Genomic DNA, 144,179 nt, shown 5'->3' with positions numbered 1-144,179 from the left:
CTCGTTACCTGTATTAATGGCACCTGTTTGAACTTGTTCAGTATATCAGTATAAAAGACACCTGTCCACAACCTCAAACAGTCACACTCCAAACTTCACTATGGCCAAGACCAAAGAGCTGTCAAAGGACACCAGAAACAAAATTGTAGACCTGCACCAGGCTGGGAAGACTGAATCTGCAATAGGTAAGCAGCTTGGTTTGAAGAAATCAAATGTGGGAGCAATTATTAGGAAATGGAAGACATACAAGACCACTGATAATCTCCCTCGATCTGGGGCTCCACGCAAGATCTCACCCCGTGGGGTCAAAATGATCACAAGAACGGTGAGCAAATATCCCAGAACCACACAGGGGGACCTAGTGAATGACCTGCAGAGAGCTGGGACCAAAGTAACAAAGCCTACCATCAGTAACACACTACGCCGCCAGGGACTCAAATCCTGCAGTGCCAGACGTGTCCCCCTGCTTAAGCCAGTACATGTCCAGGCCCGTCTGAAGTTTGCTAGAGTGCATTTAGATGATCCAGAAGAGGATTGGGAGAATATCATATGGTCAGATGAAACCAAAATAGAACTTTTTGGTAAAAACTCAACTCGTCGTGTTTGGAGGACAAAGAATGCTGAGTTGCATCCAAAGAACACCATACCTACTGTGAAGCATGGGCGTGGAAACATCATGCTTTGGGGCTGTTTTTCTGCAAAGGGACCAGGACGACTGATCCGTGTAAAGGAAAGAATGAATGGGGCCATGTATTGTGAGATTTTGAGTGAAAACCTCCTTCCATCAGCAAGGGCATTGAAGATGAAACGTGGCTGGGTCTTTCAGCATGACAATGATCCCAAACACACTGCCCGGGCAACGAAGGAGTGGCTTCGTAAGAAGCATTTCAAGGTCCTGGAGTGGCCTAGCCAGTCTCCAGATCTCAACCCCATAGAAAATCTTTGGAGGGAGTTGAAAGTCTGTGTTACCCAGCGACAGCCCCAAAACATCACTGCTCTAGAGGAGATCTGCATGGAGGAATGGGCCAAAATACCAGCAACAGTGTGTGAAAACCTTGTGAAGACTTACAGAAAACGTTTGACCTGTGTCATTGCCAACAAAGGGTATATAACAAAGTATTGAGAAACTTTTGTTATTGACCATATACTTATTTTCCACCATAATTTGCAAATAAATTCATAAAAAATCCTACAATGTGATTTTCTGGATTTTTTTCTTCTCATTTTGTCTGTCATAGTTGACGTGCACCTATGATGAAAATTACAGGCCTCTCTCATCTTTTTAAGTGGGAGAACTTGCACAATTGGTGGCTGACTTTTTTTCCCCACTGTATGTTTGTTCAGATTAGGGAAAATTGTTAGTTATTGTGGATGCTGAAGGGACTCAGCACTGCTGGAGGGAGGTGGTGTTGTAAGTGGAGATCCCGCCTACACAGATATTGTTTGAGTGATGGCTTACCAGCCAATTACGTGAGAGTTGTTCAGTCATATTTGTTGCGCGCTGGTTTAAGCTTCAGATTTTAACTGTACGTATTGCCCCAGCAAGGAACAAAGCTAGTTCTCGTGTTGGAGCTAGTTGGTCTAAGTGCATTGTATTATTTACAAGTTGGTAATAAAACACCCAAAGAGACAAGGTTGTTGTGGCCTTCTTTCCACGCCTCCAAGCAATGAGGAGTTGGAGTTGACAGGGGTCCAGGATCATTGATCTAACTACAGTACAGTAGCTAGCTACCATTAGCCAACAACTGTAGTAAAGCCAACAGAAGACGGCTGGTCAACTCCACAGGAGCACACACAACAATACAGTGTATTTGTCATTTTAGTGAACTATTACTTTAATAAATGTATGGTGAACATGAATTAATGTGTTTGATGACGTGGTTCGATGTTAGGAAGGATAATATATTTATTGAATAACTAAATGGCTTTACTTTTCTATTAAAATTAAACATTGAACCTTTTGACTTAACCCAGATTGACATCTGAGATTTACAAGGTTCTATCTGCAATTCCACCCCCCTAAAAAACACATTTACCAATGTCCCAGGATTTTAATACTCTGCACTTTAAGTACCTTTAAGGGTATGAAAGAAGAATTCCCTACAAAACAGTTGTCAGATCTGGCATGTGAAAACTTTGATGCTCAATACCTCACATCTAGACTTTATAACCTTATAATTCCAAGGTCAAGAAAAGTTAAGTTGCTGATATCAGTTTGTAGAGTAGACTGCAGAGCCTAGTCTTGACAGGCTGCTTTAAATAGGTTTTGAACAAGTTATTTGAGATGTAAAGGCTGGATGAAGAGTTTCGATTAATTTGCATCAAGTAAAGAATAGAAAGCTGAATTATATATTTGTAAATATATTTCACTTCCTTGGATGGGGATTCACATCATCCTGAGTTCACCATTGTTTACTTTATATCAATAACATTCGTTAGAACAGGGGTCTCCAACAGGTCGATCGTGAGCTACCAGAAGCTCGCAGCACACCTATGAGTAGCTAGCCAAACAATTCAGAAACTACATTACATTTTCAAGTGTTCCACCGCAAACTGTCATAAACAAATGTCACAATTATCAAACACCCCAAGCTCCCAACTAATATCTAATCAACCCAACTTTGGCATGATCCCACCCCTGGTTAGCCACTATTGGCTTATCAAGCCAAACCTAACACAATATCTGACAACTAATTTCAAGCAATATTGCCCCTGTCTGTCTGTGTAGTGCGCACGTTTGTTATCACTCCGTGTGTAACCTGTTGATGTGATGACAGAAATACTTTCCCCAAAACCTTCTCAATTAAATGTTAACTGCAAAGTAGGCTTACCTGGCAGAAGTATATCATAAGTAAGTATATCATTTGCAGGGACGGCCTGTTCAATAGGGCGATATGGGCGACGCACTGCCAAACGGGAAAAGGAAGGGATTTTTTTTCTAATCAATTATATCACGGCAACAGTAGTTATCAGTGTTCACGTCTGATCTGCCAGCCACTAAATGTCAAATCAGGCTAAAGTCGTGCTTCAAATGGCCCCGCCCGTTTTTGGGGCGATTTCAGTCAAGTTGAAAATCGCCCAGAAGTCTCTCATAGCCTGTCATGTAAAATCTATTTTTTTCAAATTTCAAAGCTTTCAATACATTCTCTATGGGTGTCTGTGGGCTTGCACTTACGCGCTTTCGTCATACGTGACGTAACCATGAACGTAACTAAGACAATAGCGGCTAGCAGCGTCTCTGTTGCGACCTGCAGTGTGGCGTTATTTTATGTTTTTAATTTGTAGACTTAGTTTACAAACATTCTGCCAACCATGGATTTCCAGTGGTTGGTTTTGGACTGATCTTGTTGATCGTGTACATACCCGCTACGAACGGACTAAATAATGAAAACGCTGCTGGCAGCGGAATCCCAATACAGCTGGGAGACTTGGCTGGATGACAGAGTCCCGGACAGAGAAGTGGAGCCGGCCGGCTTCACCCTGGTCAGAGCGGACCGCGATCCTGGTAAGAGAGCGACTCTGTACCCCGACATTGAACTGCTTTCTGTGTCATTGCGACCTTACTATCTGCCCCGTGAGTTCCCCCAATTGTTTGTTACCGTTGTGTACTGTTGATAATCACAAGTTTACTGGAGAACTGAGACCAAGTAGAGACTTTGGACAGGGTGGATATGGTATAATAAAGGCAGTTTATTCAGAGGTAAAGATATCTGGAATCGCGTGCACGGACTCGTTCGTCAAACTCTTAGGGAGAAGAGAGCCCCGAAAACATTGTGTGCAGACATTTTATACAATAAATGATGTAGGTTGAATCTAGTAGTTCTGATCTTCTGATTGGTCCTGATGAGTTGGGCGAGGTCCCCTCCACTGTTGCATTGGCTCTGAGTCGGGTTCTCTGTCTTCAAATGTTCAGCCTAAAGAGAGGGGATTTTTGTGTGTGTGTGTGTGTGTGTTTAACAGTGATGATGTGTGTGTGTGTGTGTGTTATCAGTGATGATGTGTGTGTGTGTGTGTGTGTGTGTGTGTGTGTGTGTGTGTGTGTGTGTGTCCTCAGAGCAAGAACTCGTGAGTTGGAAGAACTGAGAGACCTATGGCGTGGGTGTTGTCCTTGGCCACCTGCTGACAAGGCTGACAAGATAGGACTCTTTTGTCCATTGTTATAGGATAGGAACAGCATTGATTGAAAACAAACGCCCAACACAAAATGGGTCATGCACAAGATTTTAGTCAGACCAAGCTATAACATTATATATTTACTACGACAGTACATTCAACCAAAAGCTAATATAACAAAGGCATCAGAGATTATTTATAATCTGTCACAGAAACTGGAATCCATCTCCCCAGATCAGTCAATAAATGCTTCTGGTATTGACTTATATGCTGCCCCTGTCTTCATGTTGTTGCTGGACATATCTTTTTTAAAATGTGTGTAGGTCACCTAAATCATCAGAAAAATTGCCCCTCCTGAGAATTTTTTCAGGAGCCGCCACTGATCATTTGTATCTATTATTTACAGTGGCGATTTTAGCATGTAAATCTTGGTGGGGCAAACTCTCTTTTTTTTTGTTGGTGCATGCCAGCAAAGCCACTACACAACACAACACAACACTAAACAATACATTAATTGCACTATAACGGTGACAAACAGTGCCCACAAACTGTTAGGGCCTACATAAAGCTGTCCCAGCAGCAGAGCTTTCTTTTCAGCACCATGGAGTGAATCCTTACCACCACTACACCTGGCTATCAGAGGAGCCTTGTCTGGCATCGAAACAGTTCATTCAGCCTCATTTACTGCCTTTTTAAAAACATAGCTGATATGGCTGACTTGCTTAAACAAATGTGGTTTCTACTGACAATTGAGATGTACAAACTATGGCATAAGCGAAACGACGAGCGTATAAGAGGCAATCCGTAATTTCAATTAAGACATTAATGAGCGAGCTAGGACGGACATAGTCAATATAACTTTTTGTTCAGCACTTTTTAAATGTACAGCGACAGAATTCAGAACATGGGCCATTCTTACAGTATTCTCCCTCTACACCAAGTCAGAACCGTAGGATAAATAAAGGGGGCATATAAGCAGATAATGAAAGCTCTTACAATATTCAATGATTACATTTCTCTAAAACAGGCTATAGGCTACATGTGCATCACCAAGTCAGAACAGTAGGCTAAGTTATGAGAGGGAAAGGGACAACATTATTAGGGTGAGGCACATGGGCTACAGCTTACTACACAACATACACTTAGTATTACTTTCTTAGCTACAGTATACATATCTCCCTAGCATATTACATTGTTTATGCAGAAGCATGCAAGACATTTTTGGACTCACCTTGTCGTGCTCACTTGAACATGAAGGTGGCTCGGCGGTCCTTCTTGTGGGCAAATTTTGTCATCAAAGTCTGGCATCCTCTGGATTTATGGTGCTTTCAAGACAACTGGGAACTCTGAAAAAAACAAGGTCGAATCATGATGTCAGTGATCTTCAGGTCGGAGCTCTAGAAAGAGGCCTGAGTTCCCGACTTGGAATTCCAAGTTGGATGACTGTTCAAAATGTATTTTCCCAGTCGGAGCTCGTTTTTTTCAGAGTTCCCAGTTGTCTTGAACTCACTGAAGTCTGAGATTTCCCAGTTCCGAGTTTCCAGTTGTTTTGAACACAGCATAAATCATGCTGGATTGACAGCATGGCCAATGTATTCAACCTTTTTCTGGCCCATGGCATGTGAATGTTTATCTTTTTAAGCTTGGAAAAGAGACCTTTAAACCCAGACTTGGACCACACACCCAGTCCACTGAATAGCAGGCTAGTGATTGCTTTGCAATGCTTGCAGTTAGCCACTGATTGCTTCCAAACCACTCATTGTTGAATGAGCCTACCAGACAAGCTAAATGCCTTCTATGCTCGCTTCGCGGCAAGCAACACTGAACCATGCGTGAAAGCCCCAGCTGTTCCGGACGACTGTGTGATCATGCTCTTAGTAGCCGATGTGAGTAAGACCTTTAAACAGGTCGCAGGGCCAGACAGATTACCAGGACGTGTACTCAAAGCATGTGCTGACCAGCAGGCAACTGTCTTCACTGACATTTTCAGCCTCTCCCTGACCCAGTCTGTAATACCTACAGTGAGGGAAAAAAGTATTTGATCCACTGCTGATTTTGTACGTTTGCCCACTGACAAAGACATGATCAGTCTATAATTTTAATGGTAGGTTTATTTGAACAGTGAGAGACAGAAAAACAACAACAAAATCCAGAAAAACGCATGTAAAAAATGTTATAAATTGATTTGCATTTTAATGAGGGAAATAAGTATTTGACCCCTCTGCAAAACATGACTTAGTACTTGGTGGCAAAAGCCTTGTTGGCAATCACAGAGGTCAGACATTTCTTGTAGTTGGCCACCAGGTTTGCACACATCTCAGGAGGGATTTTGTCCCACTCCTCTTTGCAGATCTTCTCCAAGTCATTAAGGTTTCGAGCCTGACGTTTGGCAAGTCGAACCTTCAGCTCCCTCCACATATTTTCTATGGGATTAAGGTCTGGAGACTGGCTAGGCCACTCCAGGACATTAATGTGCTTCTTCTTGAGCCATTCCTTTGTTGCCTTGGCCATGTGTTTTGGGTCATTGTCATACTGGAATACCCATCCACGACCCATTTTAAATGCCCTGGCTGAGGGAAGGAGGTTCTCACACAAGATTTGACGGTACATGGCCCCATCCATCGTCCCTTTGATGCAGTGAAGTTGTCCTGTCCCCTTAGCAGAAAAACACCCCAAAGCATAATGTTTCCACCTCCATGTTTGACGGTGGGGATGTTGTTCTTGGGGTCATAGGCAGCATTCCTCCTCCTCCATACACAGCGAGTTGAGTTGACGCCAAAGAGCTCGATTTTGGTCTCATCTGACCACAACACTTTCACCCAGTTCTCCTCTGAATCATTCAGATGTTCATTGGCAAACTTCAGACGGGCATGTATATGTGCTTTCTTGAGCAGGGGAACTTTGCGGGTGCTGCAGGATTTCAGTCCTTCACGGCGTAGTGTGTTACCAATTGTTTTCTTGGTGACTATGGTCCCAGCTGCCTTGAGATCATTGACAAGATCCTCCCGTGTAGTTCTGGGCTGATTCCTCACTGTTCTTATGATCATTGCAACTCCACGAGGTGAGATCTTGCATGGAGCCCCAGGCCGAGGGAGATTGACAGTTCTTTTGTGTTTCTTCCATTAGCAAATATTCGCACCAACTGTTGTCACCTCCTCACCAAGCTGCTTGGCGATGGTCTTGTAGCCCATTCCAGCCTTGTGTAGGTCTACAATCTTGTCCCTGACATCATTGGAGAGCTCTTTGGTCTTGGCCATGGTGGAGAGTTTGAAATCTGATTGATTGATTGCTTCTGTGGACAGGTGTCTTTTATACAGGTAACAAGCGGAGATTAGGAGCACTCCCTTTAAGAGTGTGCTCCTAATCTCAGCTCGTTACCTGTCTAAAAGACACCTGGGAGCCAGAAAACTTTCTGATTGAGAGGGGGTCAAATACTTATTTCCCTCATTAAAATGCAAATCAATTTATAACATTTTTGACATGCGTTTTTCTGGATTTTTTTGTTGTTATTCTGTCTCTCACTGTTCAAATAAACCTACCATTAAAATTATAGACTAATTATTTCTTTGTCAGTGGGCAAACGTACAAAATCAGCAGGGGATCAAATACTTTTTTCCCTCACTGTACATGTTTCAAGCAGACCACCATAGTTAATGTGCCCAAGAACGCCAAGGTAACCTGTCTAAATGACTATCGCCCTGTAGCACTCACATCTGTAGCCATGAAATGCTTTGAAAGGTGGGGCATGATCCACATCAACACCATCATCCCCAACCTCGTCTCAGAGCATTTGGTATTATTCTGTTCGTAAATCTGAGACACTGCATTTAGTATGATATGTTACGTTCTGTATGGTATGTATTAATTTGTGGATGTCCATCACCTACTTCGTTTTATATGATAAGAATTACAATTCCTATTATATGTTACGAATTTGCAAAATGTACAATACGTTACGTATTTGCAAAATGTAAAACATGTTACGTATTTGCAAAACGTACTATATGTTACGAATTTGCTAACTGTATGATATATTACAAATTCTAGCTAGGTGGCTAGCTGGCTAATGTTAGCTAGGCTACGGGTTAGGGTTAGGGTTAGGGATTAGGGTTAAGGTTAGGGTTAAGTTTAGGAGTTAGGTTAAAGGGTTATGGTTAGGGGAAGGGGAAGGGTTAGCTAAAAGGATTAGTGTTAGGTGAAGGGTTAGCTAAAAGGGTTATGGTTAGGGGGAGTGCTAGCTAACATGCTAAGTAGTTGCAAAGTAGCTAAAAAGTAGTAAGTAGTAAAAGTTGTAAGTAGTAAAAGTTGCTAAAATGCTCAAATTGTCCGTGATGAGATTCAAACTCGCAACCTTTGCGTTGCTAGAAGTTTGCGTTATACGCTGACACATCCACCCCAACCAACTACCCTACTTTCGTTTTTTGCCTTAGGTAACCATCTGTCTTATGTAACCATACCAAGAGTAAGATATCATACTAATTTGAGTGTCCTGGATGTAAGTTTACTATGTTACGTGAAGTCTGTGAGACCAGGCTGTCATCCCAGACACCCTGGACCCACTCCAATTCCTACACCGCCCCAATAGAACCACAGATGATGCAATCTCTATTGCACTCCACACTGCCGTTTCCCACGTGAACACCAATGCTGTTCATTGACTACAGCTCAGCGTTCCATAACATAGTGCCCTCCATGCTCATAACTAAGCTAAGGACCCTGGGATTGAACACCTACCTCTGCAACTGCATCCTAGACTTTCTGACGGGACACCCCCAGGTGGTGAGGGTTGGCAACACATCCGCCACGCTGACCCTCAACACGGGGCCCCTCAGGGCTGCGTGCTTAGTCCCCTCCTGTACTCCCTGTTCACCAACGACTGCGTGGCTGCGCATGTCTCCAACTCCATCATTAAGTTTGCCGACGATGCGACGGTGGTAGGCCTGATCACCGACGACGATTAGACAGCCTGTAGGGAGGAGGTCAGAGACCTGGCAGTGTAGTGCCAGGACAACAACCTCTCCCTAAACATCAGCAATATAAAGGAGCTGATCGTGGACAACAGGAAACGGAGGGCCGAGCACGCCCCCATTCACATCGGCAGGGCTGTAGTTGAGCAGGTCGAGAGCTTGAAGTTCCTCGGTATCCACATCACTAAGGATCTATCATGGTCCAAACACACCAACACAGTCGTGAAGAGGTAACGACAACGCCTCTTCCCCCTCAAGAGGCTGAAAAGATTTGGCATGGGCCCTCAGATCCTCAAAAAGTTATACAGCTGCACCATTGAGAGCATCTTGACTGGCTGCATCACAGCTTGGTATGGCAACGGCTTGGTATCCGACCGCAAGGCGCTACAGAGGGTAGTGCGTACGGCCCAGTACATCACTGTGGCCGAGCTCCCTGCCATCCAGGACCTCTATACCGGACGGTGTCAGAGGAAGGCCCTAAAAATTGTCAAGGACTCTAGCCACCCAAGTCATAGACTGTTCTCTCTGCTACTGCACGGCAAGCGGTACGATGCACCAAGTCTGAAACCAACAGAACCCTGAACCCCCCCCCCCCATCCCTCCTTAGACGATCCCACAGGTGGAGAAGCCGGATGTGGGGGTCCTGGGCTGGCGTGGTTACATGTGGTCTGAGGTTGTGATGCCGGTTGGACTTACTGCCAAATTCTCTAAAACGACGTTGGAGGCAGCTTATTGTAGAGAAATGAACATTAAATTCTCTGGCAACAGCTCTGGTGGACATTCCTGCAGTCAGCATGCCAATTGCACACTTCCTCAGAACTTGAGACATCTGTGGCATAAACTGCACATTTTAAAGTGGCCTTTTATTGTTCCCAGCACAAGGTGCACCTGTGTAATGATCATGCTGTTTAATCAGCTTCTTGGCAAAGGAGAAATGCTCACTAACAGGGATGTAAACAAATGTGTGCATAACATTTGAGAGAAATAAACTTTTTGTGCATATGGAACATTTCTGGGATTTTTTCTTTCAGCTCATGAAACATGGGACCAACACTTTACATGTTGCGTTTATATTTTTTTTCAGTGTATTGACCCTTTATGCACTAACTTTTTTGACTCATCACATATGCTGCTGCTACTGTTTACTATCTGTCACTTTATTCCTAGTTATATGTACACTGTAACTCAGTAAAATCTTGGTGCATGTTGCGTTTATATTTTTGTTCAGTGTACATATCTACCTCAATTTCCTTGTACCCCTGCACATCGACTCGGTACTGGTACCCCTTGTATATAGCCAAGTTATCGTTAATCATTGTGTATCTATTATTACTTTTGTTATTATGTGTTTTACTTTTCTATTATTTCTGTATTTTCTTTCTCTCTACATTTTTGGGAAGGGCACATAAGTAAGCATTACACTGTTAGTCCACACCTGTTTATGAAGCATGTGACGAATAACATTTGATTTGATACTGTCTGTGTAGTGGATGTGAAACTCACCTGTAGCATGTTGGCTGGAGTACATCACTTGCATCACCCTGAGATCTAATGCTAACTGTTGATCAAGGAGTGACCGACTCATCTCTTGCTCTGTTACCTAAGGCAGTTGGATTTGAGTTACAAGTGTTGCTATATGGAATGTTCCTAGTTTGATCCAAGTTCAGGGCAGAACCAAATGCACTCTGTTACATCTGCACTGTTCAGTGCATGTAGTCCTTGCTATAACTATGCAGTCAGGATGTTCATAACTCTCGGTTCTTCACAGAGACTACAGTCAGAGTATCCTGACCACTTAGTGAAATCTGACATGAGATGGGTTGTCAATTTCCTGGGTCAAACCAACCATTTTTCCTGTACCTAAAATCTTAATTTAAAGCTCACTTGGGGGAGCAGCAAACAGTCAGCGGACATTAGCTTTTTCTACAGTAGCTATTTTTTGTCCACTTTTCTCGACATCCTTTCAATCCCCAAAATCACTTTCTCTCTCACCCGAGGATCACATGTTTCTTTGGTTGCCTTCCACTGAAATTCAGGAAAAACCTATAATTTTGGGAACTGAATAAAGTGACATCTATTGATAAGGGACAATGGGTCCATTTATTGCAATAGTTCAGGTTTAAGTCTTTGGACATGGAAAAAGGGGGACATTACATTTATTTTTATTTTGGGGGGTTCAAGTGGGGCTGAACAGACCTTTTGGATATAATTCAATAATTGTTGGGCAATATTAGTTATGTACACATAGCCTGTCCCTTATCAATCAAAACTCTCTCAATCTTTCTCCCTCCTCCCTCTCCCTGAGTGTGTTTGGAGAAGAGGATGGTAAAGGAATTGATGGAGTTAGGTCAAGATGCTCACTGAAGATCCCTTGTTTCCTGTCCTGGCCTAAAAGGCTGGGTTTATTTTTCCCAGAGTGGGATGGGACAACCCTCCTCCCCAATCTCACAAGCACCAGTGTGAGGCAATGCCCAGGAGGGAGAGAAAGAGAGAGGGAGAGGGCTTAGGCGCCATCCGTCCTTCCACCTCTCCCCCTCTCCTTGCTTCTCACTGGCACAGAGTCCACAGCAACACATGTCTCTGATCAAGTGCAGCCTGCGTCATCAGTTAGTAAACTCCAGACTCCAGGAAAACAGAGAGCACATTCATCCATGGCGACCCTGTGACTGAGTGTGTGATTCATTACTCTTTAATATGCACTCTACCCCCCCCCCACCCCAACCCCAACCACTCGACCACCTCTCCAATCCTGCCCTCAGGCAGACTCCAAACCCTGATGAAATCCATCATTAGGCATACTTGTGGCGTTACTGTTGTTGGGTTCTTTATTTACAAGATGCAGTGGTTGTCCGTGGCCTATTTGCAGACAGAGGAGAATTAACAGGCTAGATTTTCACATCTGGGTGAGTTTGTTGGTCTGAGCTCTCCACAGGTAACAGGCAGAGAGGAGACTATTATGAAGACTCTATATAGGATACGAGGGTATACATGGGATGAGAGGTGCTTAGAGAGCTACTCAGGAGGAGATTATAACTTTATTGCAAGTGAAACACCCCAGTTTATTTTTAAAACACGATCAACAGAAAATATTTTAATTACACTTTACATTTCTCCTGAGAACTTACTACTTTTAGTCCGTTCCCTCTGTTGTTGAGTTTATATTTCTCGGCACGGCACCACATTGAAAGAACAGCGTAACGGACCCCTGAAATCAGCGTACTTCACTGCTGTGTAGGAAAACATGCAGAGAAGAGAACCACAGACGGGGACCGGCGCCTGAAGGAAAGCGCCGTAGGAATCCACAAGTCTGGAACTAAGCAGCACACAGTGTAAAACTGCGGGTTGGCAGCGGGGTGGCCGGGGAGCACTACCCCCAGGCCCTCTGTGTCATCTGCGCAGGATGAGTCGTGTTTATGGGAGGCTGACAGCTCCTTCCTGTATCCCAGGCCCTGAGCCCGTTGTGAGCCCTGGCTGCTGCTGCACTGAAGGCCGCTCTCTCTCTCCCCCTGACTGGGACTGGGCCTGGGAGCGGGCGTGGGTGGGGCAGTGGGGGGATGGGATATGGTGCAGTGGCAGTAAGCAGTGAGGGTTAGCACTTGAGCTCCTCGGCTCCTAGCCTGTCTTTTTTGGGTGAAGTAGGCCAATGTAAACTCCCATTTCCTGCCGGCCTGTCTCTGAGGGGGAGAGATGATCCTCCTGTGAAGAGAGAGAGAGAGAACTGCTTCTCTGCAGGGACACTTCACACTCAACACAAATACGCACATAAATAGATATACAGCCAGAGGCAGGGAGAGAGAGAGGAACACACAAACCCTGTGGGGCTCTGGAATGTTAAACACTTAATGACATAAATAGCAGCCACCTTTGGTAAATTACAGTGAGTGTTCTGGCATTGGGAAGCGTGCAGCAGGAAAAAGTTCTCAAATTTCAGAACCAGACATTCTAATCTCCCAAAGGAGTGAGTGGGGGAGCATGTACTGTTTTAATTTCCACAAAAAAAAGAGAAATATATACAGTAACTTGGAGTGTGGTGAGTGTTATGATATTTTGGGGGTTCAACTGGTGGCTGGCTTTCAAAAAATGGTAGGCCTACTATATAAGCTTTGTGGCAAGGATGAAGTTAAACTACAGATACATTATTCATACGACAGAATGAGTGAGTCCAGAGATGAGTTAACTAGAGAACATAATCTGACTAAAACCGTTACTCACTTCAACTTGCCATGCTGTGTGATTTTATTAGCCGAGCCGACACCCTCGCCTGAGGACATGCTAACAATTTACATCATAAAAACACTGAATTAATTCCAAGCAGATGGAACTTAATAGGCCTGCTGAATAAGAACATCCAGGTCAAAGGTGCAATGGTAACAACCAAATGACTGAACTATTAATCCACCTCCCAGACCTCTCACTCCATATAGGACTCTGTTAGCTCACAGCAGTATGACCAAATGTCTAGAGCTCGCCCCAGAAGTCTTATCTCCTGCTCGGTGAATATTTCCCTGACTGCAAGGAACATTTGGAGTTTAAGAAGTGTGTGGCTAGAAGCGCCAGCAGACAGAGAGGCTGAGTGGAACAGCTTACCTCACCCTCGGCAACAGCCCACGCACCCTCGCTGCTCTGTGACCAGACCTGGGCTAGGTTTCCCAAAAGCATCATAGCACTAAGATCTTAATTCCTTTTAAACTAAATGGACGAAAAATGATCTTTGTGCTACGATGCTTTTGGGAAACCCAGCCCTGATCACTCAGAGAACCATGGGAATTTAGACTCTTCTGGCTACACAGACTCTGACTCACTGTCTGGGCTACATAGTAGGAGCTTCAACTCCCTCAACCAAGGAAATACAGACCTGGAACAAGTTTAAATAAGATGAATGTTGGCCAACAAATCTACTCTCTCTTCACACTTGCACACACACACTGTTTGCACAGTGGCTGCAGGTGGCAGGTGGAGAGATGGAGACATTGAGCCGGTACATGCAGTAGATGCAGTAGTCCTTGTCCATCACTCAGTGTGTTCACCTGCACACCTGCCTCCCACTAAACGTCACAATGGCCAATTCAAACTGCTCATTCACTCCCAACACACTAGATTTACAGTTGTTGAAAGAGAGCCCTATCCTAATTAACAGTCTCTAACCAAACATGCATCTATGGTTGTTGTATAAGCAGTGCTAGCCTCTCCTTCCACTCAGTAAAAGGTCAAACAATACTTTTTATAAACATAAATTATTTTATTGAATGCAAATCCATCGGCTATGAAATATTTGAAATAGAAGTGAAAGACACAAACACAATAAAAATAAGACTACATACAATCTGGACATTGCACTGTAAAACACCACCATAAAAGGTTTAGGAAATGTCAAATTCATTTCTGTACAGCCAGGGCTGTGAAACCGTGCCTCTATGATGTAAACATTTCAGACATGTTATTTGGTCCCCCTCCTTCCCCCCAGTTCTGACTGTCAAGATAAAAAATTTTTAAAAAACACAACAACTACCAGCTGAGGTAAGAAGGCACATCTTTGGTTTAAAAATAATACATTTCATAAAACGAGTTCTCTTTATCATTGTAGAGAACAATAGCAATAATTAACACTGTGGTAACCTGGAGTGCATGGCTTAGATTTTCATTCAGGAATTAAAACGACATTGAAAGCTGAGAGCTTTCATTAGGAATAAGGACATAAACAAATGGCTTTATCCTGTCTTTGAAACACATCAGATTACTTAGGGGCTTTGTGTGGTCAAAGTAAAGGCTTAAGACGCACCCACTGGAGACATGCATACAAAGGGACCAACGGACTCCATCCTCTTTGTGATGATGACATACTTCCTCTTTCTGGGGGAGGTGGAAGTCACCTGTTATCAGCCCAGTGAAGGTCAGGGCCAGAGCACCTGTTAGCACCTTGTCTATCTACACCACTCTACCAGGGACAGCTGTGTGTGTGTGCGTGTCCTGCTGAGAGATGTGTCCCACACACGCACCCCTACCTCTCTTAGGCCACGATGATCCTGAGCTTGCCTGGCCGGCACAGAGGCTGGGATAGACAAAAACACTGGCACCACTAACCCCCATGAGTCCACTACTGTATATGAGGAAAAAACGAAGTTGGGACTGGGAGAATGGCAGGAGTAGAGTTGCTTACAGTCCAAAACATCTACCAGACTTGGCTTGCAATGGGAGGAGTTTGAAAAATGTGTTCCTCTTCTACTTTAAATGTGATTGAAACTGAGATGGTTTTGGAAGTTCCATCCAAAGAGATACGAGTCAGGGTCAACTTACTACTAGTTAACGGTGAGTTCATGGTCTCTGTTGGCAGATTGGTTCAGGCTCCTCTGGTCTTGCTGGTGATATGAGTCTGTAGACTCCCCCACCGCCCTGAGGTCTCTGTGGGGATAACTCCATGGCCCATTCCTGCTCACGCTGTGGATGAGGTGGAGCAGCTGACTGCGCTGTGTTTCTGGAGGAGGGACATGCGGCTGAAGGTACGGGAACACACGCCACACTGGTACTTCTTCACCTCAGCGTGGGTCTGCAGGTGCGCACGCAGGTTGGAGCGGTCGGCGAAGGCACGGTTACAGTGTTGGCAGGAGAAAGGCCGCTCACCTGAGAAGGCGGGGAGGAAAAAGAGCATGGTTAGAGATGCATGACACTAACTGTGTGATGTTAAGCCTGTGTCTGTGTATGAGACGGGGTCTGTGAACCTTGGCTTTGATTAGCAATACACACAATTATATCAATTTGGCTGTCTCTGAGCTCACCAGAGGGGTTAATTAACACCTCAGTGAATCACCCTCACAGCTCATTTAAAGGGTAATTATGAATCTGGTGTCAGGCTGAGTGGATCAGGACCACACTTGAATTAACATGATTAAATCAGTGCCAAATTAGTTTACTACTTTCAAGTTGTTGCTCGTAGCAAGTGGGCAGTTTGATAGCTGAGAGATTTCTTATGTTCTTTGTCCCCTTCATCACAATGTTATCCTGCATTCTGTTGTCTCACATTGGAGCCAATGATAAGATCATTCTCAGGGAGTCATTGTTACAGTGAGGTAGAACACAATGAGTGATCAATGACCAACAAGCCCACAGGGCTTTGTAAACTGCAAGTGTTGATCCAATCAACTGAATAATTGCCCCTGCCTTCTACCAAAGTAATACCCAATGTAAAGTGTGGGAGTTCTTACCTGTGTGTGTGCGAATGTGGCCGCGCAGTAGCCAGGGCCTGGAAAAGGCTTTCCCGCAGGTGGGGCAGACACAGGGTAGTGTGTGTGAGCGGATGTGCATCTTCAGAGCCCCCAGGCTGGTGTACTCTTTAGGGCAGTGCTTGCAGAAGAAGGCTGGCCTTGCTGCAGTGACTGGGGCCACTCTCTCATCCTCAGTCAGGGCCCCATGGCTCTTGATGCCGGTGCGTTTGGGGCGCTGAGGGGGGTGGTAGGTGTCTGTGGGCTCGGGGCTGGGTGGGTCAGAGGTGCGCCCCTCGTCCTCCTCCCCACTGCTATAGGTACTGCTGCTGAGGCTGGATGGGGAGCTGAGGTCCAGGGGACCGGGGGTGGGAGAGGCATCAATGGGGGATGTGGGGACGTAGAGGGCTGGAAGGAAGCTCACGTCCCATACAAGTCCCGTTGTGTTACAAGTGGCAGCTGAGTTATTGTCCCCTGCTGGAAGCTCAGCTAGTGGGTACCTCTCCAGTGAGGTGGCTGAGGGATGAGGAAGAGGGTTAGGTTACAGAGGTACATTTACAGCACAGCTGACAGATACTGAGACGTTTTCATCATGGACATATGATTAATGTAACTGGAACACAACACAATGAATAGATACATGAAGTTTGGATAGGCCATATATTTTCAACTTGTAAAGCAACAACTGCCCGTCAGGTTTCTCTGTGACATCTTTGTAAAATTCCAGAGCATTTTACACCAAAAACATCCGAGATTCAGCCAAGCAGAGATTTCATGGGCCATTTCCTCCCACGTATTCAAATGGCGTAGAAAAAAATAAATCGTAGCTCTGTGCAGTTTAGGGGTAACTACCTCTCTTTTATAATGAGCCTAAGCCTACTTGAAAACATAAAATATGATTTGTAAAGGTTGCCAACGTGGAGACAGTTTATGTTTGGGCAACACAACTAAAAGTGGATCAAATAGGCTTCTTGTAAGGAACAATAATAGAGAAAACCGGTGGCTACCTATTCTGTAATATTTTACGTATTTATGTAATGCATTCTACTTCATACAATGAATAATTCACGTAAAGTTACTCACCATTTTGACACTCCAGTTCACTATAGTTGGGTTTTTTATTGGCGAAATACTTTTTGACCAAGAAAGACCGAGGCATTTTTCCACCCTGCGAAAAATGTCCGTAAAATATCCACCGGTCACAGGTTAAATCTTTGGAAATAGACAGAAGTCTAAGACTTAGATCCACATGAGAATAGCGGTATATAAAGAATAATATATCGTTGAAACTTAGTCCACCCGTTTGTCTCAACCTGCTCCACCGTGTGACTGTCTCAATAACGGACTGTCTCCAAAATGCTGCTCTCTCCTCTGCTGAAATACTCTGACGCCCTGAGGGAACACCCCACCTCCGCATGAGCGCAGGAAGAGACCACTCGCTAACCCATTCCTAAACAAAAACATGTCCCCCAAAGCGTTAACATTGACCATATCGCATTAACCTGCAGATAACACACATCAATGCATTAGTATTGGCCATTACAATTATGCAAATTAAACACTTCAGGGCAATGGCACGCTTCCAAAACTCCTGCATAAAAACATTGCCCCATTTGGAACTTGTATGGAGACTATTGCGCAACCGTGTCAGATCACTATACAGACAAGCATTATTGTCTTATTCGACTTAAAGATAATAATGCTTGTTCTTTAAGACGCCAGTATGTCTAAAACAAGAGAATTATGGTTTGGTTTATGCCAATTCTATCAATGCTAGCCTACATAGGCGCTATACGTCAGGCCACATAGCTCGACTGGCCTTTCTAATGGTTTTGTTCAGCAGGTTTCATGCAACATTTGGATAACAGACCTCTTATTCAGATACGAAAATTGTTTTAGTATTGTGTGAATACTAACACTTCCCAAGCACGCATTATGTCAAGAAAATACACCTGATTTACCGGTGCCAGTGCCTCATTTGCTGCTGGTAGTGTCATGACGCCACCTTTTGGGCGGAAATGGTATCTGAATCAATTTCAATATCAGCAGGTTTCAGTTCGACAAGTTCGCACAAGATGTCCTGCATCTTTATTGAGCATGCAGGTGTTTCAAAATGCAGGTGTTTCAGCCTAGCTCAGTGCTGTCTGTGGTGGTGGGGCAGCCAGCAGATAATACGGAGCATAGGGGTTGGTAATGTTCTCTAGTTGCGCTGTGATTGGCTCATTGTTCTGTCACTCATGGGGACACTGCATCACCGCAAAATCTATGGGGAGAGCTCGAAAATTCAAGCCCCTTGGGTGCTGCCATTGATTTACATTAGAAGTGCCCATCCAAGAAGGCTCAAGGTCATTCGCCACAGATAAAATGATGTCAAATCACGTTATATCTACCATAGCTTTGATTGGACTGATCATGTCAACATCATACTTTCAAAATCTTAGCTAGCAAGCTAGAAAGCAGTCATCATCATGAATCAAGTCGACAATCTACTGGCAAATCCTTTTCAATCCTTGTCAAATGAAAATAAACGATAGATAAAACGTATCGGTGCTCATCGGCAATTGGACATAAACATTACACAACAAGTTGGAAATCGCAAATTCAAAAATGAGTGGTTTGGAAGGAATTAGTGGCTAACTGCAACCTTTGCAAAGAAATCACTAGCCTGCTATTCAGTGGAGAGGGTGTGTGGTCCAAGTCTGGGTTTAAGGGTCTCCTTTTCAAGCTTAAAAGGATTAATATTAACTCGCAACACACCATGGGCCAGAAAAGGTTGAATAAATTGGCCATGCTGTCAATGCAGCATGACTTCTGCCGCGTTCAAAACAATTGGAAATTCGGAACTGGGAAATCTCAGACTTCAGTGAGTTCCAAACAACTGGGAACTCCGAAAAAAAAGAGCTCAGACTGGGAAAATACGTTTTGAACAGCCATCCAACTCGGAATTCCAAGTCGGGAACTCGGGCCGCTTTCTAGAGCTCCGACCTGAAGATCACCGACGTCATGTTTGGAGAATAAATTGGATGACCTAAGATTACGGTTATCCTACCAACAGGACATTAAAAACGGTAATATCTTATGTTTCACCGAGTCGTGGCTGAATGACGACATGGACAACATACAGCTAGCGGACTATACGCTACATCGGCAGGATAGAACGGCTGACTCCGGTAAGACAAGGGGTGGCGGTCTGTGTATATTTGTAAACAACAGCTGGTGCACAAAATCAAATACTAAGGACGTCTCGGGTTTGTCTCCCAAGTGGCGCAGTGGTCTAAGGCACTGCATCGCAGTGCTAGCTGTGCCACTAGAGATCCTGGTTCGAATCCAGGCTCTGTCGTAGCCGGCCGTGACCGGGAGACCCATGGGGCGGTGCACAATTGGCCCAGCATCGTCCAGGGTAGGGGAGGGAATGGCCGGCAGGGATGTTGGTAGAGCATGGTGTTTGCAACGCCAGGGTTGTGGGTTCGATTCCCGCGGGGGGCCAGTATGAAAAATAAATACAAATATGTATGTACTCACTAACGGTAAGTCGCTCTGGATAAGAGTGTCTGCTAAATGACGTAAAATGTAAAAAATAAATAAATGTAAAAATGTTTTGCTCGCCTGAGGTAGAGTATCTTATGATAAGCTGTAGACCACACTATTTACCAAGAGAGTTTTCATCTATATTTTTCATAGCCGTCTATTTACCACCACAAACCAATGCTGGCATTAAGATTGCACTGAATGAGCTGTATGAGGCCATTTGTCAACAGGAAAACGCTCATCCAGAGGCAGCGCTCCTAGTGGCCGGGGACTTTAATGCAGGGAAACTTAAATCCGTTCTACCTAATTTCTACCAGCATGTTAAATGTGCAACCAGAGGAAAAAAAACTCTAGACCACCTTTACTCCACACACAGAGACGCATACAAAGCTCTCCCTCGCCCTCCATTTGGCAAATCTGACCATAACTCTATCCTCCTGATTCCTGCTTATAAGCAAAAACTAAAGCAGGAAGCACCAGTGACTCGGTTAATAAAAAAGTGGTCAGATGACGCAGATGCTAAGCTACAGGACTGTTTTGCTAGCACAGACTGGTACATGTTCCGGGATTCTTCAGATAGCATTGAGGAGTACACCACATCAGTCACTGGCTTCATCAATAAGTGCATCGATGATGTCGTCCCCACAGTGACCGTACGTACATACCCCAACCAGAAGCCATGGATTACAGGAAACATCCGCACTGAGCTAAAGGGTAGAGCTGCTGCTTTCAAGGAGCGGGACTCTAACCCGGACGCTTATAAGAAATCCAGCTATGCCCTCCGACGAACCATCAAACAGGCAAAGAGTCAATACAGGACTAAGATTGAATCGTACTACACCGGCTCTGACGCTCGTCGGATGTGGCAGGGCTTGAAAACTATTACAGACTAAAAAGGGAAGCACAGCCGCGAGCTGCCCAGTGACACAAGACTACCAGACGAGCTAAACCACTTCTATGCTCGCTTCGAGGCAAGCAACACTGAAGCATGCATGAGAGCACCAGCTGTTCCGGATGACTATATGATCACGCTCTCCGTAGCCGATGTGAGTAAGACTTTTAAGCAGGTCAACATTCACAAGGCCGCAGTGCCAGACGGATTACCAGGACGTGTACTCTGAGCATGAGCTGACCAACTGGCAAGTGTCTTCAATGACATTTTCAATATGTCCCTGACTGAGTCTGTAATACCAACATGTTTCAAGCAGACCACCATAGTCCCCGTGCCCAAGGACTCTAAGATAACCTGCCTAAATGACTACCGACCCGTAGCACTGATGTCTGTAGCCATGAAGTGCTTTGAAAGGCTGGGCATGGCTCACATCAACACCATTATCCCAGAAACCCTAGACCCACTCCAATTTGCATACCGCCCCAACAGATCCACAGATGATGCAATCTCTATTGCACTCCACACTGCCCTTTCCCACCTGGACAAGAGGAACACCTATGTGAGAATGCTATTCATTGACTACATCTCAGCATTCAACACCATAGTGCCCTCAAAGCTCATCACTAAGCTAAGGATCCTGGGACTAAACACCTCCCTCTGCAACTGGATCCTGGACTTCCTGACGGGCCGCCCCCCAGGTGGTAAGGGTAGGTAACAACACATCTGCCACACTGATCCTCAACACGGTGCGTGCTCAGTCCCCTCCTGTACTCCCTGTTCACCCATGACTGCATGGCCAGGCACGACTCCAACACCATCATTAAGTTTGCCGACGACACAACAGTGGTAGGCCTGATCACCGACAACAATGAGACAGCCTATAGGGAGGAGGTCAGAGACCTGGCCTTGTGGTGCCAGGATAACAACCTCTCCCTCAACGTGACCAAGACAAAGGAGATGATTGTGGACTACAGGAAAAAAAAAGAGGACTGAGCACGCCCCCATTCTCATCGACGGGGCTGTAGTGGAACAGGTTGAGAGCTTCAAGTTCCTTGGTGTCCACATCACCAACAAACTATCATGGTCCAAACACACCAACACAATCGTGAAGAGGGCACGACAAAGCCTATTCCCCCTCAGGAGACTGAAAAGATTTGGCATGGGTCCTCAGATCCTCAAAAAATTATACAGCTGCACCATCGAGAGCATCCTGACTGGTTGCATCACCGCCTGGTATGGCAACTGCTTGGCCTCCGACCGCAAGGCACTACAGAGGGTAGTGCGTACGGCCCAGTACATCACTGGGGCCAAGCTTCCTGCCATCCAGGACCTCTATACCAGGCGGTGTCAGAGGAAGGCCCTCAAAATTGTCAAAGACTCCATCCACCCTAGTCATAGACTGTTCTCTCTGCTACCGCACGGCAAGCGGTACCGGAGCGCCAAGTCTAGGTCCAAAAGGCTTCTCAACAGCTTCTACCCCCAAGCCATAAGACTCCTGAACAGCTAATCATGGCTACCCGGACTATTTGCACCCCCACCCCATCTTTTTACGCTGCTGCTACTCTGTTAACTATTTATGCATACACTTTAACTCAAAAAAATATACGTACTGTAGGCTAATAATAATTGTGCCCTGCCCTCCCATGCATTTCATATGCCCCCCTTAAGACTGAGGTCTGGCGACAGGTCTGGTCAGCCATATCAACTATGTTTTTAAAAAAGGCAGTAAATGAGGCTGAATGAACTGTTTCGCTGCCAGACAAGGCTCCGCTTATAGCCAGGTGTAGCAGTGGTAAGGATTCACTCCATGGTCCTGAAAAGAAAGCTCTGCTGTTGGGACAGCTTTATGTAGGCCCTAACAGTTTGTGGGCACCGTTTGTCACCGTTATAGCGCAAATAATGTATTGTTTGGTGTTGTGTTGTGCAGTGGCTTTGCTGGCATGCATCCAAAAATGTTATTTTTTTTTTGCCCCACCAAGATTTACATGCTAAAATCGTCGCTGGTTATTTGCTTTTGACGTAGCCTATTCTGTATGGAACCAATGGATGAGAGAGGGAGAATGACTCATAGGCCTATAGTAGGCCTATGCTATGTGTTTTATTACATACATGTTAAATAAACCAGGTCATGGATTGGGGGGAAGTAAAATGAAACAAAGCCAGAGTCCCATAGGGCCATTTCTTCTGGCTCAGATCAGAGACAAAATGTTGTGTTGTGTACAGGTGGCCTTAATTTAAGGTTAGGGTTAGGCATAAGGTTAGGGTTAAGTTTAAAATCATATTTTTAAAAGTGAAATTTTTTAAATAAGCTGGGTTTTGCCATAATTATGACTTTGTGGCTGTGGTAAGTAGTGACGACTCCGGCCGATTTCGGTGGATGCGGTGGATTTAGACGCAAAAAAAAGATAAAATATCTCTAACAGACGGATTTTGATGGGGATTCTATTATAATGTATTTATTATGCCTTAAACGGAGCTTGGGGGGGGGCTTAAGCAGATCATTTTATTTTAGTATGCCCAACTCACGAGGCCCATTGATGATTTGAGGCAATTGCCTCTTCTGCCGCCAGTGTGTTCGTGTGTGTGTAATGCTTACTTAAACATAAATGCGTGAGTTCGAACAGCATTAGTTGAGATGCTTGGGTTTTTCTTCACTGATTATTTGGACAGATCACAATTTCGCAGGTGTTAGCATCTTTCGAATTTCGGAAGGGAAGGGTAAAAAAGATATGTATGAAAATACTGTATTGTCGCCTTATATGAAAGATTTGATCTTAAATTCAAAATCCTGGAATATAGAGGCAAATGTACACATTTTAGCTTTACTTTTCCAAATAAATACGGAGGGGAGTGTATATACTATACAGTCATTGATATCCCCTTATCTAATGACATAGCACCCATCAAGACTTCTAGTTTTTCTCTCGATATCAAGGGTCGAGGGGCGAGAGTTTACTGGTTAGTAGTAGGAATTACACTTTCAAATTAGATGCCGCCCTACTCTGGAAAGCTACAGTAGGCTACCCTGTCGTCGTCGTATGGATCAATAGGGCTAATCTAGATGCAAAGGCCTAATAAAAAAGGTATTACAGTAGTGAGTGGACGACAGAGAGAGCCTTCAAAAGGTTGCCGCTAGTCCCTTTGCAGAGGTGTTGGTGTGAGTATTTTAAAAGTTAATTTAAGTAACTATTTGTATTTTTGAGGTAATTCCCCTCAGTCAAACCTAGACTATTTTAAAGCAATGGATTTAATCAGCACTGCTGCAAGTGCAAGTCTTCAACATAAAGGGCTAAGGGCATCGCATGTATGACTGCTCAAATTGAGGGGCTGAACCCGAGTCTTTTGTAATTGCGTGATTGGTGGATGTATGCCTCGGATGGGAGGAGGAAGAGGTGGTGCTACGGTTGCTGCGATATCACGTTCTATATCGTGGAGCTCCGCCCCATAGGGGAGCTCTGCTCCTAGTGGTTTACCCTCTGCCCTAAGGCAGCAACAGCCTGAAGCAAAATTATGCACACACCTGCAGCCAATGGGAGCACAGGTGTCCCTATAAGAGGGGACACTTCCCCTCAATCAGCCTCCCATTATCTTCAGCGACTGGACGACTAGACTGAAGAAGCCAAGAAGTAAGAAGACTCAGGAAGAAATCGCCGTCGATGAGCCAGCCATCGACGTCTTCTAAAACGAGCACGGCAGGAGAATTTCCACCCCCAAAAGCCCTTTTCAGGGCTCAGTGCCGATGCTCCTCCATGGCATCTGCGGACCCCCACGACCTTTGTTTCGTGTGTTTGGGGCCGCAGCATGCCAAGGAAGGGACCGGCAATCCCCCTAATTGCGCCTCCTGCGCCCTCCTTCCTATGAAGGAGAGGAAGCAGCGTTGGGCGTTTTTTAGGGAGGATATCCCCCTAGAGGATGTACTGTCTCTTCTCGCCTCTGCTTCAGAGGCGTCGTCGGACAGTGCTGGCTCAGGGGATGACAAGGAGAGAGACGCAGAGATGGATGTTCCAATGGAACAATCCGACCCTCTGGCGCCAACCTTCAAGACCCCCTTCCCTATGGGGAGTGTGAGATCTGAAGGCTCCTTGTGTGATGACGACACGGGCTCTGTTACGTCAGCAGCCCTGTCCTTCGCAGCGGCCTCTCTGCGTGCGGACTTTCCCGAACTCATTGAGAGAGCCGCCAACCGACTAGAGATAGCGCTGCCCCCTGCTCCCCCCCCCTGTGGAGGTCGACATGATGGAGGGCGGCCCCTACTCTAGACCGAGGAAGGCAGCTGAGCCGATGGCCCCTGCTATGCCTTCCCTCTGGAAATATGTCGAGGGCTCGTGGGATACACCCCTGGCGGCGCGTTCGCCGGCCAAGGTGTACACCCCATTCACGAGAGTGGCTGGACGTGAGTGGGCTGCTAAGGGAATCCCTAGGCTCTAGAGCGCCATGGCGGCGTATCTAGTGCCGGGTTCGAGTCCCTGGGCGGCCTCCAAGAAAGCCACCTTGCCAGCACAAAAAGACAGACTCACAGCACAGCTGGCTGAGAAGTCTTTTACGCTGGGAGCCCAGGCTGTGTCAGCGGCTAACAACATTGCCCTCCTCGCGGCCTCCCTATCCCGTCTAACAACGGGTAGGTCTGAGTTGACCAACGAGGAGATTGAAGAGGCGTCCAGGATTTCTGGCGCTATTCTTCATTTGACACAGGCGTCAGCGATATGCGCAGGCCGGTCCATGGCCACCTCGGTGGTCATGGAACGTCACCTCTGGCTGTCAATGACAGCCATGAAGGAGACGGACAGAGCCTCGCTACTAAACGCTCCTGTCTCTAGCGAGGGCCTCTTTGGGGTCGCCGTTAAGGAGGCGACGGAACGCTTTGGTAAGCTGGACGAAGAGAGAAAGCACCTGGCTAAACACCTGCCATTGGCAGGCAAGTTTAGCAGGGCCTCAACTAACCCGTCAACCTCCAACGCCCCCAGTAGAACTACAGGGAGGCGACGGGCCAGGCGACAGGCGCCTACCACCGACAGCAGGCGAGCGGGCTCGGCCCCTCCAGCGACGACGGTGGTGGCGACGATTCCGCCGGCGAGAGAGGTCGTCACAAAACCGTCCTGGCAACACCAGAAGGTCAGCCAGAAACGACGGCGTCAATGACGGGACGAGGGGGAGAGGACGGATGACGGCTCGGCGCAAGACGCGACAGAGCCCACTGTTCCCCCCCACCCTACTGTTCAGGGCATGGAGGGAAATGTTTATTGTTGTTATGTGAATAAAGAGCTGGCTCTCACTGACATTGTCACAAAAGGGCCTGTCTTCCATGACACATTGCAGAGTACTTCTCGTCCTATGAATTTCTCTCACCATCCTGAGTGTAGCTCAACCCACCAAGGGTGCGTAGTTGAATACACTCAGGAGAGGAAGGAGAAAAAGGTAGCAAGGCGTAGCCTTAGCTCACCTAATAAAGATATTTTACTACAGACTCCTAGGAGCTCTGTAGTAAAGGTCTCACATAGCAGGCAGCTGTCTCAGTCTGAATATGACATGAAGACGCAGCCGCTAACTGGGACACGCCGGACAAAGTGGCCGCTCTGATGTCAGAGATTACGGAACTTTTGGCGAAGGAGGCGGTCACAGTAGTTCCCCGGGAGCAAAGGAACAAAGGGCTATATTCGCCTTATTTCCTAGTGCCCAAAAAGACGGGGGGAGTGAGGCCGATTTTGGATTTACGCACTCTCAACGAGAGCATAACCAAACGACCCTTCCGAATGCTGACGACAAAACGTCTACTGGAATGTGTCCAGAAAGGAGACTTTTGTACAAGCATAGACCTAAAGGACGCGTACTTCCATGTGCCGATACAATCGCGTCACAGGAAGTTTCTGCGGTTCGCCTTTCAAGGGGTGGCGTACGAGTTCACGAGGATGCCATTCGGGTACGCCCTGGCACCTCAAACGTTTTCCAAATGTGTGGAGGCGGCATTGGAGCCGCTGCGTCGTCAAGGGATAAGGCTATTAGCCTACCTAGACGACCTGCTGGTTCTCGCCCCGTCAGCAGAGCTGGCGTTCACTCACACAGCACAGACAGTGATTCATCTCACGCGTCTGGGGTTCGCTGTGAATTGGAAAAAGAGCGCACCCTGGCCCAGTCATCAGATTGTCTACCTGGGGCTACAGCTAGACACTGTAATGATGAGGGCTCGAATTTCGGACCCTCGAAGGGTAGCATTGTTGCTAGCCCTGAGGAAGTGTCGTCCGAATCACACAGTGACGGCGCTGTCGATCATGTCACTTTTGGGTCTCATGTCGTCAGCCCACTCAGTGGTCCCGCTGGGACTTCTGCACATGCGCAGAATACAGCGATGGTTCGCCCAACTAAGACTAGACCCAGTGCGTCAACGTCATCGGTTGGTGGTGGTTCCTCTCTCGCTAAGAGCAGACCTGGACTATTGGAGGAATCCGAGCGTTCTCACGCACGGAGTCCCGATGGGCAAGGTGTCATCCTACATTCCAGTATTTACAGATGCTTCTCTGACTGGATGGGGAGGGACATGTCAGACTCAAGCGATAGGAGGTGTATGGCCTCAATCAGGTCGTCACATAAACCTCTTGGAGTTGGAAACGGTTCGACTGGTTCTGACCCACTTCGCGCCTACCCTTCGGGGTCGCGATGTGCTGGTCTGGTCAGACAACCGGACCACAGTAGCTCACATAAATCGCCAGGGAGGGGTCAGGTCACCTGCCCTCCACCGGGCGGCAGAGGAATTGTGGCTGTGGGCTCACAAGCACCTTCGCTCGTTGAGAGCAGCACACATTCCGGGCTACTTGAACGTAGGAGCAGACCTCATGTCAAGAGGGGGTCCTCGAGACGACGAGTGGTGTCTGCATCCGGACATTGTTCTCCGAATTTGGGAACAGTTCGGGAGAGCCGAGGTGGATCTGTTCGCGTCACGCGTGAACGTGCAATGTCCCCTATGGTTCTCTCTGAGGGAACAGGACGAGCCACCACTGGGAAGAGACGCATTCGCGCACTACCCGTGGCCGAAAGTTCTCCTGTATGCATTCCCTCCGCTGTCTTGCATTCTCCCACTGCTAGCCAGGGTGAGGTCAGAGGGGCTGTCAGTGATACTGATAGCGCCCGATTGCCCGGGGGCTCCGTGGTTTGCGGAGATGAGTCAGATGTTGATTGCGCCACCTTGGCCAATTCCACATCAACGGGACGCGTTGACCCAAGCGGGAGGCTCGATAGGGCAGTGGCCCATAATCGGCCAACCACTGAAGGCTTGGTTCCTGAATGGGACAGGTTGAGGCGCCGTGGGTTATCTGATGCAGTGTTCAGAACCATACAAGGTGCACGAGCCGGTTCCACTTCTAGGATGTATACCAGCAGATGGAACGTTTTTTCACGATGGTGTGACACACAAGGTGTGGACCCCATGAACTGTCAGGTTGAGAGTGTGCTCTCTTTTCTGCAGTTTATGTTTGATAAGCAGAAATCGCCCTCCACCATTAGAGTGTTTGCAGCGGCAATTTCAGCTGGTCATGAGGGGTTTGGCGGAACGAACGTGTTCAGCCACCCTTTAGTGAAACGTTTCTTATTGGGAACGCGGCGGCATAGGCCAATGCCTAGAGCCACGCTGCCCCAGTGGGATTTGGCCTTGGTACTCGAAGCGCTATGTAAGTCGCCGTTCGAGCCATTGAATCAAATACCCCTCAAGATGCTGTCTATCAAGACGGCACTGTTGCTCGCCTTGACTACCGCTAAGCGTGTCAGTGATTTGTGTGCCCTGTCGACGAGACCCGACTGCCTTGCCATTAATGGCGATCTGAGCAGAGCGGTGTTACGTCCTAACCCGGCGTTTGTGCCGAAGGTTATTAGCAGTGCATATAGATCACAGACCGTGGAGTTGTGGGCTTTTTCTCCCCCTCCTCATGGGGAGAGGAGTGAGGAAAAGCTTCATTGTCTGTGCCCAGTGCGCGCTTTGGCGTGTTACGTTGAGCGCACAGCAGCGATTAGGTCATCGCCTCAGCTGTTTGTGTGTCACGGTGCGGCTGCATTAGGTAGACCACTTTCAAAACAGCGATTGTCTCATTGGCTTTGTGAAGGTATTGAGACAGCTTACGAGGCAGCGGGGCGACAACTGCCTCAGGGTATCAGAGCTCACTCCACTCGTGGAGTAGCAGCTTCTACTGCCCTCTTCAGAGGAACAGGGGTAGAGGATATTTGTAGAGCAGCGTCATGGTCGACACCGTCTCCATTTATCCGTTTCTATCTATTAGATATGTCTTCTAACTCTTTGGCTCGATCTGTACTCAGCGTGGCTGAAGGGAGAACTTGAGCAAGAAAGAGAGGAAAAAAGCAGGACTGTGGACAGGGGTGTTCATCAGGTCCGCTTTGGTTAGGAAGACATATTCTGGACAGATATGTTTTCTAACTCTTTGGCTCGGTCTGTACTCAGCAAAGCTGAAAGGAGATTTTGAGCCAGGAAGAGAGGATAAAGCAGGACTATGGGCAAGTTCCCATCAGGTCCGCTTTGGTTAGGAAAACATGTTTTTTGATAGATAGGCTTTCTATCTCTCTGGCTCGATTGTACTCAGCATAGCTGAAGGGGAATCTTGAGCTAGAAGAGAGAAAAGCAGGACGATGGACACAGGTTTCTATCAGGTCCGCTTTGGATGGAAAGCATATCTTGTGGCATGTCTCTTGACTGACAGGGTCAGTATAGTAGAGACATGTATTGAATTGACAGAATGTGAGGTCATCTATCTGATTGTTCAGTTTAGTATGACTTATATTTTGTTCCTGCCTACTAATCTCTGGGATTCCATTGAGTGAGTGAGGTGGTCTACTGTGCACATAATGTAGAGTGACACTTGGTGTCATTCCATTAGTGGTCGGTAGTGTTTTCACAGGATATTGAGGCACATCTATCTGCTAGTACAGATTAGTGTAGCTTATATTCTGGTGATCTGCCCACTAGTCATTGGCATTGCCATTGAACTAGGTGGGGCGGGTCTTTAACCGATGACGCGGTATATTGTGACGCCCGGAGGGGTTTTTAGTTGCAGTACTGCGGGAATTGGTTGCGGCCATTGCTAGGCTTGACCTTTTCATTTTTTAATGGGAAGTGTTAGGCTCGGCAGGGAGTACATTTTGGAGCGCTACGCTCAGCCTTAAACCACTAGGAGCAGAGCTCCCCTATGGGGTGGAGCTCCACGATATAGAACGATTAGTTACCGGAGTGTAACTCCAGTTCTATGAGTGGAGCGGAGCCCCATAGGACTTAAGGCCCTGCCGACCCTCTCTAGTCTCGCTGAAGATAATATCTCGGGAGGCTGATTGAGGGGAAGCGTCCCCTCTTATAGGGACACCTGTGCTCCCATTGGCTGCAGGTGTGTGCATAAATTTGCTTCAGGCTGTTGCTGCCTTAGGGCAGAAGGTAAACCACTAGGAGCAGAGCTCCCCTATGGGGCTCCGCTCCACTCATAGAACTGGAGTTACACTCTGGTAACTAATCGTTTTACTACTGTTTAAGAGCAGTTGGAGGCTACTGAAGGAGTGTTGTATGGCATTGAAGCTCGTTTGGAGGTTTGTTAACACAGTGTCCAATGAAGGGCCAGATGTATACAAAAAGTGGGGATCGGTGTGCTCTGCTGGACAAAATATGGGTAACCCTGGCTCTCTTGTTCCACTGCAGAAGCTGTCAATGAAGTGTGCCCAGTGGAGGAGCAGGTGGTGGAGTGTGCCAACACGTCTATCTACAGATGTCCCTCCAACCTAACTGTCACTGAAGAGAGTGAACCCATCTCAGAAACTGACATCAGGTGAGAGAAACAGACTGTTGTGTGTTTGACACAGGAAGTTGTCAAAAGCATTTTACAATATCAATGTTCTGCCACTGATTCCACATTTTGATTGTCTGCTTGTGTTTGTGAACAACTGTGGGTGTGCATTTGTGGGCTTACAATTGTGTGTTTCTCTGCAGGATGTCAGAACCAGAGCTCCCAGTCCAAAGAAGCGCCACCAGCCCCAGCCGGATCATTTGTGGATCAGTGTCCATGGCTGGACAGCTGGCTAAGGTCATGCAGGTTGCTGGTGTCCAGAGGGCTCAGACCCGGGTGGACCGCCGCCACCTCACACGGAGCTGCATCCAGCGGCAGAACAGTGTCCGCCTGAGAGCTCAGCGTCACTCCTCCCGCACACGCACAACCTACCTCCAACAGCCAGGCCACCGCAACTTCAGCCACTGAACACCCAGCAGCAGGGAGCAGTTTTAACACAAGAACAACAGGAACCTTCAATCTGCTCACACCACACACACAAATGTTTAGACACACTCACAAATGCAACATAAATTGATTGGCAGCATGCTTCAGCATAGTGAAATAAAGTCATAACTCAAACAAATTTTGCATAGTTCACTCGTATAGATTAAGCTATTCCCGAAATTAATCCTATCTACCCCATTTGATTCAAAACACTAAACTTGGTACTCAGAATTGTAACCTGTTCACTGGCAGCTAAAATTACTTTTGAACCTGCACTATATATGACGAGAGATGGTAAACCCCATATCAAATGAGATATGCTTGTAGGCTTGATAGTGTATGGCCAGAGAAAAACACTGTCAGTAGCTAGGTTTCCATCCAATTGGCGACAGATGTTCATGCGAATATTCTAAAATCCACATAAAAACAATATGCGCATTTTCTCACCAGAGATGTTTCCATCAAATTGACTTGTTGCAGATAAGTCTGTGCGTGATGACGTAGTGCACATAAAAATACCTTTTGTAGTTCAATTTCCATGTACCGAATAAAAAATACAAGTTAAATGGGTTTCCATCGCATTTTCAACTCTACTGATGGTTTCATCACCAAAAATATTGCGATATATCCACAGGGCGCAGATTGCGGGCTGTTGGCTAGAGCGCATGTATAGTTTACATGAGTTTATTATGATCGAGATTGTTTTTATTTTTCAAACGGCAGACAAGCATTGATCATTAGGTCACCAGAATAAAACCCTCGATATTTATTGGAAAGGAGCATCAAGCTCATCACCTTGCACTTTCACCACCCTGTGAAGTTCATCATAATTTATCTGTAGATTAATAACTGCAAACTTTCCCGACGAGTCGTAGTGGGTGGACCACACAACATATGACTCACGTGATATTATGGTTAGGCTATTATATCAATATTTAAGCATAAAAGTGTTTCCACCAACATTTCTTGCATACTTAATTTTACCGACACAAAAAGATCCCATCTTGTCTAGCGTATTTGGTTAAGTCAACATTTGGAAAGTTTACCTAAAAATGTTCTGTTTACGTCATGACATTTTTTATCCGTCAAACATACTCACATGAAAAGGTTGGATGGAAACCTGGTTAGTGGCATGCACGTTTCTGTGCGAAGCCTATGCAAAGAAATATCAAAAACATATGTTGAGGGAAATGAAAATATATTGTATCATTACATGTACAGTATGTACTATGTATTTTGTCAGATTGTCATGTGTGGGTTAAAAACATTTCATATAGCAATATAAAAGGGATGACCTACCTACATGATTGCACCATTGTTCCTTTTTTCGATTATAGTGCCAAAGCTGAGTTAGAAATGCATGATAAGGGATATTTGGTGACCAAAGGACATTACTAATGTTATCCGAAACAGTGTGAAAGAAGGTTATAAAAAGTAACAATGACTAAAGTCCAGAGCTTGGTTGTATCGTGCTGAATGATCAGGGCTCCAGTTTGGATTCTGCCATTGTTGCTGCCCTGTGCCTGGGCATAGTCCATCCACACGCCTCAGGTATTGGCGGTTAAGTGTCTATTGCATTTGAGAAAGGACTTAACAATGACAACAATAGCAAGTGAACTATCTATGTAGACAGTGTCCTTTGCCCCTGCCTGCCTGCTTTCCCGAGGTTCTGTTAACATTACGGCGAGGGCAGGTGCTCGACAGGTGGGGGCGAAGGACACTGTGTACTAGCCTCCGGTAACGTTACACATGAGGGAGGCAGGGGCGATACCGGCAGCTAGCTAGCTATGACAACAGTAGACAGTATCCTTCGCCCCCGCCTGCCGACCACTGCTTTCCCGCAGTTCTGTTAACGTTACGGCGAGGGTGTTAACGTAACGTTCTGGATAAGAGCGTCTGCTAAATATGTAACATTTAAAATTTAAACTAACTATCTACTAACCCTAACCTTTATCCTAGCCCTAACCTTAACCCTATCCCTTATTCTAACCCTAACCGTAACAAGCAGTTGCTTATCAACAGATACTTTGTTGATAGTATGACCATCTGTAGAGCATCTACAGATGGACTGTCCGGACTATCCAAATTCATTTTAAAGTCACTGAAAGCAGCCCTAAGTATGGCCAGTCTCTGAGCTCATCTCCAAGATGCTAAGGTAAACTTTAACAAGCGTGCATTCACTTCCTCACTATGTTCTAAGTAGATTAGCCATGCAATTGAAGTCCTTGTGAAATGCAATGTCATGAATATCTGTGAACAATTGATGTGTATGTTTTGTATCTGTGTTTCTGTTAAAACAAGCCACAGGCTGCAGTTCTCCTTCAGTTCATCAGTGACTCGCAGGTTTCTCCTCCCAGACACTACTCTACTGTCTATCCCTGCAGAGTGGAGCTGTGGCAGCCAGGTGGTGGTCATGGGTCCCGATGACCTCTTCGTGTCTGTCACCAGTTGCTGTGATAAGAGCCTACCTGAAGGAGATAACAGTCACTGTCTGCACGTGTACATTAGCATGATACATATGGAGTGGGAATAGCTTAAGACAAGTCTTACACTTGTTCTTTTCTGATGTTTCAGCTCACTGAACAGGCCCTTTGGAAGTAGAATTTTAACCCCTTCAGGCATTCGTATGAACTGCCAGATCCTGGACTTCTCCTGGCCAAATAAAACCCAGGGACTGCTAAGAGCCAACCTGGTAACAACATACCACAGTACATCCCAAACATTTTACCTTTAGGCTGTATAATGTATTAACATAACATTATACTCTTTCAATCTGAGCCCCAGCTAGAGAACAGGCCCTTTCGTAGCCGGCCGCGACCGGGAGACCCATGGGGCAGCGCACAATTGGCCCAGCGTCGTCCAGGGTAGGGAGGGAATGGCCGGCAGGGATGTAGCTCAATTGGCAGAGCATGGCGTTTGCAACGCCAGGGTTGTGGGTTTGATTCCCACGGGGGGCCAGTATGAAAAAAAAATAAAAAATGTATGCACTCACTAACTGTAAGTCGCTCTGGATAAGAGCGTCTGCTAAATTACACAAATGTAAATGTAGAGAAACAACCATTTTGTAGAAATATCCTATATCAACATTTTTGTTTGCTTGGCAGAGGAACAAGGTCCAGCCAGGCAAGCGGCCTCTATCATGTATTATGCCCACAATTGTGATACCGTCTCTAGGTAAATGTGGCTCCTATGTGGCCCTGGGATCTTCTAATGGAGAGCACAGCCTCAGTGGTATCACACAGGTCTGACAAACGTTTTTTAAAACCCATACAATCTTTACATTTTCATGCCTGTTGTTGTCTAGAAGCTAATTTCCTTGTAATTTCATTACCTTTCATTATGTGCTTTTTGTGTCATGTATTGATTAATGTTTTATCATTCCACAAAAAACTGAATGATAGCATATCCATAGGACGACTCCATCCCCAGCATCAGCCGAGCAGCCTCCTGGTGGACTGTGAGCATTTCTGATGTTTTTCTTTATCTGCACCTCATTGTGGGTGGGAAATCAGCTTTGAAATGGTTTGAAACCTCAACTCACTTTTTCTTATTCCCATCTTCCCAACTGTCTCCCCTCAGCTGAGTTCCTGGAGGAGGATGTGAAGGTGTTGAAAGGACACCCTGTCCACAGGATGGGGCTGCTGTCCCTGGTGCAGGATGCGCAGAGGACCAACGACATCATTAGGGGCATTGTTGACCCTCGTGCTGTGGATGGCTCTGCCTAGAGTTCTGAAAATATGGCTTTATTTCAATGTGAACATAAGAAGATTAAGTCATATCTGAGTTGTATGTATATTAAATAATTAATGTATTAAAATTGTAGATTTTCCTAGTGTGATGATAGTGTACACCAAACATTAAAGCAGATCTAATGGAAAGGTGGTAGACATGAATGTCATCTCAGATCATGTGTATGAAGATGTGAGTAGCCTATACACATTAGTCTAGGTCACAATAGTATTGGTTGTCCAATAGGGGACACTACTCGCTTTTGCAGAACTAGATAGTTTGGCCTAATGTTCGGTACAGGTTGGAGGCAAATACATTATCTCTCAATCTCTGTACAAATCTGACATTTGTTGTCATTGCTGTTTAGTCTGGGTAAAGATAAGACATATAGCCACCAGCTATATATCCAGGAATGCACTGCACTTCGCATGTTTCAATGTTGAATATCAGAGACTCACAAATAAGTCACTCAAACCTGCTCCTATTGATGAAGAATGCAGCATGGGATGGTTTGAAATGGCAAATATCCAGATAATAAATGAAAAATGTAACTTGATCTTATTCAAGGTGTCAGTTTCAACCCTTATTTTAGAGTCATCTGTCTCTGTTTTCATTGCTACTTTCAGCTCTTTAGCTTGTTCATCAGCAGCCCCTACTCACAACTTCCTACAACACATACTCTCCTCGAGTAGAGAATGTGCCAAAGGGCTGAAGCCAAACTGGCATAGGAAAGTTGACAAGTCACTATACACCGCCAGTGCCAAAGACAAAACCGTATCAGAAAGGTTTGAGAACAGAATTTTATGCCACTTTTTGTTATTATTGAGAACCATATAAACATTTAAAACCATAATGATGACAGATGACTACCACAGATGGCTAAGCACATTACTAACCACAGATGACTAAGAACAGGGCCCATATCCACAAAGCGTCTCAGAGTAGGAGTGCTGACCTAGGATCTGTCCATACAAGCTTATTCATTATGACCTAAACATTTAAAAACTGATGCTAGATCAGCACTCCTACTCTGAGACGCTTTGTGGATACTTCACGTGAGAAATTATAGTGTACATATTCCTGGGTAATGGACAATGTCACTGCTCAAGCCCCTGGCCAGGTTATGACCAGGTTATGTGTTTTTGTTTTTAACAATAGGCCTAGAGCCTACTTTTTTATATATATTTTTTAAAGACATGCATAGCTGATATTCCCTCTTTCATGGGGAGGGGAATATTATTGTATCCTATATCATAAGAGTGATACCCCAGATTAAAGTTGAAATACACCTCAGATAAGAGGCAGCAGCCAAGGCTACTCTGTTTTGATAAATGATTTGCGACACCGTGACAACATGCAATTTGTTTTGACTGCTACAATAAATACTTGCGTAGTAACCACTATTATGTAGCTATACCCTAATCATAATTGTCCCCCACGATGAAATCGGGGAGGGGACTGTGGATCGGTCTCCGTCCGTACGTTCGTCACACGCGATATCTCGAGACAGCACTAGCCGGATGTTGGCCAAATTTGGGTGAGTAGGCAGGTTTCCATTGTGTCATTGTCCCAGGTTTATTCTGCAAAAGCAATGTCGCAACATGTTACAGCCTTATTCTAAAATGGATTAAAAATAATAATAATCTCATCAATCTACACACAATACCCCATAATGACAAAGCAAAAACAGGTTTTTCGAAATTTCTGCACATGTATTAAAAATAGAAACGGAAATATTACATTTACATAAGCATTCTGACCATTTACTCAGTACTTTGTTGAAGCACCTTTGGCAGTGAATAAAGCCTCAAGTCTTCTTGGGTATGACGCTACAAGCTTGGCACACCTGGATTTGGGGAGTTTCTCCCATTCTTCTCTGCAGATCCTCTCAAGCTCTGTCAGGTTGGATGGGGAGTGTCGCTGCACAGCTATTTTCAGGTCTCTCCAGAGATGTTCGATGAGGTTCAAGTCCGGGCTCTGGCTGGGCCACTCAAGGACATTGTCTTGGCTGTGTGCTTAGGGTCGTTTTCCTGTTGGAAGTTGAACATTCGCCCCAATCTGAGGTCCTGAGCAATTTGGAGCAGGTTTTCATCAAGGATATCTCTGTCCTTTGCTCCGTTCATCTTTCCCTCAATCCTGACTAGTCTCCCAGTCCCTGCCGCTGAACATCTCCACAGCATGATGCTGCCACCACCATGCTTCACCGTAGGGATGGTGCCAAATTTCCTCCAGACGTGACGCTTGGCATTCAGGCCAAAGAGTTCAATCTTGGTTTCATCAGACCAGAGAATTTTGTTTCTCATGGTCTGAGAGTCCTTTAGCTGCCTTTTGGCAAACTCCAAGCATGTGCCTTTTACTGAGGAGTGGCTTCCGTCTGGCCACTACCATAAAGGCTTGATTGGTGGGGTGCTGCAGAGATGGTTGCCCTTCTGGAAGGTTCTCCCATCTCCACAGAGGGACTCTGGAGCTCTGTCAGAGAGACCATCAGGTTCTTGGTCACCTCCCTGACCAAGGCCCTTCTCCCCCGATTGCTCAGTTTGGCCGGGCGGTCAGGTCTAGGAAGAGTCTTGGTGGTTCCAAACTTCTTCCATTTAAGAATGATGGAGGCTACTGTGTTCTTGGGGACCTTCAAAGCTGCAGAAATTATTTGGTACCCTTCCCCAGATCTGTGCCTCGACACAATCCTGTCTTGTCATTATGGGGTATTGTGTATAGATTGATTAGGAAAAAATGTAATTTAATCCATTTTAGAATAAGGCTGTAACGTAACAAAATGTGGAAAAAGTCAAGTATAATTTCCGAATGCACTGTATAGTGTGGTTAGACTGTGCGGGTGGGCTAGTCTACATGGTGAGATTATTATAGATAATTTGTATTTGTCAAACGGCAGTCAAGCGTCAATCATCATGTCACCAGAATAAGACCCTAGATATTTATTGGAAAAGAGCATCAAGATCACAGTGCACTTTCACCACAACTTATTTCATCGGTAGCCTAATAAACTGCATGGTTTCCCGAGTCGTAGTGGGAGGACCACACACCATATCATCGCGTGACTCCAAGTTTAGTTCGATATGATGGCTAATGTATCATTATTTACGCATAAAGGCGTTTCCACCGCCATTTCTCGCATAATTAATTTTTCAGGATCCCACCATGTCGAACAAACACATTATCTGTCGGCATTTATAAAATTGTAGCGAAACTTCCTGTTTCTATCACAGCTGTCATGATTTTTTTGATATGGTATGACTTTACTAGCATAAAAACTGTGGATGGATATGTGGTTACTCAACAACAACAAAAATCACTGGACAAGAACATGAAAACATAGCTAATGATGCGTCTTGCCATAGAGATCCGGCATTTACAAAATTATACTGATTGGCCCAAGGGGGAGCTATAGTAATTAACAAGCCACCAGGGGTCTGACAAACTGGATGAAAAATTACTGAGGATAATAGCGGAAGATATTGCCACTCCTATTTGCCATCTTTTCAATTTAAGCCTACTAGGAAGTGTGTGCCCTCAGGCCTGGAGGGAAGCAAAAGTCATTCCGTTACCCAAGAATAGTAAAGCCACCTTTACTGGCTCAAATAGCCGACCAATCAGCCTGTTACCAACCCTTAGTAAAATTTAGGAAAAAATTGTGTTTGACCAGATACGATACTATTTTACTGTAAACAAACTGACAACAGACTTTCAGCACGCTTAAAGGGAAGGACATTCACAAGCACAGCACTTACACAAATGACTGATGATTGGCTGAGAGAAATTGACGATAAAAATATTGTGGGGGCTGTTTTGTTCGACTTCAGTGCTGCTTTTGACATTATCGATCATAGTCTGCTGCTGAAAAAACGTATCTTATGGCTTTACACCCCCTGCTATATTGTGGATAAAGAGTTACCTGTCTAACAGAACAGAGGGTGTTCTTTAATGGAAGCTTTTCTAACATAATCCAGATAGAATCAGGAATTCCCTAGGGCAGCTGTTCAGGCCCCTTACTTTTTTCAATCTTTACTAATGACTTGAATAAAGCCAGTGTGTCTATGTACAGTATGTGGATGACTCAACACTATACACGTCAGCTACTACAGCGACTGAAATGACTGCAACACGTAACAAAGAGCTGCAGTTAGTTTCAGAATGGGTGGCAAGGACTAAATTAGTCCTAAATATTAAAAAAATGAAAAGCATTGTATTTGGGACAAATCATTCACTAAACCCTAAACCTCAGCTAAATCTTGTAATGAATAATGTGGAAATTGAGCAAGTTGAGGTGACTAAACTGCTTGGAGTAAGCCTGGATTGTAAACTGTCACGGTCAAAACATATTGATACAACAGGAGCTAAGATGGGGAGAAGTCTGTCCATAATAAATTGCTGCTCTGCCTTCTTAACAACACTATCAACAAGGCAGGTCCTACAGGCCCTAGTTTTGTCTCACCTGGACTACTGTTCAGTAGTGTGGTCAGGTGCCACAAAAGATGGACTTAGGAAAATTACAATTGGCTTAGAACAAAAAGTACACGGGGAGCTAACATTAATGAGCATTAACATTAATAATATGCATGTCAATCTCTCATGGCTCAAAGTGGAAGAGAGATTGACTTCATCACTACTTGTTTTTGTAAGAAGTATTGACAAGCTGAATGTACCAAGCTGTCTGTTTAAACTACTAGCACACAGCTGGGACCCTCATGCAAACCCCACAAGACATGCCATCAGAGGTCTCTTCACAATCCCCAAGTCCAGAACAGACTATGGGAGGCGCACAGTACTACATAGAGCCATGTCTACAGGTAACTGATGCAAGCAGTAGAATCAGATTTTTTTTAAAAACAGGTAAAAATACACCTTATGGAACAGCGGGGACTGTGAAGAGACACACACAAAAGGTACAGACACACGCATATGCACACAAGCCCTAGCACACGCACTCTACACACGTACATTGTAATATTGTTGTATGGTGGTATTATACATTTTGTATTGTAGATATGTAGTGGTGTAATAATGTTATATGATGTACTGTTTTATATTTTGTTTTATATGTAATGTAAGTGCCTTAATGTGTTTGGACCCAAGGAAGAAGGCAGCAGCCTAATGGGGATCCCTAATAAATACAAATACAAACTAAAATGTGTTAGTCACATGCGATATCTCAATTGGGCAGAGGGGGGGCGCTGCATCATTCATGGTGGACGACATGTTTACTGTTGACTTTCTCTAAAACAATTCTCTTCAAAAACAATCACAATCTTCATTCTCACGTGTCACTGTCAGAGAGGAGAGGACAGTTTAAATGGGCGTATTCGGTCACAGAACTAGTCAGTTAGGCTATCTACGCTGGAATACTTCCTTATTCCGAGCTACAGTCGCCGATGATTAAGTTTTACCTTACAGTCATCTGAAGAATGTATAATCCTTTGGAATAACTGCTCTTCAGATACTTGGATAAACGGTCAGTAAGATTGACTCAATTTAAATGGAGTAATTTCGTATGCAACTAACGTTACTGTAGGCTACTCGATATTGGTTTACACTAGACTGTCGTCTGTGGACAGTGTAATAAAATACAATTGTTAGAGACATTGTTGCCAGTTGCTGTGTGATTTTGGTTCCAGACAGATCAAAATCAAATCAAATAAAATGTTTTTGTCACAAGCGCGGAATACAACGGGTGTAGACTTTACCGTGAAATTCTTGCTTACGAGCCCTTCCAAACGATGCAGAGTTAAAAGATAATAATACAAAATTAAATAGTAACACGAGGAATAAAGCTATATACAGGGAGGACCAGTACCAGATCAATGTGCAGGGGTACGAGGTATTTTAGGTAGATATGTACATAAATGCAGGGTAAAGTGACCAGGCATCAGGATATATAACAATACGAATAAAGAACAGAGTAGCAGCAGCAGCCTATGAGTGTGAAAGTGTGTGTATGTGAATGTGTGAGAGTGTCAGTGTAGTCTGTATATTGTGTGTATATCTAGTCCTGTGAGTGTACATAGAGTCAGTGCAAGATAGGGTCAATGCAGATAGTCGGGGTAAACATTGAATGAACTATTTAGCAGTCTTATGGCTTGGGGGTAGAAGCTGTCTCGGAGCTTGCCTATACATCAGACGCTTACCATGGCTACTCCGTGGATTTTCAGTCTGACCGAAGTCGCCCTAAAAAAAATACTTACTTTACTGGTTATACATGCCGTTGGTCCTTTTGGCGGTAAGAGGTGGAGATAGGTTATCCACAGGAAAGTGTTGTTTACTTGACTTTTTGCGGCGCCAGTAGGTTCTGTCGCTTGTATTTTAAATCTCTTGACTCATTGCACGATATGTAAACAGTAACCCAACGTAGTCCACCGAAGCACGTTTCCTCGCAATCAGCTGGAAGTGTTTGCGGTTCAGTCGGTGGTTCGGTTAGGCTCAGCCATATTGTGGAAGTGTTTGTCACGTGCGAATTGCATCTGTATTGAAAATAAAAACCGTAAATACAAACCAGTGTACTGAAGGTCGGGTTGATAACACTTCCCTATGGATATTTTCTATCAGATTACCTCTGACATAGGGACAAAATCAGAGGACAACAGGTAAAGTAAATTGAAATGAAGTTTGTTCAACATTCTGACTTGTAATGTATACGAAATGTATACGAAATGTATACGAAATGCTTCAGTCTGGTTTTAGACCCCATCATAGCACTGAGACTGCACTTGTGAAGGTGGTAAATGACCTTTTAATGGCGTCAGACCGAGGCTCTGCATCTGTCCTCGTGCTACTAGACCTTAGTGCTGCCTTTGACACCATCGATCACCACATTCTTTTGGAGAGACTGGAAACCCAAATTGGTCTACACGGACAAGTTCTGGCCTGGTTTAGATCCTACCTGTCGGAAAGATATCAGTTTGTCTCTGTGAATGGTCTGTCCTCCGACAAATCAACTGTACATTTCGGTGTTCCTCAAGGTTCCGTTTTAGGACCACTATTGTTTTCACTATATATTTTACCTCTTGGGGATGTTATTCGAAAACATAATGTTAACTTTCACTGCTATGCGGATGACACACAGCTGTACATTTCAATGAAGCATGGTGAAGCCCCAAAATTGCCCTCGCTAGAAGCCTGTGTTTCAGACATAAGGAAGTGGATGGCTGAAAACTTTTTACTTTTAAACTCGGACAAAACAGAGATGCTTGTTCTAGGTCCCAAGAAACAAAGAGATCTTCTGTTAAATCTGGCAATTAATCTTGATGGTTGTAAAGTCGTCTCAAATAAAACTGTGAAGGACCTAGGCGTTACTCTTGACCCTGATCTCTCTTTTGACGAACATATCAAGACTGTTTCAAGGACAGCTTTTTTCCATCTACGTAACATTGCAAAAATCAGAAATTTTCTGTCCAAAAATGATGCAGAAAAATTAATCCATGCATTTGTTACTTCTAGGTTAGACTACTGCAATGCTCTATTTTCCGGCTACCCGGATAAAGCACTAAATAAACTTCAGTTAGTGCTAAATACGGCTGCTAGAATCCTGACTAGAACCAAGAAATTTGATCATATTACTCCAGTGCTAGCTTCCCTACACTGGCTTCCTGTTAAGGCAAGGGCTGATTTCAAGGTTTTACTGTTAACCTATAAAGCGTTACATGGGCTTGCTCCTACCTATCTTTCCGAGTTGGTCCTGCCGTACATACCAATACGTACGCTACGGTCACAAGACGCAGGCCTCCTAATTGTCCCTAGAATTTCTAAGCAAACAGCGGGAGGCAGGGCTTTCTCCTATAGATCTCCATTTTTATGGAACAGTCTGCCTACCCATGTGAGAGACGCAGACTCGGTCTCAACCTTTAAGTCTTTACTGAAGACTTATCTCTTCAGTAGGTCATATGATTGAGTGTAGTCTGGCCCAGGAGTGTGAAGGTGAACGGAAAGGCTGGAGCAACAAACAGCCCTTGCTGTCTCTGCCAGGCCGGTTCCCCTCTCCACTGGGGTTCTCTGCCTCTAACCCTGTTGCAGGGGCTGAGTCACTGGCTTGCTGGTGCTCTTTCATGCCGTCCCTGGGAGGGGTGCGTCACTTGAGTGGGTTGAGTTACTGACGTGATCTTCCTGTCTGGGTTGGCGCCCCCCCCCCTGGTTTGTGCTGTGGTGGAGACCTCTGTGGGCTATACTCGGCCTTGTCTCAGGATTGTAAGTTGGTGGTTGGGGATATCCCTCTAGTGGTGCGGGGGCTGTGCTTTGGCGGAGTGGGTGGGGTTATATCCTTCCTGTTTGGCCCTGTCCGGGGGTTTCTTCGGATGGGGCCACAGTGTCTCCGGACCGCTCCTGTCTCAGCCTCCAGTATTTATGCTGCAGTAGTTTATGTGTCGGGGGGCTGGGGTTAGTTGGTTATACCTGGAGTACTTCTCCTGTCTTATCCAGTGTCCTGTGTGAATTTAAGTATGCTCTCTCTAATTCTCTCGTTCTCTCTTTCTCTCTGAGAACCTGAGCCCTAGGACCATACGTCAGGACTACCGGGCATGATGACACCTTGCTGTCCCCAGTCCGCCTGGCCTTGCTGCTATTCCAGTTTCAACTGTTCTGCCTGCGGCTACGAAACCCCTACCTGTCCCAGACCTGCTGTTTTCAACTCTTAATGATCGGCTATGAAAAGCCAACTGAGAGACCTGAGCCCTAGGACCATACGTCGGGACTACCGGCCGTGGTGACTCCTTGCTGTCCCCAGTCCGCCTGGCCTTGCTGCTATTCCAGTTTCAACTGTTCTGCCTGCGGTTATGGAACCCCTACCTGTCCCAGACCTGCTGTTTTCAACTCTTAATGATCGGCTATGAAAAGCCAACTGAGATTTATTCCTGATTATTATTTGACCATGCTTGTCACTTATGAACATTTTTGAACATCTTGGCATGGTTCTGTTATAATCTCCACCCGGCACAGCCAGAAGAGGACTGGCCACCCCTCATAGCCTGGTTCCTCTCTAGGTTTCTTCCTAGGTTTTGCCTTTCTAGGGAGTTTTTCCTAGCCACCGTGCTTCTACACCTGCATTACTAGCTGTTTGGGGTTTTAGGCTGGGTTTCTGTACAGCACTTCGAGATATTAGCTGATGTAAGAAGGGCTATATAAAATAAAATTGATTGATTGATTGACTGTTCAGGAATGCTGAGCCTACATTTTAGAGACAAGTGTGTAAGTATTTCACTCTCGGATTCTAAAAGAGGCTATCTCGGAGCCTGTTGGTCTGGTACCGTTTGCCACACGGTAGCAGAGTGAACAGTCTATGGCTACGGTAGCAGAGTGAACAGTCTATGGCTTGGGTTGCTGAAGTCTTTGGTAATTTCTCTGGCCTTCCTCTGACACCACCTGATATAGAGGTCCTGGATGGCAGGGAGCTCGGCCCAGTGATGTACTGGGCTGTCCGCACCACCCTCTGTAGCGCTTTGCTGTCGATGGCGGTGCATTTGCCATACCAAGCTATGATGCAGCCAGTCAAGATGTTTTTGATGGATCAGAGGGCCCATGCCAAATCTTTTTAGCCTCCTGAAGTGGAAGAAGCGCTGTCGTGCCCTCTTCACGACTGTTCGGTTGTGTGTGGACCATGCTAAGTCCTTAGTGATATGGACGCCAAGGAACTTGAAGCTCTCAACTCGCTCCACTACAGCCCCATGGATGTGGATGGGGCGTGCTCTCCCCCCTTTCTCCTGCAGTCCACGATCAGCTCCTTTGTCTAACTGGCTTTGAGAGGTTGTTGTCCTGGCACCATACTGCCAAGTCTCTGACATCCTCCCTGTAGGCTGTCTCTTCGCCGTCGGTGGTCAGGCCTACCACCGTCGTGTCGTCAGCAAAATTATTCAAATTCATTGTTTTACACTATCTAATCCAGGGGTGTCAAACTCATTTTAGCTCAGGGGCCACATGGAGGAAAATCTATTCCCAAGTGGGCCGGACCGGAAAAATCATGGTGTATATATATAACTTAAAAACAACAACTTCAGATTGTTTTCTTTGTTTTAATACGATCAACATACAACATAAAGCTGGAGCCTGAGGACAGTGTGTCCAAAATAGTACAAGCACAACATCACTATTAATCATAAAACACGTCAAGTTTATTTGAAAATTCTAAAGAAAAATAACACACAAACACACAATGCCTCAGTGATTAACAGAACTGTTTCACAGATCACAGAACTATATCAGGGTGTCATTTCTCAGGCAGAAATGTAGATAAAAATAATGAAGTCCTGTTCCCCAAACAAGTGCAAGAACCACAGAGTCAAGAATAGGTTAAATATACAAATAAAATAAAATCAATTAAAAACAATAGCACATCAACATATAAACATAAAGCTGGAGCCTGAGGACAGTGTCCAAAAGCACAACATCACTATTAATCATAAAACACCTCAAGTTATTTGAAAGTTCTGAGGACAAAGAACACACAAACACACAATGCCTCAGTGATTCACAGAAGTATATCACAGATCACAGAACTATATCAGGGTGTCATTTCTCAGGCAGAAATGTAGATAAAAATAATGAAATCCTGTTCCCCAAACAAGTGCAAGAACCACAGAGTCAAGAATAGGTTAAATATACAAATAAAATAAAATCTATTAAAAACAATAGCACATCAACATAAAAACATATAAACATAAATCTGAAAGCGTTGCTCAAACTCCCGTAACAGTCCCGTTATTTTATCTTTGAACCGCTTCATGTCTGCCACATGTTGGGTCGCGCACACATTTTTCAGACAGGGGAAGTGAGCTGCATCACCACGGGCAAGTTGCGTCTCCCACAATGACAGCTTCAACTTGAAAGAACGTATGCTGTCATAATACTGCGTGACAACTTTGTTGCGCCCTTGCAGCTGTTTGTTCAAGTTATTCAGGTGCTCTGCACCATCTGTAGCCTGGCTGACAGCGCGGGACCAGTCCACTCCGACCCTGTCCAGCGCGCCGACGAGTGCGGTAAAAATATCAGCTGCTGTCGTTGTATCTGTCATCGGCACCAACTCCACGAACTCCTCGGTGACGGTCAATGTGTCATCAACTCCGCGGATGAAAATGGCCAGTTGTGCAACATCTGTAATGTCCGTGCTTTCATCAATTGCAACCGAAAACGCAATAAATGACTTTACTTTTTGCTTCAACTGGCTGTCCAAATCCACTGAAAGATCGGAAATCCTGTCTGCAACTGTGTTTCTTGTCAGGCTGATATTTGCAAAAGCTTTTCAGGGCACACAATCTCCGCTGCCTTCATCATGCATGTTTTTACAAATTCACCCTCACTAAATGGTTTTGAAGCCACTGCGATTTCATTAGCAATGAGGTGGTCCTCTGTAGCTCAGCTGGTAGAGCACGGCGCTTGTAACGCCAAGGTAGTGGGTTCGATCCCCGGGACCACCCATACACAAAAATGTATGCACGCATGACTGTAAGTCGCTTTGGATAAAAGCGTCTGCTAAATGGCATATTATTATTATTATTATTATTATTATTAGGTAGCTAGCTTTCACTGCAGCGTCACTGATGTCTCGGCTGTGAGTAAACACAGACTGCTGTTTCTTCAGACCTGCCAACAGTTCATTCACCTTCTCTCATCTCCGCTGTCCTTGAAAGTTGTCATATTTGTCGGCATGAAGACTCACATAGTGGCGACGAAGGTTATATTCTTTCAGCACTGCAACATGCTCTGAACACACCAAACATACAGCTTTCCCATTCAATTCCATGAATAAATAGGATGACCATTTTTCTTGGAACACTCTGCACTCTGCGTCCACTTTTCTCTTTTTTGACAGAGACATATTGGGGCAATGAGGGTGCCAAAGCACATAATGTTAAAAGTAGAAGCCGTAATAAATATCTCGGGCAAAACAAAGTAGCTCATTGGCTGCACGTGCTTGACCTACTTGCTCTGCCCCGGTATAAACAGTTTGCTTGCTTAACACAATTGCTATTGCGCCATCCAGTGGACGCAATTGGAACAGCAGTTTATTTTATTGAAAAATTGCAGCGCATTTTTATACTTTACAATATATATATATATATATTTTTTTTTTTTTATCATCTCGCGGGCCGTATTAAACCCGTTTGCGGGCCTGATCCGGCCCGCGGGCCGGACGTTTGACACCCCTGATCTAATCACAGCACTGGCAGACTATGGTTGACCAACTCCCTGACCAAAATGGCTGACCTTTTATCCCATCATAAGAAAGTCCATTCTAGTATTCTAATTCCCAATACTATTGTGATATCACTGAGCTGGATGTTGAATTATTGTTAAAAATGGCATAAACAAATATCGCAACGTAAAAAAATAAAATAGATTAATTGTTTTGGGGAGGTTTCCCAAGACAACAAAAACATCCTAAACTGAATTGATTTCAAAAGCTGTGTATACCTCTACCCAGAGACCTGTCTCTGCCTCTACCTATCTGTCACTTATTTATAAATTAGAACCTTTAAAAGTCATGCTTTGAGTGTGACAGCACAATGTGACCCCCCTTTCTCATAATACAAGTGAATGATCAGAAGGATAGAATAATACTTTCTTTACTTCTTCCCCTGACAGGGTGCTTGCTAGTCACACAACTTCTGCATTGCTTGTTAGCAGGACCATTGTGCACTTTAGAAGAGGAATGGAATCAAAAGGAGAAGGGAAGGACAAGTTCTTTATAGTGACACAGGGGAAGGCGAGAAAAGGCTTCTCCAGAGGATGTATCGGCCGTGTGGAGGCAGTGATGCATAATGGAGAGCTGATGGGACTGTTGTACGGAGGTGGCAGCAGTGGGAACCCTAAGAGCGGGGACATGGTGAAGAGGGAGGACACGTACCCCCTCACCCGCCACCAGGCCCAGCTGCTGCTCTTCGTGTCTCCCTCCAGCAAACGCCTGGAGCTCCTGTGTAACCCTCAGCTCTTTTCGGCCATCTGTGTGCTGTCTCAGGATGACCTGGTGGTGGTTAAGCACAAGAAAGGTCACCAGCCAGGCCTGGTTCGGAACCTGATGCTGATCGGTAAGAAGGAGAACCAAGGGGACCTGCTGATGCTGGGCTTTGAGGTTGAGTTTGTGGTGAGTATGCAACTTCTACAAGTCTGGTATGCAAGCCCATATCAGCATAGGGAATGGCTTCCAGTATTTTGTCCAATGTATAAGCACATAATCAGGAATTTCTGTCTGTTTGAATGTCTGTTTGATCCTCTCATCGATAAGAGAAACATTTTAGCCTATTGATGCCACAGTATGGCAGACACTGTGAACTGTACCTGTCAAGTCACTTGAACCTCTCATTGATTTACATGAGTGACAGCAGGAGACAAGAATGTTCCTCTCAGGGGAAGATCCAAAATGTTATCTGATTAGTTACAGCACCTAACTTTTACATAACATCTGAAACTTGATAACATTGTCTGAGCAATTGGCAGTTGCTCGAAAGCAGTTTGTTGTATTTCCGGCTCGCCAGTAAAAATTCTCAGCACAGCTACTGTATGGGATTGAGTGTACTTGATTTACTGTAATTGTCCTGTTTCCTTTCCATTTCAGCAGGACTCTGATCAAACAGTGTCCTCTAAGAAGCCAGCCCCTCTCCCCCTGTTCAGTGCAGCAGACATTGTCCAGGTTGTCCCAGCATACTCTGTAGGCATTGGCCCTCGCTGGAAAGACAGTCATTCAGAGGGTCAGTACTGTATGTTTACTTGCTAGTGATCAATGCCCATGCATTCTCATGGGATTAGGATGCAAGCACATAGACCTACATGTATTTGTTTACCAAATATGACACATTTACCTGGCTTTTCTAGTTTTCTAACCCATTAGCCTACATCAGGGATGGGCAACTGGCGGCCCCCCTTCTGTAGGCCCGTGGACCAGTATATAGCAAAATGTGTAGACTTGCAGGAAATTAGCTGTAAAACTGCACATTTTTCTCTCCGCCCCATGGCAAAATGAGTAGAATCGCATGAAATGAGTTAGAAAATTGCCGAATCTTCTCTCTGTACCATGGCAAATTGTGTAGAATTGCAGGAAATTAACTTTAAATCTTAAAATGTTTCCCTTTGCTGTCACGAGGGGAGCCGCTTATCAGTTAGAAATGGTAAATGTTATTGAATGGCAATGAGCTGCACCTGTGGCTAGACAGTGCGGTGTACAGAACTGGTCAAACTGGTCGAGGTGCTCTGGAATGTAGCAGCAGAGATCCATCACATGCTCTGGAATTTGTGTATATTTGTGGAGATGGACATGACATGGGATTTGTGACAAGGAGAGAAACCATGTGATGTGTGATTTTTTTACCCCACCTCTTCAACTTCTTCTCCCCCAGATCTAAACAGAAAGGTGGTGTCACGTATCAACTCCATGCCTAATATGGGATCTCGTGGACGACAAGTGAGAGATATAAACCATTTAGACCAGAGTGTCACCCAAACATCAACCCAAAGCCCGTCACACCCCCCTTTTGAGGTGGGATCCATGGTGCAGGTAACATCCAACACTGGGATCACTGTATATGGGGTGATCCGTTGGATGGGCGTCCTTTCAGAAAATAAAAACGACTGGGCCGGAATTGAGCTGGTGAGTGTAAGATGTGAACTGTGTAAGCAATGTTATTGAGCTTGCCTATTCTTCTCCTCAGATTAGATTCCTCAGCAACTCCTTTATGCTTTTGCCATCAGGATTACGAGGTGAATAATTGCTCAGACGGGATGTATGGAGGTCAGCGGTATTTCACTTGTAAAGTGGGCAGGGCCTTGTTTGTGCCCCTCACAAAGTGCAGTCCAGATGGAAGGTTCCTATGTCCCCCCTCTGAAAAGGAGACCCTCAAAGCCACAGATATCCCCCCAGGTTAGACACCACTTACATAGGTCCTACTCCTACCTAACGCTGACACACACATAAACAGTGTAGATAATCTCAGGTTATGGCATTGTAATAATAGCCTTGTATGCATTAGTTTGCAGCCCACACCTCAAACCAAACACACAATGAATCAAACACCAACCAACAGCAGATATAAAACATTTACCAGTTGTATTTCTATTATCTAAGTGGTACATAATAATGTTTTTGTATGGTTTGTATCAGTCATTCCATTGGAGGAAACAGACGAGAACGTCCCTCCTATACCTGAGTCGGAAGCCCTGTTTTTGCTCGTGGGCAAGATGAAGGGGATCCAGGGGCACTATAACTCCTGCTACCTCGACGCCACTCTCTTCAGGTAAACTTAACTCAATCCCCTCTGGTCAAATGGTTTTCCTGTAGGTCACTGTTCCTAACTCTCATAATTGTATTACAATTTAACACTATTTATTGGGCATCCTTTTCATTGAGCCCAGTTTATTGTAGTAAAGAAGGACTTAATGTTGCACCATGACCACTGTTAAGTTAATAAAGCTACTACTTCTCTCCACAGTCTGTTCAGCACATCTATGACCCTGGACAGTGTTTGCCACAAACCAGCTGACACAGAAAGTAGCATATCTCGCTCTCTGAAGAAAGACATTGTCAACCGTTTGCGCAGGTAGAAACATTGTCTGTACTTGCAGTTTTCTAGATCCTCTTGACCCTCAGGCAGGCCTGTATTATCAGCTGGTCTTCAAAATAAGGGCGTTATGACATTGTAATTCAACCTAGACTGAAAAACAAAGCATTCATCTGGTTGTAACGCATGTCTGATATTACTCTGGCGGATTGGTAGTGTATGTTCAGGTATATGCACTTCATATGAATGTGCATCTCTGTGTGTTTGTATAATGTGAAAGTGTGTTGTGTGTATCTTTGTGTGTGGCCACCAAGAGTGACACCAGTGTGTGTGTTATCCACAGACAAGGTTTTGTGCCTGCTGAGAGCGTAATGAACTTCCGCAAGCAGCTCGGCTGTGACACCTTTGTAACAGAAGAGAAAGGTACGCTCACACATTTCTCATAGTGCTGTTTCTATGGGTCTCTTTACTGTCATGTTTAAACAGAAATGTAATACCAGCCCAGGGAAATGATGTCTAAATGGTGTTATCCTGCCTCCCTGTAGACCCTGAAGAGTTCATCACAATCCTTTTACAGCAGGTGCTTTGCATGAAGTCATTGATTAAACTCAGGTTTGAACCAGTTCACCTTTCACCTTTCTCTGCTGCTCTAGTTGACCTCCTGACCCATATCTTTTCTCTTTCTAGCATGTTATTCTGTAGGCTACTTATTGCTCGTTGCTTCTCCTCCTCACACTTCTTATCTCCATTCTCATTGTCTGGGCTTCTGAGTTTCTGTTAGATCTTATTTGACACTCTGCCATGACTGAGTTGCTTAACTTGATTGTTCTCTGGGCCTCAGGTCGAATAACAACACATCTCAGGAGGCCTACACATTCCAGATTATTCTGGATAAGGAGCAGGTGACACAGACTCCCACTGTTCAGCAGCTACTGGATATCTCCTTGCTGTCTTGTGGCCTCAAGTTTGAGGAGGTGGGTGATACTGTGCAAGGTTATCTAAGGAGCAATGTTTACAAGGCCTTGTAGGCAGCACAAGTTTTGTTTAGAAGGCGATCACTTTGCTTTAATATTTAGGCCCTGTGCAGTCAAAAACGAGATGTTCCTGTGTTTTATACATAATTCCACACTGAGGTTGGAATAATACTGTAGAATTGTAAAAATGATGATAATGCCCTTTTAGTGTAAGAGCTGTTTGAAAAGACTGCCTGTTATTACCGCCTGTTTTGATGGGATGGAGTTTTGGCTTGCCTGGTGTCATCACCAGGCGGTAAATTGATTAATAGACCAATAAGAAATAGAGTTCCAAACCTCTCTGCCAATAACAGCTAGTTTTCAGTTTTACCCTCCCCACTCAAACCACTCACAGATAGTCCTAGCAGAATTCTTGCTTGAGAAATTGCTCTTTGCTAAGAAGCTATTTTTGTTTCTTTTTTTACAATTTTAATTGAAAACAATCACAGTAACGTACAGTACTTAATTATTAACCAGAAATGATTTGATATTCAGATAAAAACGGCTCCATATGTCCCTCAGATCCCATCCTGCCTCATGGTCCACATGCCAAGGTTTGGGAAGAAGTACAAGATGTTCCCCCACATCATCCCCTCAACAGAATTTGACATCACAGATCTTCTATACAACTGTGAGTTACAGCATCAGTCAATGTTTATAAAGACTCACAGGGGTTTTTGCAAAACGCTTAATCACACATCTGCCACGTATACCTATGAATAAAAGTAAGGCCATGCAGTAACTCCCTGCGCATAGCTTACCATTGTAAACTGTCTTCAGGTTGAGTGACACCTTCCCACTTTCTTCTCCCATCAGCCCCCCGAGAATGCTTCCTCTGTGGGCGTTTGGCAGAGTATGAGTGCCCCCAGTGCCTACAGGACCGTAAGCTCCAGCCAGGAAGAATCAAACAGTACTGCACTACCTGCAAGACACAGGTATACAGTGGGGTCAGAAAGTCCTGACACCCTTGATATAGATGAGCAAAAATGACTGTATAAAATAAATAAATACTGAGCTATATTGTCTTCTTTTTTTTTAAAGGGGAAATTATATTATTTTATACTAATACAATTGCTCAGAGAAATGTTGTTAAAAATTATTGACACCCCTGTTTTCAATACCTTGAGAGGATAATGGCACTGAGCCTTTTTCTAAAAGGTTTTATGAGTTGGAGAACACATTGGGAGGGATTTTAGACCATTCCTCCATACAGAATCCTTCCAGATCCTTGATATCCTTCATCTGCGCTTACTGACTGCCCTTAACAAGGGCCCCAGGACCAGTGGAAGCAAAATAGCCCCATAACATCAACGATCCACCACCATATTTTACAGTAGGTATGCGGTTCTTTTCTGCTCATGCATTCTCATTTCAATGCCGAACCCACCACTGGTGTGCGTGGCCAAAGAGCTCAATTTTCATGTCATCCAACAAATGAAATGCCAGGAGTTTCCTAAACCGCATTGGCACTTGGATTGGAACCGGTGCTTTGGTCAGATTACATGAAAATAGAGCTCTTTGGCCAGGCACGCCAGTGGTGGGTTTCGCATTGAAATGAGAATGCATAAGCAGAAAATAACCCCATACCTACTGTAAAATACGGTGGTGGATATTTGTTGTTATGGGGCTATTTGGCTTCCACTGGTCCTGGCCCACTGGGCACAGACGTCAATTCAACGTCTAGTCCACGTTGGTTCAATGTAATTTCATTTAAATGACATGGAAACAACTTTGATTCAACTAGTGTGTGCCAATTTTCTTTAGCATACAATATAGCTCAGTATTTGAATTATTTATTTTAAACAGTCATTTTTGCTCATCTTTATCAAGGGTGTCAATCATTTCAGACCCAACTCTATACAGTTAAGCAGCATGACTCTTTGAGCTACAGCTTTTCTACCTGCAAGTCTATTGATTTCGTCTCCTTTATCTAACTGAATCTCCCTATCTACTTTCCCTCTTTCCCATCCTCCCTTCCCTCTCTATCTCCACTTCTCCCTTTGTGACAGGTGCACACTCATCCCTCTCGGCACGGCCACTGCCCTAGAGCCCTGGCAGTGCCAGCGGAGGTGGCGGCAGATGCCCCTGTACCCAGGCACAAAATGCAGTTGTTCGCTGTGCTCTGCATCCACACTAGCCACTATGTGTCCTTTGTGAAGTATGGCCCTGGCCCTCGCTCATGGCTCTTCTTCGACAGCATGGCAGACAGATGTGGTGAGATTAACCTCAAAGAACAAAATTACAATACATTACCAAAAGTATGTGGACACCTGCTCGTCGAACATCTCATTCCAAAATCATTGGCATTAATATGGAGTTGGTCCCCCCCTTTGCTGCTATAACAGCCTCCACTCTTCTGAGAAGGCTTTCCACTAGTAACTTGTTGGAAAGGTGGCATCCTATGACGGTGCCACGTTGAAAGTCCCTGAGCTCTTCAGTACGGGCCATTCTACTGAAAATATTGATCTATGGAGATTGCATGGCTGTGCTCGATTTTATACACACAGGTGTTGCTGAAATAGTCGAATCCACTCATTTGAATGGGTGTCCATATACTTTTGGCCATGTAGTGTATATTTTTTGAAGAATCCTGTCAGTTGCCATCAAAAGTCTGTGAAGCACTGTATATTTCAAAACCTATTGATTGGATGTCGCGTTGGTAAAACATTATTCTAAAAGGAAGAACAGACCGCTTAATCCATTTGTTCTGAGGTGCTGAACAAATAATAATTTCCGTTGAATTGCAGACTGTTCCTTGCCTTGTAAAGTTATTTATTTGTATTTCTTGTTCACTAGATACCCAATTACTTACTTTGTCTTTGAACCTGATGTAGAGAACACTGCAACCTGACGTAAATGTCTAGTCTTATCAGTCTTTCACTTGTCAGATCTCTAATCTTCAGTCCCCTCAGGTGATGACCAGAGTGGCTACAACATTCCAGAGATCAGAGCTTGTCCAGAGGTGGGTGACTTCCTGTCTCAGTCAGAGGAGGAGCTAGCATGGGCTGACCCCTCCCAGGCTGGAGAGCTTGTCCGCAGGCTGCTGAGTGACTCCTACATGTGTTTATATCAGAGTGCCTCCATGGCACTCTACAGATAAAGACAGCACAAGGCTGAAGTGTACTGGGGAGAACACAGCGTTCTCACAACAATGCTACAATAACCTTGGTTTCAGCGTCGCCATGGCGTCAATTCATTTTCACAGAAATAAAACTGATGATTAGCTGAAGAACCTAAACTTGAAAGGTATGCTTTTATGATGACAAGTTCTTCTCAAATGTTTTCCTTTGCCAATGTAGACCTACTTGACCTTTGTTTCAATAAAGATTGATTGATGAGGTTGTGGTTAGGAAGGGCAATTGAACTATATGTATTTTTTCCCTCAATGCCTACACCAACCATTTTCCACTCACTGCTTGTCTTTTGGCAATGTTTTATTGTTGCACATTTGTATGTAAACGTACAGTATCATATACTCTAGATTTATGGAATTGAAGTGGATTGATGATTATGACTTCTTGTGGAATTCTATTGAATGTCAGTGTTTTTCTGCTTTTTTATATTGAAGGAATTAAAGAATGAATGATATACTATGGTACCTTTTTATGTTCTATTGACTGAACATGTTGAAATGACAAGGGTGAGTTATCCATGCCTAGTTAAAATTGTTGTAACAGTCTGCTCAAAATGATCCGAATGTGCATTTAAACTATTACATTTTTTAATGGGATAATTAATTCTGTGTTTTCTGATTTCTTCCCAATTTTGCTTCAGTTCAGATTTAATTATGCACAGGTATACACCCCAGTTCTTAAATAACTGATGATAAATGTGTTTCGGGTATGGAAAGGAGATGGAGAGATGCATGCTGTAGGGGTCTCCAACAGGTCGATCGCGAGCTCGCAGCCCACCTATGAGTAGTAGGCGTGTGTGGGTAAAATCACTGGGGAAGTCAAGCCAGGAAAAAAAGCAATATTACAGCATGTGTTGTGATAATTGCGTTGTTTGCTCTATAACCTGTTAGATCATATGCCTCGACACCGTGATATATAGGCCTAAGGCCGAGACAATAAGAAGACATAGTGGCAGAATAAATTCAACCACACCTTTGTTTCATCACAAAACCGGAGAGCAACATCTATTTTATGGAGTCCACAAAGCATTTTGCATGTAACAAACAGTTACCTACAGCATGGTCAATCAAGTTAATGTTTCCAACATTTTCGGACTACTAAACAACTATTGATTTAGAACACCAGAGAGTTACTGCAAATCGAAAAGAAAACAGGAGCTGGCTCCACTATTCCAGAACCATTTCAACATCATCAAATCACCTATTCTTAGTCTAATACAGAGACAAAGATTCCAAAAACGATTTAGTCCAATCAATGTAAGCTACATATCATGTGGTTGTCCATGGTACTGATTTCTGTGTGTTTGTGTTTGTGTGTGCGCGTAAGTAGAAAAAACATGTTGACACCCTAATTGCAGAGAAACGCCAATGCCATCCTCCTCTCTTTCATGTTGCCGGAACAGTCTATGACTCTGTCATACAGCACATGCTTTTGGTTTTTGTTGTCTTAGGCTACCTGGCTAAAATGCTTGCTCGCTAGCCAAACTTCCTTTCATGGACAACGATTTTGTTTTATTTTTAATTGTTACATTTTTAATCTTCAAGATAGAAATGCTACCAAAAAGAATTTACTGAAACTTGTTACAGATGACGGAGTCACCCATGATTCACCAAACGATATTTTGAAAGAGGAAGCAAAGTACTTCAAGCATATGTTTTCGTTTCAGTCTCCTCCATCTCCACTAACCGAAGATAATTGTAAGGATTTTTTTCCTATTAATAATGTAAAATTAACAGCTGTACAGAAAGACTCACGTGAAGGAGAAATTACAGAGGAGGAACTTCTTGATGCAATTAAAGCCTTTAAGTCTGGGAAAACTCCAGGGCCTGGATGGCATACCAGTTTAGGTTTACCAAACCTTTTTTGGTGTACTCAGAGGACCTTTATTAGCATGTTTTAACCACTCCTATAAAAATGGTAGATACTCAACAAGAAGGTCTGATTTCATTATTACGGAAACAGGACCCAAGTGGTAAATATAAAAATCCAGTCCATTAAAAAAATTGGAGGCCCCTTACACTTCAGTGTTGTGATGCAAAAATTATAGAAAAGTGTATAGCATATAGAATTAAAAAGGTATTGTCGGATATTATTCATCCTAATCAGACAGGTACTGGAAACAATAGAACACTACAGTGGGGAGAACAAGTATTTGATACACTGCCGATTTTGCAGGTTTTCCTACTTACAAAGCATGTAGAGGTCTGTAATTTTTATCATAGGTACACTTCAACTGTGAGAGACGGAATCTAAAACAAAAATCCAGAAAATCACATTGTATGATTTTTAAGCAATACATTTGCATTTTATTGCATGACATAAGTATTTGATACATCAGAAAAGCACAACTTAATATTTGGTACAGAAACCTTTGTTTGCAATTACAGAGATCATACGTTTCCTGTAGGTCTTGACCAGGTTTGCACACACTGCAGCAGGGATTTTGGCCCACTCCTCCATACAGACCTTCTCCAGATCCTTCAGGTTTTGGGGCTGTCGCTGGGCAATACGGACTTTCAGCTCCCTCCAAAGATTTTCTATTGGGTTCAGGTCTGGAGACTGGCTAGGCCACTCCAGGACCTTGAGATGCTTCTTACGGAGCCACTCCTTAGTTGCCCTGGCTGTGTGTTTCGGGTCGTTGTCATGCTGGAAGACCCAGCCAAGTTATCCCTGATGTCCTTACACAGCTCTCTGGTCTTGGCCATTGTGGAGAGGTTGGAGTCTGTTTGATTGAGTGTGTGGACAGGTGTCTTTTATACAGGTAACGAGTTCAAACAGGTGCAGTTAATACAGGTAATGAGTGGAGAACAGGAGGGCTTCTTAAAGAAAAACTAACAGGTCTGTGAGAGCCGGAATTCTTACTGGTTGGTAGGTGATCAAATACTTATGTCATGCAATAAAATGCAAATTAATTACTTAAAAATCATGTGTGATTTTCAAAATGTGATTTTCTAGATTTTTGTTTTAGATTCCGTCTCTCACAGTTGAAGTGTACCTATGATAAAAAATTACAGACCTCTACATGCTTTGTAAGTAGGAAAACCTGCAAAATCGGCAGTGTATCAAATACTTGTTCTCCCCACTGTATGAACAATCTGGGAAACCAGGCCTGGTTTTCATAGCTGAATTTGAAAAGGCTTTTAATAAAGTACGACTGGAATTTATATATAAATGCCTGGAATATTACAATTTTGGAGAATCTCTTATACAATGGGTTAAAGTTATGTATAGTTACCCTACGTGTAAAATAGTAAATAATGGCTACTTCTCAGAAAGTATTAAACTGTCAAGAGGAGTGAAACAAGGTTGTCCGCTATCGGCATATCTATTTATTATGGCCATCGAAATGTTAGCTATTAGAATCAGATCCAACAATAATATCAAGGGCCTAGAAATCCAGGGCTTAAAAACAAAGGTGTTATTGTACACTGATGATTCATGTTTTCTTTTAATCCACAATTTGGATCCCTCCACAGCCTCATAGATGATCTAGATACTTTTCCTAACCTCTCTGGACTATAACCAAATTATGATAAGTGTACTATATTATGTATTGGCTCACTAAAAAATATAACCTTTATATTACCGTGTAGTTTCTCAATAAAATGGTCTGACGGTGAAGTGGACATACTCTGTATTCATATCCCAAAATAAATAAATGTTCTCACTACAATACATTTTAATAGAAAGTTGGCAAAAATAGATAAGATCTTGCTACCGTGGAAAGGAAAATACCTGTCTATTTGTGGAAAAATCACCCTGATTAACTCTTTAGTCATATCACAGTTGACCGATTTGCTTATGGCCTAGCCTACACCTAGCGACTTGTTTTTTAAATTATATGAGCAAAAAATATTCTATTTTATTTGGAATGGCAAGCCAGATCAAATTAAACTGGCCTATTTATAATGAATATGAAATTATTAAATATTAAAGCATTAGACCTCTCACTAAAGGCTTCAGTTATACAAAAGTTATACTTAAATCCGAACTGGTTCTCTAGCAGATTAGTAAGAATGTCTTACCCCATGTTAAAGAATGGCATTTTTCCCTTTATTCAGATTACAACCTCTCACTTTCGGTTATTTGAAAATGAAATAATCTCCAAAATATTGCTATTTAAAAACAAAAAGCCATAGAAAGTTGGTTGCAATTTCAGTTTAATCCACCAGAAACGACAGAACAAATATTACAACAAATATTATGGTTAAACTAAAATATACTAATTGATAAAAAAAAAAAAAAAAATTGGGGAGATTTTATTTTTTTAAAGGTATCATCTTTGTAAATTAAATCATAAATAGGACTGGTGGAGTTATGCCACATATGCAGCTAACAAAAATATATGGAAATGTCTGCTGTACTCAAAATTACAACCAACTAATTGCAGCATTACCGCAAAAATGGAAGTGGCAAGTGGAAGGGGGAGAAAGTTAGGAACTTGTCTGTTGGCCCTGCATTAAAGACCAAAATTGGCTAAAGGCAATTGTGATAAATAAAAAACGATTCCATTTTCATTTAAGGACCAAAAAATAGACAGCTGTGCCATATAGATTGCAAAATAGTTGGGAAGAGGTTTTCGATGTACCGATTCCATGGCACATGGTTTATGAACTGATACACAAAACAACGCTGGATTCAAAACTTTGAGTTTTTCAATTCAAATTATTATACAAAATTCATACAACCAATATAATGTTATATATATGGGGGTACAACCATCCCAGCTTTGCAGAGTTTGCTGCGACGAGAAAGAATCATTAGATCATTTGTTTTGTTTATGGTCACAGGTTCAGGAATGGCTGAATAATTGCAACATTTACCTGGAGCTAACTCTGCAAATAGCACTGCTGGGTGATTTAAAAAGTAATGGTCAATCGATCAATAATATAATAATATTCAATATGGAGAATCTATGAGAATAGAAAGGTTCAGAACTTTTGTGAAACATCACAGCACAGTTGAAAAATATATGGCAAATAGAAATCAAAACTGGATGGTGTTCAGAGATCGATGGGAGGGGTTGAGTGGCACTGAAGGATGGGACTAAAAACAAACAAAAGAGAACTATTGCAAAATATATTGTGTCCGTAAAAATTATATAGTATGTGTAATGACGCTCCAGGAGAGTGAGGATCCATTTGCAGTTTTATTACAATCTTGGTCGTACAAACAGGGTCAATCGCCAGCAGACACAACAGTAGGGATAAGGCAAATCGTAATCCAGGTACAGGCATAAGGTCAGGACAGGCAGCAAGCTTACAAAAATCAGTCCAGTAAAGAATATAGTCCAGGACAGGCAGCAAAGAATCAAGGAGGGAAAACAGTCCAGAGTAAATCCACGGGCAGACAGACACAGGCGAAAACGCTCAGAAATGATCACCAGGGTTAACAAGACTTCGCAAAGAGAGAGAGTTTGAGAGCACCTAAATAGTCTACTGATGGGAGTCAGGTGCAACGGTAATCAGAGCCAGGTATGTGGGAAATGTAGTTCAGGGGTTTAATACTCAGGAGAGGGTTCCCTCTGGTGGTGAGCAGGAGGAACAGCGGGAGTCTCGTTTGTGACAGAGCCCCCCCCCCTGCGAGCGGCTCCTGACGCGAAGAGGCGAATGACGCCGGGGTCTTCCTCGAGGTCGGGGGGCCGGTTTCTCCGGGTGCGTCCTATGGAACTCAGTCATGAGTGCGGGGTCGAGTATGTCCTCTGTATTAACCCAGGATCGCTCTTCCGGTCCGTACCCCTCCCAATCCACCAGATATTGGAGGAGCCTGCCCCGGCGTCTGGAATCGAGTAGATCTCGAACCTGATATGCCTCCTCGCCGTCCACCAAGATGGGTGGGGGGCCCTGATCACTGGTCTGCTCCTCCTCCTCCGCTCTCGGACCACCAGCGGGTTTGAGAAGTGATACATGAAAAGTGGGAGAGATACGATAATTAGAGGGTAATGCCAAACGGAAGGAAACTGGTGTAATCTGTTTAACAATTTGGAAGGGACCTACATACCTGGGACTGAGTTTCTTGCAAGGAAGTCTGAGGCGTAGGTCTCGAGTGGATAGCCAGACCCATTGACCTGGAGTATATTCGGGATTGGGGCGACGGTGACGATTGGCCTGCAACTTCTGTCTCCTGACAGCACGTAGCAAGTGGGTGTGAGCCTGACTCCAGATGTCCTCGCTTCTCTGGAGCCAGTCGTTGACAGAGGGTACCTCGGTGGGTTCCCCTGACCATGGAAATAGGGGAGGTTGGAAGCCCATTACACATTGGAATGGAGTTAGACCGGTGGAGGGTTTCTGGAGTGAGTTCTGTGCATACTCCGCCCACATGAGGAATCGACTCCAGTCTGCTTGGTTCTGATGACAGTAGGCTCTGAGAAACCGGGTGATCTCCTGATTGAGGCGTTCTGTCTGACCATTAGATTGTGGGTGATATCCTGAAGTGAGGCTAATGTTGATGTTGAGTTGTTGGAAGAATGCTGACCATACTCTGGATGTGAATTGGGGCCCCCGGTCCGACACGATGTCCTCAGGCAGGCCATAGAAGCGAAACACAAGGTTGCACATGAGTTCGGCTGTTTCCAATGCTGTGGGCAGTTTGGGAAGTGGAATCAACCGGCAGGCCTTGGAGAAGCGATCTATGACAGTGAGTATTGTGGTGTTCCCATTGGACTTGGGAAGATCGGTAATAAAGTCTATGGCAAGATGGGACCATGGTCGGTGGGGAACTGGCAGTGGTTGCAGTAGGCCCGATGGTAGTTGTCTGAGATGTTTGCTTGTGTTACAGGTGGTGCATTCGTTAATGAATTTTATTGTGTCTGCCCGCAAGGTTGGCCACCAAAAGCTGTTCTGAAGCAGGTGAACAGTGGCAGCGATTCCAGGATGACCGGAGCTGAGTACGGAGTGAACTTGCTGTAGCACTTTCTGACAGAGATCCTGAGGTACAAAAGTTTTGTTAGGGGGGCATTCGGGAGGAGGGGTCTTTTGTGAATTGGCCTGGGTGAGCTCTGTCATGATGTCCCACTGAATAGGGGCCACGATTAATGACTCAGGAAGCAGGGTTTCCTTGGATTCAGTGGGAACTACACCGTCGTGTTGGCGTGATAATGCGTCTGCTTTGGTGTTCTTTGAACCGGGACGATAGGTAACGGTGAAGTCAAATCGTGTAAAGAAGAGAGCCCACCTCGCTTGTCTGGGATTCAGTCTCTTGGCAGATCGCAAGTATTCCAGATTCTTGTGGTCAGTTAGAATCACAAACGGGTGTTTAGCTCCCTCCAGCCAATGACGCCACTCCTCCATAGCTGCTTTCATGGCCAACAGTTCTCGGTTTCCGACATCGTAGTTCTGTTCGGCTGGACTAAGTTTGCGGGAGTAATAGGCGCACGGATAGAGCTTGAGTGGGGATCCGTGCCGCTGTGAGAGGATGGCTCCAATGCCCGTATTAGAAGCGTCCACCTCAACTGTAAACGGGATTTCAGGATTAGGGTGGTGGAGGATGGGGGCAGATGTGAAACGTGACTTGAGTTCTGCGAAAGCCTCCTGTGCTGTAGTTGACCAGGTGAGGTGTGGTGCATTTCTCTTAGTCATAGAGGTTAAGGGAGAGGCTACCGAGCTGAAATTCCTGATGAAGCGTCGGTAGAAGTTAGCAAATCCCAAGAAGCGCTGTAACTCCTTTAAGGTTACTGGCAGTGGCCAGTCTAGAACGGCCTTGACCTTCTTCTCGTCCATGGCGACTCCCTCCTGGTTGATGATGTAGCCCAAGAAAGACGTGGAAGTCTGGTGAAATTCGCACTTCTCTGCTTTGGCGTATAATTGGTGATCAATGAGTCGTTGTAATACTGTTCTCACGTGTTGCACGTGTTCCTCATAGGTGTTGGAATAGACGAGAATGTCATCGATGTAAACAATTACCCAACGATTAAGCATGTCCCGAAAGACGTCATTGATAAACGACTGAAATACGGACGGACTATTGGACAGCCCGAAAGGCATCACCAAATACTCATAGTGCCCAGTGCTGGTAGAGAAGGCTGTCTTCCATTCATCACCGTCCCGGATGCGAATGAGATTGTAGGCGCTGCGGAGGTCCAGTTTGGAGAAGTACTTGGCTTTGCGGAGTTGTTCTAGGGCAGCTGGTACCAGCGGTAAAGGATATCGAAACTTGACGGTGATGTCGTTGAGACCCCGGTAGTCGATACAAGGGCGTAGGCCACCGTCTTTTTTTTTAACAAAGAAGAAGCCAGAGGCTGCAGGTGATGTCGACGTTCTAATGAACCCCTTCGAAAGTTCCTCCTCGATGTAGTTGTTCATGGCTTCTGATTCGGGTTGTGATAGGGGGAAGATTCGGCCCTTAGGTGGTGTTGTGCCTGGTAATAGTTCGATGGAACAGTCGCTTGATCGGTGGGGGGGGAGTTCCATCGCCTTGGTCTTGCTAAAAGCTTCGATGAGGTCAGAGTATTCAATGGGAAGAGTGGGGAAAAGGGCCGGCTCGTCCTTTAGCGTGACGGTCTGAATGGAGAGTGAAGGGCTGCCAGTTAAGCAGTTGGAGTGACATGACGGGTCCCATTTGATGATACGACCCTCCCTCCATGAGATGAGGGGATTATGTTGACGTAGCCAGGGGAGTCCAAGAATAACCGGGTTATGAGGTGATGAGATGATGTAGAAACGAATTACCTCAGTGTGAAGGGTACCGGTCTGTAGTTGAAGGTGCACGGTGGTGTGCAGGACCCTCCCATCGCCGAGAGGCCGTCCATCTAGCGCCTCCACTGCCAATTGAGAGTTACAGGAGATTAATGGGAGTTGTTGTTGTTGGGCAAACTCGTGAGACATAAAGTTCCCGGCTGCTCCTGAGTCTAATAGAGCTGATGTGGATATATGATTGCCCTCTAGAGATAATACTATAGGTACTTTGATGCAAGAACTGGAATGATGTGCTTGAACACAAGGACTCACCGAAGAGGGATTACGAGGAGGTGGTCTTGTGGGGCAAAACGCCCTCAGATGGCCCGGTTGACCACAATAGAGGCAGAGATGTTGACGTATGCGGCGTTCTCGTTCTTCCGGAGTCAGGTGAGTATATCCGAGCTGCATGGGTTCAGTTTGAGACAGAGTGACCGGGTATTGTGTGCTGGTGGGTACCGTTCTGAGTGGACGACGTGAACGAATCAGATTGTCAATCTGAATGGTTAGTTCGATGAATTGATTCAGCGATCTCCCTTCATCTCGGCAGGCCAGTTCGGATTGCAACTCCAAGCTGAGTCCCTTGCGAAAGAGCAGTTTAAGTGTGCTCTCCACCCAGTCGGTTTGAGCTGCTAGAGTGCGAAATGTCAAAGCATATTCTGCTGCGGTATTCCTGCCCTGGCTCAACGCAAGTAGTCGGTCATCAGCTCTCATACCTCCCTCCGGGTGTTCAAATATTTCCCGGAAGCGTTGAAGAAAGGTACCAAACGATGGAAAAGCAGTGCCATCCTCTCTCCAAACCGCCGTCACCCACTCTAACGCCTTGTCAGCGAGGAGTGAGCATACCAAGGAAATCTTGCTGGCATCGGTGACATACATAGCTGGTTGTTGATCAATGAATAATGAACATTGCAGTAGAAATCCCTTACTTTTAGTTGGGTTGCCGTCGAACTTATCAGGGAGAGCCAGACGTGGGTTAACTGTGAGTGACGGTGGTGGAGAAGCGCCCACACTCGCGTTCGGTGGAGGAGGGGCTGGGTTCGTTAGCGACACCTGCAACCTCTGTAGCGTCCTGACGAGTTCCTCTGTTACTGTAGTTAAATGGGTTAGCTGCTGTTGATGAATGGCGAGTTGGTGAGCTTGAGTGGAGATCTCCGTGGACATCTGAACCAGAGCTGCTGGATCGTGTGTTGGCGAAGTCTTCTGTAATGACGCTCCAGGAGAGTGAGGATCCATTTGCAGTTTTATTACAATCTTGGTCGTACAAACAGGGTCAATCGCCAGCAGACACAACAGTAGGGATAAGGCAAATCGTAATCCAGGTACAGGCATAAGGTCAGGACAGGCAGCAAGCTTACAAAAATCAGTCCAGTAAAGAATATAGTCCAGGACAGGCAGCAAAGAATCAAGGAGGGAAAACAGTCCAGAGTAAATCCACGGGCAGACAGAATCAGGCGAAAACGCTCAGAAATGATCACCAGGGTTAACAAGACTTCGCAAAGAGAGAGAGTTTGAGAGCACCTAAATAGTCTACTGATGGGAGTCAGGTGCAACGGTAATCAGAGCCAGGTATGTGGGAAATGTAGTTCAGGGGTTTAATACTCAGGAGAGGGTTCCCTCTGGTGGTGAGCAGGAGGAACAGCGGGAGTCTCGTTTGTGACAGTATGTATAAGCTGGAAGTAGAAGCCTAAGTGTTGTTGTCCATTAGTTTACTCCAATTAGGGGAGGTGTGATGGACATTTTAATGTTGGTGCTTTTCTATTCTATATATTTCTATGTTCTATTCGTGTGCTGTTCTATAAACCAATTTCTGTGTTCATGCAAGTGACTGATCGGACGAATCCTCACTTATCATTATCTGCAATTTGGCAGGACACCCAGACCTTGTTTTGAGAACGAAAGATATCTCAGTTTCAAGGTCTCAGCTTAGAGAGAAGAACCCTCGTGAGGTATTGGTCTGTCTCATGTTATGAACCAGTATTGGTCGGTCACATGAATAGAACAAAACGGTAATGATGAATTAATTATGCTAAATCATGCAAATATAACTTGTCTGTGTATAGCCGTATATAAGAAAACTGCTGGGTATGCCCCAGCAGAGCTTCTGACAGACATGTGTACTATGATGCATTGGGTTGGTTGGAACCTCTCCAGCGTGCTGACAAATAAACTATGATTAATTTAAGATTGACTTCGAGTGTCCCTGTGTAAAATAATTTCCACAACATTTGGCGTCACAAATTTGATTATTGGTTCTGCCTGCGGAGCTTTCCAGTGGGGGTCTGCAAGGAAAACCCGTGGCGCATTTAATGAAGTGTGAGGGAAATTCCCGTCTGACCAAAAGAGGACGAGGACCTGCCCAGACCAGACCCTTACTGTGAGCTGCCCAGGAGGAGACACATCATCCGCGAACAATTGAGGGACAGCAACTGATTTCAGTAAGTCAATATAAATAAATAAATATTATAAAACCAATAAAACTAAACATAAATATGTAGAAGAGGTACCACAAGCCTTAAGTAATAGCACGAGGTGCTATTCTATATGTATGGGAAGCGGCAAGACTATAGAGCCTATAGAGACCATAGCATTTATGATTATATAAACTACTGAGACTATAGACACTGAGATACTATAGATACGTGAGATGATATATACTATAGAGAGTATAGATACTGTAGAGACTATGGCGACTGTAGAGACTATAGACGAACCGTAGACGATACATATGACGTGGAAGAAGGCTAGCTAGTCTTAGAGAGAAGACTAGAGCGAGGGGAAGTAACGGTACCATGCCCCGCTGACAGCTGTCTGTAGGCATTTATAAGATAAATGTATGTGGTCTGCAGCCACTACAAAATAACACAAGGTATTTTTGAATACGGGGTGTTATTTATATGTATAGGCCCCTGTGGGCCTCCTGTAGCTCAGTTGGTAGAGCATGGCGCTTGCAACGGCAGGGTTGTGGGTTCGATTCCCACGGGGGGCAAGTATGAAAGATGTATGCACTCACTAACTGTAAGTCGCTCTGGATAAGAGCATCTGCTAAATGACTAAAATGTAAATGAAGATCCATATGGTGCATAGCAAGTAACAACAAGAGAATCGTTGACGATGCACATGGGGTAATGAGGGAGATTACCGAGTGTGTTGGGAATAGTACTATGTGGATGTGAAAGTTGTGTGATTGTGAGATATGACATATTAAGCTGATTGAAATTTGGATAACAAGAGCTGATTGATTGACATTTGGATATTAAGCTGATTGGATAATAAGACTGATTGAAATTATTACTATTAAGATTTAAATTTGGCTGATTGAAATTTGGTAATAAATGGATGGAAATTATTACTATTAAGATTGGATAATAAGATTGATTGAGACATTTAGCTATAAATTACTGAGTGAATGTGAGCTGTCAGGGGACTAGCTCAGGTGTAAAAGAGGACTACTGAGTGCGTAAAAGAATGGATACCCCAGCCAGTTCTGTGAGCTGAGTTTCTAGATCTATAACGTTATCTAGGGGTTCTGTCCACCACCGCCCATCGATCTACAGGTAGTGAGCACTGACAGGAGAAGCCATTGAAACGTTTGAGAGGGTAACAGCTGAGATGGGTAAGGGCTGAACAATGAAGTGCATTGATGACGCTGGACACTGAGATTTCCTTGAGAACATGATATGTGTACCTCTCCGGCTGCTGCGCTGTGGTCGTTGCGATGTGGACATGAATAACTAAAGATGTATAACTTTATATAGAGATTCTGTATGGAGATATGAAAGAAGAGAGTATTATTCCCGAATATGCTGTTAAATAGAACAACTAGTGTAAATATCTAAACCCCTGTATGAATAGAACACTGGTCTAAAGGAGGAATTGGTGAAGAACAGTATACTGGGTTACTAGTGATGATAAAGTAACAATGGAGTAAAATAATAATAATAATAATAATAATAATAATAATAATAATAATATACAACATTCTGAGATATGTTCAGAGTGGTCCCTTTATGGCTCATTTGAGAAAAATAAGGTTAAAGCATTGTACAGGATTTGACTTACCCCTAATCAATAAAAACTATAAACACTTATGAGATTTCCTCCACCTTGGTAATACATTTTGAAATAAGTCCATACCTTGTTAAATAGAACCCAATGATTTTCTGTATTCACCTCCTCAACCATTTAACGTGCTAGGTAGAGATTTATTATGGACAGAGCATGCCATCTACTGGGGACTGATAGACAGTGCAACCCAGTTAATAGATATTGATCCCTCCAAAGCATTACATCTGAATCTTAAAATAATAGACGTTTAATAAATATTGAAGCAGGAAGTGAATATCAAACAGAGATTGGTAATAAAAATATAGAGTAACTTTTTGAAGGTATACTAAAATGAAAGCAATGCCTTTCAATATGGAGAAAGTTCTATTGTTTGTTTTGTTTTAAATCTTGAAATAGGGGGAAAAGCAGAATGTTGTTTGAGAGTGATCCATGTGTTTAAGTAGTAGTGATTGAGTTCTTCCTATATGGAAGGAAGTCCAAGTTGAGGGAAACATATGGAGACTAGTGAAAGTAACAAAGTGAATGGTAATTGGCTTTCAGATAGCAATCCAATAATGCAATATCTTAGTAATTTGAAGAAGTAAGAAAGAGGGATTGAGCATTGTGACTTAAATTAGAGGCCACTCACTCTTCAAAGTCTGGTCCACTGCTCTCGTCATTAAGCCATCTGGTGTTTGGGTTAAGAGATAAGCTTCCTGTGGAACAATAGATAGCCGCCAGTACACTCTGAACTCAAACAAGCTTGTAAGAGAGACAGTGGGAAATTTGTTTTGTTTTTTAACAATTTATTTCTCAAATCTATAGTTTGGGTAGCACCAGGGATTTAAGAGAGGCTCTGGGATTTTTTACTTTAGAAGGTGCCTAATTCAGTTTTAAGGGACACCGTTTCATCTGATGTTTCTGAAGTATAAGTGTGTGTGAAGTATAATTCTGTATACGAATGGGTTTATTAAGACTCCCTGCTCAAGATGCAGTAAACTCGATTATGTTTATTTTCTTTCTTCCAGGACTGATGGAATGTCTGCTACCAAGTTTTTAAAAAACATGTTTATCAATTATTCTGTATCTCTCCCTTTGAAAGGCTTCCTGAGGCAGGTGCCTTAGGAGAGCAGTTAAAAGTACCCGGATCCAACTGTTAAGGGACCTCCCAAATTAAGCAAGGCCTGGCCATTTTGTTTGTGTTTACCCTATGATTTTTGCCACACACACACCAGCACCCACACACAACCCACCTGTTAATGAATATTTGTTAGTGGTTAATACTCTGTTTGATTTAGAAGTGTGGGGTCTTTTTATTTTTTGGTTTTAGTGGGTTTTTCACAGGTTAGAAAGGATGCTGTACACAAATGACATTTTCTGAAGTTTCTATTGTCAAAGTGTTGGTTGCACACATGTACATTCTCTTGATTAGAAAAAATGTACTGAAAAACCCAATGTAAACCTGATGCACAAAATGTTTGAAATATCTTTAAGTAATGTCTGAGGTACAGGAAAACAAACACTCACTTAATAGGGCTGACTGACCTCTGACCGCTGTTCTGACTTCCTGGTGAGGCCTGATCACCCTCACTAGAAAGACAGGAGACATGTTTATTTTATGGGCTATGTAAACACTAAATAATTAGGAAGAAGTTTATAATTTATCAATAGTCCTATGTGTGATTCGGACCACGAGAAGGACAGAGAGAGGGCTGTCTCTAGTCTATTTTACCATTACCTTATGGGATACAATTATTTCCTTATTGAGTTATCAAGAGATAATTTGATTTGTTATTCTAATTTGTTTATTTTTGATTTAACAGGCAGTGTTGTTGTTGTTTTTTCGGACGCATGAATCACGATGAAAGTAATGTGTCCAACGGGGGAATTACCGGTCCCCTGGGGCCCTTTGGTAAATATGCAAATTGGTTTTATTTTTCTTAAATATGCAAATTGATGGTACAGTGAGGGAAAAAAGTATTTGATCCCCTGATGATTTTGTACGTTTGCCCACTGACAAAGACATGATCAGTCTATAATTTTAATGGTAGGTTTATTTGAACAGTGAGAGACAGAATAACAACAAAAAAATCCAGAAAAACGCATGTCAAAAATGTTATAAATTGATTTGCATTTTAATGAGGGAAATAAGTATTTGACCCCTCTGCAAAACATGACTTAGTACTTGGTGGCAAAACCCTTGTTGGCAATCACAGAGGTCAGATGTTTCTTGTAGTTGGCCACCAGGTTTGCACACATCTCAGGAGGGATTTTGTTCCACTCCTCTTTGCAGATCTTCTCCAAGTCATTAAGGTTTCGAGGCTGACGTTTGGCAACTCGAACCTTCAGCTCCCTCCACAGATTTTCTATGGGATTAAGGTCTGGAGACTGGCTAGGCCACTCCAGGACCTTAATGTGCTTCTTCTTGAGCCACTCCTTTGTTGCCTTGGCCATGTGTTTTGGGTCATTGTCATGCTGGAATACCCATCCACGACCCATTTTCAATGCCCTCGCTGAGGGAAGAAGGTTCTCACCCAAGATTTGACGGTACATGGCCCCGTCCATCGTCCCTATGATGTGGGGAAGTTGTCTTGTCCCCTTAGCAGAAAAACACCCCAAAGAATAATGTTTCCACCTCCATGTTTAATGGTGGGTATGGTGTTCTTGGGGTCATAGGCAGCATTCCTCCTCCTCCAAACACGGCGAGTTGAGTTGATGCCAAAGAGCTCGATTTTTGTCTCATCTGACCACAACACTTTCACCCAGTTCTCCTCTGAATCATTCAGATGTTCATTGGCAAACTTCAGACGGCCCTGTATATGTGCTTTCTTGAGCAGGGGGACCTTGCGGGCGCTGCAGGATTTCAGTCCTTCATGGCGTAGTGTGTTACCAATTGTTTTCTTGGTGACTATGGTCCCAGCTGCCTTGAAATCATTGACAAGATCCTCCCGTGTAGTTCTGGGCTGATTCCTCACCGTTCTCATGATCATTGCAACTCCACGAGGTGAGATCTTGCATGGAGCCCCAGGCCGAGGGAGATTGACAGTTATTTTGTGTTTCTTCCATTTGCAAATAATCACACCAACTGTTGTCACCTTCTCACCAAGCTGCTTGGCGATGGTCTTGTAGCCCATTCCAGCCTTGTGTAGGTCTACAATCTTATCCCTGACATCCTTGGAGAGCTCTTTGGTCTTGGCCATGGTGGAGAGTTTGGAATCTGATTGATTGATTGCTTCTGTGGACAGTTGTCTTTTATACAGGTAACAAGCTGAGATTAGGAGCACTCCCTTTAAGAGTGTGCTCCTAATCTCAGCTCGTTACCTGTATAAAAGACACCTGGGAGACAGAAATCTTTCTGATTGAGAGGGGGTCAAATACTTATTTCCCTAATTAAAATGCAAATCAATTTATAGCATTTTTGACATGCGTTTTTCTGGATTTCTTTGTTGTTATTCTGTCACTCACTGTTCAAATAAACCTACCATTAAAATTATAGACTGATCATTTCTTTGTCAGTGGGCAAACGTACAATATCAGCAGGGGATCAAATACTTTTTTCCCTCACTGTATTTTTCGTTCCTGCCTCTAAAAGGAAAAAAGATGCCCTTTGGTGAAAAAATATATGTTGGTAATGGTTGACATTTATTACAAATGGATTGAACTTTCCCCACCTCTAGTTTTATATGAATTAGTATTGTGTTGTTGTGTTGTTTGTTTTTGTTTTGCTTCAATAACAAATCTCACCAGATTGGGTCTGCTGGATGGTCAGGATTTCTCCCTAAGGATTAGCCCTCCAACTCCCTGTCCTGTAACTCTGCAGTGAGATCACCAAGATGATAGGGGACTATAAGCCAATTTGGAGAAAAAAAAATAGCTTCACATTTGTTTTAGGAATCTGGATTTCCTGAATCAGGTAGCAGTAATAATTTGTTATAGAGTAAATCATTTGTCAGGATTTCCTGAATCATAAATGCCCTAAACTATACTGTTGCTCTGATCTGTCCTCTCTCGAGGTTATGGCGAAGTGACCACAGATGGTATCTAGATGCATGGAAGGGACAATTTGACCAAGGAACAGTGTGGACCTCAAACCCTCTAACCGGCTGAAGTAATGGCGTTCACTATGGTCCTTCAACACCTGAAACCTGAGTCCGAGCCAGCAACCTGTACACAGCATCCAGTCGAAGCTATCAACTGCCTTTTCTCTCATGCTTTTTCTCTCAGGAGTGTGACATGAGTCCACGTGGAGTGAGCATGGAGAGAGATCCTGCCCAAAGTTGCTGGTGCACTGGTAGGAAAATGGACAAAGACATAATGGACTGGAAAGGACAGTAGCGGCTCAGGTGAGAGACATTATCAAGGGCCATCCACTTTGAACATGTGTCATTGAAAGGACGAACTGAAACACTATCTGAAGAAGAACATGAACAAATGCCAGATGGATGTGCCGGGACAGAGGGGGGTGGTCAACCGTGCCTGTAATTGATTTAGGCTTATCCAAAATTGTTTATTTGGGGAATTGGGTTGATTGTGGAGGTCTGCACACTGCAAAATGTATAGTAATTTAGACTAAGAATGCATTGAGATACCAATCTGTCATTACCACAAGTGATGAGAAAAGTGGATGCTAGAAATGATGAGATGAATATACTGTATGACAATGTAAATGTACATTCTGCAGTATCGGTGTGTGCTAAGTCGAGGGTCTTAACCTCTTAACCTCTACGGGATCGGTGTCCCGTATACGGGACGGTTGAGCTAACGTGCGGAATTTAGATTTTGGCAACTAGATGGCAGCAGTGTGTGTGCAAAGTTTCAGATTGATCCAGTGAAGCATTGCAATACTGGACTATTTTGTATCAAGTCTGCCCAAATGTGCTTAATTGGTCAATTGACACATTTTCAAGTAGAGAACATACAAAAATGATATGGTAATACAAAATGTAAGTTTACACACTCCCAGGAATGTCATACATGATAGATCATTAGCTTATACACAAACTTTCACACATCTAGATGGCCGGGCGGGGTGGGTGTGGAGCCAGAGACAGCAAGGGTTCAAACTGTAGAACCCAGTTCCTACATTTGAATATAAAAATGGATTTTATCAAACAAACTATGCTACATTTTATCTCTGGGACCCTCAGAATGACTAATCAGAGCAAGATTACTGAATGTAAGTACATTATTTACCTTCAGGGGTGAATGTATCAAACCAGTTGCTGTGATACGTTTTTTGTTGTTGTGCACTCTCCTCAAACAATAACATGGTATTTTTTCACTGTAATAGCTACTGTAAATTGGACAGTGCAGTTAGATTAACAAGAATTTAAGCTTTCTGCCCATATAAGACATGTCTATGTCCTGGAAAGTTTGCTGTTATTTACAAAAGTCATGCTAATCACATTAGCGCACGTTAGCTCAACCGTCCCGTATACGGGACACCGATCCCGTAGAGGTTAAATTAAAGTGATAGAACCAATGTGAAGCATCTGTCATTCTAAATTTGGGATGGATAATTTATCAATAGTTATAATTATGATTTGGAAAGGCGAGGCTTTTATGCCCCTAAAATGTGAGGAGAGCCACTAGATCGTAGCTTGGGCTAACCTTGCCCCAATCTCATTCTTATTAAGGTTGGTGTGAAACTGTTATAACATCTGTTCTCTCTCTCTCTCTTCCATGTGAAATGTTATTAACATGCTGTAAGGCGATCTGTGCCGCTCTGGCTGATAAGATTTCAGCAGCTATCATGTTTTCTGCTCCCACAGAGGATGGTGAAACTAATGAGCTGCGAACTCTGGATGAGCTACCATTTCCCCCTGTAGATACGGACAATGAGTAATGATTGACGGTTGTTTTTGTTTAACAAGTTGAGGGTAAGGTCATCTAAACCCTTAACCTGTTTACATTATGTGGGACACTGAGCTGATGAGCAAGCACCAACCTTTTGAAGGTCTTAGCAGAATTGTTAAACAACAGGGTTTTATATTTTGACTAAGTCCCAGGGACAGTTAGTGAAAAACATACACTACCAGTCAAAAGTATGAACACACCTACTCATTCAAGGGTTTTTCTTTATTTTTACTATTTTTTACATTGTAGAATAATAGTGAAGACCTCAAAACTATGAAATAACACATATGGAATCATGTAGTAACCTGTCACGCTCGTCGAACAGAGAGGACCAAGGCGCAGCGTTGCGGGTGAACATATTTATATTTATTGACTAGATCACACGATCAAAACAAAGAACGAAACGTGAAGTCCTTCGATACACAAACCGAAAGGAACAAGAAACCACAAAACACAAAGTGCAAGACAAGCAGTTAAATATGGCTCCCAATCAGAGACACCCAGCTGACACTCGTTGCCTCTGATTGGGAGTCACTCAGACCAACATAGAAAATTAAACATAGACTTACACACCCTGGCTCAACATAACATAGTCCCCAGAACCAGGGCGTGACAGTACCCCCCCCAAAGGCGCGGACTCCGGCCGCGCCAACCAACCACAACAGGGGAGGGACCGGGTGGGCACTCCGCCTCGGCGGCGGATCCGGCTCCGGACATGACCCAGGCACGGGTTGTGCTGGACTGACGACGCACACCCCTGGCTTGATGCGTGGAGGAGGAACGGGCCGGACCGGGCTGACGAAGCGCACCCCTGACTTGGTGCGGGGAGCAGGAATGAGCCGGACCGGGCTGACGACGCGCACCACTGACCCGGTGCGGGGAGCTTGGACGGGCCGGACCGGGCTGGCGACGCGCACCACAGACTTGGTGCGGAGAGCAGGAACGGGCCGGACAGGGCTGACGACGCACACCACTGGCTTGGTGCGGGAAGCTTGGATGGGCCGGACTGGGCTGGCGACGCGCACCACAGACTTGGTGCGGAGAGCAGGAACGGGCCGGGCTGGGCTGTCGACGCACACCGTAGGCTTTGTGCGTGGAGCAGGGACAGGCCGGGCTGGGCTGTCGACACGCACCACAGACTTGGTGCGGAGAGCAGGAACGGGCCGGGCTGGGCTGTCGACGCACACCGTAGGCTTTGTGCGTGGAGCAGGGACAGGCCGGGCTGGGCTGTCGACGCACACCACTGACTTGGTGGGAATGGCAGGAACAGGCCGGGCTGGGCTGACGACGCGCACCACTGACTTGGTGGGAATGGCAGGAACAGGCCGGGCCGGGCTGAGGACACACACCACTGGCCCCACGCAGGGATCAGGAACGGGCCGGACCGGACTGGTAACACACCCCAGTACCTCTCGCCGTGCCTCCACACTTTCCCTCTCCTCTGTGCCCAGTGGCCCCCCTAACCTGGCGGCCTTCTCTGCCAACGCTTTGCACCGCTCTAGCCCGTACACCTGCTGGCCCGACGTCGTGAGCCCCCCCCTAAAAATGTCCTGGGGTTCTCTCCTCCCTCTTGCCAGACTCGCAATCATCTCCTCCCACGTCCATCCTCTCTCCTCGTCCCGCTGCTTGATCCAGTCGAGGTTGCCACGGAGATCTGCCAGCGATGGCTCCTGAACACGCTGCTTGGTCTGGTTAAGGTGGTTTCTTGTGTCACGCTCGTCGAACAGAGAGGACCAAGGCGCAGCGTTGCGGGTGAACATATTTATATTTATTGACTAGATCACACGATCAAAACAAAGAACGAAACGTGAAGTCCTTCGATACACAAACCGAAAGGAACAAGAAACCACAAAACACAAAGTGCAAGACAAGCAGTTAAATATGGCTCCCAATCAGAGACACCCAGCTGACACTCGTTGCCTCTGATTGGGAGTCACTCAGACCAACATAGAAAATTAAACATAGACTTACACACCCTGGCTCAACATAACATAGTCCCCAGAACCAGGGCGTGACATAACCAAAAAAGTGTTAAACAAATCAAAGTATATTTTATATTTGAGAATCTTCAAATAGCCACCCTTTGCCTTAATGACAGCTTTGCACACACTTGGCATTCTCTCAACCAGCTTCACCTGGAATGCTTTTCCAACAGTCTTGAAGGAGTTCCCACATATGCTGAGCACTTGTTGGCTGCTTTTCCTTCACTCTGCGGTCCGACTCATCCCAAACCATCTCAATTGGGTTGAGGTCGGGGGATTGTGGCGGCCAGGTCATCTGATGCAGCACTCCATCACTCTACTTCTTGGTCAAATTGCCCTTACACAGCCTGGAGGTGTGGTGGGTCATTGTCCTGTTGAAAAACAAATTATAGTCCCACTAAGCCCAAACCAGATGGGATGGTGTATCGCTGCAGAATGCTGTGGTAGCCATGCTGGTTAAGTGTGCCTTGAATTCTAAATAAATCACAGACAGTGTCACAAGCAAAGCACCCCCACACCATAACACCTCCTCCTCCATGCTTTACGGTGGGAACTACACATGCGGAGATCATCCGTTCACCCACACCGCGTCTCACAAAGACACAGCCAAAAATCTCCAATTTGGACTCCAGACCAAAGGACACATTTCCACCGGTCTAATGTCCATTGCTCATGTTTCTTGGCCCAAGCAGGTCTCTTCTTATTATCAGTGTCCTTTAGTAATGGTTTCTTTGCAGCAATTCGACCATGAAGGCCTGATTCACACAGTCCCCGCTGAACAATTGATGTTGAGATGTGTCTGTTACTTGAACTCTGTGAAGCATTTATCTGGGCTGCAATTTCTGAGGCTGGTAACTCTAATGAACTTATCCTCTGCAGCAGAGGTAACTCTGGGTCTTCCATTCCTGTCGCGGTCCTCATGAGAGCCAGTTTCATCATAGCGCTTAGTTTTTGCGACTGCACTAGAAGAAACTTCCGAAGTTCTTGACATTTCCCGGATTGACTGACCTTCATGTCTTAAAGTAATGATGGACTGTCATTTCTCTTTGCTTATTTGAGCTGTTCTTGCCATAATATGGACTTGGTCTTTTACCAAATAGGGATATCTTCTGTATACCCCCCCTACCTTGTCACAACACAACTGATTGGCTCAAACGCATTAAGGAGGAAAGAAATTCCACAAATTAACTTTTAAGAAGGCACACCTGTTAATTGAAATGCATTCCAGGTGACTACCTCATGAAGCTGTTTTAGAGAATGCCAAGAGTGTGCAAAGCTGTCATCAAGGCAAAGGGTGGCTATTTTAAGAATCTCAAATATAAAATATATTTTGATTTGTTTAACACTTTTTTGTTTACTACATGATTCCATATGTGTTATTTCATAGTTTTGATGTCTTCACTATTATTCTAAAATAAAGAAAAACCCTTGAAACTTTTGACCGGTAGTGTATATATATTTGTTTACAAGCTAGCTTCATAATTTTGTCTGACATGCCAAAAATGCAGCCTTGTTGATTCAATTCGACACTTTGCGGCTACCGTGACTACAGTTTGCATTGAATTGTGGGTCATATCAACCCCACAAGTGATCATAGTTCTTCAATCGCTCCCTCAAGCTAAATCGAGGGCCGAGGGGGTAACGTTAGTGAATTGGACCTCCACTTAAGATGGCAATCAAACTGCATCCTTGGGATTCCCCCAAGGGAAAGTGGCTAGAGCGAGGGCTGAGGGAGTAAAAATAACGTTTTTGGACTGCAGCCAATGATAACTGTCTTCTGGGTAGACAGAAAGACTTTCCCCAAAACCTTCTCAATTAAATGTTAACTGCAAAGAAGGCTTACCTGGCAGAATTACAGTATATCATGATTATTTGCAGTGATGTAAAGTACTTGTACTCTTTACTCCCATACATTTTCCCTGACACCAAAAAGTATTCGTTATATTTCGAATGCTCAGGCAGGACAGAATTATGGTCCAATTCACGCACCTATCAATATAACACTGTCACGCCTTCTCCAGTTCCCTCTCTCCAGCGCTCGACGTCGCCTGTCTACTAACCACCGGTCCTGGCAACCCACATTACGCACACCTGGCAACCATCATAACGCACACCTGCTCCCCATCGTTATGCACACCTGGACTTCATCATTACCTTGATTACCTCCCATTTATTTAGCCCTCAGTAGCCTCAGTCTTCAGGCAGTATTGGTTTTGTTTACATTCAGTACGCTACTCCTGGTTTGGTTATCTTCATGTTTCTTATTAAACTCACCTTCTGCACCTGCTTCCTGACTCCCTGCATATACGTTACAGATGCGTTGCCATCCCTACTGCCTATGATCTGGTGGACTTACTAAACACAAATACTGTGTTTGTAAATTATGTCCTGGTGTTGGAGTGTGCTCCTGTCTGTCCATAAAAAAGGAAATTGTGCCGTCTGGTTTGCTTAATATAAGGAATTTGATGTATAGCATTTGAGATAAGATTAGATTTTTATATAGTCACATGCACAGGGTCGCAGGTGTCGTTGCGGTGTACAGTTAAATAGGTAAGTTCCGAGCTCCAACAGTGCATGTGTTTACTTTTTATTACAGTAGTGGAAAACGTACTCAATTGTCATACTTGAGTAAAAGTTAAGTACATTTAAAACCAGATACTTTTACTCAAATAGAATTTTACTGTGTGGCTTTTACTTGAGTCATTTTCTATTAAGGTATCTGTACTTTTGCTCAAGTATGACAATTGAGTACTTTTTCCACCACTGATTATTTCTATCAATCGGGTGGGCTTTTGTTTTGCAAACTCTGTCATGATATATGCAGCTGCAAAAACATTGCCAGACTAACACATTCCTCTCCCACAAAATGCCCTATTAAAGGGGTATTACACTCAAATCTAAATGTGTTATATTTTTTTGCCCTAACATTTTTTATTCTGGTGTGAGTTAGACATCGACATGTGCTCAGAACATCCAATTGAATTGTTTATCTATTAATAATTGTAATTTTGAGAGTGATTTTTTTTTTTTACTAAACAGAATTCGGGAAATACAAACAGTGCCTATTTGAAAACTAGGGGGAAATGTATGAGTAGCTCGCGGCATGTTTCATAATTTAAAAGTAGCTCTCATGCTAGAAAAGGTTGGAGACCCCAATACAGAGAACATGTTTGGGAGATTAAGGGCTCTATTCAAATCCATATAGTTTAAATTCAGCTTTACGGTCTGATTGAAATTTAAAGGCAATGTTCCCGTCAGCTCAATCGGAAATTACCTTTACATTTCTACCGCACTAGGTGTAACGCTTCAACTATACAGATTGAATAGAGCCCTGAATGGCTGAAGATTGACATAAGAGCTGACTCAATGACTAAATTGAATTTTGGTAATAAGTGAAAACAACTAACAGTCCATTTTCTAATTTTTACCATAGTTTTATGTCAATGTGACAGCATTTCACATCCTGTTCCTTTTTCCTTTTTATGTCATATAAAAGTTTTACTCTAATACAGTTAATTATTTAAAGTAGCCAGATTTCCTTCTCAGGTCAATTGAAAACCAAGTATCCTATTCAACACTTGATGAATTCAAAAATCTTGGGTTTGCCTAGAGGCAGGTAGAGGGGTGGCTGTTGATTAATAAAGCTGCTTACTGGTTATGCCCAGTGCTTGACTTGGACTGAAATAGGTTCCGGTACTCATTTTGGGTGCTGGTACTGTTTATACAGGTATACATATTCAGGTGCAGGAGCTCCACAACACTTTTAAGCTAATATTCTATAAGAGGAACAGGAGCTCAAGCAGTAGAAGATGTGAAGTGCCTGTACTCAGCTCAAGTGAGTGAGCTCCTGGCCAAGTCAAGCACTGGTTATGCCTGAATTCTGGCATGGGCATTACTTCTGATGAGGCCAGGGAAGTTGAGGTGCACTCTTGTGGAGAAAATGTATATCAAGAGGATTCAACTTCTCACACAGTGAAAAAAGTAGTTATGTTTGGAAGTGATTGTTCTTTCAAATGTACAATGACCTTTGGACAGGTAACTTCCAATGTTGATCTTAACGTTTGTGTGTCTTGATCTTGATGTTTGTGTGTGTGTTGCTTTTTAAATAATTCCATACTACTGAAACTGAATGAATAAAAACATGAGAGTAAGCCATTCAGCGTTTTAATTTTCACCCTGGTAAAGCATGTCTGAACATACTTTCTAAAAAATTAGAAGATTTGAACAAAATAATGTGCTCTCTATTGAGAGGAGGAGTTGCTGGTACCTCATGTTCCTCAATCAACCAATATAAGCATCCACCTAATTATAATTGTTGTTATTATTATTATTATCAACCTTGATAATCCTAATGACATTTAGCCGAACTGAGAGGGTAAAATTATCCACACACAGAGCAGAATGCTCTACTGGTCACTCTGAGAACTGAGGGGAAATATAGCAGAAACACCTATGTTTCCCCCAAGTATGAATGATCCGCTGACGACCTGTCTCCACAAAAGTGTGTATGATCCACATTATATGTACATGCACCACTAAAATGCCTCTTTTCACAACGTGCTCCAGTGCAGTATTACCTTGACCATAGTGCAAATACAGTAATACATTCCAATATCCCACATTCATTCAGCCTTATCTTACAAGACATCCTCAACTTTGCAAGCCAAAACTATGAGCCCTGGAAGAGGACTAAATGGGATGCAAGCAAGGGGCCTACTTCAATATTCCTGATGGACAATAGAGTGCAGTATATCAACACACTATGAAATGTTCAATCCAAAAAAATTGGCTTATATTATTGACATACTAACTCAGTGGTGCACTTTGGACATGTGTTTTAGATGCACTACAGTTCTCCAGCAGACCTACCAGTTTAATTATATTTGATTGCTCCTGGTAACTGCATGCTCCAGTTTAGTGCATGCAGTCATTACAGTTATATCCTATGGACATTTTCTCAGTGGTGGACTGCAGTATTTCCACTGGGGCCATTACATAGAGAATGATAGAGGCCTCTAGTGGCTAAAAGGCTGTTTGAGTGCTTCCACCATTTTAATATAGTCGACTGGGTGGGACTTCCAACTTCATTGGCTGATCCCTCCTGATGATTGGATTCATGTCCCACCGGGTCATCAGGAGGTATCAGCTAATCGCGAAGAAGAAAATTGACTACTTTAAAATAGAGATAGCCTCAATGGCGCTGCCCATGCTGTCACAGACGCTATAATGGCACAGATACAAAGATGAGTCCTCTATATATCTCTATGGGCCAGAAGCTCATCATGGAACAGCGTCAAATGATTAATCAAATCACTATCCCATCTCCTATGGGCTCCACATAGTTGCTCCTGCATCTCAAATTGGCACTCCTAAAGAAAAATATGTTACAGCTATTTTACATAAGTAATGAATTTACCTACCATAAAACTTCAATTAAGAGCGTCTGCTAAATGACTAAAATGTAAATGTAAATAGCCACCTGTCCCTTTTAATAGCCAGGCAACGGCACATATTTCAGCAAATAAACGCCTGTTTCAAATAAATGCGGGGTCTAAATGAATTGTTTACAAGGTTACCATGAACACAGCTCTGATATTCCCACAGTCATGTTCATGCAAAATATTTTTTTTTATTCTGTCAGTGTTGCTATCCATGGCAGCACAAAAAAAGAAAACATAACATCGCCAACCGGTACTGCTCTCCATGGTGCTGAAGCGCGAAATTGGGGGTATATGATTGACAGCCTATTCTTTGCAAGTCTGATCTGCGATGGATTTGTTATTTTAATGTTTATACTGGTCACAAACAGTGTGGTAGTCTTTTCAAATTTTTATTGAGAAAAAGCTGTGTGCATTAAGGCTCAAATAAGCTTGTCTCTAATAAGCGCTGGTTGTGTTCAGTGATTGAAGCAGTGGTGTAAAAGTACTCAATTGTCATACTTGAGTAAAAGTAAAGATACCTTAATAGAAAATGACTCAAGTAAAAGTAAAAGTCACCCAGTAAAATACTACTTAAGTAAAAGTATAAAAGTATCTGGTTTTAAATGTACTTAAGTACAGTGGTGGAAAAAGTACTCAATTGTAAAAAGTAAATGCTATACATCAAATTCCTTATATTAAGCAAACCAGACAGCAAGATGTTCGTCCTCTTTTTTTATTTACAGACAGACAGGGGCGCACTCAAATACTCAGACATCATTTACATATTTTATTGATATTTATTTATAGTTTTTATAGTTTTTAATTTCACTTTGTCCTGCATTGTTGGAGCTCGAACTTAAGATGTTCACTGTAGCCTACCCTGCAATTACATCTGCAACCCTGTACATATGACTATTAAACTTATAATCTAATCAAAAGCAGTATTTGTGTTTAGTGAGTCCACCAGATCAGAGGCAGTAGGGATCACAATGCATTGTATTGATAGGTGTGTGAATTGGTCTATTTTTCTGTCCAAATCAAATCAAATCAAATTGTATTTGTCACATGCGCCGAATAAAACAGGTGTAGACCTTACAGTGAAATGCTTACTAACGAGCCCTTAACCAACAATGCAGTTCAAGAAATAGAGTTAAGAAAATATTTACTAAATAAACGAAAGTAAAAAATGTAATACAAAGTAACACAATAAAATAACAATAACGAGGCTATATACAGGGGGTACCGGTACCGAGTCAATGTGTGGGGGTACAGGTTAGTCGAGGTAATTTGTACATGTAGGTAGGAGTAAAGTGACTATTCATAGATAATAAACAGCAAGTAGCAGCAGTGTAAAAACAAAGGGGGGGTATCAATGCAAATAGTCCGAGTGGCCATTTGATTAATTGTTCAGCAGTCTTATGGCTTGGGGGTAGAAGCTGTTAAGGAGTCTTTTGGACCTAGACTTGGCGCTCAGGTACTGCTTGCCGTGTGGTAGCAGAGAGAACAGCCTATGACTTGGGTGACTGGAGTCTTTGACCATTTTTTGGGCCTTCCTCTGACACTGCCTAGTATATAGGTCCTGGATGGCAGGAAGCTTGGCCCCAGTGATGTACTGGGCTGTACGCACTACCCTCTGTAGCACCTTAGGGTCGGATGCAGAGTAGTTGCCATACGAGGCGGTGATGTAACCGGTCAGGATGCTCTCAATGGTGCAGCTGTATAACTTTTTGAGGATCTGGGGACCCATGCCAAATCTTTTCATTCTTCTGAGGGGGAAAAGGTGTTGTCGTGCCCTTTTCACAACTGTCTTGGTGTGTTTGGACCATGATAGTTTGTTGGTGATGTGGACACCAAGGAACTTGAAACTCTCAACCTGCTCCACTACAGCCCCGTCGATGTGATAGGGGGTGTATTCGGCCCTCCTTTTCCTGTAGTCCATGATCAGTTCCTTTGTCTTGCTCACGTTGAGGGAGAGGTTGTTGTCCTGGCACCACACTGCCAGGTCTCTGACCTCCTCCCTATAGGCTGTCTCATTGTTGTCGGTGATCAGGCCTACCTCTGTTGTGTTGTCAGCAAACTTAATGATGGTGTTGGAGTCGTGCCTGGCCACGCAGTCGTGGGTGAACAGGGAGTACAGGAGGGGACTAAGCACACACCCCTGAGGGGCCCCCGTGTTGAGGATCAGCGTGGCAGATGTGTTGTTGCCTAACGTTACCACCTGGGGGCGGCCGTTCAGGAAGTCCAGGATCCAGTTGCAGAGGGAGGTGTTTAGTCCCAGGGTCCTTAGCTTAGTGATGAGCTTTGTGGGCACTATGCTGTTGAACGCTGCGCTGTAGTCAATGAACAGCATTCTCACATAGGTGTTCCTTTTGTCCAGGTGGGAAAGGGCAGTGTGGAGTGCGATTGAGATTGCGTCATCTGTGGATCTGTTGGGGCGGTATGCGATTTGGAGTGGGTCTAGGGTTTCCGTGATGATGGTGTTGATGTGAGCCATGACCAAATGATAGAGGCCTCTAGTGGCTAAAAGGCCAGAGCATTCAAAATGTAACAAGTACTTTTTGGTGTCAGGGAAAATGTATGGGAGTAAAGGTACATACTTTCTGTAGGATTGTAGTGGAGTAAAAGTAAAAGTTGTCAAAAATAGAAATAGTAAGTTAAAGTACAGATACCCCAAAAAACTACTTTAGTAGTTTACACCACTGGAATGAAGCAAATAAATCCTGGGGTATTAATTGAAGTTTTACGGTATTCTGTTTTAATGCACAAAGGAACCTCTATCTGATAATATGGCCCTTTGACGTGTGCTGTTTGGTGCTGTGTGGCCTCTTTCTTCTAGCTGGTTACAGTAGTATGCCTACCGGAATGCATGTTCTGTTGAAACCAAATACGAAACGACATGGGGCGGAAGAGCACGGTTAGAGGGAGGGGCTACAATTGGCCAACGCATTTTCCCCACCCATTTAAAAAGACATGGGCATGCGCACTTTCATAGAAGTCGGACTTAAATCTTTTGCACAACTGTTTCTTTCTTCATACTGCCCGTATCACCTCGCCGGCGTTTTCCTCCAATAGGTTTCACACATTGTTTTTAACAGATCAAGAATTGGAAATGAGTGGGGATTATTCTCACAATGTTAGCCAGGTAACAGTTGGAATATTTAGCACTGTCAGCTTTGTAGGACATTAAACTCGCTTGCTGTTGTATTTGCCTCAGCTACACTAACTTGGCTAGCTAACGTTAGCTAGCTAATCGACTGAATATAATTGGCTGCAATAAATGTGACAGTAATAGTTACGTGTTGTCATACTTTTAATCGTGTGGTGTGATTTTCAGAGTGAAATGTAGTCAACGTTATATGTCCACACAATTGTAAACTAACTTTAGCTAGCTAAGGCACACTGTGCGTTAGCTTGCTAGGCTAGCTAATTGCTGTTGAAAGCCATTTAAGACCAGTCACTGGCCAGCCATCAGGGTTGCTAGATAGCTAACGTTACGCTAGGTAGCTGTTGTTAGACAAAGTTCAAAGTGAAATATCTAGCTAGCAAGCCATCAACTGAGATACCTAACCAATTTTTGTTTTAAAATTTGCAGATCGACTCCAGCTCTCGGGTCAATGGTAAGTGTAATGTGTCAAACTGAAATGTCACAATGATTTTTCTCCTTCGAATTCTGACCTGTCCGCAGACTCGGCACAGTTAGCTAGCGATCCGTTATACATTTTAATATGTGATCTTGCCTGTATGTACTTTGACTATTGCAAAATGAATGGCCTCTTGAGGACATTAAAGTTTTCTGACTCTATTTACTAGCTCGTTAGCATGTGCTAGTTCGCTAGCCAGACAGATAGTTTAGCAAAGGACAGAAATGGCGTCCAGAGACTAAGTCCTCAGCCTCACTCACAAGCGCCTATTGTTCAAATGGATGGCTCTTTAATAGTTTTTAGACATTTTATAATCTCGATCTGAGCACAGATTCATAAAGAACTGGATGTGTTTTATTGGTATGTCAAATTAGATTTTGTTGTTGGCCTTCTTAAAATGCCACATTCCGGGTCTGAAAGTAAGGGTTTGGGGGTTGAGGACTTAGTCTCTGCGCCATTTTCTTTTTTCTGTCTAGCGTTCTGACTGTAGAAAACAAAGCTGAAGTGCAGATGGCGGTGATATGGAGGCGAAACACGCAGGAGCGTTTGGATCAGACATGATTCACAGTGCTGAAAGGAGGACAATCATCCGTGATAGCCCAATTTAGCTTAAACAGCATTCTGGTACAGTCTTATCCGAATTTATTATGGATAGCTACTGTTCATAAAAAGGTACATTTACATTAGCTAGTTGTAAACCAATGAAGTGAGGTATTTAAGGAACACCCTGCCAGACTTCTTGTACAAGTTATTGTGGCAATACATATGTTACTACCACATGTCAGTTGGATATTTTTTAAATGACTGAATTCATTGATTTGATAGCTTTGTTGCCATGGCCTGACCCACATGGCTACTGAGGTCTACCTAAAACAAGTAAAAACCCAACAGTGGTATTTAACAAGTATGAATGACATTTTTGAGGTTTCACAAGCTACGCGCTTCCCCTTGCTGCTAAATAAACATTGTTTTTCTGAAAGATTCTCTACCTGAACAATATCAAACAAGTCATGTCAATTCAGGAGAATGTGTTTACTTCTCACATGACAATGTATTTCCTATGGACAAGAAGGACTCCACTTCTAGGCCTTGGGACAGCATGGTTGGCTGCCTCAACATCCGACAGCTTTTGACAGACTAATCATCTTTCCTGATGAGTCTTGTGTGGATCAGTTTCTAATTTCAGATAGGGGGTGGGTTTTTGACATGCTAAGAAGCCATCGCTCTTAATTCGGATATGAAGTTGTTAGAACAGTGCATTGACCCCATTTTCTAACGTGGCACATCTCAGAACTACCTTTCCTGGTCTCAGAAAAATGCCCTGCTCGCAACTATTTTGAAATGGGGGGCCTTTTTATTACAGTACCCTATAGTTGGTTCTCACCATCTTGTAGTGGCTCCTCGTATAGTAGCGTAGGCTATCCATATTGTAGCGTTGGTCAGAACAGCCTATGTCAAGGCGCACAAGACCTGCTACCTTGTTAAAACATGGAATACAGGGGTCCAATGGAGACTCGGGGTGTTAAGAGTTTTCCCTGTATACAGTGCATTCAGAAAATATTCAGACCACCTCCCTTTTTCCACATTTTCTTACGTTACAGCCTTATTCTAAAATTGATTAAAATATTTGTTTCCCTCATCAATCTACACACAATACCCCATAATGACAAAGTGAAAACAGGTTTTTAGAAATCTTAGCAAATATATAACAAAATAAACATACCATATTTGCGTAAGTATTCAGACCCTTTGCTATGAGACTCGAAATTGAGCTCAGGTGCATCCTGTTTCCATTGATCATCCATAAAAAGTTTATAACTTGGAATCCACCTGTGGTAAATTCAATTGCTTGGACATGATTTGGGAAGGGACACGGCTGTCTATATAAGGTTCTACAGTTGACAGTGCATGTCAGAGCAAAAACCAAGCCATGAGGTCGAAGGAATTGTCCATAGAGCTCAGAGACAGGATTGTGTCGAGTCACAGATCTGGGGAAGGGTACTAAAAAATGTATGCAGCATTGAAGGTCTCCAAGAACATAGTGGCCTCCATCATTCTTAAATGGAGAAGTTTGGAACCACCCAGACTCTTCCGAGAGCTTGCCTCCTGGCCAAACTGAGCAATCAGGGGAGAAAGGCCTTGGTCAGGGAGGTGACCAAGAACCCGATGGTCACTCTGACAGAGCTCCAGAGTAACTCTGTGGAGATGGGAGAACCTTCCAGAAGGACAACCATCTCTGCAGGACTCCACCAATCAGGCCTTTATGGTAGTGGCCAGACGGAAGCCACTCCTCAGTAAAAGGCACATGACAGCCCGCTTATTGTTTGCCAAAAGGCACGTAAAGGACTGACCATGAAACCTGGCACTATCCCTACAGTGAAGCATGGTAGTGGCAGCATCATGCTGTGGATGTTTTTCAGCGGCAGGGATTGGGAGACTAGTCCGGATCGAGGTAAAGACGAATGGAGCAAAGAAAGAGATCCTTGATGAAAACCTGCTCCAGAGCGCTCAGGACCTCAGACTGGGGCGAAGGTTCACCTTCCAACAGGACAACGACCCTAAGCACACAGCCAAGACAACGCTGGAGTGGCTTCGGGACAAGTCTCTGAATGTCCTTGAGTGGCCCAGCCAGAGCCCAGACTTGAACCCAATCTAACATCTCTGGGGAGACCTGAAAATAGCTGTGCAGTGATGCTTTCCATCCAACCTGACAGAACTTGAGAGGATCTGCAGGGAAGAATGGGAGAAACTCCCCAAATACAGGTGTGCCAAGCTTGTAGCATCATACCCGAGAAGACTCAGGGCTGTAATCGCTGCCAAAGGTGCTTCAACAAAGTACTGAGTAAAGGATCTGAATACTTATGTAAATGTGATATTTCAGTTTTTTATTTTTAATACATTTGCAAACATTTCTAAACCTGTCTTTGCTTTGTCATTATGTGGTATTGTGTGTAGATTAAATCAATTTTAGAATAAGGCTGTAACGTAACAAAATGTGGAAAAAGTCAAGGGGTTTAGTTACTTTCCGAATGCACTGTACAAGAAGACCTACTTATTCCTTGATTTGCGCTGATATATTGGATTTAAGATCTACATGAAAAGCTATAATGATGTACCCTCAACCTATTACAATGTATTTGTAAACATCAGTGCACGTTCTGCAAGTGCTTGCCCCAATACTATGATAGAATTTGTTGAAATTTGATTATTTCATAGCTAGTAAGACCTATAGCCTACATCCCTACTACAATCCCTAACTAATAGTTATTTTGGCCTCAGTAGAATCAAACTTTAATCTTGCATTTGTATCCTACTTGGTTGTAAATACAATATTTTTTATTTTTTTTATTTCACCTTTATTTAACCAGGTAAGCCAGTTGAGAACAGGTTCTCATTTACAACTGCGACCTGGCCAAGACAAAGCAAAGTAGTGCAACAAAAACAACACAGAGTTACATATGGGGTAAAAAAAAAAAGTCAGAAATACAACAGAAAATATATATACAGTGTGTGCAAATGTAGCAAGTTATGGAGGTAAGGCAATAAATAGGCTATAGTGCAGAATAATTACAATAGTATTAACACTGGAATGCTAGATGTGCAAGAGATTATGTGCAAATAGAGATACTGGGGTGCAAAAGAGCAAATTAAATAACAATATAGGGATGAGGTAGTTGGGTGGGCTAATTTCAGATGGGCTGTGTACAGGTGCAGTGATCGGTAAGGTGCTCTGACAACTGATGCTTAAAGTTATTGAGGGAGATAAGAGTCTCCAGCTTCAGAGATTTTTGCAATTCGTTCCAGTCATTGGCAGCAGAGAACTGGAAGGAATGGCGGCCAAAGGAGGTGTTGGCTTTGGGAATGACCAGTGAGATATACCTGCTGGAGCGCAGACTACGGGTGGGTGCTGCTATGGTGACCAATGAGCTAAGATAAGGCGGGGATTTGTCTAGCAGTGATTTATAGATGGCCTGGAGCCAGTGGGTTTGACGACGAACATGTAGTGAGGACCAGCCAACAAGAGCGTACAGGTCACAGTGGTGGGTAGTGTATGGGGCTTTGGAGACAAAACGGATGGCACTGTGATAGACTACATCCAATTTGCTGAGTAGAGTGTTGGAGGCTATTTTATAAATGACATCGCCGAAGTCAAGGATCGGTAGGATAGTCAGTTTTACGAGGGCATGTTTGGCAGCATGAGTGAAGGAGGCTTTGTTGCGAAATAGGAAGCCGATTCTAGATTTAACTTTGGATTGGAGATTCTTTATGTGAGTCTGGAAGTTGAGTTTACAGTCTAACCAGACACCTAGATATTTGTAGTTGTCCACATACTCTAGGTCAGACCCGTCGAGAGTGGTGATTCTAGTCGGGTGGGCGGGTGCTAGCAGCGTTCGATTGAAAAGCATGCATTTAGTTTTACTAGTGTTTAAGAGCAGTTGAAGGCTACTGAAGGATTGTTGTATGGCATTGAAGCTCGTTTGGAGGTTTGTTAACACAGTGTCCAATGAAGGGCCAGATGTATACAAAATGGTGTCGTCTGCGTAGAGGTGGATCTGAGAGTCACCAGCAGCAAGAGCGACATCATTGATATACACGGAGAAAAGTGTCGGCCCAAGAATTGAACCCTGTGGCACCCCCATAGAGACTGCCATAGGTCCAGACAACAGGCCCTCCGATTTGACACACTGAACTCTATCTGAGAAGTAGTTGGTGAACCAGGCGAGGCAGTCATTTGAGAAACCAAGGCTATTTAGTCTGCCAATAAGAATGCGGTGGTTGACAGAGTCGAAAGCCTTGGCCAGGTCGATGAAGACGGCTGCACAGTACTGTCTATTATCAATCGCGGTTATAATATCGTTTAGGACCATGAGCGTGGCTGAAGTGCACCCGTGACCAGCTCGGAAACCGGATTGCATAGCGGAGAAGGTACGGTGGTATTCGAAATGGTCGATGATCTGTTTATTAACTTGGCTTTCGAATACTTTCGAAAGGCAGGGCAGGATGGATATAGGTCTGTAGCAGTTTGGATCTAGAGTGTCACCCCCTTTGAAGAGGGGGATGACCGCGGCAGCTTTCCAATCTCTGGGGATCTCAGACGTTATGAAAGAGAGGTTGAACAGACTAGTAATAGGGGTTGCGACAATTTCGGCGGCTAGTTTTAGGAAGAAAGGGTCCAGATTGTCTAGCCCAGCTGATTTGTAGGGGTCCAGATTTTGCAGCGCTTTCAAAACATCAGCTGTCTGAATTTGTGTGAAGGAGAAGCGGGGGGGGCATGGGCAAGTTGCAGCAGAGGGTGCAGAGTTGGTGGCCGGGTTAGTGGTAGCCAGATGGAAAGCATGGCCAGCTGTAGCAAAATGCTTGTTGAAATTCTCGATTATTGTAGATTTATCGGTGGTGATAGTGTTAATATTATTCTCATGATCTGACAATCAGCAATCTGTTTAGTTTTTTGGTGTCTGAACCAGTAGCTTGCTGTGGGGCATAGCACCTTGTTACTGAGTCACTTATTTTTAAGCCTCACCTTTCAAAACATGCCTTGATGGCAATGCATGATAGTAATTTTAACGAATTAAGTTTATTTGGCTGTCAACTCTTGTTTGACTCTGAAGTGCTTGTGTTGTATGTGTCAACTAGAGAGAAGATTGGAAATCATTGAGCTACTGTTGCTTCTTGTAGGAGTTTGGTTGAATGAAGATGGACTAGGCCTGTTAACTTGTCTTGCTCCCCCTTTTCTTCCATGTTGATGCTGTGTTCCAGTCAAAATGTACCTTAGTTGTGAATGGGCACTAGGAGGAGCTGTCTTACCATGTAAGGCACGTCCTCTCCCACGTTGTCTGTGGCACAAATTCATAACTTCATCTGAACATCTGCCCACAGTACTCCCAATCCTTAGTCTGACCTGAATTTGTCAACTTTATTTGTGAAGGGTGTTCTATTGACAGTGTTTGATCTGTCATGAACAAAGGCCCCAAAATGCAAATGTGCCTCAAGTTGACTGGATAAGATGGCGCTGTTCTATATGCTACCACTACAAACACAATCCGACAGGCAGTATTCAGATTCACACCCAGGTGTTGGATGAGTGCTCTGGCCTGAGCTTAGAGCGCTTATCTAGTCATTCAGACTTTACAACATTGTAGAATCTTCCCATGTCTTTTTATGCACGTGCATATTTATGTTGCATATTTATTTTCTCACACTGCCTGTTTTTAGTTTTTTAATTGATCGTTTTAGTTTTCACCATGGGAATCTTGTCTGAACTTGTTTAGAGTGGTGTTGTTCCTGGTTCGGTAGATGTTGTCTTTTGTTCTTAGTATTGGCCTTTTTCACCTGCCAAGTTTAGAGATGGTTGGGAAGGTGGATATTTTTAACGAATGTTTCCTATTCCTTTGGCAATAGAGCTCGCCAGCTTGTAGTCCTAAAACCCGGAAATGAGTTACCTCTGGTTCGATCAGCCATTCCTATGGGGAAAATGAATGAGGGAAGAATATGGTTTGGGATAAACCCTGAAAAATAAGGTCTGAGGTTAACACGGGCTTGGGAGATCTTATACATTTTGTTCTGAGATATTAGTCAGTTAAAATGACCTTTATAAATTATGAAGCCTTTGTGCTTTTTTTTATTACGCAAATGCTTCAAAATTCACACAGTGACAGTTGAAGATTCTCAAAGAACAAAACTAATAAGATCTCCTAAGCCTGTGCGGCTTTTATCCAAAAACTCCATTTATTTACCCATATGCTTTGCCAATGAACCATGGCGGAGTTGGTGCCTACAGAAAGACTCCATTACTGTTGCGCTCTATGGTCATCATTATGCCATTACTATTGCGCTCTATGGTCATTATGCCATTACTGTTGCGCTCTATGGTCATCATTATGCCATTACTATTGCGCTCTATGGTCATTATGCCATTACTATTGCGCTCTATGGTCATCATTATGCCATTACTATTGCGCTCTATGGTCATCATTATGCCATTACTATTGCGCTCTATGGTCATCATTATGCCATTACTATTGCGCTCTATGGTCATCATTATGCCATTACTATTGCGCTCTATGGTCATCATTATGCCATTACTATTGCGCTCTATGGTCATCATTATGGCTACCACTACCCCGGCCACCAGCTCTGCACCCTCCGCTGCAACTTGCCCATGCCCCCCCCCCCGCTTCTCCTTCACACAAATTCAGACAGCTGATGTTCTGAAAGAGCTGCAAAATCTGGACCCCTACAAATCATCTGGGCTAGACAATCTGGACACTTTCTTTCTAAAACTAGCCTCCGAAATTGTCGCAATCCCTATTACTAGCCTGTTCAACCTCTCTTTCGTAACGTCTGAGATCCCCAGAGATTGGAAAGCTGCCGCGGTCATCCCCCTCTTCAAAGGGGGTGACACTCTAGATCCAAACTGTTAAAGACCTATATCCATCCTGCCCTGCCTTTCGAAAGTATTTGAAAGCCAAGTTAACAAACAGATCACCGACCATTTCGAATCCCACCGTACCTTCTCCGCTATGCAATCCGGTTTCCGAGCTGGTCATGGGTGCACTTCAGCCACGCTCAAGGTCCTAAACGATATTTTAACTGCGATCGATAATAGACCGTACTGTGCAGCCGTCTTCATCGACCTGGCCAAGGCTTTCGACTCTGTCAACCACCGCATTCTTATTGGCAGACTAAATAGCCTTGGTTTCTGAAATGACTGCCTCGCCTGGTTCACCAACTACTTCTCAGAGTTCAATGTGTCAAATCGGAGGGCCTGTTGTCTGGACCTATGGCAGTCTCTATGGGGGTGCCACAGGGTTCAATTCTTGGGCCGACTCTCTTCTCCGTGTATATCAATGATGTCGCTCTTGCTGCTAGTGACTCTCAGATCCACCTCTACGCAGACGACACCATTTTGTATACATCTGGCCCTTCATTGGACACTGTGTTAACAAACCTCCAAACGAGCTTCAATGCCATACAACACTCCTTCAGTAGCCTCCAACTGCTCTTAAACACTAGTAAAACTAAATGCATGCTCTTCAATCGAACGCTGCTGGCACCCGCCCACCCGACTAGAATCACTACTCTCGACGTGTCTGACCTAGAGTATGTGGACAAATACAAATACCTAGGTGTCTGGTTAGACTGTAAACTCTCCTTCCAGACTCACATTAAGAATCTCCAATCCAAAGTTAAATCTAGAATCGGCTTCCTATTTCACAACAAAGCCTCCTTCACTCATGCTGCCAAACATGCCCTCGTAAAACTGACTATCCTACCGATCCTTGACTTCGGCGATGTCATTTACAAAATAGCCTCCAACACTCTACTCAGTAAATTGGATGTACCGTAATTTTCGGAGTATAAGCCGCACCTTTTTTCCCCATTTTTCGACCCTGCGGCTTATATAACGGTGCGGCTAATCTATGGATTTTTACAGCTAACGGCCACTAGAAGACCTCCTAAATCTATGGATTTTACAGGTTACAGTCCACCAACTTTAACTCTATGGGCTCTATGACCGGTCCGCGCCCCCCACCTTTAAGCGGCGGGCTCCAGCAGGAAAAGCTGGAGGCCGGAAAAGAGTGAGACAGGTAGCGCTTAAAAGTGGAACCGAGAGTGGTACGAGAGACAGAACGAGAGCAAGACAGACAGACATTACGAGAGCGAGACAGTTTGTCTCTTTCCCGACAATCCCCTCTGTGCACGAACCCTTACATATGGTAATTAAACATTAAAACACCTGCGGCTTATAGTCCAGTGCGGCTTATATATGTACACATCATTCAATATCATTCAATTTAGCTGCTGCAGCTTATACTCCGGTGCGCCTTATAGTGCGGAAAATACGGTAGTCTATCACAGTGCCATCCGTTTTGTCTCCAAAGCCCCATATACTACCCACCACTGTGACCTGTACGCTCTTGTTGGCTGGTCCTCACTACATATTCGTCGCCAAACCCACTGGCTCCAGGCCATCTATAAATCACTGCTAGGCAAATCCCCGCCTTATCTTAGCTCATTGGTCACCATAGCAACACCCACCCGTAGTATGCGCTCCAGCAGGTATATCTCACTGGTCATCCCCAAAGCCAACACCTCCTTTGGCCGCCATTCCTTCCAGTTCTCTGCTGCCAATGACTGGAACGAATTGCAAAAATCTCTGAAGCTGGAGACTCTTATCTCCCTCACTAACTTTAAGCATCAGTTGTCAGAGCACCTTACCGATCACTGCACCTGTACACAGCCCATCTGAAATTAGCCCACCCAACTACCTCATCCCTATATTGTTATTTATCTTTGCTCATTTGCACCCCAGTATCTCTATTTGCACATCATCTCTTGCACATCTATCATTCCAGTGTTAATACTAATTGTAATTATTTTGCACTATAGCCTATTTATTGCCTTACCTCCATAACTTGCTACATTTGCACACACTGTATATATATTTTCTGTTGTATTTTTGACTTTATGTTTTGTTTTACCCCATATGTAACTCTGTGTTGTTGTTGTTTTTATCGCACTGCTTTGCTTTATCTTGGCCAGGTCGCAGTTGTAAATGAGAACTTGTTCTCAACTGGCTTACCCGGTTAAATAAAGGTGAAATAAAAAAATGCCATTACTATTGCGCTCTATGGTCATCATTATTTAGCCATTTTTATTTCTCGTTTTAATAACTTTCTCCTTTTGCAGATTCTCACAAGCATAAAGATAAGTACAAGGATAAAGAACACAAACACAAGGACCACAAGAAGGACAAGGAGCGTGAGAAATCAAAATATGGCAACAGGTATGACTCTCCACTCTTAAGCAGGGTTACATAGGTAAATGGGGCTGTCTAGCAATGGAAGGGGAAACCTAGTGCGCCAATGGGGCAGTAATTGACACATTTACTTTTACGAGCTCTTTAATGTTGGTGTTTGTATGGTCATGTGTCTGAAAAGCAGGTTGTGCATGAATGGGCATAGGGCAAGAGTCACTGTTTTTGTTGCTTTAGGAAATCCTCAAACATATTCTCTAGTTAGTTGATTTCCCTATTGGTATGTTCGTGCTGGTAACTGATCCTGATGTAATGTTTTTGTAATCTGTCAAATTCCAGTGACCATAAGGACTTCTCGGAAAAGAAGCACAGAGAAAAGGAAAAGGAGAGAATTAAGCACAAAGATGGCAGCACAGACAGACACAAGGAAAAAGACAAGAGGAAGGAGGTGAGGGCCCTAATTGTCCAATAGAGATGGATGCATTGCTGCCATTTTGGTTTAGACATGCCAATCAGTTTGTCAAATTTTGGTCCAGTCTCGTCTTCAGTGAAAACCTGTGTTTATAGCTCTTAACAATATGCATGTTTTTAACTATTCCTTGTCATCTTGTAGATCAAGCCAAAGAAGGAAAAAGAGAATGGCTTTGCCAGGTACGTTTTTAGTTTTATGTATTGTACATTTCACATTTGTGCTGCATACAATTGCTGGTTACATATCTGATTTCAAATGCACAATGAATCTAAATGTTCGATTTCTATCACCAGCCCTCCTCTCATTAAGTCTGAGCCGGACAATGATGACGTCTACCACTCTCCCAAGTCCTTGAAGAGAGAGCGTGACCATGATGAGTAAGTAGATCTGGACTGACCTCTGTCAACTGGCCCATTTATTCCTCAGTCTTTGGCCCTGTTACATTTGTACAATGAAGATTGTTAGCTTTAGTTGCCATGTGTAGACCAACCCCATCTGGTTTGTCCGAATTGTGTTTGGAAATCTAATGTTTGTTGGCTTTGCAAGAACTTCCCAGCTTCCTTTTGGTATAGCTATGGCGTAGAGAAGACCAAGATAGTTGTTGAATCTACCATTGCATTCAGGCCTCCTTTTATAAGGTGTTTTTGTTTTTTCAGAACTGAATTCAAGCCCAAAAAAATAAAAATTGAAAATGACAGAGTGGACAAGAAGGCAAAGAAGAGGAAACAAGATGATGAGGTAGGGGCATCTTTAGATTCATATTGGGTCTATTTCAATGATCCCTTGAGAGAAAGGAGACTCATGCGTTTCTTCTGTTTGTTTCTTGTAAAGGACATCAAGCCCAAAAAGACACAAAAAAACAAGAAAGGGGAAGTTGCTGACGGGAAAAAGAAAGCAAAGAAGGAGCCTGAGGAGAAGTGGAAATGGTAAGTTTTATACTTGCCCTCCAGCTGTGTTGCTACACAGAGTTGCCGTGAAGGCACACTGCCTGAGTGGCTCTTTGTTATGGAATTCTTGTTATGGTGATGGTTAAAATATGGATGTTCTGTGTATCTTTGTTGGACAAAGTAATTTGTTTGTGCATCAATAATTTCCTTCTCATCAATCCATGTTGTTGTACCCTGTTGGACTACAGGTGGGAAGAGGAGAGGGCAACAGACGGTTCCAAATGGAGGTTTCTGGAACATAAAGGCCCAGTCATGGCAGCACCTTATGAACCTCTTCCCAGCAATGTCAGATTTTTCTATGATGGTAAGATTAATACTCAAGTGCTGCTAATTTTTTCTATCTATGTGTGTAAGTTGCTCAGTGGAAATGGTGGGATTGGCTGATTTAACAAGTCGGTTGGAATCTTTCTGTAGGGAAGCAGATGAAGCTCAGCCCAGAGGCTGAGGAGGTGGCCACCTTCTTTGCCAAAATGCTGGACCATGAGTACACTACCAAGGACGCCTTCCGGAAAAACTTCTTCAAAGACTGGAGAAAGGTAGGGAATGTTCAAGGCTGTATACTTAGGGTTTGCAATTATTTTTATTTTTTTTTAGGGGCTAGATCAGCTTTAATATTGCAGATTGTAACTTCCATCAATGTAATTGTCTGCATCACTTCCAATCCCCCATGTTTTTTTCTCATATATATATATATATATATATATATATATATATATATACCGTATTGGTCCGAATATAAGACGACCCTGATTATAAGACGACCCCCCGTTTTTCAACACAAACATTTAGAAAAACAGATTTGCAGACTAGATTTGCCGAACAAAGAACTTCATTTTATTTTAAAATAACAATATTAAAAACACAGTGAATTAAACACAAAGGCAAACTATGTACAGTATGATTCAAAATTAATATCAAGCAATAATAAAGCAACATTTTTAAATAACAGAGAAAATACAGGCCACACATTTAACTAAACTTAACAAAAATTCGCCAAACTTCTCCTCCGATGTCTCTCTATCCCTCACACACGTCCTCTGCCCCGCTGTGTTCGCTCTCGCTGTCATCGCTCCCCAGCTGCTCCGCTTCCACCGGCTCCTCCCAAAGCACGTCGTCCTCGCTGCCGTCCAATGCATTTGAGATGCAACATTTTTTAAAGCCATCGATGATGCTCTGTGAGGGAATAGCATCCCATGCATGCAGGATCCATTCACACAGTAGACGGACTGACGGCTTCTGTATTTTCCCGGTCGGTGTGAGTGCGTGGTTGCCAGACAGGAGCCACTCTGTGTATTTTTTTCGCAGGTTATCCTTGAAAGGCTTGTTCACAACTACGTCCAACACCTGTAGCTGGCTTGTCATTCCCCCTGGTATGATCACAAGATCCCCGTTCATTGCTCGCACCTGACTTTTCACGGGCTCAGTCAGATGTCCGCGGAACGCATCCAGAACGAGCATGTTCCTCCTCTTCCTCAGTCCCCCGTAGCGTGCGCCCCACACAACCTTTAGCCAGTCCACTACAAGCCCCGACTCCATCCAGCCCTTCTCCTGGGCGCGCACAATAATGCCAGCTGGCATTGGGTCCTTTGGCACAGTCTTACGCTTAAGAATGACATACGGGGGGAGTTTGCTGCCACCAGCGAGACATGTCAACATGACAGTGACGCGGCTCTTCTCGTTGCCCGTTGATTTCACCAACAGAGACTTTTCTCCCTTTCTATTGACAGTCACCGATGTTGGCATGTCGAAATAAACGGGTGTCTGATCAGCATTGCCGATCTGATCCAGCGGGTAGGAGTGCTTCTTCCTCAGGTTGATAACAAAGCGCTGAAACGAAAGCAGCTTCTCTCCGAAGTCTGACGGCAGGCGTTGGGCCAAACTCGTTCTCCGTCTAAGTGACAGTCCATTACGCCGCATCATCCTACGACACCAGCCGAGGCTGGCTTTAAATCCAGTGATGTTGAGCTCTCTGGCGATTTCCAGGGCCTTAACCTGGATGACAGCTCTGGTAATGGGCATTCCCTCACTTCTTTTTTCCCTGACATATTCAAAAACCCTCCGGTCAACCTCAATGAAACGACCACTTTGAGGACCACGGAAGGATTTTCGCTGACTGTTAGCATCTTTTAGACGTTGTTTTTCTGCTCGCCATCTTCTTACATTACACTCAGTGACCCCGAATGTCTTGGCAGCTTGGCAGTTGTTAGATGACTCTGCCTTATTGACAACCATTATTTTGAAATTGGCATCATAGCTCCTCCGCTGTTGTTTATTGACCTGGCCCACTTTTGAGCCACTTGTCTCTAAATGGTCAGCCTGTCTTTCCATCTTTAAACACCGGTAACGGGCTGGTTGTTAAGGACGCCTCTTCCCTCCGTCCGGAACGAATTTTTGGCGCCATCTGTGCCCGCGAATGTGTATTGACATTTAAAGGGAGCGCCGAAGAAGAGAAACTGCGCTCTGAATACTAGACCCCGAATATAAGACGACCCGACTTTTTTGGACCTATTTCGAGGGGAAAAAAGGCCGTCTTATATTCGGACCAATACGGTATATCTCTCTATATATATCCTTTTTAAAAATAGGGTTTTTAATTTAATTGCTTAAAATTCTCTCCTATATATTTTTTTTATGTTACAGTAATTCCATACACACGATCCATGACTTGTCTAACTTTGTCCCCTCTCCTACAGGAAATGACCTCAGAGGAGAAGTCTAAGATCACAGACCTGAAGAAGTGTAACTTCAATGAGATGGGGGAATACTTCAAGGCACAGTCTGAGGCCAGAAAGGCCATGACTAAAGATGATAAACTGGTGAGCTAGAACAATACTTTGTGCTTTTATTTTATATCCCCCCCCCCAGTAGAGAATGGTAATACCTGGTATCTTCAGGCTGATCCTGGGTGCTAACAACTGTACCCAGATTTAACTGGTTTGACTCTGGTTCTCTGCTTATTGTAGAAAATCAAAGTGGAGAACGAGCGCCTCCTCCAAGAGTATGGCTTCTGCATCATGGATAACCACAAGGAGCGCATCGCTAACTTTCGCATTGAGCCCCCGGGTCTGTTCCGTGGCCGAGGAGACCACCCCAAGATGGGCATGCTGAAGCGCCGCATCCGCCCTGAGGACATCATTGTCAACTGCAGCAAGTGAGTGAGGGGGTCCTGGTTGCAGGTGGCAATATGAACATAATGAAAGAAAATGTAATGTTTTCTACAAGTACTTTGCCCTTTTCTTGATTACATTGACCCATGACCTGCTTGTTTGGACCAGATTTGTATATCTGAAGACTTTGTCTGTCTCTTCCACAGGGGCTCCAAGCACCCCAAGCCTCCCCCTGGCACCAAATGGAAGGAGGTGCGTCATGACAACAAGGTGACCTGGCTGGTGTCGTGGACAGAGAACATCCAAGGCGCTATCAAGTACATCATGCTGAACCCCAGCTCCAGAATCAAGGTAGGTTGACTAGTAGGGGCATCTTCATTATGGCTCATAGTGGATGCAGTGATATTGGGGAGGGGGGAGAGGGGTCTTTTAGTCACTTTTAATGAACTCTCACTTGAGATGCCAATGGCCAGGGCTCAAAACTGAGACCAAAACACTTGCATTTGCAACTAGGGATGTGACAAATGGAAACATTTTATTAATGTTTAACCCTTTAGACTCTAATAGAATTCAAAAATGCTGCTGTAGATTACTGAGAATGTTCAAGATGAAGCTCATTTTCTCACACATTTCAAACAAACAGACATGGCTCAAAAGCAAAGAACAAATGACAATTACAAGTGAACTTACTTTTAAAGAGTACAACCTCTTCTTTAATATGACACCACATTCATGTCAATAGGAATAACACTCATTTAGTCTTCCATTGTGTAAAGACACTCACACTCAACAACAAACCCTACAGCATTTCAATTGTAGTACATTTGACTAAATTACTCACTCAAAATGTGTAATATATTATACTTATAAATATTATTTACATATAAATACAATTATCGAATGTGACCAGAGGACAATATTCAGAAAGTATTTCAAAACCCACACAAATTAGGCTATTTGATTGACAACGATTCTTACTTTAGTGTTTGCATTTAGCCTACAACATGTCATGGAACTTCTGGAAGCACTGCCACATCCTGCAAAGTGGCACAGAACACATAAGAGCACCCAAAGGAGGTTTCTACACATCTCCCACTCTTTGCACTGCGTCCACTCCGGATGCACACCACACACCCTTTCTTGCGCCCTTCAAACTTCACCTGCTTTCAAATGAGTTCCAACTCGGTCCACACGACCTGGTGCCACACTCTTGGCTCCCCTCTTCCTGCCACTGTAGCCATATCACAAAGTGAATGCACAAAGCTGCATTTTGAATGTCTTCAGGGACTAGCGCCTGCGGTTTCTGGGAAGGGGCCTTTGCAGGGTCCCCCACACAATGTACGCATTTATGATGGCAATGTTGAGCATCCCCCAAAACACATACTCCCACCATTTTTTTTTTTGCCTGTGTGTCCAACATTGTCATAGCTCCTCAGTTGGTCAAGATGGTCAACCCCGCCCATTTTCTTGGTGTAATCCATTACACAACAACTCCAAAGCCACTGTCACTTAAGGCGCAGGCTGTGTGGTACAAGGGTGAATGGTGAGACTTGGGGCAGACACACTCGTGTGCGTGTGTGCTCTCCCTCTGCTTTCTCTTCTCCCTTTGCTTTGTACTCTCCCTCTGCTTCATCCTCTTCCTCTCCATGTTCCTCTCCTCTTCCTCGCTCCACATCTCTATCCCTCCAATCATCTCTAACTCTTCCTCCCTGCCGTTTGCTGCTGAGCCCTGACTCTCCACATCACTTCCCTCACTTTCACTGACCTAGAGGAACAGAGTAACAGAGGGAGAGGAGCAACAAATAGGATAATTGTGGTCAGGAACATAATCTCTCCCTTGTCACACGATCTCTCTTCCTTCCTCTTTTTCTCAACCATACACATACTCTCTTCCTAATAAGGGGTTTCCATAATAAATGGTGATAGTTACATGCCTCTCTCTCTCTTGCGCGCGCACACACACCAACTCTTGCCTGACAGACTAACTACAGAGTTCGCCAATGTTAGCTGATTAGTTACGAAGCTGGGACAGTTTCCTAATTAATTGCATCGGTAGAAACTGGACAAAACAAGTAACTTGTTAGTTGGCTATGTAAACAAATGACGAACTCAACATATGAGCGCCACTGCGCATACGTCTACTACCCTAACATGACAGCTAAGCTGTCAAATAATAGGAAAACGAGGCAAAGTATAGCCTATGAATATCTGCACCTAGCAAACATGACAAATCATAACCTAAGCCCAACAGATAAAAACGAATGACAAGCCTTCATTTTGGTGGTGAGTTAGCTGGTTGTCTGTATGGCTAGCTAGTGAAAGTGACAGATGAAGTTGATGCTTTGTGAGCGCAGCCCTATTTACCGCTACACAGCTTTTCTTGCCTGACAGACTAGCTAGTTAAACAACCAACTAGTTAGCTGACTACAGCTAAACACTGCAACAATTTCCATGAGAAAGAGGGAACTCATTCTAGCTCCACCGCTGATGTGCTCGCCTGTACCAACCAAGTTATCATGACATGACTTCCTAATCTGAGAGCTATTCCCCAAGTTTCACAGCATCAAACATCGATAACACCAAACATATCTGCGGTTTACTTATTTTACTCAGCTCGACATCATCGCTTTTCAAAGTGCAAGGACGTGTTCGAATCCGTATCACCAACCAACATGAATACAGCCTCTTTCACAGTGAAAAGTAGTGTCCGTTTCGGCGCCGTCATTTTGCGTAATGAAGTTAAAAGAAACCTTAGTCAAATGACAGTATACCCTGTTTCTGGTTGGACGACAACCACGCGAATACGACAGCAGGTTGTTAGCAAGTTAATTTTGCAATATTGACACATATTTTTGTTAGAAAAACAAGGCCGTTCGCGGCCGCTATAGTAATTTAAAGAAAGGCCATCGACAGCCGCTATGGGTTCTAAAGGGTTATTAAACTGCCCCACGGAAATCTAATGGCATAATTAAAAAAAATCCCCATACAATTCTGTCAGTTTAAGATAGAGATTTCTTTGCATTGGATGCGTCCGTCCACCCCATCCGCCTATGTCGCACATCTGCGGTGAAAGAGCTGGAGTGGTGTTTGTCAGACCATGAGACATCCCGAAAATCGGTCTTCTCACAAAATCGTCTGTAGCTTCCGAACAGTTTGGCCTACAAACTATTATGACCCCCTCTATGGAAAGATGACTCTCGTGATGGTGTTCTCTGTTTTTACTCGTCTGAAGTCGGTACAGCCGATCTGACAACTTCTGTATGTAGCGTCCTAACAGTTTGGGCTACACAATAACATGACCCCTCTGTGGAAAGGTGAAACTCTCACGGACACGTACATGTCGGTTGCTTTGCTCTAGGACGCACAGGCTTCACAAGACTCGTCTGAAGGTCCCCTGGTACCAGTTAAAACAATTAATGGAAGTGTATATATGGGGACTGTTTAGTGCCGAAAATATATATATATATTTTTACAAATGTTTCCTTATCATCCTTTTATCTCTGATGGGGGACCTACACTTCAGAACAAACTTCCTTTAGATTTTTTTGGGGGGGGACTATCTGTTCCAAGTAGTGAATGTTATTCAATGCGTTTGTATGGGCTAATAGCAGTAAGGCCAAACACATTTTCATCAAATAAGGTTTTTATATAAAAAAATATACTTCAAGGGGTCTTAAAATTCTAAATCAAATAGCAAAATGATCCTAGGTATGACCTTCTTAAAACAATTCCATATAGCTTAGTAGAACCTTAGTAGGCCTCCCGAGTGGCGCAGTGGTCTAAGGCAGTGCTAGCTGTGCCACTAGAGATCCTGGTTCGAATCCAGGCTCTGTCGTAGCCGGCCGTGACCGGGAGACCCATGGGGCGGCGCACAATTGGCCCAGCATCGTCCAGGGTAGGGGAGGGAATGGCCGGCAGGGATGTAGCTCAGTTGGTAGAGCATGGCGTTTGCAACGCCAGGGTTGTGGGTTTGATTCCCACGGGGGGCCAGTATAAAAAATTATGTATGCACTCACTAGCTGTAAGTCGCTCTGGATAAGAGCGTCTGCTAAATGACGTAAACGTTACAGGGCTGCCAGCAACGGTTTGGGTCTCACGGTGCGTCCCTAATCAGATGGTTAAGCATTAAACCTCTACCATTACTGGATCTCAATTCCACCTCGCAAAGTTTGCATTTCCTTCTCATTTAACTTCTCAAAGTATTGCCATACAGGACTTTTCTGCTGTCGCTTCCCTTTCTCTGCCATTTTTCCAACGTTAAAGACGATGACGTAGTTAGTCTACTCCTTGCAAGTCGACTCCAATTTCTGAGTGTCGAGAGTCTGGAAAGGTGCATTCTAATAAGCACAACCATATGACCGTTGCGCCAAATGCAATTGCGGGAAAGACCGTTTTCAAAGCAACTACTGTTATAGTTAGAGGATAGTCACAGCTTTCTGTGAGCGTATATCATTTATTTCTCACCTCTCAATATTGAGTTCATGGCACCACTTTACATTAGGAGTAGGCAATGTAGTGTATAGTTCTGGTGTGCCCGCGGAGTGCGCCATTTGCAGTGAATAGGCCTACAACAACTAGCCTGTATAGGCCTAGCGCTGGGATGTTTTTGTAGGACATTGCATTTACTGATTTAATCAAATTTTATTTATAAAACCCTTTTTACATCAGCAGATGTCACAAAGTGCTATACGGAAACCCAGCCTAAAACCCCAAACAGCAAGCAATGCAATGTAGAAGCACCGTGGCTAGGAAAAGCTCCCTAGAAAGGCAGAAACCTAGAGAGGAACCAGGCTCTGAGGGGTGGCCAGTCCCCTTCTGGCTGTGCCGGGTGGAGATTATAAGAGTACATGGCCATTAAGGCCAGATTTTTCTCCAAGATGTTCAAACGTTCATAGATGACCAGCAGCGTCAAATAATAATCACGGTGGTTGTAGAAGTTCAACAGGTTGGTACATCAGGAGTAAATATCACTTGGCTTTTCATAGCCGGGCATTTAGAGGTTGAATAGCAGGTGCGGTAGAGGGAGAGAGTTGAAAACAGCAGGTCTGGAACAAAGTAGCACATCCTTTGAACAGGTCAGGGTTCCATAGCTGCAGGCAGAAGAGTGGAAACTGGAGCAGCAGCATGACCAGGTGGACTGGGGACAGCAAGGAGTCATCAGGCCAGGTAGTCCTGAGGCATGGTCCTAGGGCTCAGGTCCTCCGGGATGGGCGGGAGAGAGATGAATCTGTCTAGCAACAATTCTGTATATATTTCATCGTTGTGCCTCGTCTCTTCCCCCTGAGTGCTGTAATGGTGGTTTGTGTTGGTCCGCAGGGAGAAAAGGACTGGCAGAAGTATGAGACGGCCCGAAATCTGAAGAAGTGTGTGGAACGGCTGAGGAACCAGTACCGTGAGGACTGGAAGTCCAAGGAGATGAGAATCCGACAGAGAGCCGTGGCACTCTACTTCATCGACAAGGTTAGACTGCTGCTCTTCACTCTCTCTCACACACACACACTTCCAAGTTTGGTTGTAACATGTTCCCTGTGGTGCTGTGCCCCAGCTGGCTCTGAGAGCAGGTAACGAGAAGGAGGAAGGGGAGTCGGCGGACACAGTGGGCTGCTGCTCCCTCAGGGTGGAACACATCAACCTGTACCCCGAGAAGGATGGCCAGGAGTTCGTGGTGGAGTTTGACTTCCTGGGTAAAGACTCCATCCGCTACTACAACAAAGTCCCAGTGGAGAAGAGGGTAAGGACATCAATAATTTACATTTGGTTCATAACATTCTCTGTCCATTTACACTGTAGTTGAACTACAATGGTTTCCAGATTCCTCTCATTTCAGAGAATGCTTGCTCCCTGTTATTCTTACGAGTTGTAAATATACTGTCCTCCTTAGGTATTCAAGAACCTGCAGCTGTTCATGGAGAACAAGCAGCCGGAGGACGACCTCTTTGACCGGCTCAATGTAAGAACAAAACAAGACTTTTGTGAGGAAGGACTTTCAATTCGCATTACTTGTGAATTGCAGTGTATTAGAAAATGCTCTAAGACACACGTGGGAATTGGATGTTGTCTCGTAATTCTGCCCCTCTTGCCATCAGTCATATTTTCTCATGGTGGCATTCTCTCCATCCTCTCATCTCTCTAGACCTCCATTCTGAACAAGCACCTTCAGGAGCTGATGGACGGCCTGACGGCTAAAGTGTTCCGTACCTACAACGCCTCCATCACCCTACAGCAGCAGCTGAAGGAGCTCACCAGCCGTAAGTCGCCACGGCCATGAGCCCACCCGGGGCAGAGGGTCTGAGAATGCACCACCTGCCCAAAACATATTTTGGGATTGGTATGACCAGAGGTGGGACCTGGGAGGTGCTGCATGGAAGACATAAGGGCTCCAGAATGTTGGAGATATGTGTGCAGCTGGTGACTTGTCGTACGGTGTACAGTTTATAGCAACAGTTGTAACAATGTCCATTTTCTCCTCTACTTGTAGCTGATGAGAACCTTCCAGCCAAGATCCTGTCGTACAACAGGGCCAACAGAGCCGTGGCCATCCTGTGTAACCATCAGAGAGCCCCACCCAAGACCTTTGAGAAGTCTATGCAGAACCTGCAGACTAAAGTGAGTCACCGGGAGGAGACACGGCCAGTCTAACGGCGCTTTGCGGATGGGACAAAAAGGAAACTAAAGACTATTGCTTTTGTTTAGGATTTATTAGTGATTTTGTTTTTAGATGTGTTTGTCAGCTGGACGCATACTCTTCCCTTGGTTCTTTTGGGAATACTTGGCCTCTGTAATATCTTTATAGCCACATAATAAGAATCCAGCTATACATGGCCTTAGTTTCAAGATTATTAACGTTGATAATATTTCCATCAGATTGATGCAAAGAAGGACCAGCTCTCAGACGCAAAGGGAGACGTGAAAAGCGCCAAGGCTGACCTCAAAGTACGGAGAGACGAGAAGTCCAGAAAGTAAGTATGAAGATATGATTTGCCTCAGGCATCCACTGGTACTTTTGTGCTGGGATGTAGAAGTAGCCATTCCCTCCCTTGCTCCCCCAGAGCTGTGGAGACCAAGAAGAAGGCTGTGGAGAGGCTAGAAGAGCAGCTGATGAAGCTAGAGGTGCAGGCGACAGACCGCGAGGAGAACAAGCAGATCGCTCTAGGCACCTCCAAACTCAACTACTTGGACCCACGCATCTCTGTGGCCTGGTGAGACACGACCGCAAACCTGTTGACAAACATGCACAACGTCTTGCACCCGGCATTGCTTGTCCCTTGGGCCACACACACTGTTCTTCTAGTAAATGTGACGCATGTGGCTGTGTCTTTGATTAGTTAAAAGTAGATAGTGAGTTGAGGGGTTTGGTGTTGAGTGCGTAAACTCCTGGAGTGTTGATCGTTCTAATATCTTTCCCCTTCTGCCATCTCCTTCCTAGGTGTAAGAAGTGGGGCATCCCTATCGAGAAGATCTACAACAAAACTCAGCGTGAAAAGTTTGCCTGGGCTATCGACATGGCAGATGACGACTATGAATTTTAAATCCCGTTTGCGGTTTTAATTTTGCAATTTTTTTATTTTATTTGACTGGATACTTGTTTTTATCTTAACCGATTACACCCGATGGCCAGCCTGACAAGAAAATAGGAGAATGAGTGTGCACTCAACAATCATGGTGAGGCAGGAAGGAAGGAAGGACAGAGCAGGGGTCAGGGTGTATAGGCCATTACAGATGAGCTGGCGGGAGGGGGGACGAGGTGGATTAGTCTGAAAGTCTGAGGTCAGATTCGATGGCTGAACTATACCCACACCCAAAGGTGAAACGGTAATCCCAATGATTGGATGAGAACCAGTGGATGAGCTTTTTTGCCTTTTGTCCCTCTTCGTCTTCAGCCACACGCACGACCTGAAGACGTCTGAACTTTGAACTCTGGGGTCCTATAGCTACTGTATTCAACAAAAAACGACTGCTTTTGTGTATTTAATTTTTTTGTTCACTTGGTCTGTATTTTTAGCCCTCCCATATATTAATGGATTCTGTATTTTAATAGAAGAAAAAGGTTAAATCAAATGAATTCCTTATGTACACCCATGCGCCTTTTGAGAAAATGAAATGTGAGCTCTAGGTATGAGAGTTGTGAGGGGGAAAAGACCATGAAAGTGTTTGGTGAGTGTGATGTTTTAAACTGGACTATGTCGATTGTGTACCATGAACAAGAATGCTTTGACAAGCAAGGGGGGAAATGCTAAACCCATGTCAATATTTACCTAAGCAGGCAGAATGTGAATCATTTGTTTTACGGTATATATCAGGGACTTATTTTCAATGTAAATGTGAACCAATTTTATTTTTCTCCCCTTGCATTGACAGCATTCTGACTCTTTCTGCATAGCCCTGTCTCTCTCTGGTTTTAATTTAATAATTTCTGATTGTTTCCGAGAAGGGGGGGAAAAAACTCCCTTATCAGTTACTTGAAAGAAACGACTGTATTTTAATGTATTTTAAATTCATGGAAAATGTTTTTTTTTATTTTTTTGAAGGGTGTGAGGGATATCAACTTTGCCAAAAACAATGTTACAATTTAGGCAGTCATTTTATGTGTGTTAAAGATTGACGACAAAGAACGTTAACAGGAGTTTCAATGTGAATTATCCATGAATTTTATTCCACTCATGTCTGAGGAAAGTTGGTGTTTGTAGCAGTAAACTCCCTCTTCTGGCATAGCCTCAATCACGTTTTAGGTTTTATGCTCATTGTAGGTTTAAAATTAATAAAACCACTCAACTCCACACACTGGGTCTATTTTGTGTTATTGTGGCGTATTATTATTATTGTGGCCTTGCACCAAAGGGATTTTTTTTTGTGTCAAACTTCCTTGACTAAAGTTGGATCCGTCACTAGTATGTTCACCCTGCTGACAGTCAATTTTCAACATACATTTCTCAATTAGGTGTACTGTGGTAATGTTTCAAGAGGCTTCCTGTGTTCCCAGAACCCAGTGTAATAACAAGCTGTCAGTCTACCCTGAGAACAGGAGGCCCCAGGAAGCACCCCACTGCCTGTTGATTTTGGACAAGTCGCTATAGGAGGGATCAGGCAGGGTTTGGCACAGGCCTGGCTCTCATGTTTGGACTTCTTTAACGCCATGGATCTCTTTATCAACCCTCAACATTTTTTAATGAAAAGATGAAGCTTGCAAATTGAGCCTCTGACAGACTGCTGTGTGCAGAGTGACCATGACTATACTGTGAGACCAGTTAAGTGCAGATGTCAAGCACAGTAAGAAAGATTTTGTATAGCATAACATGAGTGCAGGTGTCCAAGATGGTCAATTTCTGCTTGAGAGATTGCTTCCTAGCAGGGATCTATTCAACATGAGCAGTAACTGTGGCTGACTGGACTGATAATGAATTTGTAAATCCTTTGTGGCCATTCTATGATGCATACTGTTCTTTTTAATTATTCAATAAATGTCACCAGTAAGGCAAACATCTGCAGATATAAGGATTGTGTTATAAGATAAAGGTATCTAAATGTGTCAATCTTTAAAAGCACTATTATGCATTCTTTCATATCCCTAGCCTTGAGAATGGAACATCTTTCAAAGGACAGGTGAAATGCCATATCAAGAGTAGCTAGTGATTATCATTAGATCAAGCAGTTCATATTGACATAGACATACACAAGCATTTTTGTACGTGTGGCTCTGATTACAACTTGCCAATACAGTACGCTGGAAAGAATGATAATAGACAAATCTGCCATCGAAGCAAGAGCTCAGTTTCTAACACCAATTGATTTTTCTTGTAGGGCGTTGGCATATAGTTTTTAACTTTGAGAAAGTGTATCAACTGTCCTCTACCAGTAGATGACACTGTTTAAAAGGAAAACCTGCCAATTCTGCACGTTCGCCAATTCTTACTTCAACACAATTGATCTAGATTAATTAATACGCTACTACAAATATTCAATGATATCTTTAATTCAATCCCACTTCTGACACCAGTGTAATGAAACAGGCAGGGAGTGCGGCTCGAACCCTCAACCTTCTGGCCCGTAGCCCTGCATGCTCGAGTGGCAGTCGATATCCGTGCTTATAAACACGGTGTCGCTACAAACATGTCATGTTCTATAACCATTCTACAGGTGTGATAGCATTTCATGTGCCAGTAAAAACAAGTAAACCGTCTTCCTCAGTGAATATTTATTCTGGAAAGATTCAGAAGTGTAGAAAGGATGATACAACAGTGCTTTATGATCAAACTATTTCATAAAAGTTAAAGTGATCATAACACCGTAAGTCCAGATTTATTTTCATCTTTATTTTTCAAACCAAAATAAAATGGTAACATTCAACACAAGTGCATACACTGCTGGTAGGAGATCACCTCCAATTTCACTTTGGATGGTATAGCACCGTTCTTAGCTATTTAGCAGCTTATCAGAGATGCATGTAGTGACTATGTTTGTTAATATGAAAAATTCAGAAGAGTTAAAAGATCTCCTCATTTGGCTCTCTAGCTAGCACAAGATCTACCTCTGAGTCCTCCAAGGCATTTGATCAAATTGACATTTATTTTATAGCATTTGCCAGTATATTTCATATTATTACAGCTGAATGTTAAGCTTTTACAAGAATACAGAAGCAGCATATTTTTTTTATTCACAGATATAAACCAGCACAGTAGTAACTTTAATGCACTGGAACCTTGTTCTGATCTCAACATCACAGTAGCTGGAAAGCTATAGGTGATGGGCAGACCGGTCATATCAATGCATGGGACAGACTGAGTAAGGCAACGTTCGCGTGACAGGCTTCTCTTATGATTGGGTTTGCAGATTCAGCCAGGGCAGTATTGATTTTGACAGAGCTCTGTCAATATCTTTATTCTGGGGCAGTGTGGTTTTAGCATTCCTATCTGCTAGTGCATTGTATTGTCTCTTGCGTGTAGCTCAGGGTTTCCCAAACTCGGTCCTCGGGACCCCAAGGGGTACACATTTTGGTTTTTGCCCTAGCACTACACAGCTGATTCAAATAATCAACTAATCATCAAGCTTTGATTATTTGAATCAGCTGTGTAGTGTTCGGGCAAAAACCAAAATGTGCACCCCTTGGGGTCCCGAGGACCGAGTTTGGGAAACACTGGTGTAGCTGACCTGTTGAGTGATCACCAACATTTATACAGAAGTAAATAAAACTAGAGGCTCAATTACTTCTGGACTTACAGTGACTATAGAAGAAGTAAAATTGAAAAACCAATTAACGGAGAAAAGTACAATTCAAGGCAGTGCTGAAGTACTGGTTGCTAAAGAAAAGGAACAAATATCAACGCCAACAATAACATCTCCTAGACACTGCTCACTTTGTCCAGTCAACAAAAACCCTCTTTAGTGCAGTTTCAATCATATTCATCTCCCTTTCCCTAAACATTATCTCATTATCCCATCTTCCTTCATTCAAGTCAGTTGTCCAGTCAGTGTTAGTCTTCTCTCTGTCTCATCCGGCTTACCACCCTCTATGTGCACCATCCCATTCCCCACACGACCACAAAGAAGAATGAAGAAAGGCTTGAACATCACAGGACTCAAAAGGTGAGAAGTTCTTTAGAGGGTGGCAGGAAGTGATGAAGAGGAGGGGGGATATGGGGGTATTCACAGTTACAGTCCAATGGTCCAGCTACAATCACATCTGCTGTCATAATGAACACACCAGACCATGGCCATATGTAAAGCCAGCCAGCCAACCCATCCTTTACCCCCAGTAGGTTTGGGTCACGCCGTCACACTTCAAGCAGCTCTATTATCAGACGATCCCTGAAAACACACACACACACACACACACACACACACGCACACAGGACTCGCATTAGTTTAATATTGTTCTGATGAAATTACAATAAATGTTATATTATGTATTTTTAGAATGAGCACTGTTAAAATATACAAGGAAATCAGAGACTAACCTCTGTAACAGCCAACTCACAAAAGACAGTAGACATGATTTATTCACATATATTAGCACTCTCTCTTAATCTATAATTCAATGGCCCAGACTCCAACTCTTCTAAAAATAGCTTCTTAAAACACAGACCTTTGATTGTCTGAACAAGCCACTCTGCATGAATACCCACACTCCCTCCCCTGGTTAATTTATTTATTCATCAGACATAACACAGTAACAACTAAAGACACATAACTGACATTTTTTCTTTAACTTCAATTTTACAGTTTACAAAGCCATAAATAAATCATATCCAATATCAGAGCAATATATAGCTACTGTAGAAATCAACAGTATAGTTTTGACATTCTGTGATGGCCAAGGAGCAATGATAACGTTAGAAGAATTATCTTCATCATCAAATTCCATGAAGGTATATGCAGCCGAGACATAAATATTGCCACCAGCAAAACTAGAATAGTCCCAGTAAGCAAAATGACATTGAAAAGACGTCTAAAATACGTACAGTGGGGAGAACAAGTATTTGACACACTGCCGATTTTGCAGGTTTTCCTACTTACAAAGCATGTAGAGGTCTGTAATTTTAATCATAGGTACACTTCAACTGTGAGAGACGGAATCTAAAACAAAAATCCAGAAAATCACATTGTATGATTTTTAAGTAATTAATTTGCATTTTATTGCATGACATAAGTATTTGATACATCAGAAAAGCAGAACTTAATATTTGGTACAGAAACCTTTGTTTGCAATTACAGAGAACATACATTTCCTGTAGGTCTTGACCAGGTTTGCACACACTGCAGCAGGGATTTTGGCCCACTCCTCCATACAGACCTTCTCCAGATCCTTCAGGTTTCGGGGCTGTCGCTGGGCAATACGGACTTTCAGCTCCCTCCAAAGATGTTCTATTGGCTCAGGTCTGGAGACTGGCTAGGCCACTCCAGGACCTTGAGATGCTTCTTACGGAGCCACTCCATAGTTGCCCTGGCTGTGTGTTTCGGGTCGTTGTCATGCTGGAAGACTCAGCCACGACCCATCTTCAATGCTTTTACTGAGGGAAGGAGGTTGTTGGCCAAGATCTCGCAATACATGGCCCCATCCATCCTCCCCTCAATACGGTGCAGTCGTCCTTTCCCCTTTGCAGAAAAGCATCCCCAAAGAATGATGTTTCCACCTCCATGCTTCACGGTTGGGATGGTGTTCTTGGGGTTGTACTCATCCTTCTTCTTCCTCCAAACACGGCAAGTGGAGTTTAGACCAAAAAGCTCTATTTTTGTCTCATCAGACCACATGGCCTTCTCCCATTCCTCCTCTGGATCATCCAGATGGTCATTGGCAAACTTCAGACGGGCCTGGACATGCGCTGGCTTGAGCAGGGGGACCTTGCGTGCGCTGCAGGATTTTAATCCATGATGGCGTAGTGTGTTACTAATGGTTTTCTTTGAGACTGTGGTCCCAGCTCTCTTCAGGTCATTGACCAGGTCCTGCCGTGTAGTTCTGGGCTGACCCCTCACCTTCCTCATGATCATTGATGCCCCACGAGGTGAGATCTTGCATGGAGCCCCAGACCGAGGGTGATTGACCGTCATCTTGAACTTCTTCCATTTTCTAATAATTGCGCCAACAGTTGTTGCCTTCTCACCAAGCTGCTTGCCTATTGTCCTGTAGCCCATCCCAGCCTTGTGCAGGTCTACAATTGTATCCCTGATGCCCTTACACAGCTCTCTGGTCTTGGCCATTGTGGAGAGGTTGGAGTCTGTTTGATTGAGTGTGTGGACAGGTGTCTTTTATACAGGTAACGAGTTCAAACAGGTGCAGTTAATACAGGTAATGAGTGGAGAACAGGAGTGCTTCTTAAAGAAAAACTAACAGGTCTGTGAGAGCCGGAATTCTTACTGGTTGGTAGGTGATCAAATACTTATGTCTTGCAATAAAATGCAAATTAATTACTTAAAAATCATACAATGTGATTTTCTGGATTTTTGTTTTAGATTCCGTCTCTCACAGTTGAAGTGTACCTATGATAAAAAATTACAGACCTCTACATGCTTTGTAAGTAGGAAAACCTGCAAAATCGGCAGTGTATCAAATACTTGTTCTCCCCACTGTATTTTCCGGATGTTGAAATCAGGTTGAAAATCAGACGTTGAAAATACATAAAACAGGCCGTTGCATTGGCTTTATTAGTCCCGATTCCTGTGACTAATACATTTGTCTATTTAAGCTCTGAATATCAGCTACCCAACTTTATCAGGAGATATCCTGTGCCGATTTGCAATGTAATTTTTCGCTATGATCAGCGCGTCAATAATGTACAGATACAGACTTGAAACCACTGATCATGACAATTTAGCCCACGGGGTGAAACTCCCGGAAAGCAGTTGTGAGTAGCCTGATTATCCATTCCATATTGTCCATTTTACTTTGACCTGTCCTGTTTTTAGGATATATTGTTTCTTAACATGTCAGCACATTTTGTATTTGATTGGGTGCCATTTAGGTTAGGCTATTTGATCGGAGAAACCTCATTACATTGTCATACACTTTATCTCTAGCCTGTAGGCTACAGAAATGGCCACATATTCTTTCTACCATATACTATATCTGCTACATGATTTATGTTAGATGTTTTTTTTTACAGAACGTTGGTGGAGAGCGGCAGCGATGCGTCTCTCCAACAGCACCCTGGAGAGGCGCGCTGGGAATGGACACGCAAAATATTTTTTGACAAAGTGGGCACTGCTTATCACAGGGTGGCATCAGCGCTCACCTAAAAAGCCCATATTACACTGGTTGAGAGAAACTGTCATTGTTTTTGGGCAGAATTATGTGAGGTTTTATGTGTTGTTGGAGGTGCGTCTTGGTCAGTTTAGCTCAAATCCCGCACTCTTCAATCTGCCACCATAGGCAGCGGCCTAATCCAGCCGAATGAGCGGGCCTTGGGTAGATGAGGTGATTACAGATTCAGTCCTTTTCATCAGACAACGGTAACTGATAGAACTCACCTGGGCTCTGTCTGCTGCTCCCCAAAGGTCTGGCTGGTAATTGGCTGCTGGTGGTCATCCTCCCTCTCTGCCCAGTGACCGTGTAGTCCTTCGGCCTTCCCTGTCTCCACAGCTCTTTCTTTCTCCCCAGTCTCCTCTGGCCCTGCTGGACTCAACAGCGGCCTCTGTGTGTCTGCACCCCACCAGAATCCCTGCTGCCCTGAGCTCAGCCCCTCAGGTCCTCCATCAAGCTGCTTGTTCACCTCCTGCTCCACCAGTTTCCTATGAACCTCCTGGGGATCAATCAGTGCCCCTGTGTTGTGGTCTCTGTGGCCCTTTCCTTCCTCTCCCTCTGCTGGTAGGCACTGGTAGCCCTCCAGCCATTTCAGCTGGCTGTTCTTGTGGATGTAGCGGCTGTCGCTGAACCAGCGGACCACCTCTGGCTTGGGCAGGCCTGTCATGATACTCAGCTCCTCGTACTGCTGGCTGCTGGGCCAGCGTGTGCTGGTGAATGCCTGCCTCAGAAGGTGCACCTGCCGGGGGTTTTTCTTGCCCCAGGGTGCAGAGAAAGACGGGTGTGATGGGTCTGAGACATGTGTCTCAGACTTGAGCTCTGGAGGGAAGGCCTCTGAACCAGGTTTTGCAGCTGGATCGCTCACCATGAACCTCTGCAGGTTGATCTTTATGGGGTCTACTTTTAGTTCAGGGCAGGTCCTGTCATCCCTAAAATGGTCTTCCTCCTTGATAAGCTGCCGCAGGACTGACATAGATTTCATAGGAACCTCCTTGGTGCATTTGCCATCCTCTATGATAGATATGCTGCTGCTGCTACTGCTGCTTTTGGTAATGGCACTTGTGCTGGTGTTTTCGTTTTGGGCTTTGCTGGCATGGTTCAGGTTGTTGACATTATCATTATTGCTAGTGCTGGTGTAGCCACTGCTAATACTGCCGTTGTTGGACTTGTGGATATTGTTGTTGTTACTGTCATCATCACCCTTTGTTGATGGGTAATGATCCTGGTTAGCTGTGTTGCCGTTGCTATGAATGTCATAGGTGATAACGTTAGATTTGCTGGTATTACTCATGATCACTTTACTTTTGTTGCTGATGCTGCTGAAGCCTTCCAAGACAGACGGTATGCTAATATGTCTGCTGCTTTGATTGTTTGGTTTGTCATGGCTGTTAGTGAGACAATCATTATTATTGCCAATGTTGGAGGAGCAACTGACGATGCTGTTGCTGGAACTGCTGTTGTTGATTGGTTTCCTAGTGCCATGGTCTCCGCCGTCACTACTAATGGAGGAGTAACTGCTGATGCTGCTGCTACTACTGCAACTACTACTGCTACTGCTGCTTCTGCTGCTGGTGCTAATGACACAACTGTTGTTTCCCACCAAACCCAACCTCAGCGCAACACTCTTGTCAGACTCCAGGCTGGGCACAGTAGTGGGGATAGTGTTCCTGGCCACTACCTGTGTTGTTCTACTGACTACTGTCTGATATTTCGGGGGGATCATGGTTGGGGCAGCATAAGAGACCCTAGTGGTGACCGGGTGACCAGCGGCTGAAATGCTAGCCGAAGTGGCTATGACTCCAGTATGCCTTCTCACTACACTGTCATGGGCCACCCTGGCAGCCTGGTGGCTGGAGCCCACTGGAGCAGGTTGGGCATGGACATGATTGTTGTGCCGTTGCTTGGGAGGCTGTTTTGGGGGTGCTGTTCCTTGGAAGACCGTGTTGAACATCTTCCTCCTGGCCTCCTCTATCTCCTCAGGGGACCAGCTGATCCCCTGTTTGAGTCTATGGGCGGTAAACCAGAGTTTGATCAGCTCCTCTGGCCAATCAGAGACCACGGTCAGGTAGCAAAGCTCAGCTTTGGTCGGGTAGGGGAACTTGCCAAAGGAAGTCTTGAGAAAACTGCTGGTGTCCATGGCAGCATCATAGGTGGGGATGCTGCTCAGGGGAATCATCACCTTTGGGAGGTTTCTGCTGGAATCGGAGGATGAGGAGGAGAATGAGAAGGTGGGAGGGCTGTGCTGGTGATAGGCTTGATTGGGCACTGTTGTTGTTATCACATGAGTGACAGGTTTCCTCAACATAGCAGGGCCACCGGTCCCACTGAGAGACCCATTCTGTAGCTTAGGCACATTCGTCAACATGGTGGGGTCTGTCCGCTCCATCTCCTTCCCAGTGTCTATCCTCCGCAGCTCCACTGTGTGGGAGACTACAATCTTCTTGTGCTGTCCCTTGGCCTTCATCATCCTCACTATAGGTGTTTTAGTGAAGGAGATTGCAGGATCGTTAGAGTCCTCCCCATTTGTTGTGAACAGGCTCTGCTCCACGGTAGTCGCCCCATCGCTCTTCTTGACATGCAGGGACGCAGTGACAGAGCCCCCCGACACCCCAGGGTGGGCTTTAGAGTTGTGCAGTGCCAGGGCCTCAAACCTGACCACTGACACACCACAGTTCAGGCAGTAGAAACTGGGCAGGGCCCTAAAGTCTATGTGGCAGTTGTGCAGGTGGTCCAAAAAGTAGTTCAGATCTCTGGACTCAAAGCAGCAAGGTGGGCAGCTGTAGGTGCCCCCTTTCTGCCATCTGTCACCCCCTTCAGGTCTGGAGGAATCATGGTAAAAATGATGTCCATCTTCTCCAGATATGCTGAGGATGCTGTCCTCTGGGATTGTGGGTAGGAGCTCAGGGAGGCAGCCAAGTATGATCTCCTCACGCATGTGTTTGCTTTTGGATGGGATCATGCATGGCACTGTTGACTTCCTCTTGCTGGCCATTGTATTGTAGCGGTGTGTAGATGATGGGTGACTGACTGGTTGTCCGGTATGGTAACGGAGGGCGAGTGGTTTGTGGAGAGGGCTGATAGAGTTTAAGTGTCATGGGCCAGCCGCGATGACATCACAGTGTTGCTTCATGTTTATCCTCAGCTTCTGGGACTCCTCTCACACCACAGTGGGCTGTTTTAGCAGCTCAATGGGAACCTATGGGAGAGAAAACAGAAAATTTTTGTGATAAGGTAAATAATTCCTAATACGAATGCATCCACACACAATCAGGAAAACTCCCAGTCACATTAGTTATTTTTACATTGTCATGTGTCTCACTCTTCTGCCAACCTTGGATAAGAGCCACTTTACATTGTGGTGTAACAACTTTTGGGAGCTATCTAGTGACACCAGTGCTTACCCGATGTGCTCTCAACAATGATGTTGACGACACATGCAACATTATGTTAAGCAATCAATCGACAGACTGCATCAAAGGGCCTCCAACTATTTGTCACCCTATATTTATGATGACGTTTGGTAAACACACACATCCATGAATATACACACACATCCACCCTCTGTAAATATACCCCCTTTGTACTGTAACACACTCCCGCTTGGAGGTTCCTCACAATTGCTTCACATTTCACATATGCATGCGCACACACACCAGTGTTCGTTATATTCATTTAGCTACTAAATCGTTGCCACCACTCAAAAATATATTATTAAAAAATATATATATAATTTTGAAAATAATTTTCGGGATGGTAAAACGTTTTCAGTGTAAACCAGATATAAAGTATGTAAAAAAGTATTTTTAAATAAGATAATCTTTGAGAACTAACAATCACCAAAAGAAAAACTAGACAGAGAATCTAAAACTGTTATAATGTTCGAGTCACTCAGATAGCATAAGAACACCGCATAAGCCATATCAAAATGTGTAGAATTGCAGGAAATTAGCTTCGAAATTGTAATTTTTTTTCTCTAAGCCCCATTACAAAATGTGTAGGATTGCACGAAACTAGGCAAAATGTGTAGGATTGAAGGAAATTAGCTTTAAGACAGCAAAATGCTGTCTCTGCGGCCAAGAGGACGGTTTAAGACTGCGCCATTAGCCACGCCCACTCCCCCCAACGCTAACATTGAAGCCTTTTCAGGACAAAGGTCAACTCTGGTCAGTTTTCTGCTTATTCTGTTTTTACAGTTATGTAGCTAAATATATACAGTTGAAGTCGGAAGTTTACATACACTTAGGTTGGAGTCATTAAAACTCGTTTTTCAACCACTCCACAAATTTCTTGTTAACAAACTATAGTTTTGGCAAGTCGGTAAGGACATCTACTTTGTGCATGACACAAGTAATTTTTCCAACAATTGTTTACAGACAGATGATTTAACTTATAATTCACTGTATCACAATTCCAGTGGGTCAGAAGTTACACTAAGTTGACTGTGCCTTTAAACAGCTTGGAAAATTCCAGAAAATGATGTCATGGCTTTAGAAGCTTCTGATAGGCTAATTGATATCATTTGAGTCAATTGGAGGTGTACCTGTGGATGTACCTTCAAACTCAGTGCCTCTTTGCTTGACATCATGGGAAAATCAAAAGAAAAAGGGCCAAGACCTCAGAAAAAATGTTTTAGACCTCCACAAGTCTGATTCATCCTTGGGAGCAATTTCCAAACGCCTGAAGGTACCATGTTCATCTGTACAAAAAATAGTACGCAAGTATAAACACCATGGGACCACGCAGCCGTCATACCGCTCAGGAAGGAGACGCGTTATGTCTCCTAGAGATGGACGTACTTTGGTGCGGAAAGTGCAAATCAATCCCAGAACAACAGCAAAGGACCTTGTGAAGATGCTGGAGGAAACAGGTACAAAAGTATCTATATCCACAGTAAAACGAGTCCTATAATAACCTGAAAGGCCGCTCAGCAAGGAAGAAGCCACTACTCCAAAACCGCCATAGAAAAGCCAGACTATGGTTTGCAACTGCACATGGGGACAAAGATCGTACTTTTTGGAGAAATGTCCTCTGGTCTGATGAAACAAAAATAGAACTGTTTGGCCATAATGACCATTGTTATGTTTGGAGGAAAAAGGGGGTTGTTGCAAGCCAAAGAACACCATCCCAACCGTGAAGCACGGGGGTGGCAGCATCATGCTGTGGGGGTGCTTTGCTGCAGGAGGGACTGGTGCACTTCACAAAATAGATGGCATCATGAGGAAGGAAAATTATGTGGATATATTCAAGCAACATCTCAAGACATCAGGCAGGAAGTTAAAGCTTGGTCGCAAATGGGTCTTCCAAATGGACAATGACCCCAAGCATACTTCCAAAGTTCAGGTATTACAACAAAGTCAAGGTATTGGAGTGGCCATCACAAAGCCCTGACCTCAATCCTATAGAAAATGTGTGGGCAGAACTGAAAAAGCGTGTGCGAGCAAGGAGGCCTACAAACCTGACTCAGTTACACCAGCTCTGTCAGGAGGAATGGGCCAAAATTCACCAAACTAATCGTGGGAAGCTTGTGGAAGGCTACCCGAAACGTTTGACCTAAGAAACAATTTAAAGGCCATGCTACCAAATACTAATTGAGTTTATGTAAACTTCTGACCCACTGGGAATGTGATGAAAGAAATAAAAGCTGAAATAAGTAATTCTCTCTACTATTATTCTGACATTTCACATTCTTAAAATAAAGTGGTGATCCTAACTGACCTAAGACAGGGAATTTTTACTAGGATTAAATGTCAGGAATTGTGAAAAACTGAGTTTAAATGTATTTGGCTAAGGTGTATGTAAACTTCTGTCTTCAACTGTATATAACAACATTCTTAGTACAACAACATAGAATATGAAGTGAGGCCACGAATCTGCTTCTCTTACTCGCTGCCCTCTCATTAAACGCTACCCTCCCCACACATATTCTCTCTCTCTCCCTCCATCTCTCTTGCTGTGAATTTGTTGATCTGTGACGTGGTGTTAAACTGCTGTTGATCTTATCTAGTTCTCACAGAGATGTCAGATAGCTGAGACATGTCTCTCTTTGGCAGACATTCATCATCATCTTCGTCTTCAGTCCATATCTCAGTGTCCTTCTCAGTACTTAAAATTATTTATTACAAGGAGTGTCAATATAGCCCACTGCGCAGTATGCAGAATGAGCACACTATTACATTCTTGAAATGTCTATAGCCAAATTCTTAAGAGTCAGGACATTATTCTCTTGAACAGGGCCGTACTCCTGAAAAGCCTATATGTCTTCAGCCAGTGAAACTGAATGGAGCCATGTGTATGCATTCACATGGCCTGCTGGTTTGTAAATAAAAGATGAACCTGTTCCGGAATTAAAAATCCCAAATGACTGCCCACAGTACATGCTGATCCCAGACGGGCCGTGATGTCCTTTTTGTAACTGCCTCTTTTATTTCTAATGACGGCTCCCTTCCGACTAAAAACAAAACACCAAAAAACTAGGTCACCAGCATCTTATGCAGTAATCCCAGTTTGCTGCATCCAGACGTGGGCATTTGCTGTATGTTTAGCCAGAGGAGAGGTCATGATACTTTCCGACGGCACTCAGTTAACCCCTGATGAGGACAGTGGGTTTAGTGAGTGCATTCCATTGAGATGTAGGTTACAGCTCTCATGCAAGAGAGTCTGGTCTTCTCATCTAATAAAATGTGAAGGTATGGTTTTAGTATTGTGTGGACAGGGGAAAGGCAGCTGATTTACTAGTTAGTTACCAGTTATGCAGTTAATAGTAATGTAGAACTATAAATCATTACTGTCACATCCTAACTGATCATTTTTTACAAATGTGGCTCAAACTTTGTTTCCTGGTTTCTCAGAGCTCTTCAATCACCATACACATATTGAAATACTAATGCATCAAGGAGATGGCAAAAAATGTGGCTCACAAAATGTGCATGTAAAATGTATTTTATCTGTCTTCATCACGATGATACAAAGCCCATGCCATTTAAAAAATACCATGTGATGGAAAATAATGTAACCTGAGCACTAACAGGTTGAAGTTATTTTATGTGTCCCGAGTACTGTGCTGAGAAATAACACAGTGCTGTTGCCCTGGTACCTCTCCCCCTAAAACATCAAATTCCATGCATGTCAAACCCAAGACAGGCATAAAGTTGAGCAAGGGTACATAAAGAACCAGGGCACCTATCAAAAGAATGGGGTGCATTATCTAACGAGCGAGATGTGCAATCAGACACAAGACTAGGGCTTCCCAGACAGGGAGCCATTGAATGGTGCACTCTGAAAAGAGGGGCCTCGTGTTTCAGCGCTGAAGTAGACGACTCAGACGGGAACTGTCTCCCGGTGTGTCGTATGTCCCGAGACTGGCACTGGCTCTATGGCTGAGATGAAAAGAGTTTAATCTCCATAGACCTGGGGAGTACTGATCTGAACTGAGGCAAAGTAACAGAGCTCTAAGACAAGCTCTCAGATCACTCTTCATAAGCAAAGTCCTCATATTACCTTGTGTGCTCAACTCAGTCGGAATGATTTCATTTCAAGTAACTATTTAATATTTGGCTTATAAGAATAAAACACTGAAGGAAGGGGCGTAAAGTGGTACACCTTCAATAAAATAGCCCACAGGCACATGTAGATTGTTGAGTCACCTACAGTTGACATTTACAAATAGAGATTGGTATTTGCAATGCCATGTTGCTGGTCACATGACTGAGGAGTAAGAGGACAGAGAAGAAGGAATGACATAGGGAGAGCAGACGCAGACAGCTGGGGTAAGAGGAGGCCATGGGTGAAGATGACAGAGAAAGCAATGAAGTACACATCATCTTCTACATTGTTTTACACCAAAGCGTTCAGAAATATTTATACATTTTAACTCAACTGCCAGTAAACAGTCTGTGATGCTGCAGTCACACAAGGGCTGAGGAGATCTTGGCTGTTTTATGACATTTGTTTTCCATATGTCAGTGATCCACAGCTGTCTTGAAAGCCTGCGTTGCTGGTTTTGAGTTGAAGATCAACAGAAACAGCTCCTGGCATAAGTGGGTGTGGGACAGACAGAACAACTCCTGGACAGACACGTCTAAACGATAGGAAAAATCTGTTTATGAGTACATCTTCTGCCAAATGTCCATTAAATAGGTTCAAGTCATGTGAGTGGATCAGCTGGAAACCCAAATATAAGTCAGAGACGGATAGCAATTACTGCCCTGAACAGGGAAGACGTTGAGAACAATGCCACCTCATTTATAAGAGAAACGTGATCCAGGCCTGGGAGCCTTATTCAGAAGACTGACCGTCGACTTGCCATTATTCCATTTCCTGCATGTCTGGATGTCTCCTGTGTCTATTATGCTTTCTGTGTCTAGTAATGTGTTATTGACTGAATGGCTGGAATTTAGTGGGCACATAATAATTTAAGTGTATAGCTATGTAATGGATTAGTGTTTGTATTCATAAACTCCACATTAATTAGAGTTGTAAGCTCCACTGACATGTACTGTAATGAAAAACACACCTTTATCCAAGGATGTGAGTGGTTAACCTAGTGTTAATACAGTGGGATGTGAGTGGTTAACCTAGTGTTAATACAGTGGGATGTGAGTGGTTAACCTAGTGTTAATACAGTGGGATGTGAGTGGTTAACCTAGTGTTAATACAGTGGAATGTGAGTGGTTAACCTAGTGTTAATACAGTGGGATGTGAGTGGTTAACCTAGTGTTAATACAGTGGGATGTGAGTGGTTAACCTAGTGTTAATACAGTGGGATGTGAGTGGTTAACCTAGTGTTAATACAGTGGGATGTGAGTGGTTAACCTAGTGTTAATACAGTGGGATGTGAGTGGTTAACCTAGTGTTAATACAGTGGGATGTGAGTGGTTAACCTAGTGTTAATACAGTGGGATGTGAGTGGTTAACCTAGTGTTAATTTGTAAGTCGCTCTGGATAAGAGCGTCTGCTAAATGACGTAAATGTCATGTAAATGTTAATACAGTGGGATGTGAGTGGTTAACCTAGTGTTAATACAGTGGGATGTCTTCAGTATGTTCCTGTTTGTATGCCTGTAAATCTCTATCTGACTGTGTCTTCAGGGTGTGTGTGTGCTATGTATTTCTGTGTGTACCAGTATATGTGTAAGTGTGAATGTGTGAATGTCTGCTGAGACGCAGGTGTTGTCAGACGTCAACCCCCCCCCCCCCCCCTCCCCCTTTTACATCCGTGACTGCAGCCGGTCCACTGAGAGACCAGTCGGCGATGCCACTCATGTGTTAACATTGTCATGGCAACCCCTCTCTTCTCCTTGCCCACCACACCCCACACAGAGGAGTCAATCGTCTACACCCACCACGCATCCAGACAGACATGTGCACACACACACACACACACACACACACGACAACCTTATATGGCAGGCAAAGGACAATGTTAATCCTCCTGCAGTGCCATCTTTGAAAAGGCCAGCCTTGGCTTAGCTGTTCCAGACCATTGGGGTGGGGTCAGTGGTAAAGACACCTTCCCACAATGACAATACCGAAATACCTGCTCAACTGCACAGTCCACACTTCTGATTAAGTGTTTGTGGCACCATCTAATAAAAGACAAACGAGGGCTATATACATTGCAAAGGGTTAGGGCTACTGCCAAAGCATCTCGTTCTGTTCAAATACATTTTCATGTCATCCATCGCAATCTTATATTGTTCACTAGAGCCTTCATCAATGGCCTGGCTGAATGAAGGACCAAAGATGTGTGAAAAAATCCTGAGTCACGGGAGACTACTTCTGCGTTTTTGATGAATACATCTCCTTCAGTTCTGTATCTTGGACTCCAGGCCATTGATTTGGCAACTTAAAAAGAAAAAGGAAGAAAAATGGCGGCGTATTGCGCATTGTCCTGTCCAACCTAAAATGGCTGACATCACAGCCTCTTGTAACTGCCAGAGTTTGGCAAATGCCAGCTCCTGCTGACCAAACCTTTCTTGCACGGGACAGAGAAAGTAGCAGGGGCTCGCTCCTCTCTAGCCCCCAGTTTTTGTGCAGAGAAGTTTATTTTGGTTGGAACTGAGCAAACGTGCTGTCTCAAGGAGGCTTTTGATCGCTTTGTACCTCGATACTCCTAAGACAAAAGCGATACCATACGATGAAAAGGAGAGAATAAGAGTGAACCCATACAGAGTGGTATAGACTTTCAGACTAACAAAACAAAGCTCTCTAAGTAGTATGCTTATGGGACTATTTTTGTGAGGAGGGGGAAGTATGCTGTTATCATGAATATGGTTGTTTGTACAGAACTGCTGGGAAATAGATCTGGTTGGCATTAGATAGCTGTTTTCCTCTCTGAACTTGAGGAATGTTATACACTCGATTTCAGCTAAAACTTCAAATCGTGCCATATGACCTGTTTGAGTGTGCTCTGGCAATGGCTATACAGCACAGTGAAACCTAGGCCACGGACATGAAAATATTATTTGATTTGAGTCGATAGACATCAGAACATAATAATCCTCAAAGCGGTATATTTGTACAGTAACTAAGGAGTGGCATCCGAGGACGTTTTTTGTAGAGTGGGGTGGGCACTCTCTGCCCATTACACTGTGTCTGTGTATACAAACACTCTCTGTTATGGCCATAGCCAAAACTGTGAGCTGTCCCTAATTGCAGGGAATCAGGATAAAAGGCAATATGCCTGGCCTCATTAGAACAGTTCCGAGAAGGGGAGATGGAAAAACGTTCCCAGGGATCCACAAAGGGAATTGACATTCCCCCAGTGTACCCTCCTAGAAGAGTGCAACCCTCTACACATACACACACTGGACCAGGCTGAAACTAGCTAGCCCAGAGGGGCCAGGCTGTGGGAGCTAGCGTGTCTAGCTTTGTATTAGTCATTAATGAGAGACGTCTGCCAAGCATTGGAGCAAGGGAATAATCCTATTTTATGTACGTCATGCATCTATGAATTTTGAGGGGGCACTAACGGTAAAATTAGGTGTCTGCATAATTATTCTAGTTTAATAACTTTACATTACATTTCATATACCCTGGTAGCATGACATGCTTCTTCAGTTCCAATGGGCATGATGCATCTGGCTCATTGCATGTGCATGAATCACTCACAAATGTCCCCTGATTAGATGGTTGAATATTTAAACCGATAGTTTCAGGATGAATATTTTGTGCTGCTCATTCAAGAGGTAGGATACCATCTTATGGTCCTATATAATGTGTATGAACATCAGGCACACATAGAGCAGTGGATGAGGTAATATTAGTCAGCACTGGGATCCATGCTGAATGCCTGCAGTGTCACAGGCATGTTGGCCAGCTAATAGAAAACGCATTGATTATACAGGGTCACTTCATTGGCTAGAGTCCTGTCCGTTTTAGAGAGATGGTAGTCGTGAGTAAGACCTTACAGTGTGCAATATTCTGACAGTTTGACACACATGAAAAAAGACAGATCAAAAGATGACAGCTCCCAAAATGCAGTTGATTGCTAAGCTCTAAGCATCAGCAAGTCGGTATCGAGGACTGAGGGAAATGAAAACAATTGTGCAACACATATAACCAATAATGTGGTCAATGAAACATTGACACATTACTGAAGAATTGAAAGGAAGGATTAATGTCGCCATAAAATTAATTGATTAAAAAGGAAGAAATGTTTTGTAGAATATCCAGCTGGACGTCTGGGTCGTCCAAATTAGGCTACCAGTCATCATATCCAATAAGATTATGTATTCGTTACATAAAAAGTCCTTAAAACGTGGATACGGGAATAGTCAAGCGTTGTGCAATATAAATTAATCAGAAACGTCACATTGTAACGTGCGAGAGGGCAAGTACACGTTGTAGGCTACATTCTTGAAACTGTAACAAACTGGCAAGTTAACTCGTTCACTCCGGTAGCCTGTTGGCAAACATTGGCTCTCTTCTTACTTGCGACTATCTTCAACTCATTCTGAAGAATTAAACATATTCCCCCAAATCCTAACTCGCACCCCCACCTACTGTCGCCATTTTATATATTGGCGACTTCATATAAACTGCCTAGACTACAGCGCCAGATAAAATTCAATAGCCAAAATTGGAGCAAACAATCTGGGATTATAACTCAAATAATACGAGTTATTCTATTGTACAAGGAAAGGTGGCATTACCTTGATAGATGGTCCGGGGTAAAAAGGAATCCGACATTAATATAGAAATGAATTATATTAGATTAGCTCCGTTCGTTGCGTTTTGGGAGGAGGGGGTGGGTCCTCGCCTCAGATGATCCCGGTGAACTGGCGTGAACCCGTCTGTCAGTGAACACAGCAAGGTAGGCTACATTACCTCTCCTCGCACACTGTATGGACAGAAAACAACTGTGGTCGGCGGCTGGACGACGCAGCCAAAATTATACGGAGGGTAGCCTATTTCCTATGAACACGTGATTCAAAGCGTCACCCAAAATCCTAAACCCTTTCATCTAAATGTTGAAGAGGGGCGGGGGTCGGACGGTGAATGTATACGAGAGAGATGCGCTCTGAACAAAGCAAAAGTATTGGAGACGAACAACGGTCGGTCAGTTTTGAACAGTAGCCTATTGAAAATGTAAGAGTGTATTTGAGCATTTGCCAAATATGTGGCTTAATCATTTTGACGTCCTTTCTTATCAGAAAATGTCTTACCTGCCACGTAGGCCTCATGAAAACAGTCAGCCTAAAGAATATACATAATAATTAGGTCACTCCGTTTTGCCAATTTAACCCGTTTTGATGTGTCTGTCTAACCATATAGGAACTGTGGAGAGTGGTTCATACAAGGGAAAATAATTGAGTAATTATTATACCTCAGTGAATGAGACATTTTCCCTGAATATCAACAAGGCCAATTCAGCCTAATGAAAAGCGCGCGTAAAAGGGTGGACCCCTAATTTCTCAAATATATCACGCCGATGCGCCATATCCTATTTCTATTTACATTTTCAAGCTATACCGACTCCAAGGTTCACAGAGCGACAATAACTAACTTCACTGGTCCATTAAACAAATAAGGTAACTATATAACAAAGACTCTTATAATCTTTGGTTATACGCATTATGTGGCAATATGGGGACATTGCGTCCATCATTTGCATTTCGAGGTGATTGCCAAAAACACTATGTTTCACATTTTGAATTCAATTTAGGAATAAATAGACCTTATCAAACACTTTAAAACACAAATGCTGGGCTGGTGTTATTTTAAATATTAGGAATCAATGTCATGATAAGTCAGCCAATTAGACTTGTTCTTGTTGTTTTATCATCATATAGCGTAGCCTGGCCATGTCTATACCTAAAGGCCTACCATGAACCATCATCGTGTCTGTCCAAATGTAGGTCTACAGTGTCACTCATAGCCTACTTGTGTGTAAAAAAAAAAAAGAAAGAAAAGAAGGCTCCAATATGTGGCATTGAGGCATATGGGGACATTGCGTCCATCATTTGAATTTCTAGGTGAAGTATTATTTTGATTGCCAACAACACTATAGTTTCATTTTTTGAATTTTCAGGCATAACCTATACTAATCTCGGTTAACCCATTTGTTCCCACATTTCCCCCAGACATGCCATTTCAAATCTTATGCCATTAGTAACCCTAACATTATATATATATATATAGAAAAGTATGTAAAAAAATAAAATAAAGTACGTTTTATTCTCGGTCACAATTGTGACCGATGGGGAAATACAGTGCTCTGCCTATAATAAAATTTACAGACTTGTTCCCCTATTCCTCAGCCCCAATATCTATGTAACTCAGCCCACTTACCCACACACCTAAACCTAATTACCCACAAACCCCAGCCCTGTTATCCCCATGCCTTAACCCTAACACCCACATTCCAATACCCTAATATTGATACAATCAAGTATCTTACCGATACACCCATATCGTAGCCCTAAATGTAGGGTATCCACCCGGTGAAAACGCGCTTTGGTGATGACATTTCACTTCTATATGTTATAAAATACATTTTACCAAGACAAATATGATTATTCATGTTCTGAATCGTTCAGTGGGGTCTTTCTCTGACATATAATTTACATTATATCCAAAAAGTCGGATTTCGTAACCTAATACATCTGATAATAGCCTAAGCACCAAGCTTTGTAAACAGCACATTGCAGCTTTATCGCTGAAACTTTTGAGGATTTTACATTTTGTGGTCGTCGCCTTCCAAGTTGTGTCTGGGGTCGCAAATAGCAAAATTAGCATGACACGAGCTGAATTAAATGTAAAAGGCTTTGAAAATAAAAAGCTTGAGGTAAGCTCACTGCTCCGTTGACATTTCACAGAGATACACTTGTTTTGGTGAGAAGTCTTCGAAAAAGAACATGAACTTAACATTAATATGAACAGCGTATATTAAAATATGAAAATACTACATGTCATGTCTCAAAATCAATATTTATCTTACCTCTATATTGTTTTATGTCCTCCGAATTTGAGAAGAAAAATGACGAGTTCAATAGTAAACCTGTCAGGTAGCCTTAATTCTCGCACAGCATCTATCCTAGCTGACACGATGCTATTTTCCTGATTTATGGCCACTTTTTTTTTCTCTGGCCCCCATTGATTTAGTCGCCCTGATTTTGAATATCCTACAAGGGTAAAAATTCCAATAAATTTGGAACGGATTATGATAGAGACATGAGATTTTACCCATTGGTCAAAATCTGCGTTTTTTTATTGGACACCCTACTAAATGCCCAATTTGTTACTCATAGACCCCAGTTCCTTTGTCAATATACCTCATCCCTGTTACTTGCCTATCTCAGCCCTGTTACCCAGATTCCTTAGGCCTGTATTCCCCAAGTCACCAACAGTAGCCTATATTCAGCTATTCACTGCACACCCCAACCCTGTTATTTGCATATCTTAGTCCTGCGACCTCTGACCTGTATACAATAATAATTTCAGAGATAAACTCATAGTACAGTGGTATAACACGTGACCCAGCCTCATTCACTTTTTTCCTACAGAGGATTTGAATGGGCAATAGACGTTCATCCAGACCCATTACCTGTATGAGCCTTGTGTATCCCTACACCCCATTACTCATATAAACCAGGTAAATCCATGGGCAGTCTCAACATTCATACAAACCAGGTCTACACTTGTACTTCAGCCCAAATATTCTTACAGACCAGGTGTACACCTGCACGTCTAACCCAATATAGATTTTATTTTTAACAGGTCTACTGCTACATGTCAGCCCCAATTGTCATACAAATAGGTGTACTTTTGCATTTCAATCCCAATATTCATACAAACAGGTCTACACAGGTACTTCAGATCAATGTACATACCTACAGTCTGCACCTGTGCTTGAACCCAATTAGTCAACTAAGCCAGGTGTAAATATGCCGAAGCCTGAATACTCAAACTGTAAACCAGGTCTACCCCTGCACCTCAGCTCCAGTACTTCTACAAACCAGGTCTACACCTGCATATCTCAGCCCAAATACCCATGTGAACCAGGTTTACGCCTGTGGCTATGCCCCAATACTCTGACAAAACAGTTCTACCCTTGTGACTATTCTACAAACCAGGTCTACCATTGTGCAAGAGACACTAAGCAAACCTATTGATATAACATGTTTGTTAAGTTATTACACTAATTCAGTTTATGGGTCTATACATGGCCAATTCCCCCTGAAATAACAAAATATTACTTTTCATTTACATTTACATTTTAGTCATTTAGCAGACGCTCTTATCCAGAGCGACTTAAAGTTAGTGAGTGCAAACATTTTTTTTTTCATACCCCCGTGGGAATCGAACCCACAACCCTGGCGTGGCAAACGCCATGCTCTACCAACTGAGCTACATCCCTGCCGGCCATTCCCTCCCCTACCCTGGACGACGCTGGGCCAATTGTGCGCCGCCCCATGGTTTTACAGTCAAAATCACTGATTTAAACATATGAAAAGTCTAATGGATAATAGTAAAATTATCTGTAAGATGTTCTTGATCAAGTATATCCATAACACAACTCAACTTCAATCTACTGAAAAAATAAATAATCTTCTGATGAAATATATATAATAAATTAGAGCCAATGTATTTTCCTATTGGTCACAAATGTGACCCCTAAGATATTTTCATAGTCCTACCACCAGCATCATGGATTCAATGTATTGAAAATGAAATGAAGGCACATATGTTAACTAGACCCTTTAAACATTATATTTACAAAGAAAATATTTTAACATTTCAACAATGTATTTGTTTTTTAAGCTGTTCAATACAGACTTCTGGTGCCAAATTCGTCTGTAAAAGTACACCTTGGAGATTTATGCTTGTGGCCTTGTGACCATTTTGAGGAATCATATGAAACTTATTTGAAACATACTAGACACCTTAATAATGCATAATACATTACTTATAAGTACAACTTTAACTTTTCTAGAGCCTGTAAAGTACAACAACAACAAATATTTCACTATTGTGACCAATTGGATTAAATGGGTTAATCCAAAACTCAAGTCACGCGTTGGCCTAATTGGTCAGATGCTTTACGAATAGTCTGTCCACGAGAGATTAAGGCTACACAGTCATGATCAGGGTGACCACATGTCCCGGATTGTGCGGAACAGTCCCGCATTTGGGCCCTTTGTCCCGCGCCCAGCAACCAAACGATCATGACCCGCATTTTATCAACAAATTCAAACACCACAAATTTAGAAAAAAAGGTTGATTTGTCCTGTATTTCAGTCAGACATTCCAACCTGTCTCTTGCAGTCACGTTGCGTTTATGGAAAGATATCATAAGGATGTGGTAGTCTAAATTGACTGGTGATAAACACTTCTCCAATCATAGTGGAAATCTGATATTCGCGCAGCGCAAGACAAGATGTAGGCCAATGTAATAATAATAATAATATGCCATTTAGCAGACGCTTTTATCCAAAGCGACTTACAGTCATGCGTGCATAATTTTTTTTTTGTGTATGGGTGGTCCCGGGGATCGAACCCACTACCTTGGCGTTACAAGCGCCGTGCTCTACCAGCTGAGCTACAGAGGACCACCAATGTCATAGGCCTATCTCAACCAATCATTTTTCTTAAATCCTTTCGGGCTAAATTCCAGTTAGGCCCTACTAACAAAATGTGTGCTTCTGACTAAGTGCTACAAAAGTAAGTAAATAAATAGTGACTGAGGCTCTCCATGCTCATTAGTTGCTTATTCAACATATTTTCTGCTACTTCACTCGATCCCGTTTTAAGTCTCCCTTCCTAGCAGTGGTGTTGTAAAGTAGGTTACTTAAGTAAAACATATGTTAAAGTAACATGCTACACTGAACAAAAATATAAACACAACATGTAAAGTGTTGGTCCATGTTTCATGGGTTGAAATAAAAAATCCCAGAAATGTTCCATAAGCACAAAAAGCTTATTTCTCTCAAATGTTGTGCACAGATATGTTTATATCCCTGTTAGTGAGCATTTCTCTTTGCCAAGATAAACAGCATGATCATCACACAGGGGGATGCTGAGGAGTATTTCTGTCTGTAATAAAGCCCTTTTGTGGGGAAAAACTAATTCATGTGACATCCATAGATTAGGGCCTAATTAATTTATTTCAATTAGCTGATTTCCTTATATGAACTGTAACTCAGTCAAATCTTTGAAATTGTTGCATGCTGCGTTTATGTTTTTGTTCAGTATATTTAATTAGTTTTTGGGGGTATCTGTACTTTACTTTACTATTTATATTATTGACAACTTTTACTTTTACTCCACTACATTCCTAAAGAAAATATGTACTTTTTACTCCCATACATTTTACCTGACACCAAAATGCTCAGGCAGGACTGCATATGATATATAGGACTTTAGTCGTGAGTCTTCGGTGTGACAAAATGTAGCCTACAGTAGGCTACCGTAGTCCGGGCATTTGGGGTCGTGATTTGAGAGTGGATACGGGATACTACTTGTTTGGCTCCAAATTCAAACTGCTGGCCAATGAGCGAGCGCGTTTAGCAGAGCGCTCTAAAGCGCATGCTTGTGTACACGAATCTGGTTCCACAACCTTCGAGTAACCAATGCCTACTACGGATGATCTGGAATTGAGTGAAACGCAAAATACAAATTTGCTTCTTCTGGCTACATTGCATCACGCGTATCGGAGGGACCCTTAATTTAATGGTTACAGTCTATTCTAAATAGTAACATTATGGCTCTATTGCAATGTTTAGAAGATTCACCTGGAAGGTGGCGGTCAACAAGACAGGAAAATTATTTGAATATACAGGAGTTGTACAACTAAAAACACCGACTAGCGTTAGAGGAGCTTATTTCAGGTGGAGTTGATTCCTTTTTGGAATTTCTAAGAAAATAGCAAATTCCGAACTTTCTCTCCGATGACGAGATCAAACAGATTGGCAGTGCTGCGGTGGTTCCACGCTGTGTGTCCCTCCACCGGGAGGACGTAATTATTGAGCAGTCGGTAAGTAGCTCCATGGACTGCTCCTCTGTTACTTACTTTCCCGAGGTCTCGGACGTGGAGCCACAGCTGTTGGAAATCGGCTGGCCCGCCTCCTTGGCACACTTCCAACCCAGCTATGGGGAATGCATCTATAGTTACAAGGAAGCTGCGAGAATAATGATAAAAAGTGCCAAGGAGATAATAAATTGTGTGTTGTTTAGTGATACAGATTAATGTTATAGGTCTAACGTTATATGGAAGGACCCATTTTGTATTTTACTGAATTTAGCACACCTCGGATGTAAAATTCAAACCAGCCACACAGGGTCGGCTCTATCCTTTTGGGGGCCCTCCTAAACGAGATTTGGTTTAGATAGCTGGCTAGACTAATTTACCTATCTAAAAATTGTTAGCTGACATGGCTAATTGAGTGACATAACAAGAGAGACATTTCTGACGCACAATCAAATTTATAACTTTCACATTGTGAATTCTACTATTGTAACTCTTAACAGTAAGTTGAGACCATGACTGGATTTCTCAGTTTTAAAGCAGGTTTTCTGCAGTTCTACACATTTTACCATGAGGCGGAGAGACATTTTGTAAATTTTATATAAAATGCTATGCAATTCTATTTATTTTGCCATGGGGCAGAGAGAGAAAAATTGCAGTTCTACAGCTAATTTCCTGCAATTCTACCCATTTTGCCATGGGGTGGAGAGACATTATTTATGTTTTAAAGCTAATTTCCTGCAATTCTACACATTTTGCTATGACTTATGCCATGTTAATGATATCTTAGTAAGAGTGACTAACAAAATCAATGCGGGGCCCCCTGGCACGTGACCAGTGATTTTCGGCCATGTTTACTACAAGTTTAGATAGCTGACTAGACTAATTTACCAATCTAACAATTGTTAGCTGACGTCTATGTTTGGGCTAAATCGAGTCTGGTCCAAAAAAACAACATCTGTGGACGTTGAAATCAAGGCCAGGGCGGACGGGCCAAATTTAAATGTCCTTGGACGTCGGAGTCGGACGGTGCTCACTGGGTGACTGACTGGTCTGGTATATAAATATTGGTGAGGTCTGGATTAACCTTTATACTGTTTGATGTTCAGCTTCTCAAAAGCATTGTTTTTTTCCTCTTTATAATTCACAGTTTCTTATAGAAAACTATATCACCCATTTTGAGAAGCAGTAGATACTTGCTCATAAAGGTCAGACAAAAGAAAGAACCCCATTAGTGTTAGTTACATGTTCAAACTCAACACATTTCTGGACATGTTCAAACTGTCAGTTTAATGCAGTTTCCTTACCATCCTGATGAGTTAACGTTCCAGAATGGAGAATGAGGAAAGGGCACCAAACTCCAAGTCTGTGGTTCAGAGGAGCACCTACAGTAATAGTACATCGATGAATGTGTCTGAACATGCTTTTCACATTTAATAATGTTGGTGTGCTCTTTTCTTAATGCTTAGCCTTGGGTGTCGATTTGCCTCTGCGTGCAGGTGCGCTGTAGGTAGGTTTACAGCTAAAGTGGAGATATCAGAATTGAGTTGCAATTAATTTTATTTCTCTCTGCTTCAGGCCTTATAGTTGCTCAGCATCAGTTTGAGAATAACAATTTAGAAAATGTCCCTTGATCTGTAGGCTATTGAGTTATTATCCTTGAGAGGGAACAAGAAAATACAATTTTATCAAGGAAAGCTAACATCAATGCAACACATTTCTAGCCTGCTTCTGAAGAAGATGAGGTCAGACATCAGCAGGATGAGCCTGATTGTCCCTGTCATAGAAACTCATTTGTTTGCTGACCAAGCATTACATATGATTGCAATGGCAACAGACCACAGTTGACTGCAAGCAAGGATCATTTAAGTACACGACAGAGAGAGTGTGGCCAATAGAGGAGCCGCCTCAGTGTTTTCTCCTTCTTAATGTTTGATAAAGACCTGGTTTGTGGGCACAAGCACGTATAAGAGCCCATTCAGAGTGACCCTGCCTCACAAATAGTAAGGCAGAAGAGCAGCCTATTTTAAATTGTAAACTGGACCTGAATGGTGCTTTGACTAACCAATGATTGATGTACCATTACAGGTGATTGCCATAGTGACAGACTCTCTGACAGACCTGGGCATCTTCAAGGATCTTCAGGAGGCGTGCGTGCACGTGGCACAGAGTTCCAGTTTACATCCTGCTGGACCACTCATGTGTGCCCACATTCCTCAAAATGTGCAACAACATCAATGTGCGCCTGGACGAGCTTCGGGTATGTGGTTGTGATGACTCCACCTTTGTGTTGTGTCGTATCTCCGATAAGCACCAGGATAAGCCATGATTACAGTTTCAATGCATAATCAAATGCAATGAAACTGATGGTCATATAATGCATTGTTTTCATGATCAATGGAAACATTGATTTTTTATGACTTAGTAGCATGATCATGCTGTATACATGTTTTATAAGTGACCAGTGACTGGCTTGTATTTCATACTGTTTTTGTTTCAATCCTCATTAAAGCAAACGCTAGTGCGGACCATAACTGGTGGTACGTACTTCATGAGATCAGGAGCCAAGATTACAGGAAAGGTTAATGAACGGTTCATGTTGATTGATGGGAACAGAGTGGCTACTGGCTCCTACAGGTAAAGATGTCCTGCTTTACTAAAAAGTCATTATACAGTATAGCATTGAAAAACGTCCCTGTTTTTTTACAAGACCCCCGAGCAATAAGCAATAAAACATGACTAAATACTTTCCACTTGTATGAATCAAGCTACTGTAAGTGACCTAGCCATCCTTATTTGACTGATATGGGGTATAAAACTGTAAAGCATTTTGATAACATTCTTAACATTAATTGGACTGATGGGAACTAAACAGCAGCAACCTGATTGAGCTGTCTGGCCAGATCACTGAGAACTTTGATGAGGAGTTCCGCTTCCTGTACGCTAAGTCCATGCCTGTTATTACCAGGGGCCCAGCCAGTGCCCGAAACAGTGGCATCTACGACCACCTGCTCATCAAACACCCCGCCACCTCATCCCCTCAGCCGGCCAGAGAAAGGACCCCAGTCGAGCCTGTTTGTCTGGAAGTATTGGGAAAAACTGTCTGTCTGACCATCACACCCAGCCGGGCCCAGGCTGTGGCAGTGCTGCCCCCCAGAGAGGAGACTGGGGAGAGGGGCCGTAAGAGCAGCCCGGTCTCGGACTCCTCCACCATAGGGGAAGACTGGATGGAGCAGCAGCACATGCAGGAGATCCTGGCTGGAAGTGCTGCCCGGTGCCTGCCTACAGGTGACCCTGCCACTGTCACAGTAGCAGTGGATGTGCTGGTCACACCCCCCATCACTCCCCGTCATGTCTCCACCCAGACCAGCTGCCCCATGGTGGACAGTGGAGTGCAGACAGATCTGACTCAGTACACTAACCGCCTCTCCCCCAACAAGGCTACAGTTACCCCCTTTACCACCACCAATAACCAGACCAACAACATCCAGAATGAAGCTGCCTCCTCCTCAGATTACATCTCTACCTCCCCCAGGCAGCACCTCACCTCCCATGGGGTGGACCATTGTCCTGCAATCTGTCACTGTACCGCGCCCCCGATGGGAACCTGAGGGAGTGCTTCCACAAGCTGACCAAAGAGCGTCAGTATCACTACTCCACCATCCGCTCCAAGCTGGAGCACATGGTGACCATGCTGTCCCACCGCCGCGAGCTGGTGAACCTCAACAACATGGCCCTGGGGCCCGGGCTGCACAGAGCAGGCAAAGGCCCAGAAAGAGCGGAGACAGAGGCAGGGGCATAACCCTGGCCTGCTGATGGACAGTGTGGGCATGGGCACACTAAAATGATTTACTGGGCTGCAGGGCCTTGGAGGTGGAGGGTGTTGTGGAAAGGGTATTGTGTAGGTATACACTACTTGAAACAAATGGGTTTAAAGGGCAATATGAAATATTTGAAAATTAGTGTTTCTTAGTCTTAAGAATTTGAACGTACTCTACATAGCCAAAAGTAAATTTGGTTATTTCAGCCACACTCATTGCTGACAGGTATATAAAATCGAGCACACAGCCATGCAATGTCCATAGACAAACATTGGCAGTGGAATGGCCTGTACTAAAGAGCTCAGTGACTTTCAACGTGGCACCGTCACAGGATGCCACCTTTCCAACAAGTCAGTTCGTCAAAGTTCTGCCCTGCTAGAGCTGCCCCTGTCAATTGTAAGTGCTGTTATTGTGAAGTGGAAACGTCTATGAGCAACAACGGCTCAGCCGCGAAGTGGTAGGCCAAACAAGCTCACAGAACGGGACCGCCGAGGGCTGAAGTGAGTAAAAATCATCTGTCCTCGGTTGCAAGAATCACTACCGAGTTCCAAACTGCCTCTGGAAGCAACGTAAGCACAATAACTGTTAGTCAGGAGCTTCATGAAATGGGCTTCCATGGCCGAGCAACTGCACACAAGCCTAAGATCACCGTGCGCAATGCCAAGCGTCGGCTGGAGTGGTGTAAAGCTCGCCGCCATTGGACTCTGGAGCACTGAAAAGGCGTTCTCTGGAGTGATGAATTACGCTTCACCATCTGGCAGTCCAACAGACAAATCTGGGTTTGGCGGATGCCAGGAGAACGCTACCTGCCAGAATGCATAGCGCCAACTGTAAAGTTTGGTGGAGGAGAAATAATGGTCTGGGGCTGTTTTTCATGGTTCAGTTTTGGCCCCTTAGTTCCAGTGAACGGAAATCTTAACGATACAGCATACAATAACATTCTAGACGATTCTGTGCTTCCAACTTTGTGGCAACTGTTTGGGGAAGGCCCTTTCCTGTTTCAGCATGACAATGCCCCCGTGCATAAAGCGACAGAAATGGCTTGTCGAGATCGGTGTGGAAGAACTTGACTGGCCTGCACAGAGCCCTGACCTCAATCCCATTGAACACCTTTGGGATGAATTGGAACACCGACTGCGGGCCTAATCGCCCAACATCAGTGCCCGACCTCACTAATGCTCTTGTGGCTGAATGGAAGCAAGTCCCCGCAGCAATGTTCCAACATCTAGTGGAAAGCCTTCCCATAAGAGTGGAGGCTGTTATAGCAGCTAAGGGGCGACTAACTCCATATTAATGCCCATGATCTTTATTTTTTATTTAACCTTTATTTAACTAGGCAAGTCAGTTAAGAACAAATACTTATTTACAATGACGGCCTACACCGGCCAAACCCGGACGACGCTGGGCCAATTGTGCGCTGCCCTATGGGACTCCCAATCATGGCCGGTTGTGATACAGCCTGGAATCGAACCAGGGGGTCTGTAATGACGCCTCAAGCACTGAGATGCAGTGCCTTAGACTCTTGGAATGAGATGGTCGACGAGCAGGTGTCCACATACTTTTTGGCTATGTAGTGTATGTATCATTGTGTCTGTATTGTGTTGCAGCCTTCTTCCTGTTATTATTGTGAATCTGTCCCCTTTCTTTCAACCCTGTTTGAACATTACTACTTTAGAAACTGATGTCAAATGGCAAGAGAACGTCCACAGATATGTCATTTGCCTTGACCATTTTTACCACGAAATGGAACGTTTTTAAGAATGGACATTGTGCAATAATACACAATGTGTATAGTTGTATGAAAAATATTTTCATAATAAGATTGTCCAATGATTTATTTGAGAAATATTGTAAGTACAATTCATAAATTGATATTTTATGACAATTTTAAGTGAGACATTTTGTCTGCTGTAACTAAAACTTAATTATGCTGGATTCTAACATGCAGTCTAACTGAATCTGAGTACTGAGAAAGCAGTTATGTTTTATGATATCAATTGATGTACTTTATTGCTGACACACTGAAAATAAAGGAGTACTTGATTTATATTATCTGTTTTCAGTCATCACTTTTCTTAATACATTTACACTCTCCCATCCTTATAATGAGTTCTTCAAACCAGTCACCATGTGTCCTTAAACCCTATGCTTAATGCTGCTTTTCATGAAGTTGCTGATCATTATATTATGGGACGTGATCACTATGGAAATGAACAAACAAGTGACAATGGAATCACTTCCATTTTTATGAATAATAATGTTGAGGGCAAAAGCACTTTGAGTCTCATTCATAAGAATAGTGTTTATATAGTTATTTTATTGATTGATTGCTATACAATAGCTATTAGCCATTGTGTGGTGGTTGGGTTTGTTGGCACCCTCTGCCACTGGTCTCAGTGTAACAGCTGAGTATTTGTGGGCCACTTTGCAAGGGAAATCATCTCTCTTCGCTCTTAAGCCTTTGCTTTACATGTGGGAGACATTCATCTAGCAAATGTTTTCAGAGAATATGAGCAGCAGCACAAATACAGTAATAACCCAATAACAATACAGATGTTACGCTAATGTATTTCCAATATTACATCATATGTAAGGCCTTGTACTATACTGCTATAGTTCAGAGTGCCATTTAGGTTTGGCAAGAACATGTTGTTTTCTCTTATCTGAGCACAAAGGTCTTGAGATGATCAAGCCAAGATCTTGGCTCCTTTGAAAAATGCCCTAAACAGTTGCGCAAGCATGCGACAACTAAACTCAGGCACAGGGGAAATATCTACCCTGGCAACATCAAGGTACCGGTAGCTCACTACAAGCAATCATCCACACAGACAAGGAAGCAGAGGGAACACTTATACAATGACTAATTGGGGATAAGGACCAGGTGTGTGTGATTAATTAGACAAGACAAGTGGAGTGATGATAAATGGATCGGCAGCAGCTAGTAAGCCAGTGACGATGAACGCCGAAACCTGCCAGAACAAGGAGGGGAGGCAGCCTCGGCGGAAGTCGTGACACCCAAGTTTCAAGTCTGAAGTTAGGAATCAGACTTTACTATAAACCAGTTTATTGTTTGTGATTTCCCATTTATTTGTAGATACTTTTGATATATAGTTTATGCAATTTTACAAAAGGAATACATTGGATGGTGTAGAGTTATGATAACACCCCTTCTGAAGGCCAGAGGTAGTGGTGGTTCATTATTGTGCAAACTGTAGCTAACATTATCACTGTAGGCATATTGCCTCATAACTAGAATCTCCATAAAATATGACCATATTATTGCAGTAATAACAATGAAAAAGACATTAACAGCAACAAATCCGTTTTTTATTTAGTTAATGACATCAGAAGCGAGCAGGCTCAATTTACTTTCCCAAAATAAGGCAGCCATTTTACCAACTCGCTTTCAGACTTGTATATTCATCCCCACAGGGCAGCATATCAGAATCCACTCTATTAATTTATGCAAATGAGCCAACCTAAGGGATTTGATCTGTGAGTAAATGCACTGGTTGTATAGTGAGAAAAATAAATGAGATTCTAATTGGGTGCTGTAAGACAACCAGTGTGTTTGTAATGACAGAAGCGGCAGGGGTTCCATAGCATAGTGCTCTTTGCCTATTAGGTTTTTACTCATTTATAAATATCATGTGTAAATAGCATCTTCATGGCAAGATGGCGCCAATAGACATGGTCACCCTGTTCATGGCTCCTAAGCAACTTTGCAGTATTTGTTTTTGTGTGTGTGTTATTTCTCAAATTATTAGCTCAGAAGTCTTTTGCATTATTGCATACAGCCGGAAATTACTTTTATCAAGCATTTCGCTACATCCGCAATAACATCTGCTAAATATGTACAGTATATGGGACCAATACAATTTGATTTGATTTGCATATCCTGCTACACACTATGACACTATGAATGAAATGTATATAATTTAGTCTATAATTGAATTACTTTTTTTCAATTGCAAGTATATCCTATTTTCAGACACTGAAAGGCTGCTATTATAATATTTTATTTGTTTTCAATAGTACTTTGACAGGAAAGACAGGCATGCAAAGATTGAAATTAACAGTAGGGTGTAAACTGGCTGTCACGATCGTCAGGGAGAGACCAAGGCGCAGCGTTGAATGCGAACATTATATATTTATTTAGAATGATCACACGATCAAAACAACAACGATAACGTGACGTCTACAGTATAACACAAACCAAATCAGAACAAGAAACCACAAACACAAAGTGAAAGACAGACAGTTAAATATGGCTCCCAATCAGAGACAACCAGCTGACACTCGTTGCCTCTGATTGGGAGTCACTCAGGCCAACATAGATAGACAACGACTAGAACCTAAACAAAATAAACACCCTGGCTCAACATACGAGAGTCCCCAGAGCCAGGGCGTGACAGTACCCCCCCCCCAAAGGCGCGGACTCCGACCGCGCCAACCAACCACAACAGGGGAGGGACCGGGTGGGCACTCCGCCTCGGCGGCGGATCCGGCTCCGGACATGACCCAGGCACGGGTTGTGCTGGACTGACGACGCGCACCCCTGGCTTGGTGCGTGGAGGAGGAACGGGCCTTACCAGGCTGACGACGCACACCGTAGGCTTGGTGCGTGGAGCAGGGACAGGCCGGACTGGGCTGACGAAGCACACCACTGACTTGGTGCGGGGAGCAGGAACGGGCCGAGCCGGGCTGACGAAGCGCACCACTGCCTTGGTGCGGGGAGCAGGAATGGGCCGGACCGGGCTGACGAAGCGCACCCCTGACTTGGTGCGGGGAGCAGGAATGGGCCGGACCGGGCTGACGAAGCGCACCCCTGACTTGGTGCGGGGAGCAGGAATGGGCCGGACCGGGCTGACGACGCGCACCACTGACTTGGTGCGGGGAGCAGGAATGGGCCGGACCGGGCTGACGACGCGCACCACTGACTTGGTGCGGGGAGCAGGAATGGGCCGGACCGGGCTGACGACGCGCACCACTGACTTGGTGCGGGGAGCAGGAACGGGCCGCGCCGGGCTGACGAAACGCACCACTGACTTGGTGGGAGTGGCAGGAACAGGCCGGACCGTACTGGGAACACACACCACTGGCCCTACGTGGGGATCAGGAACAGGCCGGACCGGACTGGCAACACACGCCAGTACCTCTCGCCGTGCCTCTACAACCTCCTTCTCCCTGGTGACCAGTGACTCCCGTAACCTGGCGGCCTCCTCTGCCAACCCGCTGGACCGCTCTATCGCGGCCTCCTGCTGCCCCGACGTCGTGAGCCCCCCCCTAAAAATTTTCTGGGGGTCTCTCCTCCCCGTGGGCCAGGCCTCCATCGTTCTCGCCCAACTCTCGCTCCTCTGTCTCCAACTCCCGCCATTCAGCTCCTCAATGGGCTTGACCCAGTCGAAGCTCTTCCTCAACTGGTCCCAAGTCCACCCTCTCTGCTCCTCACTAGGCTTGACCCAGTCGAGGTTGCCACGGAGATCTGCTAGCGATGGCTCCTGGACACGCTGCTTGGTCTGGTTTTGGTGGTTTCTTCTGTCACGATCGTCAGGGAGAGACCAAGGCGCAGCGTTGAATGCGAACATTATATATTTATTTAGAATGATCACACGATCAAAACAACAACGATAACGTGACGTCTACAGTATAACACAAACCAAATCAGAACAAGAAACCACAAACACAAAGTGAAAGACAGACAGTTAAATATGGCTCCCAATCAGAGACAACCAGCTGACACTCGTTGCCTCTGATTGGGAGTCACTCAGGCCAACATAGATAGACAACGACTAGAACCTAAACAAAATAAACACCCTGGCTCAACATACGAGAGTCCCCAGAGCCAGGGCGTGACACTGGCTCTTGATGAGCAATTCAGGTACTGAAAGCCAGTCTCTTCACAGTTCAAATCAAAATGTATTGGTCACATGCACCGAATACAACAGGTAGACTTTACCGTGCAATGCTTGCTTACGATGCAGAGTAAAAAATACAAAAAATAGTAACACAAGAGGAATAAAATACACAAGAATGGAGCTATATAGGCACCGTTAGCGGTTTTCACCATTGTCCATGGCCTGCACTACCTACCAGCCAGCTCTAGCCTGGACAATTATCGGCCAGTCTGCACAGCGCGCTATCGACCCAGAACATATCGGATTTTCTGCCGGAATCACTGAATCACTGGACCTTTAACACCGGATCATCGCAACTAGCTAGCTGCAACCAAATGGATGTTGTTGTTGGCTAGTCACCACTGTCCGGAAGCTAGCACCAGTTAGCCTTGAGCTAGACTCGAGCCAGGCCCATCTCTCGGCTATCTACCTCTCTGTCACCCGGACGTGACCTCCTAGTGTCGACACGGAGCCCCGCCGATCCATCACGACTGGTCTGTCGATGTAATCGCCTGATGTGGTTTCAACAGGCTTCCCGTTGGGACGACCACGAAGATCCATCTGCTAGCCCCGGTACGCTAGCACATGCAATCAACAGCCGTGCCTCCTGCTCGCCTGTGCCGTAGCAGCCATCGAACTTGCTCCCGGACTCACCTATTGCTATTCACTGGACCTTATGATCACTCAGCTACACAGCTGATGTCTGCTGGACTGTTCCTTTACACGGTACCCCATCCTGTTTATCTGTTTAGCCTCAGCCCAAACTTTCGTGGCCATTACCAGTTGTTGTCTTAGCTCTCTTGAATAACACCAGTGATTGCTTTATGCCTCTCTCCCATGTCAATATGCCTTGCCTATTTCTGTTTCGGTTAGTTCTTATTATACAATTTCGCTGTAGAGCCCCCAGTCCCGCTCAACCTGCCACAGATAGCTCCTTTGTCCCACCCCCACACATGCGGAGACCGGCTCAATCGGTGCCTCCAGTGATGCTATCTCTTTCATCGTTACCCAACGCTTAGGTTTACCTCCACTGTACTCATATCCTTCCATATCCTTGTCTGTACATAATGCCCTGAATCTATTCTACAACGCCCGGAAATCTGCCCCTTTTATTCTCTGTACCCAACGCACTAGAAGACCAGTTCTTAAAGCCTTTAGCCGTATCCTTATTCTACTCCTTCTCTGTTCCTCTGGTGATGTAGAGGTTAACCCAGGCCCTGTAGCCCCCAGTATCACTCCTACTCCCCAGGCGCTATCATTTGTTGACTTCTGTAACCGTAAAAGCCTTGGTTTCTTGCATGTTAACATCAGAAGCCTCCTCCCTAAGTTTGAGTTATTCACTGCATCAGCACTCTCCGCCAACCCTGATGTTCTAGCAGTGTCTGAATCCTGGCTTAGGAAGGCCACCAAAAACTATGAAATTTCCATCCCCAACTACAAAATGTTCAGTCTAGATAGAACTGCCAAAGGGGGCAGAGTTGCAATCTACTGTAGAGATAGCCTGCAGAGCTCTATCATACTATCCAGGTCTGTGCCCAAACAGTTTGAGCTTCTACTTCTAAAAATCCACCTTTCCAGAAATAAGTCTCTCACTGTTGCCGTCTCTCACCCCCCTCTGCCCCCAACTGTGCCCTGGACACCATATTTGAATTGATTGCCCCCCATCTATCCTCAGAGTTCGTACTGCTTAGTGACCTAAACTGGGATATGCTTAACACCCCGGCCGTCCTACAATCTAAACTAGATGCCCTCAATCTCACACAAATTATCAAGGAACCTACCAGGTACAACCCTAAATCCGTAAACATGGGCACCCTCATAGATATCATCCTGACTAATTTACCCTCTAAATACACCTCCGCTGTCTTCAACCAGGATCTCAGCGATCACTGCCTCATTGCCTGCGTCCCTAAATGGTCCGCGGTCAAACGACCACCCCTCATCACTGTCAAACGCTCCCTAAAAAACTTCAGCGAGCAGGCCTTTCTAATTGACCTGGCCCGGGTATCCTGGATGGATATTGACCTCATTCCGTCAGTAGAGGATGCCTGGTTGTTCTTTAAAAGTGCTTTCCTCTCCATCTTAAATAAGCATGCCCCATTCAAAAAATGTAGAACTAAGAACAGATATAGCCCATGGTTCACCCCAGACTTGACTGCCCTTGACCAGCACAAAAACATCCTGTGGCGTACTGCATTAGCATCGAACAGCCCCCGCGATATGCAACTTTTCAGGGAAGTCAGGAACAAATATACACAATCAGTTAGGAAAGCAAAGGCTAGCTTTTTCATACAGAAATAGGAAACTGAGGTACACCCATGACCAGCTCAGAAACCAGATTGCATAGCGGAGAAGGTACGGTGGGATTCGAAATGGTCGGTGATCTGTTTGTTAACTTGGCTTTCAAATACTTTCGAAAGGCAGGGCAGGATGGATATAGGTCTGTAACAGTTTGGATCTAGAGTATCACCCCCTTTGAAGAGGGGGATGACTGCGGCAGCTTTCCAATCTCTGGGGATTTCAGACGATACGAAAGAGAGGTTGAACAGGCTGGTAATAGGGGTTGCGACAATTTTGGCAGCTAATTTTTAGAAAGAAAGGGTCCAGATTGTCTAGCCCAGCTGATTTGTAGGGGTCCAGATTTTGCAGCTCTTTCAGAACATCAGCTATCTGAATTTGGGTGAAGGAGAAGCGGGGGAGGGGGGGCATGGGCAAGTTGCAGCGGAGGGTGCAGTGTTGGTGGCCGGGGTAGGGGTAGCCAGGTGGAAAGCATGGCCAGCCGTAGCAAAATGCTTGTTGAAATGTTCGATTATCGTAGATTTATTGGTAGTGACAGTGTTTCCTAGCCTCAGTGCAGTGGGCAGCTGGGAGGAGGTGCTCTTATTCTCCATGGACTTTACAGTGTCCCAAAACATTTTGGAGTTAGTGCTACAGGATGCACATTTCTGTTTGAAAAAGTTAGCCTCTGCTTTCCTAACTGATTGTGTATATTTGTTCCTTACTTCCCTGAAAAGTTGCATATCGCGGGGGCTGTTCGATGCTAATGCAGTACGCCAC

General features: G+C 44.0%; 3 protein-coding genes and 1 pseudogene across 4 annotated transcripts; 2 read left to right on the top strand and 2 right to left on the bottom strand.

The window, feature by feature from the left end:
• Positions 1 to 14,617: 14,617 nt before the first annotated feature.
• On the bottom strand, positions 14,618 to 17,589 carry LOC311133564 (zinc finger protein SNAI1-like). The gene is made up of 3 exons (XM_084167068.1): positions 17,360 to 17,589; positions 16,280 to 16,792; positions 14,618 to 15,698 (listed from the first exon to the last, which is right to left on the bottom strand). The coding sequence occupies exons 1-3, from the start codon at positions 17,433 to 17,435 to the stop codon at positions 15,511 to 15,513; spliced, it is 777 nt and encodes a 258-aa protein (XP_084023194.1). The 5' UTR covers positions 17,436 to 17,589; the 3' UTR covers positions 14,618 to 15,510.
• A 65,689-nt stretch (positions 17,590 to 83,278) lies between these two features.
• Positions 83,279 to 106,985, top strand: LOC311133386 (DNA topoisomerase I, mitochondrial-like). The gene is made up of 21 exons (XM_084166888.1): positions 83,279 to 83,426; positions 83,877 to 83,901; positions 93,616 to 93,712; positions 94,022 to 94,130; positions 94,296 to 94,333; positions 94,448 to 94,531; positions 94,811 to 94,892; positions 94,986 to 95,080; positions 95,290 to 95,405; positions 95,516 to 95,637; positions 97,795 to 97,917; positions 98,065 to 98,252; positions 98,415 to 98,559; positions 103,525 to 103,668; positions 103,754 to 103,939; positions 104,090 to 104,158; positions 104,342 to 104,456; positions 104,687 to 104,814; positions 105,073 to 105,167; positions 105,258 to 105,407; positions 105,635 to 106,985. The coding sequence occupies exons 1-21, from the start codon at positions 83,394 to 83,396 to the stop codon at positions 105,735 to 105,737; spliced, it is 2,247 nt and encodes a 748-aa protein (XP_084023014.1). The 5' UTR covers positions 83,279 to 83,393; the 3' UTR covers positions 105,738 to 106,985.
• Positions 106,986 to 109,288: 2,303 nt separating this feature from the next.
• Positions 109,289 to 125,278, bottom strand: LOC311134373 (zinc fingers and homeoboxes protein 3-like). Its single transcript, XM_084168030.1, has 3 exons — positions 125,091 to 125,278; positions 113,167 to 116,135; positions 109,289 to 110,010 (listed from the first exon to the last, which is right to left on the bottom strand). Exons 2-3 carry the CDS (start codon positions 115,929 to 115,931, stop codon positions 109,977 to 109,979), a joined length of 2,799 nt encoding a protein of 932 aa, XP_084024156.1. The 5' UTR covers positions 115,932 to 116,135; positions 125,091 to 125,278; the 3' UTR covers positions 109,289 to 109,976.
• A 5,755-nt stretch (positions 125,279 to 131,033) lies between these two features.
• Positions 131,034 to 137,269, top strand: LOC311134375 (protein FAM83D-like; annotated as a pseudogene). Its single transcript, XR_014615373.1, has 4 exons — positions 131,034 to 131,590; positions 133,493 to 133,664; positions 133,917 to 134,041; positions 134,251 to 137,269. The product of XR_014615373.1 is annotated as a protein FAM83D-like (transcript).
• Positions 137,270 to 144,179: the final 6,910 nt, after the last annotated feature.

This window comes from Coregonus lavaretus (genome assembly GCF_964263955.1).
Source record: "Coregonus lavaretus genome assembly, chromosome: 8".
In the NCBI taxonomy this organism is placed as follows: domain Eukaryota; kingdom Metazoa; phylum Chordata; class Actinopteri; order Salmoniformes; family Salmonidae; genus Coregonus; species Coregonus lavaretus.
The sequence above is the reverse complement of the archived record's forward strand: the minus strand, read 5'-3'. Positions and strand labels throughout refer to the sequence as shown.

What these genes read in the sequence shown, in the direction of transcription:
- LOC311133564 (XM_084167068.1), bottom strand. Translation starts at nt 17,435, where the DNA reads ATGCCTCGGTCTTTCTTGGTCAAAAAGTATTTCGCCAATAAAAAACCC. An exon ending in TGAACTGGAGTGTCAAAATG is followed by an intron (nt 16,793 to 17,359) that starts GTGAGTAACTTT and finishes CTCATCCCTCAG; the next exon opens with CCACCTCACTGGAGAGGTAC. An exon ending in CCACATTCGCACACACACAG is followed by an intron (nt 15,699 to 16,279) that starts GTAAGAACTCCC and finishes CCGCCTTCTCAG; the next exon opens with GTGAGCGGCCTTTCTCCTGC.
- LOC311133386 (XM_084166888.1), top strand. Translation starts at nt 83,394, where the DNA reads ATGAGTGGGGATTATTCTCACAATGTTAGCCAG. An exon ending in CTCCAGCTCTCGGGTCAATG is followed by an intron (nt 83,902 to 93,615) that starts GTAAGTGTAATG and finishes CTCCTTTTGCAG; the next exon opens with ATTCTCACAAGCATAAAGAT. An exon ending in AAAAAGACAAGAGGAAGGAG is followed by an intron (nt 94,131 to 94,295) that starts GTGAGGGCCCTA and finishes GTCATCTTGTAG; the next exon opens with ATCAAGCCAAAGAAGGAAAA.
- LOC311134373 (XM_084168030.1), bottom strand. Translation starts at nt 115,931, where the DNA reads ATGGCCAGCAAGAGGAAGTCAACAGTGCCATGCATGATCCCATCCAAA. An exon ending in GAGCAGCAGACAGAGCCCAG is followed by an intron (nt 110,011 to 113,166) that starts GTGAGTTCTATC and finishes GTGTGTTTTCAG; the next exon opens with GGATCGTCTGATAATAGAGC.